Source organism: Chanos chanos, chromosome 16 (assembly GCF_902362185.1).
Source record: "Chanos chanos chromosome 16, fChaCha1.1, whole genome shotgun sequence".
Lineage (NCBI taxonomy): Eukaryota > Metazoa > Chordata > Actinopteri > Gonorynchiformes > Chanidae > Chanos > Chanos chanos.
The window spans coordinates 12,171,575-12,313,484 of record NC_044510.1 but is presented as its reverse complement, the minus strand read 5'-3'; the positions used below and the strand labels follow the sequence as shown (position 1 = coordinate 12,313,484).

The 141,910-nt window shown below is 43.1% G+C and overlaps 11 protein-coding genes and 2 non-coding genes across 13 annotated transcripts in view; 7 read left to right on the top strand and 6 right to left on the bottom strand.

Annotated features, from left to right (window-relative positions):
* grin2ba (glutamate receptor, ionotropic, N-methyl D-aspartate 2B, genome duplicate a) overlaps nucleotides 1-10,486 on the bottom strand; it is a 55,867-nt gene extending 45,381 nt beyond the window's left edge. Inside the window, exon 1 of the mRNA XM_030793560.1 lies at nucleotides 10,292-10,486. Coding sequence (XP_030649420.1) covers nucleotides 10,292-10,486 — 195 coding nt within the window. The remainder of the gene's footprint in view (nucleotides 1-10,291) is intronic.
* A 46,306-nt stretch (nucleotides 10,487-56,792) lies between these two features.
* On the top strand, nucleotides 56,793-58,210 carry fmc1 (formation of mitochondrial complex V assembly factor 1). Its single transcript, XM_030793829.1, has 2 exons — nucleotides 56,793-56,930; nucleotides 57,758-58,210. The coding sequence occupies exons 1-2, from the start codon at nucleotides 56,802-56,804 to the stop codon at nucleotides 57,959-57,961; spliced, it is 333 nt and encodes a 110-aa protein (XP_030649689.1). The 5' UTR covers nucleotides 56,793-56,801; the 3' UTR covers nucleotides 57,962-58,210.
* Nucleotides 58,211-61,399: 3,189 nt separating this feature from the next.
* On the top strand, nucleotides 61,400-69,337 carry LOC115829886 (heme-binding protein 1-like). Its single transcript, XM_030794056.1, has 4 exons — nucleotides 61,400-61,477; nucleotides 66,773-66,911; nucleotides 67,128-67,308; nucleotides 69,160-69,337. Exons 1-4 carry the CDS (start codon nucleotides 61,400-61,402, stop codon nucleotides 69,335-69,337), a joined length of 576 nt encoding a protein of 191 aa, XP_030649916.1.
* Nucleotides 69,338-72,302: 2,965 nt separating this feature from the next.
* wbp2nl (WBP2 N-terminal like) lies at nucleotides 72,303-78,532 on the bottom strand. Its single transcript, XM_030793711.1, has 8 exons — nucleotides 78,373-78,532; nucleotides 77,123-77,231; nucleotides 76,121-76,259; nucleotides 74,499-74,591; nucleotides 74,047-74,241; nucleotides 73,541-73,624; nucleotides 72,764-72,840; nucleotides 72,303-72,446 (listed from the first exon to the last, which is right to left on the bottom strand). Exons 1-8 carry the CDS (start codon nucleotides 78,429-78,431, stop codon nucleotides 72,381-72,383), a joined length of 822 nt encoding a protein of 273 aa, XP_030649571.1. The 5' UTR covers nucleotides 78,432-78,532; the 3' UTR covers nucleotides 72,303-72,380.
* A 910-nt stretch (nucleotides 78,533-79,442) lies between these two features.
* LOC115829202 (zona pellucida sperm-binding protein 4-like) lies at nucleotides 79,443-84,584 on the top strand. Its single transcript, XM_030793264.1, has 11 exons — nucleotides 79,443-79,626; nucleotides 79,806-79,930; nucleotides 80,031-80,169; nucleotides 80,612-80,746; nucleotides 80,882-81,050; nucleotides 81,489-81,616; nucleotides 82,017-82,200; nucleotides 82,986-83,112; nucleotides 83,525-83,594; nucleotides 83,814-83,948; nucleotides 84,415-84,584. Exons 1-11 carry the CDS (start codon nucleotides 79,443-79,445, stop codon nucleotides 84,582-84,584), a joined length of 1,566 nt encoding a protein of 521 aa, XP_030649124.1.
* A 532-nt stretch (nucleotides 84,585-85,116) lies between these two features.
* On the bottom strand, nucleotides 85,117-90,115 carry rrp7a (ribosomal RNA processing 7 homolog A). The gene is made up of 7 exons (XM_030793811.1): nucleotides 90,055-90,115; nucleotides 88,460-88,602; nucleotides 87,943-88,068; nucleotides 87,646-87,769; nucleotides 86,789-86,886; nucleotides 86,301-86,508; nucleotides 85,117-85,308 (listed from the first exon to the last, which is right to left on the bottom strand). The coding sequence occupies exons 1-7, from the start codon at nucleotides 90,113-90,115 to the stop codon at nucleotides 85,223-85,225; spliced, it is 846 nt and encodes a 281-aa protein (XP_030649671.1). The 3' UTR covers nucleotides 85,117-85,222.
* Nucleotides 90,116-91,973: 1,858 nt separating this feature from the next.
* On the bottom strand, nucleotides 91,974-98,585 carry poldip3 (polymerase (DNA-directed), delta interacting protein 3). Its single transcript, XM_030793575.1, has 10 exons — nucleotides 98,518-98,585; nucleotides 97,351-97,454; nucleotides 96,439-96,869; nucleotides 96,032-96,091; nucleotides 94,044-94,130; nucleotides 93,649-93,876; nucleotides 93,175-93,252; nucleotides 92,923-93,052; nucleotides 92,521-92,587; nucleotides 91,974-92,205 (listed from the first exon to the last, which is right to left on the bottom strand). The coding sequence occupies exons 1-10, from the start codon at nucleotides 98,583-98,585 to the stop codon at nucleotides 91,986-91,988; spliced, it is 1,473 nt and encodes a 490-aa protein (XP_030649435.1). The 3' UTR covers nucleotides 91,974-91,985.
* A 919-nt stretch (nucleotides 98,586-99,504) lies between these two features.
* LOC115829940 (U12 minor spliceosomal RNA) lies at nucleotides 99,505-99,659 on the top strand. The gene has a single exon (XR_004026014.1). It is a non-coding gene; the product is annotated as a U12 minor spliceosomal RNA (small nuclear RNA).
* A 1,023-nt stretch (nucleotides 99,660-100,682) lies between these two features.
* On the top strand, nucleotides 100,683-100,836 carry LOC115829947 (U12 minor spliceosomal RNA). The gene has a single exon (XR_004026020.1). It is a non-coding gene; the product is annotated as a U12 minor spliceosomal RNA (small nuclear RNA).
* Nucleotides 100,837-101,791: 955 nt separating this feature from the next.
* fam234b (family with sequence similarity 234 member B) lies at nucleotides 101,792-110,314 on the top strand. Its single transcript, XM_030793263.1, has 13 exons — nucleotides 101,792-101,828; nucleotides 102,472-103,017; nucleotides 104,293-104,415; nucleotides 104,608-104,841; nucleotides 105,211-105,326; nucleotides 105,657-105,807; nucleotides 107,054-107,195; nucleotides 107,596-107,793; nucleotides 107,907-107,985; nucleotides 108,075-108,251; nucleotides 108,864-108,972; nucleotides 109,682-109,911; nucleotides 110,288-110,314. Exons 1-13 carry the CDS (start codon nucleotides 101,792-101,794, stop codon nucleotides 110,312-110,314), a joined length of 2,169 nt encoding a protein of 722 aa, XP_030649123.1.
* A 1,595-nt stretch (nucleotides 110,315-111,909) lies between these two features.
* Nucleotides 111,910-113,548, top strand: smdt1a (single-pass membrane protein with aspartate-rich tail 1a). The gene is made up of 3 exons (XM_030794032.1): nucleotides 111,910-112,071; nucleotides 112,793-112,959; nucleotides 113,300-113,548. The coding sequence occupies exons 1-2, from the start codon at nucleotides 111,910-111,912 to the stop codon at nucleotides 112,928-112,930; spliced, it is 300 nt and encodes a 99-aa protein (XP_030649892.1). The 3' UTR covers nucleotides 112,931-112,959; nucleotides 113,300-113,548.
* A 1,220-nt stretch (nucleotides 113,549-114,768) lies between these two features.
* On the bottom strand, nucleotides 114,769-116,274 carry ndufa6 (NADH:ubiquinone oxidoreductase subunit A6). The gene is made up of 3 exons (XM_030793722.1): nucleotides 116,131-116,274; nucleotides 115,236-115,351; nucleotides 114,769-115,007 (listed from the first exon to the last, which is right to left on the bottom strand). Exons 1-3 carry the CDS (start codon nucleotides 116,267-116,269, stop codon nucleotides 114,876-114,878), a joined length of 387 nt encoding a protein of 128 aa, XP_030649582.1. The 5' UTR covers nucleotides 116,270-116,274; the 3' UTR covers nucleotides 114,769-114,875.
* A 21,994-nt stretch (nucleotides 116,275-138,268) lies between these two features.
* nol12 (nucleolar protein 12) lies at nucleotides 138,269-141,051 on the bottom strand. The gene is made up of 6 exons (XM_030793822.1): nucleotides 140,908-141,051; nucleotides 140,551-140,656; nucleotides 140,354-140,402; nucleotides 140,111-140,253; nucleotides 139,246-139,340; nucleotides 138,269-138,779 (listed from the first exon to the last, which is right to left on the bottom strand). The coding sequence occupies exons 1-6, from the start codon at nucleotides 141,009-141,011 to the stop codon at nucleotides 138,572-138,574; spliced, it is 705 nt and encodes a 234-aa protein (XP_030649682.1). The 5' UTR covers nucleotides 141,012-141,051; the 3' UTR covers nucleotides 138,269-138,571.
* Nucleotides 141,052-141,910: the final 859 nt, after the last annotated feature.

The window sequence follows — 141,910 nt, the reverse complement described above, 5'->3', positions numbered from 1 at the left end:
TCAATCTCTCTTTGTCTGCACGTCCCCCCTCTCACGCACACACACAAACACACACACACACACACACACACACACACACACTTCTGTGTGAGTGTGAATATAGTACACCAATACGTCTTCATAAATGCACTAGTGTGTGTGACCCTCTGTGAGTGTGCGTTTTTGTGTCCGTTTTTGCATGCGAGTAACTGTCTGTGCATGTTTTTGTGTTGTGACTGTGTTATTGTGTGTGTTTGTATGTGCTTATCTCTGAGTGTACATTCATGTTTGAGTATGAATGTGTGTGTGTGTGCTTGTCTCTGAGTGTGCATTCGTGTGCGAGTATGTATGTGTGTGTGTGTGTGTGTGTCTGTGGGCGCATGTGTGCCTCCCAGCATGGCGTGTCTTAAACCAGAGCCAGTTTGGCACAGCACTCATGGGTAATTGACTGAGCACATCTTGTGGTCCTTGTTCATGCCTTCCGCCTTTCACACTCTCTCTCTCTCTCCCTCTCTCTCTCTCACGCTCCATTGATGGGTAGATTGTGTGTTGTTCTACACAGAAGACAGAAGGAGAGATGGCAAGCGCTGGAGAGAGCAAGGACAAATGAGAGGAAATGAGGGGAAGATCAGATGTGTGTGCGCGCGCGTGTGTGTGTGTGCGCGTGTGTGTGTGTCTATGTGTGAGAGTGTGAGAGTGAGAGAAAGAGAGAGAGAGAGAGAGAGCGAGAGACCTTTAACAGAACTTTACTGAGACTGTCATCACTCTATGATTCCTTAATGTATCACTCAGATGGTCACTCATCATAACAAGGCCTTGACTTGACTTTTTTTTAAATTATATTCTCATAAATAATGCAAAAAGAAGATATAAATTTAAGCATGAATTTATTTGTTCAGTTAATTTTGTTTATGTAATTCATTCTGTTTGGATATGGAGACAGAGAGAGAAAGAGACAGTGAGGAATGAACACAGACTAAAACAGAGGGCAGGCGTAAGCAGGAACATTTAAAAAACACACACACACACACACACAGGACAAAAACACTTGGATAATGGTCAAAAGCACAAGCTATTTTGTTTTTCATGACAGTTGTTTTATTGTAATTGCTTTGGCAACGAGGAATAACCGTGTTTCGTGCCAACACGACTCGATTCATTCGAATCATTAGTGAGCATGAGGTACAAAACAGAGGTAAATAAATAACTTAAAAAAATGAATAATAAATAAATAAATAGGGGAAGGAGGTGGTGGGTTTAGAACAAGTGGGGTAAGAGTGGAGTGTAGACTCCATAGCCCTGTTGGCAAGGGCATGAGGGACCCAGATTAGAGTTGAATTTAACGCTAACATCCAAAATGGCTAAAGTCAGGCCACAGCCTATGAATAGATAAGGCAGCATTTTGGGCTCCTCATTTAGGACAGACACAGAGGTGGACCGCTGATAAAAGAGTGGAGGGACCATCGCCCTGTCTGGAGGGGAAAGAGAGAGAGAGAGACAGAGAGGGGGAGAGAGAGGGCGTGTACCCATACAGCTGGAGAAAATCTGTCTGACCATGGGAGCTGCCATCAGACCTGAATTACTATTCATAATGAGAGAGAGAGAAAGTGAGAGAGTGAGAGAGAGAGAGAGAGAGAGAGAGTGAGAGAACATAGATGAAAGTGGAGAGAGACTGATGGAGAAAGAGATGAAGGGATGGAGAGAGAGAGAATATTTCTTTCAATTATTTCAATGAGGAAATACGCTGGTAGAAAGAGACGGAAGAGCAATGAGAGGAAGACAGCCAGGAAGAGCGACAGGGAGGTTATGATGGAGAGAGAGAGGGAGAGAGAGAAAGAGAAAGTGGGTGTAAGAGAGAGAGAGAGAGAGAAAGAGAGGTGGAGGAAGAGGAAGAGTAAAGTTAGAGCGGGGTTTAAAAATGTCCACACTCCAAATGGGCAGAGAGAGACAGAGTGAGGGGAGGAGGAGAAATAGGACACGTGTATGTAGGGCTCTCTCTCTTTCTTTCTTTCGTTCTCTCCATCTCTCTCTCTCTCTCTCTCTCTCTCTCTCTGAGAAAGGGGAGCACACATGCCGAACTGTCACTTTTTCTAAACCAGGACAGAAAGAGGAGGGAGGTAGACAATAGAAAAGAGACAAGAAAAGAGATGGAGAGAAAGAGAGAAAAAAAAAACCACCGGGGGAGGCATAAGAGAGGAGTGAACTGAAGCCTGTTTTTTGTGTACATGTGTTTATGTTTGGTTGTGTGTTTGTGTGTGTGCGTGTGCATGTGTGTGTATGTCTATTTGAGTGAGTGAGTGTGTGTGTGTGTGTGTACGTCTATTTGAGTGTGTGTGTGTGCGTGAGAGTGTGTGTGTGTGTGTGTGTGTGTGCGTGAGAGTGTGTGTAAGGCCCTTGACTAAGAGCAGATATGCAAGAACAGGTCTGTATTGACAGCAGAGACTCAGTTGTTCCTGTTTGTTCTAAACGATCCTAAATGCTGTTCTGTATTACAGAGACACGATTTCTGCAAAAACAACCCTTTACAATTAAAATCACAAAGCGGTCGGCCTGACGGGGACCAGTTACCGTCTGAGTGTGGGTGGGAGGGTGTCTGTTTGTGTGGGCAGTAATTGGGGATATTAATGCAGGCTTAGAGACCAAACCTTGAGAGCCAGGAGAAGGTAAAACACACACAAGCGCACATCCTCGGGAAGGGGGGGGGGGGGTGATTTCGCTGTTTCTCTGAAATCGCTGATTATCACGTGGGGAGAAGGAGAGAGAGCGGTCCGAGTCAGAAACACGGGCCTTTTTTTTTGGCAAACAGAGCCGCGACACCTAATTGGTCCCACCGAATTCAACGGGACAGGGTGATTAAATACTGCAATTGGTTTTATCTCTCCCTCTCTCTCTCTCTCTCGCGTGCCCATACGTGGTAATTAGCAGTAACCGTGGCGACTCTGAGTGGACTCTGGAACCAGTTCCTCCTGCTGCGACAGAACATCTGAATCATCGCTCACACTAACACTCACACTCACACACACACACACACACGCACGCACAGACACACACACACGCACAGACACACACACACAGACACACACACACACAGACACACACACACGCACAGACACACACACACACAGACACACACACACGCACAGACACACACACGCAAAGACACACACACGCAAAGACACACACGCGCACACAAACAAACACACACACACACACACACACACCCTCTCTCGGCACATGGCCTCTCTCACAGCGGTAATTACTCACTGCAGTCAGTCTCTCCAGACGGCATTTGGTTCGGCTTTGGCCCAAACCTTGGTCAGACTAGACTTGTCTCGTCCGTTCTGTTTGCTTTACAAAAACAGCTAAGATCACACTCCTTATTTCACATAGCGCGCACAACTAATTCACTACAGTTCAATGACCCCTACAACAGTTACAGCCTTTATACAATCAACACTTACCAGAGTAACTCACCGGAGGATCAATAACACTGAGGGTGTTTAATGCCCATAAAATAACTTAAACGTCACACTGAGAAATCATTGGAAAATGTGCTGTGTAGATGATAAGCCGTCATACCGGTTGACTCTTTGACTGGTTTAAGTGGTAAAACTGGGTTGTCTGTGTTTGGGTATTCACGCTGCATAACAGTAATGCACTGGAGAGCATTTTCGGCTGTTGTTTCTTTTTTTTTCCCCCCTGTTAAGACTGAGCTGCTGGTTTGTGGTAAAAAAAAGAAGTTAAGCTTTGCCAACCCTGCCTTTTCATTATTAACTTTTGTTTTCAGCCAAAATCTCTGTGCCATCATAACAACTCTGGCCCGTATACCTCATCCTTAAGTTTACCCTTCACCCCAAATCTCTCTATCATCAGAACAACTGTAATCTCATTCAGAATTTCACTATTATTTACTTTTGTTAGGCAGCAGTCCAGCATTGGTGTGATATGTGAAGATGAAAAGTGGATGAAAGCTTTTTCCCTGGCGTTGGGACACTGCTCCTCTCTAAACTGCAGCCGACGTGACATCACTCACAAAGATGAGTAATACTGCCCAGTTTGAATCTCCGTCCAGACCAGAAGCACTCGTGTACTTGTATGATCTGAGCAGAAGTGTATAAGACATATGCCTTATTGGGACCCTCGCCCATCTGTTTTCAAGCACTGTTTCTGCTAGCCCTTCATCGGCGATCACTTTCTGATCACAGGACTGCTGTTAGCTGAGTATTTTTGGGGGTAGCGGACCACTCTGAACCCAGCGATGACGCTGACGTCGGTAAAAACCCCAACAACACTCCCATGCCTGATATACTGGTACCAGCATCACGCGTGCTACCACATCAGCGTCACAGCTGTGCTGAGAACGGACCGCCAGCAAAACAATATCCAGTCAACACGGATCAGAAACTGACCACTGACAAACAGGGTAGAAGGTGACTGACAAATTGTGCATGGCAGCAGCACAGTCTGTAACTGTACACCTTTTACAGTGTCCCTATCGGGTAGATGTACCTTATGAAGTGGCCAGTGAATGGAGATCTAAGTCAGGCGTCTCTAATAAAGCGGAGGGTGAGTATAGATTATATTATAGAGACGTACCGGCTCAGTTTTTAACTGCTATGAGTACACGCTCTGGCTGTTGTCCTCTGTCTCTCTCTCTTCATTTTCAGACGGAACAAGACGGTGAGAGTGCGGAATGGTACCTTTTTTTCACCTCTCCCCCCATTCATACAGAATGTCTATTAATTGTCTGAGAACAGACAGATCTGTAGCATTAAAACGATGTGTATTTGTCTAGTTTCTCAAGACTAATGCCTGAGAGGTCATTTCGCATTGTCGCCATTAAACGAAAAAACCTTTACAGAGTTAGCATTCAGCGCTGCGTGGGAGTCAGCACCTTCTCTCTGTCTCTCTCTCTCTCTCTCTTTCTCCCTCTCTCTCTCTCTCTCTCTCTCTCTGTCTCTCTCTCTCTCTCTCTCTCTCTCCCTCCCTCTCTCCGTCTGAGGTGCGGAGAACAGGCGCAGACAAAAAGGGCAGAGTTTTTAAGTGTCTCTGCGTGTGCATATTAACGGTTATAGATGGAGTGGTAATTTTCGGGCTTCTCTGCCAGGGGAGTATTAGCCATGTCAAAACACATTTGTGTGTCTCACACATTCTGAGGTCTGCATTCGCTTCTCTCTTACTCATTTCCGCTGTCTGTCTCCGCAAATGTACAGATGGAAAAAAAAAACCCACCCACAGTATCTCTCTCTCTCTCTCTCTCTCTCTCTTTTCCATGCTCTCTCTCTATCCTTTGTGTGTTTCAATCCCAACTGTTTCTATTTTCCTCCCACTCTCTTTTTTGTACATTGTCTAACGCATGCACACCAACCCACACACACACACACACACACACACACACACACACACACACACACACACACACACTTATTCTCCCTGTCCACTTCTCCTCCACACTTTCCTCCATCTCTTTCATGGATACAGATGGGAATGCTCTTTCCCCCCTATTTGTCACCATCTTTCTCTCCTCCCTCCATCTTTCTCTCTTCTCTCCAAGAAGCTGAACTATCCCTTTCTCTCTCCCAGTCTTCCTCTCGTATCCGCGCCTCTTCCGTCAGACCTCCTCAAGGCCACTCTTCACTTTTTCATCGTTCTCAGCATCCTCTCTCAAACATGCTGCATAATAAAAACTCTCTCTCTCTCTCGCTCTCTCTCTCTCTCACCGTAATATCTGCCATGTGAATACGCAAAAAGGGGTTGCCGTGCCAACCATCTCTCAGCTCTCAGGGTTCTGTGAGTGTGTGCTGTATGTGTGAAAGACTGAGTAAGAGGAAGGCCAAGAAGGAGTGAAAGAGAGAGGGTGGAGAAAAGGCCTCTCCCTCTCTCTCTCTTTCTGTCTCTCCATCTGTGTGTCTGAAGTTTCAGAGTACACTCTCATTCTCTCATCCCCCCCCCTCTCTCTCTCTCCTTTCTCTCCTCCTTAGAGATGAAAATGTGCAAATTTCATCCACAATGAAGGCAGAATAGGACGGTCAGACTTCAATCTTTCATGGCCCTCCCATGTATCTTCAGTATCTCTCTGCGTCTCTGACAATGTCTCAGCGTCTCCGTCTGTCTTGTCAATGTCTCGATACATCCTCCCAGCGTCTCAGTTAAGACTCTCAACTACCTTTGTGGATCCCTCACTGTCCGTTTCGTTCAGTCTCAGCGTTTTTCTTTCGTGACTCAAGTTGTCTCTTCAGGATCTCTGATACATCTCTGGACTGCATCAGACACAGTCCCGTGTCTCTTACTGTTTCCAGCAATGCTGGTATCAGTTTGTTGTCTTCAGTGAATCAGATTGTCTCTTTTGGGGGCTTGGTTTCTCTCGATCTGTCTCTTCATTTTCCTGGGTCCGTCCACACTGTCTCATTGAGTCTCACCTGTGCTTCGTACCTTTTCAAAGTCTCGTAGTCTCACCATGGTTCTTTTCAAAGTCTCATTCTGCTTCTGAATGTCTCGTGACTCAGATAAGGCCTCCGTAAACTATTCCCTATCTCTCCGTCTGTCTCTCCCGTCTCCTGTGGCTCAGATGGTGTTGGTCTCAATCTGTCCGTCAGTGTCTCGCTCTCTGCCTCGTTTTGTCTGTCAGTCATCCGGCCTGTCTCTTCAATGTCTCAGTCGGTCTCCAGGATTCTTCAGTGTCCCTGTTCCATTTTCGTTCTCTGTCTTACTCTGTCAGTGTTGTTCTTACTGTCAGTATGTTTCTAGTTATCACACTGCATCGATGTCTAGTGTAGCGTTCAATACAGTCTCTCAAAGTTTCAGTAGGTCCCCCAGCACTTCTGTTTTTTTGGGGGGGGGGGGGGGGGGGGGGGGGGTTTGCTTAATGTCTTTTGATTGTCTCCCATTGTGTCCTCTGCAATTCTCTTTCTTTATGTTGTCAATTCACACGTCAATCATTTCCACTGTGAATTCACCAAAATGCCTCTGTCATTTCCTTGGTTACCAGTATCCAATATTCCATATTCTATTCTAAAGCATATGTCTGGATTCTATGTTCCGCATGCTCAGTATCAAGTCTTTGTCTCTGAGCCTTCTGCCAATTCTCTTCCTACATCGCGTGATAAAACCAGAATCCTGCAGCCGCGGAAATGTGGTAAGGACACTGGAAATAACTGGTTTACATATACACTTATGACCCTGTTTTTCTGTCTTGTAGAAGAGCATGCTTTAGCTAGTGGTGTGGCGTTAAGTGTATTCTCCCAGCTCACACACTGAGGCCAGATCCTAGTCACACGAAGAACACGTTTGTGTGTGTGTGTGTGTGTGTGTTTAATGAATAATGCATTTAGCTGACTGCTCTTCCTTTTCTGGTCTTTATGAGCCATAAAACACAAACATAAATTTCCACGTGTAGAGAGCGGACGCTCGCCACGTCGTAAAGATTTACGGATGCCTACAGGGTCGCTGTCAGGTCGAGGGGGGTCGTAACACACTGCACTGGCAGAAAATTGTGTTGAGAGGGTTGAGTTAGGTTAACGTGATTGGACAGCGAGAGTGTGTTTAGTGGATTTGAAGCAGTTGCAAAAGTGGGTAGAGGGAGCGTGTGTCAGACACAAAAATAAAATACAGTCAGGAGCGACAGACAGACAGACAAACAGACAGACAGACAGACACGGCCAAGACCTTGGATGAACCGAAGCAGTGGTAGAAATGTCACTCTCATTCAGCCACGGGAAAAAAAAAACAAAAAACTGCCGGTAGAAAGAGATAGAAAACACCTGCGTTCAGCTGCCTCGTTCCAAGTAGAGATGTCTGTCTGTCTCAGTCTGTCTGCGTCTCCTTTCTGCACCACCCCCCCCCACCTCCTCCCCCCACCACCACCCTGCCAAAACCCCACCTTAGCGTTTGCCAACGTGTGAAATTCCAGCCCTTTTACGTTTGTGCTTTGTCAGAGCTGGATTCGTTGGAGAGAACTAGAAGTTGATCACGCCGTTAAGAGAATTCAATCCTGAGCCACGGCAGGGCCAGAGCAGGGCTCCCAGCCCACAGAGATAAAGCAGCAACAGTGACCTGGCCAATCCCGTTGGATATGGATGTGGCGGACAGAGGGGAAAAGGAGGGTCAGCACACTAACACACACACACACACACACACACACACACACACCAAAAAAAAAAAATGCCGTACAATTTCGCACGAGCTGACAAATTTGCCACGTTGAACTCAATACTGTTATCAATCAGTCTATCTATCTGTGTGACTGTTCTTAGTGTCTGTCTGTGTGTCGAACTGCAGTACAATTTCAGGTTATTTCAAGTTGCAAAACTGTACATAGCAGAAGCATCTGCAGTCCACAAAGCTAAAGATGCTAATACGAAATATCCCTGTGGACTCAATTCACACATTTAATGGTTCATTTTAGATATTCATTCTGCTAGGGGTTCAGTCTGCATATAGTGATTATCAATAAAAAAAAATGTATCTCCAACCAAACACCATCAAAGATACTATTGTTCTCTCTCTCTCTCTCCCCCCCCCCCCCCCCCCCCCCCCCCCCCCCCCCCCACACACACACACACACACACACACACACACACACACACAAACAAAAAAATGCTGTTGTGCATTAAAAGGGTAGATGTTGCATCATAATGCATCCAAATGCTAGGCAGTGTGATGGGGGCCTTTGGGAGGGGTCTTTAGTTTATTTAACTAACCCTCCACATGTTCCATCTGGGTGGCATCTGGTGGACCAATCACAATGTGTGTGTACCATGTATTGGTATCCTTCTGGGGACCAAAAGTAATCTGACAAAATCTGACAAAAAGTGCTAAATTCTGAGCCCCACTAGGAGAACAATGTTTTTCTACACTATATTGTTGTTACTGATAAAACAAAAAGTGTCAAAACACTTCTTTGGTTAAGGTCAAGGTTAGGGTTAGGGTTAGAGTTAGGGTTAGGGTCAGGGATAGGTTAGTATTCTTGGGATACAGGATAATGGGAGTCAATGGGAAGTCCCCACAAGGATATCAGTACGTGTGTGTGTGTGTGTGTGTGTGTCTGTCTGTTTGCATGTACGGGTAAAACAAAAACCTCCGGAACATTCTATAGTACACTCTCGGTCTGTGAGTGGGTGTAATTCCACCTGACTCAGAGAGTGACTCCTTGGGACTCTTTATCACAGTATCGCGGTGGCTTTTCTTTTCCATGTCTCACTTTTCCCTCTTGTATTTTTTTGGGTTTTCTCTCTCTCTCTCTCTCAAAGCTCTCCCGGCAAGGTATAATCATGTCCCAAGTCTCACTGGCTAGCTCCCCGAATACCCACGTTTCTTATTTACACACACAGTTACTCTCTCTGTCTCTCTGTCTCTGTCTCTCTCTCGCTCAGAACAACTGGCTGTCACTGAGATAAAAGTGAAGTATCAGAAAAGTCCAAGAGCAGCCGTGAGACTAGAGATCATCAGAGATATTACAGAGGAAAAAATCTTATCTAACTTATTACCTAACTTTCAGAATCTAACACAATCTCATAACAATAATGGCTAGGTAATTATCGTACAAAAAAAAAAAACTCTTTCTTTCTCTCCCCTCAACACCCACTTTAATTCTCTTGTTTCTCTCTTTGTCTGTCTTTCTCTCTCTCTTTCCCCTTCCCTCTCTCTCTGTCAATAAAGCTATGGTTCATTATCCTCTGATGAGTCAGAGGGTAATTCATCCAAAATGAGAACGTAACATCACAATTTGATGTGCTTCCACCAAGCCACCAAGCTGGAAGGAAGAAGCAGAAGCCAAGCAGTATACTATATACATACATACACACACACACACACACATATATCACACACACACATACACACACACACACACATATATATATATATATATATATATATATATATATATATATATATATATATACATACACATATGTATGTGTGTGTGTGTTTTGGGAGTCTAAACACATTTATGCACATGTAAGTTGGACTTGGGCATGTTTCTGAAAGCAACATACAGTCACCACCTTGCAAGGGCCCAGTCAGAACTTGAAAGTAAGTCATTAACCAGAAGATCTGTGAGCTTGACCATTTTCTCGATCTCCTGACCAGAGAAGTCTGAGATTTGGGATTTGGAATCTGCACTCTGGAATGTAAGGGAATCTGGCGTGAATCAGGAATCTGATTCACGATTCCTACTCCCAGATTCATGAATCAGTCACCTATGATCGGGGGAGCCGCGATTCTCCCCACCTCTCTTTACTCAACGCTCCCACCACCACCTCCATCACCACCTCCCCACGCATCGCTCCCTCTCTCCTTATGCTCCTCTTACCTTGGCCGCCATGATCATGGAGGATCCTCCGTGGATGCCTAGGATGGGAATGTGGGTCTGGGCGGAGATGAAGTCCAGGATCTGAGCGATGGCCTCCTGGTCAGTGTCATCTCCGAACACCACGCCCTGGAGCCAGTGCTCCGTCATTAGGTCACAGATGCTCTTGATGATGCTCTTGGGATCCGTCTCATTCATGGTCAGCACTTCCACGTTGGGCGACAGGGGCATCAGCAGGAAATCGTCCTTTTCTCGCGCGCCCGCCAGCGCCACCTCGCTAGAGTTCCCCACCAGAACCACGGCGATGCTCAGCCCCTGGAGCAGTTTGGGTAACGACGGGTACTGCCCCGCGATTGGTCCGCCCGGGATGTAGTGGGCCACGCCCCCGCCTTTGTCTCGACGGGATTGGCAGGGAGGGGGCAGTAGCAACAGCAGTGCTACACACAAGAGGAGTCCCAGGAGAGAGAGGGAAGGGCGGGGCGTGTTGCAAATGGTGGGCGGGGCAAGTGTGGGACACGCCCGCTTTTCCTGAGGGAGTGGAGAGGAGAACAGGGAGCTGTGGCAGCGGCAAGCAGGCATGGTGGAGGAGAGATAGTGAAATCCCTGAAGAGAGAGAGAGAGAGAGAGGGAGAGAGACTGTGAGTGGACAGCACTAAGAGAGACATATTGTTGACAGATGACCAAAGGCGGCACAGTGCCTCATTAATTTCATTACACGACTTTAAAAACTAAATCTCATCTCTCCTGCCTCTTCGACTGGTTCGTTCTTCACATGGGCTTACCAGTAGAGCAATGGGTAGTTTAGTTTAGTCAGAGAGATGAAAGTGGAGGGGGAGAGAGACAGTGAAGGGGGAGAGAAACAGATAGAAAGATAGAGAGAGAGACAGAGAGAGAGAAGAGTAGGAAAAAACAGAGTGAGAGATCAGGAAACCTTTGATGCCCCGTCATTAAAACACCAAAGGAGACAAAATGGTTTCACAGACACTCATTACTGCCCCGATTCCCCCATCAAGAGACAGAGAGAGAAAGAGAGAGAGAGAGAGAGAGAGAGAGAGAGAGAAAGAGATTGACTGAAGTGACTGAAGTAATAGCGTTGATAACGCATGTCACTGTGTATCAGAGAGAGTTTGTTGAAATCAGGGCAACTCAGACAAACAGCAGAACGACTAAAGAGATGGGGGTTAAACGGGCCGGGGGGAAGAGAGAGAGAGAGAGACAGAGAGAGAGAGAGAGAGAGAGAGAGAGAGAGACAGAGAGAGAGAGAGAGAGAGAGAGAAATGGGTAGAGATGTTGTGTATGACACACATAAATAGTGAATAAAGCATGCAAGCTGGGAAACAGGAGTGTATATACACTCACACAGATCAATATTTCATGCAAAGCGTCTTGAAGCAGGATAATGGTGTTTATTATGGATGATATAATCTCTCTCTATGGATGGGTGGTAGATTCTCCAGCAGAGGAATTGAGAGAGAGAGAGAGAGAGAGAGAGCGGCATGGAGAACCATGATAGGGGTAGACAGTAGGGGACACAAAGAGGGACAAAGAAATATAAAACAGTTTGATGGGGCAGTGAAACAGGACTATGTGGAGAGAATGCCTCAAATGTCAACGGGAAGAAAGAAAACAAGAAAGAAAGAAAGAAAGAAAGAAAGAAAGAAAGAAAGAACAAATTACCAAAAAAAACAAACTATTAAACGCACAAAAAGTTAGAGTAACAAGTAGTAAAGAGGTAAAAAGAAAATCTGTGATAAATGAAAAAAATGATGAAAGAAAGAAAGAAAGAACAAAGATAGAGGAAATACTGAGGGGTTAAACAACAAAAGAAAAAAATCTACTGTGCGTGTGTGTGTTTGTGAGAGAGAGAGAGAGAGAGAGAGAGAGAGAGAGAGGGAGAGAGAGAGAGAGGGAGAGAGGGAGAGAGAGAGAGATAGGGAGAGAGAGAGAGGGAGAGAGAGAGAGCAAGCAGTTAAATAGATCCAAAAGTGCAGGCACATCAGACTGGCACTATGATTGGCAGAGTGGCAGAGGAGTTGGAAGGCAGACTGAGCATGTGTGAAATTGATTAAGAGATGGGCACATGGGAAAAGAGACGCACTGCACACAACTGACACAATCACTTACATACAGTCCCCTCATTCATCCCCAATCACGTCATCAAACACACACACACTCACACACACAAATAAATGAACACTAGGAACATACAATTATCATACACATATATCATTATAACACACACGCATGCACGCACGCCCACACATACACACACACACATTCACACATGCAGTTTGGCATACATTATTATCATACACACATATCAACACGCACATACACACACACACACACACACTCACACACAGACACAGAGTCACCACATGCAGGCACTCATCATGATTACACATATGTAATTACCAGACACGTGCACACGTTTGTTTAGAGAGAAAGAGGAAGAGAGAGAGAGAGAGAGGGGGAGATAAAGCCTTTAGTAACCATTTATTAGATCAACACAGGAGCAAAAACCTCTGCAACCTTACATTACAGAAGCTCTGTGCTAATCACCTGTGTCACAGAGAAACACACAGAGAGATCGAAAGGCAGCAAGCGAGAGAGAGAGAGAGAGAGAGAGAGGGAGAGAGGAGAGAGGAAAGGGGGGGGGGGGGGGGGGGGAGATGAGAGAGAGGGAGGGGAGAGAGAGGGAGGGGAGAGAGGGAGGGAGAGAGAGAGAGAGAGAGAGAGAGAGAGAAGGAAAGAGGGAGAGAGGAGTAGTGAATGGGAGGTGTGTAAAAATGACAAAAAGGCTTCTTTAGGAGAACTAATTGCAGTAGGTCCGTCTGCGCTAATTACAGGTCCCTGTGTTAATTGTCAATTGCACACTCAGAGAGAAGGCTGAGGAGAGGGAGGAGAGGAGGAGAGAGACAGGGGTGGGTGGGGGGGGTAGCAAGGGAGAGTGAAGAGGGAGTGACAGAATGACAGAGTGAGAGAATGAGGGAAATAGGCGAAAAAAAGTAGTAAAGACAAAACATTTAAGCAAACATGGAGCCACAGAGGTGTTTGGTCACCAAGAGGTGGAGGGCGAGAGAGAGAGACAAGAGAGTGAGAGAGTGGGGGAGAGAGGAGAAGTGGAGGAAGAGAGAGAGAGAGAGAGAGAGAGAGAGAGAAAGAGGGAGGAAAAGAGAAGAGGAGAGGGGGTAGATGTTCACTCTCTTTGAATCTGTACTTCTGTAGCTGCGCTCAGTTTCCATGGCAACAATTAAAATAGGCCCCTCTCCACACACACAGTTGATGGACACAGCGATACAAACTCACAGGCGCGCAGACACACACACACACACACACACCACAAACATGGAGCACTTTGGGACAACTCTCTCTCTCTCTCCGTCACACACACACACAGACATACAAACACACACACACACACAAAGAGGAAACAGTCACACTCCATGTGGCCTTGCAACAGAGCCATTTTACACACCAATTCTTTTATATGCACAAATGAACAAAAGGCCTTGGAACCATCCCACATGTGTGCACACACTCACACACACACACACACAGAGAGAGAGAGAGAGAGAGAGAGAGAGAGAGAGAGAGAGAGAGAGAAAGAACCTGTGACCATAAAACCAGAAATTACATATTAAGCCATTTCAGTGACACTGGCTTTTTTATTTTCCAAACTGATCATTGTCTATTCTGTTTGTAGAGAATACATATTTTATTACATATGCACACACACACACACACACACACACACACACACACACACACAGAGAAATCCCCCCAGGACAGGTCTCACCCACCATCTGCAATGTTTCACACACTAATACACACAGCGATATCTATAACACACTGATGAGCAGTAGTTTGACTGCACTAGTCACCCCGGGAGCCAAATACACATACTGACACACACACACACACACACACACACACGCATACGCATACACGCACACACACACGCAATCACACTCACACATACACGCATACATGCAGACAGACACACGCACACGCGCACACACACACACATGCGCACAAACACACACATGCGCAATGATATAAAAGTTCAACATTTCTTCTGAAACGCCCCCTTCAGTGTAGGACCACAGCAAAAGCACTTTATGTAAATGAATGAAGTTTTTTCCCTTTTTTTTTTCTTTTTTTCCTTTTTCCTTTAGGCACTGTATCTCACTTGTTTCTATCAATTTTCCAGGTAGCAGTGGACTGTGTGTATGCAGTAAGGGAGAATAACAGGGTGAGAGAAAGGAGCAGCGTGAGAGGTGGAGAAAGGAGAGAGATGTGCAGAGACACATAATTAGTGAAGCCTTGTTTGCTTATTTGTTTGTTTGTAAATTTGCATGTACAGTTATATTAAATATTCCTTAAAGGTGTATTAAAGTGCGCCATGTTCGGTGTGATTGACCCGTCTTCTAGAATTTCTAGACCCAAATTTTTGACATATTTCACACACCTTTGGCAATTACTTCTACAGTTATAATAGAGTGTATGCAGTGCTAAAGATAGATGTGTTTGTCTTTTCAAGAACAGCCCTGTTGCTGGTTCAGAATTACACTAGCTGTTACTAAATTTCATTGTCACAATACAATGTCTCAGAGCAGGGAACATTTCAAAATAGAATCTTGTTTCTCTCGCATCACAATAGCATGGATACAACCAGCCAATTAGGGACAGGTTTCCAGGTCGCTACTCTACCCTAAACAGGTAATAGGTCATGTAGAATGAGTCATAAAAATGCAGTAATTGTGGTTAGTGTGTGTGTGTGTGTGTGTGTGTGTGTGTGTGTGTGTGTGTGTGTGATGGCCCATAACAGTGAGATTTATATGAAGCATAGCAGGCAGATATTACAGTGAGGTAATTAAGCTATGAGTTCAGGATTAATCAAACCCAATTAGACACGGGTCACAGTGGTGACAAACACACGCAGACACACATGCATATATATATATATATATATATATATATACACACACATCTGAGTTTACGCACATACAGCAGGATACACAGTCACGAACACACACACACACACGTGCTGTCCAAACACACTGATAATTAGATGGACACTGTCTTCTCAGCAGCTCTCGAGAGAAAGAAACCTCAGTATTGGACTCTTTCGCTCTCTCACTCCATCCGTCACAATTAAATAATGCAAATGCACGCGCGCACGCACACACACACACACACACACACACACCCTTCGTTTCAGAGGTGCATTGCTCAGTGAGCACAATATTCTTTGTTTCAGCATCACTCTCTATTTAAAATGGTCTTCATGCTGAAACAAGAGGAAGGTCTTGCAATAGCCTTGAATTTAGTTATTTATGTACATACTATCTTACAGTTTTGTCACACAGTTACTGAACTTCAAACAGAACAATGTCCGCTAATTATACAATTGCAGCATGGTGCGCAATTACATCATCACACCCTGCTTAACATAAGTCAAACAGAGTGCAATTTTCGCACTGGTCAGGTCAAACATATAGAGCCTAAAGCGTGCTGTGTAACCTAGATTCAATTAAGTGGTTCAGAGAAACGAAAAACTAGATGTTGCGCAGAAATTCTCCACTTCTCCATAGATAAAGCACACACACACACACACACACACACACACACACAGACACGCACACATTTATGAAGAACTCTGGCAGTGCTTGCAACAGCTGCATGGGTCAATCACAGGTAATGAGAATATGCGGGTGATACTGAATCCTAAATCGGTTTGAACACGGATTCTCAGGGCATCATGCGTTTAAGATGCGTCGAGAGACTCGATGCGTTAGATGGAAACGATCTACATCTCCCAGGGTTGAGAACAAGCCACGTATCGGCAGCGCGACCCCAGCTCGGCTGCAGGGGCGGGGGTTAGTGCAATTTTAATGTGGTGAAGCAGCCACTCGTGTCTGTGCGATTAGCATACATACGTGGGACAGGGCCGTATGCTCGCGTGTTTACGGAGGACTGGAGTGGGATAATGGGTGTCTATTTCAAGAGACAGGACATTTGGAGTGCATACATCACTCTCTCTCTCTCTCTCACACACACACACACACACACACACACACAACACATTCTCTTTCCATCTCTCTTACACTCTCTCCCTCTCTCTCACACACACACACACACACACATTCTCTCTCCATCTCTCTCACACTCTCTCTCTCTCTCTCTCACACACACACACACAACACATTCTCTCTCCATCTCTCTCACACTCTCTCTCTCCATCGCTCTTGGTCATGATATTTGCATCGAGGTGGAGGGCTGAAGTAATGGACCATGGCTTTATTCTTTTGTTGTGTTGTGATATTTTGAGAGAAACACAGAGGCCTGGACACAAAAGACGCAGTCTCTTTCATCCAGGGGTGTTTACCTCTCTAGTATTTATAGCCAGTGAGTGTCTAATACGCACTCTGACAAAACATTATTCCATTTATTTGCAGCTCAAGAGGGTCCGTCCTAAAACTTCAGAATCTCGAGACAGACTGTCAAACTCAGACGTCAAGTTCACACTGCCTGGGCATCGCCTCTGCCTTCCATCACAAAACTACTTCAAGTAAATGAATGTTCAAGAGTGTTCAAGTAAATGGTTATTTTGGTTAAAAGCAACAAAGCAATAACAAAGGTTTAAAATACCAAACAGTGAAACACAGAGCTGTCCTGTCTCCAGTGTTCCCCGCTCTAAGAGGCACTACAGGTCCTGCTTTCCACTGGCGGGGGACAATAAAATCCAATCTGAACCACAACAGGGTTTGTGTTTGTGTCTTTGCTGGCCATACTCACGGCTAACGGTTGTGGGTGTGTGTTTTCGAGCGTGTGTGTGTACGTGTGTGTGTGTGTGTGTGTGTGTGTGTGTGTGTGTGTGTGTGTGTGGAGGTAGCAAAAGAAGGCAAAGGCGTAAGCAGGCTGACCCTCTGCGCTGGTAACGGCTCAGTAATCACTTTAAATGTGTTTTATTGACAGCTTTTCACAGATTAGAGCCTCACTAATCTGTCCCTCCATCTCATTCCCACCTGTTATTTTTGGAGCCACCTTTGGATTAGTAAGAGTCTGCGTGTGTGTGTGTGTGTGTGTGTGCGTGCGTGCGTGTGTGTGCTTGAGAGCATCCATTCATTCACTGGATATTGAAGTACATCCTTTTGTTATTATTGTCTGTAACTAGCGTCTGTTATGAAATTTGTGAGGCCAGAGCAGCAGACTTAACAGAAGATAAAAAGAGAGGGGAAAAAAAAACAACCAAGGAACAGAAGCTAGCTCAGTGGGGTAACTTAGAGAAAGAGCCCACCCCCATCCCCCACCCTAAATTTTTTCATGCATGATAGAATTAAAAAAAAAAATTGAAAGCAATAAATAATCAATATTAGCATCATCAAAAACAGATCACATGTATCAAAACAGCCTATCACAGGAAAAAAACTACACGTCAGCACAGTTTCTTTTTGGAGTTCTTTGGGGAGAGAAAGGAAAAAAAAAAAAAGGAAGAGAGCCTTTAGTGAAGGAGACCTTATATCACACACTTGCATAGCTCGGCGCCTGGCGTTCTGGTTTTCAGACGGAGCGCTGCTCCACCGCTGGTGAGTTGCAGTGTTTTAAATCAATCATGAGTGGGAATGCGCTGAAGTTAAACATGGCACAGGCCTTATCTTATTCCATACCGCTGCTGGTCACATCGCTCTCTTCTGAGACTCTTCCACAGCGATGACGACGCCGCCCCCCCCCCCCCCAACTCCACCACCACCACCACATTCCATCCCATCACCCTGTCCTCCACCCCCTCCCCCTGGTGCCTGAAGCACCATTCAAAAATACAGCAGCAGAAAAACTCTCAAACTCTCCTCCCGCTAAGCTAAACTGCACTGCAGAGTGTCCCTTTTTCTTTTTTTTTTTAAAAAAGATACCACAACTGTTTGGCCGTGAACTGAAATATTTAGGAGCCTATCGACCAATCACGTTAACAGGTCCCTGGCAGTCTTCGCTTAGGCTTAGTCTTACTCATCCATGCAGAAAAAAAAAAGAACTGTATGTGTGTGTGTGTGTGTGTGTGTGTGTGTGTGTGTGTGTGTGTGTTACCTAAAAACGCCCAACACAAAAAAAAAGAGTGCTGTTTCCAGTGGTTTTAAAAATGGATAAATAAACACCAACAAGACTCAACATTCAGTTGTTGTTCCAAATCTGCTTGAGACGCTAGTGTGTATGAATCGATGAATGAATGTGTGAGCGCGTCAATGCTGAGAAAGAATCAGCGCTGATATCGCGAATGCTGCAAAGTAGTTAGCGATACAAAAATAAAGATCTCTTGATTCACCATTATTTTCAGGAAAAGACGGTACACTGAACCTCTCGATTCGCTGCAGTTTTCACACGTTCTCACACGTTTCTCTCTAAGACAGTTACTTCTCTCTGTGCCAAAATGCCAGCCCTTACACAGTGCCCTGAGCGGTAGTATTGTACTACAGCAGCATTGCTTAGAAAAAGCAAAAGTGATTCACGTTTTAATGGATTTTGTGACAGATGGTGCTGTATCGGTGTGATGCATCGTGGGTCTAATTTACAGAGCATTTTAACCGTCTACACCTGCTTGTTTTCCGGCATCACATTTATAAACACCTAAATAACAAGACAAACTATTCACTAAATGTACAAATACCTCTACTGATGGACTGATTTATGGTTAAAAAAAAAAAAAACAATAGAAAAAAAACCTATGAGGACATAATGTGTGCTTAGAAAAACTCTGGGCAGATCCAGAAGTTAGATTGTATTACTTTGTCAAACATATGAAAATACTCCTGCAGTTTCATTACGTTTCTGGCTTTGCTGGTCTGCATAACCATCACATTTCCTGATACTGGTGGATGGCCTTGTCCTTATCCGCTCTCTCTCTCTCTCTTCAAATTCCAGCCAGCTATCAAGCCCCCCTCCACCAGCCTGAGCCGGGATAATGGCATCTGGGAATGTTTCCCAAAACGAAGGAAGTCCCGTGTCTAATCCTGCCTTGTCCTTCAACCGTGTTACGCCGCGATGTCACCAATTCAAACCTTTTTTCACGCTGCCAAATGAACAAACCAAAATGACACAAAAGCAATTGAACTGCCCCCTCCCCCACCCCACCCCAACCCAACATATGCATCATACTACAGCATCCAAATATCCATTCTGACTCATGTTAAAGCTGCAGGAATCCGCTAAATGTTTCTGTTTCTTTCTGTCCCTCTCTCTCTCTCTCTCTTACTCACTCTCTCTTTCTGCCTTTTTTCTTCGAGAAAACATTATATGCCTGATACAGCAGGGCCTTTTCTTCTGAACAAAGTGAAAACTAAATTGTATATAGATAAGAGCTCAAAAGACATTCAATAAAAAAGTTGCCTCTGCAGGTGTCTGTTTGCACATATTGCTTGTAACTTTGGTACATCTACATCACCAAAGCCAAGTGAAGCAGTCCAGACATCAACAGAGCATTTTAATAAAGGGACACTTACGTGTCTATCTACATAAGGACGCTGCTAATAATTTTGTACCTGGCGTGCCTTACTTCAATAGAGTCCAATCAAGGTAATTAATTTGGGACTAGTATAGGAGCCTGAAGTGAAAGTGAAACAATTTATGTTTCATTTGTTTTTTTAATTACGTAAATCAATAACACTTTCTCTCTGAGGTAGACCTCCGTCAGGTATGGCAAATGGAGTACGAGAGAGAGAGAGAGAGAGAGAGAGAGAGAGAGAGTGCTCACAGCAAATTTGAATAACCATTTTCCTCCTGCAAATACATTTTTCAGAGTGAGCAACTTCAGCTTGGTCCTAGAGTTCATTTCCTGTAGGAGCGAGCGAGGGAGTGAGTGAGTGAGCGCGAGTCACAGAAACAGACTTCATTTGCATGGCAATCAATGAAGTGAAGCTTGGCCAACACCTTCAATTAAGCAGCTATTATCATTCATGAGTTTACACATGCGGGTCACTGGAGGGTTCAATCCCACACAGAGAAAAGAGCGTCTGGGCCCAAAATAAGTGTATCATAATGCCTTCACTTCTTCTGTATGCTCCACAGAACACATTTCCCGCCTCTAACCCATGAGGACATGCTAAGATACAAAAAAATAATAGCAAAGCTTTGGACTTGGAGAGGGCCAAAGTTTCCATAGATCTTTTTTTTTTTTTTTTTTAGTGAAGCTGAAGGTTCCATTGGAACCCAGCAGGTTCTAGAATTTCTTCTATGACATCACCAGCCTCTCCTTCCCTCTCTCTGTGTCTTGGTCCCGGCTCCTGACTCACTTTTACCTGTCCTTGCGGCAGTCGTGTCGTGGCTAATTCTCAGACGCGGGGAGAGGACATAAATTAGAAATAAGGGTGTATAGGAGCAGGACACCTTGTCGGCTCTCAAACCTGACAGCTGTTATAAAGGGGGCCTTTTAGGAAAACATGGTTTTTGCGTATGAATATATTCATAGATTTTTCTTTTATTTATACAGCCTCAGACAGTGATAGGGAAGAGAAGTGGAGAATGCATGTGTGAAAGCAAATATAGGATAGGATGTAGCTCACAATAATTGATGACCTGTTGTCAGTGGATTGATGCGCTATAATATGAGAGAGAGAGAGAGAGACATAAACTGTGGTGTGTTTAATAACAACAACCAACATTGCTCATTTCAGCTCATACATAATGAATTACACAAACACACCTCATTAGTTCCTCAATAGAAAGACACGCCTGTCCTTGCCCAAAACACGCACCACACACAAACAGACACATTAAACACACACACACACAGACTACACACACTCAGACATACAGACACACATACATACACACACACAAACACACACACACACACACACACACACACAAACACACACACGGACCCCTGGCTGAAAGCCCCATCCTTACTGAAACAATCTGCTTCCTTTTTCTAACAGTTCCCTGCTTCCTGTCCTCAAGTCATTTTTGTTGACCTCTCCCTCAAATGTTTGCTGTTATTAGCACTTGCTCTCACATTCTCTCTCTCTCTCTCTTTCTCTCTGTCTTGTATCAATTCAATATTCAATTTAAATCAATCCAATTCTCCATATTCATCTTAATTTAAAGAAGCTTTCTCAGGATGACCACATTCAGTTCCAGCACTGCTTTTATGGCCACAACCACAACATCAATAACAGCTCTACCAATAATAATAATCGCCAATAAAAGCTTGGAAGAGTTAGATGGCAGTAAAACATAAGATAGTGTCTAAATGTCAGTCCTTACTACTACATTATTATAGAGTCTGTGGCTCTCAGGCAGTCAGGACAAATCCAAACACAGGCCCAGCCTGTGTCTCAGACCCTATCTGTCTGTCTGTCTCTCCAAACGGGTTACCAGTGTGGGCTCACTGACTGCGTGGAGAGGAAAATGTAGCAGAGGGGTGTAGTTCACGCTATGTTTTATTCAGCGGCAGCTCAGGTTCGATTCATAACGTGGTAGGATTGATTCACTGGTTTAATTAAAAGCCAGCTCCAGCCCCGCTGGTAACATCCTGATTTATGGACACCTCAAGCCCATTCACCACACCGGGCCAAAAAAAACCTATTCGCAAACCGGACGGGTGGAGGGAAAGGGGGGAGGAGTGAAAGAAAGGAGAGGGGAGCAGAGGGGAGGGGAGGCGAGGGGAGGGGAGGGGAGGAGTAGGAGGGCTTTGTGAGACTCTGCCCCCCTCAGGGTACCTGTCCCATTTTGTCTAGACAGGTAAAACACAATATGGAAGCTTATTAGCACAGTTTGATAACACAGTTTATTTCTGAGATTATGAAATATTATGATGGAGCGTTTGAGTGATAGTTGGTCTCATGAGGGGTTGGGGATTTTTTTTTTGAAGGGTGAAAATGACTATGATATAGGAACCATGAATACTCTATTTCTCTATCTTTGTGTAGACATCATTTGGTTCAGTTGTGTGTGTAGTTTGTAGCTGTGTAGTATGGTATTTGGTCTGGGAATTATGTTGCAGTTATGGTAATATGTTGTAGTTATGGTATTTGGTCTGGGAATTAACCAAGCAACAACTTATTACTTTTTATTCATTATTTTCATATTGCATCACCCAAACTTGTTAGTCTATATGTAAACACACTCATCAAAGTTAGCATAATATTAGAAATGCACCATTTAGCTGAGGTATAATAAGTCATGTTGACAAATGTCCTCAAAGTGAAATGGAGAAAAACAAAAAACAGCTCACTGAAAATTTTAACAGATTGAACTGAAATGAACTGAATTGAATTTTACTGGGCTGGACTGGACTGAACTGAAGTGAATTAGATTAAATCCAGTCAAACTGGACTCATTCTGTAACATGTAGCCATGTCACCTGACAGCGCTTGCACGGAGTGAGTGTGGTGGGTTTTATTTTTGTATTTAGAGCATCTGAATCTAAAAGCATTTTCAAGAGTCATAGCTGAAGTCACGGGCTGTGATCGGCATACTGGTCTGGTACTTCTGTGAGAGTACACAAGCAGTCTGTAACGTATACAGTACATTGGTATGTGTAGATGTATGTATGTATGCATGTATGTGTGTATGTATGGGCGCAGGCAGTGAGACCGCAGGGAAAAGGCTAGCACAGCACAATTTCACTGAACCTGATGGAATTTGCTCTGCTCTGACAGTGATGCTGAGTTTATGCCATTCTCCTATTTAAATCACACCCAAATCCCCCCGATACACCCAGATTTTAATTAAAAACGGCAGCCGGAGAGACAGAGAGAGAGAGAGAGCGAGAGAATGAGAGGCAGCCAAGCAAGAGGGAAACAGGACCTCATTCTCTGTGATACACACAGATCGCACCAGGCAAGGAGAGGAGAAGGAAGAAGCAGAGGCCACTAGAGAATGATGGAGGGATAGACAGTGCCCTAAAACACTATAAATGTGAGAGAGAGAGAGAGAGAGAGAGAGAGAGAGGGAGAGAGGGAGAGAATGAGAGAGAGCGAGAGAGAGATCGAATGGATTCCAGAGCTTGGAGAGAGAGAACAGCTCATAAGCCTCCATCTTCATTTACTTCTCACTGCACTGTCCTTACATTCACTCTCATTCTCCTGTGTGTGAGTGTGTGAGTGTGTTTGTCTACTGGCATGTGCACGAGAGCATTTTCCTTTTCTCTTCCCCTATTTCATCCCACCTGCCCACCCCTCTTTCTCTCTCTCTCTCTCTCTGTCACTCTACCTGATTGATTCTTTGGCATTTGGCACAAAATCACAATGCAGAACAAAGCCAAATAATGTACTCTCTCTCTCTCTGTCTCTGTGTGTGTGTGTCTTACACACACACACTCAAACACACACCACATCCACATATCTAGTGTACACAACTGTATGCATAAACCCCCACTTTCCTTCATAGGATATGCAAATTACAAGGAAAGATATTTAAAAGCAGCTGGAGAACTATCAGTAAACTCCTAATCATTAGGTTTGCATAAACCAGAGACACTCCTCAGCTCAGTGGGGGTTTGCAGCACAACACTAAATGCTTCAGTAAATCTACCCCCCCCCCCCCCCCAAAAAAAAGAAACACCACAACTCCAATACACATCCTCCAACAACAACAGTTTAGATTTGACCTGACATATGGGTTTGATTGGTCTCAAAATCACATACTAATGTCTCTGATCTCTTCTTCACCCTTGTGGTCACAACAATATTTACTTCCTCTCCAAACACCCAAACAAACAGATAAACAAGCCTTGAGCAACAACCACTCCAAATGAAATGAGTGACCAGTTAGTCAATTTCAAATTATGAATGTTGATATGATAGAGGCGATTGGAGGTATTTGGAGTTTAAACCAAGACATCACCAGAACAAATGTTCGTGTCACAACATCCATTTGAAAAGGCACCAGAGCCACCCTGCTGGTAATGTTGTTTGTGTCGATTATCAGACTTGCCAGCCTGGAAATATTGCACTTTACCATTTTGCTGCTTCAGTCTGATTTTACAATCTGACTGCTAGTAAACTGAGAGTGTACATTCTGTTAATTGAATATATGCACAGAAATTTATCTTTTTACTGATGACTCACACCCCCCCCCCCCATCCCCCGGACCTGGCCCGCGCAAAAAACACATGAAAATTTACCATAAGTTCAGATGTGAGGCCGCAAAAGAGAAAATGTTGAGTCAATGGGCTCTATCGTACACCCGGCGCAATGCGCGTCTTTGCTAACTTCAGACCGATGCAGTTGTCCTCTTCCCGTCCAGTGCCCATGCTGTTACAATAGCACATGAACTCGCGTCCATCTGGGCGGTCGGTCTTAAAATGAGGTGTGGTCAGGTGCACCGCTGGCACATTGCTATTTTGAATGCAACTGAAAGCCTCTGCGCTTAGACCCACAAAAACCTGGTCTGAAGTCATGTCGCAGTTGTTTCACTGAAGAATGGAGTATCTGATTGGGATTGGGAGACAGCAGAGGCAGCGAATCGGCAAAAGTCCTAAGTCCACTGTTGTGATAGCAGTCCGTCAAAGCGCCGGCGCAGGTGGCTTTTAAAGGGAATGGGAGCTGACACTCTGATTGGTTTATTGCATGTTACACCCAAAACACACCTACAATTAATTAAGAGACTAAGTACAACCCCTTTGAACCTTGCACCTTACTTTACGCTCAAATTATCCGCTGTTAAACTAGCAAAAGTGGATTTGGACACACCCTAAATGCACTCACGCCATGCGCTTTAGACCATGTGCTTAGATCGTTAAAATAGAGCCCAGTGTGTTTTTGCAAAGTGGACATGTTCAGTTTCTGTCTTCCCGAGTCCTGAGGCAAATATTGTTTATAATTTAACATTTTCCTTCATGTTAGCAAGGCTGGGGCATTTTATCAAACACACACACACACACGCAGGCTCTTTAACGAGCGAGCGCTTCGTTAGCACTAAGGCTCAGTGGGAGCATGCCCTAATTGTCTCGTCTCCTGAAGTGGTACGTTTTTTCGGACGGGGACGTGATTTACCACCCCTCGTGTTTCTCCGGGGGCTTTATTTACAGCCTCTGTGTGTGTGTGTGTGTGTGTGTGTGTGCGTGTTCGTGTACGTATGCACACACACAAACAAACTGTTCCCTTAGCCTTTATTCTTCTCCCTTTTTTGTGTCATCCCTCACACATATACACACACGCACACACACACACTCACACACACACACACACACACACCACCCCACTCCGGTCATGGTTAATTAATCGGCAAGCTGTTTGTGGCTTGAGCCAACTTTAGCATAGACAAATACACAATGATGCACTGACACCCTGAAACACACGCTTAAATATCACGATGCCTCAAATAAACCCTGGGCCTAAATCTCGGCACAAGTAACTGTGTATGCTAAATGATCAAAGACTCAGTGCCTCTGTGTGCGGACTAATAACGTCCACACAGAGATAATGTCTTTTCACACGCACTGCGATTGTTGTGTTGGCACAAATCAAAGATTTAACGCTGAACTCAGCAATTTGAGCATCAAGACACAAAACCAGCCATATCTGATTCTGACTCGTTCTCTTTTTTCCCCCGGTCTAAAATGTGCATGATTTCTACTCAAAAGCAGAACAGGAACAGTACAGACTTACAGGGGTTTTTTTTCCTACCTGCTGTGACCTGTAGGGTGTGAGTCACAATCAAAACACACACCCATAATCAATGGATCTACTGCGTCCATAATCAATCATGCCTCCATCTTTTTCGCTATGAGTGAAATTCATTTCTTATCATAAAAGCATTTGGCAACACAAGATCAGATATACACTCATTGCGTGGCTAAGAACACATTTCATTTTCTAAGGTCAGGAGGCGTGCGGTAAATACTGAGAGACGCTTCTTTGGTCTGGCCAGAGTTTTCGATTCAGCGGAGGTTTTGGCAGAGTGTGGCAGGAACTGCTGTCTACAGCGCAGACTGACAGAAGAAGCAGCGTGTTCCCTATAACGCGGAGAGCTGAATAAATCTGTATACATTAAACCTGAGGGATGTGACAAGCTCAGCATCCACACGGCTCCGTCACTGCTCTTTAAAATGATACACGCATTATAAATGCGCTCTTTAAGCCAGAGAAAGTAACGACACTTTCACAAACTCCCTCCGTTCCTTTGTCATTCGGGCAAATCGATAAAGGCTGTGACGGCCAAAGCCGCGACCCATCAAACCAGACTGACTGATGGAAAAGCCCCCCCCCGCCGCTAATTACACCGTGCAAAAAGAAAAGACAAACGCAGCTATTTCAGTCCTACAGTTGACTGTCCTGACAAATCTATATGTGTACTCGAAAACACACACGGATTCTTTTACGGCAATATAAAGAGAAAGAATCTGAGTGCTTCTGCGCTTTTGATATTAAGCCACTGCACCAACGTTTTCATAACAGCATTGACGTGCTCAGCGGTGGCAGTACTGATACGCTGCAGTAGAGTTAGTCTCTATTTTTGGGATGGAGAGTGTGAGGGGACTGGGCCGGCCTTGCTGGGGCTCCTCAGACAAAAATAAAGAGACGGCAGTGACAGCACCAGGCCTGGCCGACACCCACAGAACCTCTCTCTTAGTATGGCTCTCACATCTCAGCCAGCCTGACAGCCTCTCAAACAAGGGAGATTCCTCCAGAGAGACTAAAGAGAACAGAACCAAAGACAGGCCAGTGATGTCATAGAAGAGGCCCTGGAACCTCTGCCCACGGTACAGAATGTTTAGCCTTAGCGACCTTCTATGGAAACTTAGGCTTCTGGTGTAAGGAACAGAACAGTTGATGTAGAGAAATCTTAAGGAAGTGGCGTGGGATTTTGATGGTTTCTAAACTTTATATTTAGATATTCACCTGTTGTTTCATCTATTCATCTCCATGACACTACTGTCCAGTGCTTCATGACATTTTCAGGTCTGAGTGAGAGTCTCACTAGGTTCCCTTCCTTTGAATTACTGTATTTCTATAGAAAAGAGCATGGTATGGCTCCTGGCAAACTCTATGTGGCTGTTCTCTGTCTCTCTCCACCAGTCCATGGCTGATGGGGCTCCTCTGTGATACGGTGCCACTGATTCCTCTCCCTGAGTAGTCGAGAGGAGTGGAGACTCTGCATGGGCGAAACATTCTCCTGTGAGCGGGCGGGAAAGGCCACAGAGAGCAGGACATTTTAACCATGACATTTCAGTACCAGTGGGAGAGTTTTGAGATCGAGCAAGTGAGAGAGTGAGAGCGAGAGAGAGAGAGAGAGAGAGAGAGAGCAAGAGAGAGAGAAGGCAAACAGACCTTCTCAGTGATGAGGAGATCTAGAATTCAAGCAGCATCATAAACAGGCTGCCTTTCCTGTTAGTGTTCACATCATCAATACATGTAATAACTCTGTAATAACTTAATATTACTACAATCATTAAGAACTGAAAACAATGTGTTTAATTTTATGAAACTGTTGACATCAAAAAAAGGCATCCTTGCCTAGGGACTTTAATGTGAGTCAGTCCTCTTAAAAAAAAAAAAAAACAATCTTCTAATTAATTCACATCTGTCTTTGTGCAGGTACAAAAGGGGCGAAAGCATCCATGTTCCCTATTCAAAACATAACCACAGACTGGATAAGAGAGGTGTTCTGCAGGAGAATGACTATAAATATCATTCTTTTTCTTCTCTCCCTGTCTCTCTCTCTCTCTCTCTCTCTCTCTGTCTCCCCTGTCATTATCGGTGTCTCTCTCTCTCACATGTAAGGGAAAGCATGTGGAGTATAATAAAAAAGCAATCAAATACCTAGGAACACTGCATGTTTCTAACCTGGGGTTTGAAGAACAGTGGCTGAGTGCTGCTTAAGTAGGGGCTTGTGTCTTAATCGAATGCGACACCAAGTTGTTCTCCGTTCTGCTGCGTTCTGCTGGGGATTCTGGGTAAATTAAATTGATGCAAGTGTGTACCAGAAAAGTAAGGGTTCTATGTCTGTATTTATGTGTGTGTGTGTGTGTGTGTGTGTGTGTGTTTTTGAAAGCTGAATCATAAATGGAATTTAAAACCCTGAATGAGAACGTTGTTTACCAGGCTCTGGTTCCCATGGTAACCAAAGCTGAGTTTTATCATGAAGGTTAATGCTTCCCCCTTTGTAACGTGATCTTGGAAAACAATGCAACTAAAAAGGTGAAGATTTCCATCACTCATTATAAATCAATTAGCAAATGTATTAAAAATGAACCTCCCTAAATTATTATTATTACTATTATTATTATTATTATTATTATTATTAGGCTTACAATCATTATAATTATTAATTCAGTAAAACACAATACAATACAGAGAAAACAGAATTTTCCTGTACAAAATAAAAAGGAATCTCACTACCAACACAGAGTGACTGTTTTGGGGTACTCAGTAATGACCAAAACTGACCAACAGTTTGTTGGAAGAGAAAAGCAAAACACAGCAATGACAGGGAAAAGCACTGAGTAATAATACAGCCAAATAAAATGTGAATAATAAGTATTGATTAAACTCGGTTAAAAGGACAAACAGAGATTTTTTTTCAGAGCTTTGATAATCCCACCCCAAACCTGATCATCTCAGTCCAGTAGACACCGGAAGAGTCACACCTGCAGGCAGCAGATGTCGTCACAGCACACACACACACACACACAAAAGAAAAAAAGAAAAAGAAAGAAAAAAACAAACAAACAATATGTGTCAGTGTTACATCTGTGTGTTGTGTCTGTGTGTTAAATGAGTTTAACGTTTTGTTCCGGCAAAAGCGACATCCTCAGTTTTTAGAACATGACCACAGGCACTGCCTGTGACAGTCAGGTATCAGAGTGGATGGTTATTTATGTGCAACAAACCAGCTTCTTAGTGAGACAAGGTAAAATGCACATTGCTGTGCATGATTTTACCTTCCATGCAGTATAAAAATAAAATAACTAAAATATCATCCAAAAAAAAATTACACACACACACACACACATATGTATATATATAAATAAAAATCATCTTCAGTAGCAAAAATATATAAACTATTGTACATGTAGGCATATAACTGTCAAACTTGTGTGACGTTTTAACATGAACTATTTTTCTAAAGCTTTAAAACAGACGTACAGATATCATCAGGGAAGAAAAAAAACCCTTTAATTTCACCGGAGTGAGTCTTTAATGGTGAGACCTCGGGGTGATCTCCAGTGAGTGTGTGACGGAGAGTGAGTGTGACGGAGGGTGAGCCACATCGATTTCTGTTCCGTCATCCAATCAATCTCGTGCACGACAGCGGCCGTTTTGGGGGGTCACGACAAAAAAAAAAAAGGATGTTCTCTTTCACGTCCACTTCCTGGCCAACGCCGATTAATATTCACTAACTAATAAGAATGCGAGGCGCGGTAAGGAGCAGTCCTGAATTTGTCTCTCTTTTCAAAGATAATAGATGAGTCTAACAATCATATGAAAGAGTCTTTTATTCATAGTGTTTGGTTTAGTGCTTGGGCAGATGTTACCAGTTAGTATTGAGATAAAAGCCAACGTTAGACTGAGAGTGTGTGTAGATGCCTGGTGCCAATGTTGTATTTTCTTATGCTTTAATGCTCAGTCTGTGGTAGGTGGTGGTATGATGATGCAATATGTGTACAGTGAATACGTTCATATATGTTATCGTATAAAACCCACTCACTACCAGGCATCACTTCACTTCCCTCTCTCTCCCTCTCTCTCTGCCTCTCTCTCTTTGTCTCTGTCTCTTTCTTATGTTCATATCAAAATCCACCTACAGGGCATTTACAGCATAATTCTACACTCTCCTCATCTCTTTCCTCTATTCCCCAACCTCACACCACTACATCCAGCTGTATCTCTTCATTTTCTTTTGTTTATGAGTCCTCAAACTCAAACCACATCTCTCTCTCTCTCTCTCTCCCTCTCTCTCCTCATATCCCACTTTTAATACAAAGACATGAAAGAACAGTGTCAATTATTGAGTATCCCAAGAGGAGGAGACCACGAAAACAGTAGATCACCGGCTAAAAAGCAAGCACCAACTCCAGCAGAAGGCAGACAGACGGATTACGTTTAGTAACACGGCCAAAGCACTTTTAGATAGCCTCACCCAGAAAAAAGATAAAGACAGTTTTTAATGACACACTCAAAGGAAAAAGGAACAATCCGCACATCAGCTGGAACAAAACAGTTCAGCAAAATGAGAGGTTATTGTTGGCATCCTATGTGATTCCTGCTGTTTTTATTGCGTGCAAATGAGCTTGAGTCCGCGAACCGAGTGCTTTAAGTTCTGTTTTTAAACCCAATCTTCGATGACAATGGAGGAAAGAGAGAAATAAAAAAACGACTGAAGTTGACAGAGAGGATGATCAATAAATTTCATTTTCAAATCCCTCTTGTTCTCCCACACCACTAGCCCCTCCCCCTTCTGTCTAGACTGGCCCCGGTCCTCCTCCCGTGAACAGATCCAAGATCGAGGACAGAGCCGCAGAACATTGGACAAAACGTGATGTTCAGGGGTTTTTTCTCATGCCAAAAAGACAAAATCTCACTCATGACTGAGATAAATGTGAAGCTGATAAGGATTTTTAAAAGGATCAATGAGCCGCCATTCTAATAAGACCATACGCTTTTCTGCCTCTAAGCTGCTCCGTGAAAGAACAGAGACGCATAATTGAATTTCAGAGTGCAAGACTCATAGACGACAGTATTAACACTTCTTTTTTGTAAAAAAAAAAAAAAAAAAGGGTTTAAAATCATTGAATATGACAGTGGATTTGTCGGGGCTGTGAGAAACAGTTCTATTAATTAGATCTACAGCTGTAATAAGGACGGGTATTTTGTATAGAGGAGAAGACAGCAGCAGAGAAAGCTGTTTGAAGCGTAGACAGCACTTGTGTTTTTCTTTTTTTTCTCTCTCTTTTTTTTTTTTTAAAAGCGTGGATATGCTATCGCGCTTTACTAGCCGCAGCGAGGGGAGAAGAAGGGCAGTGATGTATTACCGGTGATTAAAACCAAACATCATCAGCAGGGATTGGAGGTAGAGAATCTTGTGTGTGTGTGTGTGTGTGTGTGTGTGTCAGTGTCAGAGAGGGAGAGTATGACATCAAAAAGGAAGCTAGGCAACGTTGTGTTTCATAGAAATCTGTGAGCATAACTGAAGGAAAGAATATGCAAACATTTTTTCCAGGAAGTTATCACTGCACAAAGACCCCCAAGCATTTTCTAGGAGGTTATCACGGCAAAAAGACCCAAAGCATTTTCTAAGAAGTTATCACTGGACAATGACCCCCAAGCACCCTAACTGAGGTGTGTGCGTATGTGTATGTGTGAGTGTGTGTATCTGAACCTGGTCAGTCGCTTAGTGTCTCTATGTGTTTTCTCTGCCTTATTGGTAAAGAGTCATTCGTGTGAAATTCTCCCAGACTAATATCAAGTCTTGCCCTAGAGCCTGGTGCAGTGGTTACCCCTTTAAAAAAACAGTCAGATATTTCTTTTTAATCTCATCTAGTAATTCTGCTGCTGGCTGTGCGCTGGCAGTTGTGAAAAGGCATCAGTAGCTTCCATGCAGAAAGTGTAGCTGCAGTGTGTGGTTTGGTGAGGACTTTTTTTTTTTTTTTTTTAACAGATTCACCCCACAGCCTCAAACAGAACTAATTCACTCCCCAGCTTCACATAGCCCACTCAACCTTTTAAAGAGTCACACCTGACTAACAGTGCATGGAGAGAGAAAGAGAGAGAGAGAGAGAAAGGCAGGTGGAGAGAGGAAGAGAGGGAATAAAATGGTGACCAAGAGTGAAAACATATGTTCAGAGTCAAAAGGATAGAGGGAGGAAGAGAGAGAGAGAGAGAGAGAAAGGGAGAGAGAGAAAGAGACATGCATGGATGGATGAGGAGAGAGGAGAGGGCAGAGATCCGATCGCAGATGTCTGCAATAATCGTGGCCGATGGCGTGATTCAGAACAAGATTTAGAGGTGTGCACTACTGAATATGTACTGAATACTAAATGTATGATATGTACTGAGTAATATGTATTGTATATGTACTGTATACTGAGTAATAGTGCTGAGTAATACCAAGAGCTTGGTAAAAATATACTTAAATGCAACATAACATGTGAACAGAATAATGGTACACACACATGCACGCATGGGCACGCCCTTTGTCCAGTAAAATCCCACTCAACAAATCCTTTAATAGTTTGATCAATATCCTTAAAGCCATGCAAATTAAGACAATAATCAATAATGCAGGCTGGACCTCGGGGAAGTGAATGCCACACACACACACGTGCGCACACACACGCACACACACAATCCACACCTCATGGCTTTACAGGCCTCTGAACTCCATCCAAAGTTCCCCAAAAGTACTCAAATACAAAAGAGTCTCCCCACACATAACCAATAATATGATCTCTACTCACGTAAACTGTTTGAAAGACTAAATGCAGAAATTAGTCTGTCCTATCAGAACTACTAAAGCAACATTAAAGTTATGTAATATAATAAAGAATACTATAAATAGCTAGAACTATAAAGTCTTACCACACAGAGAGAGAGAGAGAGAGAGAGAGAGAGAGAGAGGGAAGCTGATGTGGTTGGTTGAATTGATAGACAATAAGTGTTCAGCCCTATGTGTGTGTGTGTGTGTGTGTGTGTGTGTGTGTGAGTGTGTGTGTGGAGTAAAGTGGAAAGGAGTGGAATCAGCATTTCTTACCTTGTGTATTGCCAGCCAAAGATTCATCACTGCTGCTCTGAGCTAGCATGGTGCTGAAGACAGAAAAAACACTCTTCCTCTCATAGCCCACACACACGGCGAACTCCTGGACAGACAAACAGAGAGAGGGAAAAACAGAGAGAGAGAGAGAGAGAGATTCTGAAATATCTAGGAAATCTGTAAATCTGTCAGAGAAGGGACAAGAACGGGTAACTCTGAATAGACCTACACTGCAAATCTACTGATATCTATATTCATTCGGTCAGTTCAGTCATTCATTTATACAATAGTACATTTAAACTTAAATTGTACTTTTAGCCAAAAGGAAGAGCAAAACAATCCAACCATGAATCCACTAATTAAAGGAAAAGAAAGAATACCATACGACATGAGTAGGTAGGCAATATTACATAATTAGTGGGCAATACTGACCACAGATTAACTAAAACGTCATTTAAGTAAAAAGTAACGATTTAACTTCTGCCAGTACTGAGACAGTTTTGTACACTACTTCTAAATCTCTTTGACGTTTTATTTTAACTACCTACAAGATAAAGACGTGGTTAAAATATGGAAAAATGAAGAAACATGAAAAAAAATAACACGAGAAACATTCTTCTAGTCTTACCTCTTCAAAACTGACAGCCGTTACTGGACAGAGGTTTGAGCGCGTTCTAAAACGCACGGGCGGCGATAGTCACGTTTCTGCAGTGGCGCTGCTACCAACGGTGCTTGTTTCGCCTGAATCGGGTTGTTTCTGTCGCGCTCGAATCCCTCCACAAGAGATCCTGCTGGGTGACAGAGAGAGAAGAAGCAGTCATGTGTGTCCAAGATGGATATGGCTTGAGTTGAGGAGGGACAGCTGTCACAGTTCAAAGGGCATCGCGGGGTCACGCGACCGTAGAGTAACGTAGTGATGGTCAGAGAAGCAGTAATTATGCTTCAGGATGAGGTTTACAAATTACATATGAGTAGGTTATTTATCAGTTAAATTGCTTGTTTATGATCTCTAACTTTTTTTGTATGTGTGTATGAACCGAGTCAATTTTGGGCCATTGGAGTATATGACTCACCTACAAGCAACAATACGCGGTCAGAGGGTAAAATTGGTAAAGAAGACCTCTTTGCTATCTGTGAGTTGAAACGTGAAACATTAAAAACACACTGACGAAAAGAACGAATTACACGATAGAAGTTTTTTTTTTTTTTTACTCAGCCAACGTGTTAAATAATGAATTCTACTAAAATGTCTGTGCATCCGTACAACAGGATTTCTCTCTCTCTCTCTGAGTGAAATGTAGGCCTAGTTCAGATGGAGTGTTATGAATAACTTCGAGTAATGCTAATTATGCATGTGCATATCTGCGTTCATTAGCATGCCGAGACAAAATTTATGTTAATATTTCCGTTTGGTAGAGGGTTGAGACAGGCCATACTTAAGGTAAATAAAACGGTGGATTAAATATGCTAATTAATAATTGACAGTGTCTCTGGGGCAACAGATTCCGTTTTTTCTATACTTAATAATCTGATAAGACATTTCAGAAACACACGCGCTTACACGTATGCACAAACAAATTATTAACGTGTTTATCACAGCGGAATGATACGAAGTTTAAAAGGCAATACCTTTAAGGTCTTCCAATTTCGGCGCAAATACAAACCTGTATACAGTTATCTAATAGGTATGGATGAAAGAGTTCAGACTGAAACGTATGATCATCATTCCAAGCATACAGCCACTCTCATCCTTTCGTCAATGCATCGCCTATTGATTGGCACAAACGGCTTATTGAATAGCTGTTATTTACGGCCCAGCAGTGGTCATTTGTTTGTAAACTGTTTCTGAGAAATGGATAACCGCTTCCAGGTATCTCTCCGAAGCTTCCTTTACCTGCATTTCAGTTCGAAATCACTCACTGCTAACGTCAAATGTCTGTAAAGTTCCAGAATCATCTTCAGTTGATTACCCCCATTGAGCTGATATCGCAACTGCACTGATTGTAGGTTAGTCTGTCTTTTAACTCAACTTGGCTCAGTTAGCGTGCAGAAATTGAACGGTTTTTTTTTCCCTCTGTATACTAAGCAGGATTTATGTAATCTGTCCATTTCGCATCCAGGCTTTAGCTTGTGAGTCACTCTCGACGAGGCAGTCTGGAGCGTACACAGCTGTGAATGTAAAGTAAGCATCGGTTTGAATTAGAATTTAATTTGAATCAAATTAATTTGAATCGTCTGTTTAAATCTGGCCCTCAAATCCAGACCTCTTTGCCCTTGTAAGTCTGAAAGGCACTTCTCATTTCAGTTAGTCAACGGCCTAGAGTAAAAAAGTTGAGAAGACTGCTGTGTTGACCTAGAGCGGTCAATATATCAGGATAGTAATAAAATTTGCACTTGGGAGAAGTCTAAACAATTATTCAGCAAAGTTTAGGAAAAGTTACGTTTGACTTATATGTCCTAAGCCTGAGTAAGACAGGATAGATAAGACTGATCCTCTCCTTACAAAAAAAAAAAAACAGAAAGAAAAAATTTGAGTTGTCCCAGTTAATTCAGGTTTGTAGAGTAGGATCCCAGCTGCATGGTGTGGCCTCTGTAAGATGTTGTGGCCTTTGTGTGTAGAGGGTAAGGTTTTGTGTGTGTGTGTGCGTGTGCATGTGTGTGTGTGTATGTGTTGGGGAGACTAAGAGCTAAAGCTGAATGGGGATCAGAGGTGTTCTTTGACTCCAGCTAGCGTCTCAGCTTGAACACAGAGTCAGTGAGAGTATGTATCTGAGAGTGAGAGAGAGAGAGAGAGAGAGAGGCTGTAAGCTAAAGCCACTCATAATGGACACGTCCCAGATTAAGATAATCCTTTTAAGAAAATGAACAGCTGAAAATGAACATGTTATTAGTGACAAACTTATTGATACGAAGCAGTTGTTTAAAATGAATTTAGGAGGTCCTCAGCTGTTAAGACTGGGTGGAGATGCGGTTTTTATGTGTGTGTGCAGTCTTCACAGCAAATATGCCTGAGTAAAATTAACTCTAAGGCAGTGTTAAAATTTGATTCTCACTCACCCCCCCCCCCCCCCCCAAAATGTAGTTTTAGGAGGACTAGAAAACAGCTCCCCCTTGCAAGAAATGGTAACAGTGCAAATGTTTACAGACATAATATAACTCAGCAACGAACTCTATAAAACTCACGGAAATAGCCTAAACCCTCTCTGAAATTTTTACACTGCAAAAATAACCATATAAGTCATCGTTAAATGCCAGGTTTAATGCGTACGCTATGTGATGTGAAGTCAAAGCCTAGTTGGTGTATCTGGGCAAACAGGCGGGCGGGCACATGACAAATTTAGGTCAAAACTTTGGTGAATATCTAGGATGAGGCAGAGACTCATTGGGAAGTGATGCTCATTCGGGTCAGCCTAGTTTCCTTAACAAGAGTCTATCTCTCTCTCTCTCTCTCTCTCTCTCTCACACACACACACACACACACACCTGAATAATTCACATCAGAGGGAGTGAGTTGTCTGTGATAGCCACCTTCAAAGCCAAAAGCGATACACTGACACCAAACACACACACGCACACACACACACACACACACAAATGTATATTGCAGTTGGTCACAGTCACAAAAATAGACCACAGTGGTATTAAAATGATCTCGTCAATCAAAATGCATGTACCCATTGGGTTAGTTTTAATGCTCTGATCAAAAGATTCTGCTAGAGGGGTGACCAAGTGATCATCAGCACTTAAAAAAAAGTCATGGAACAACCCAAACCTCAAACCGCAATCTAACCATCAAACAACAACCAAAACAGTGTACAGCACCCTTAATCTGACGCAATAACCCGAACATTGTACAACACCCTCGAATCTGATACAACACCTAACTTCACAGAGAACCCCAAAACCTCAAATAACACCCCAAACCCCAAGCAGCACCCTAAATAGCACACAACACCCCAAATCAACACCCCATTCCAAAACCATATAAAATACTCCAAACCTCTTACAAACTACTCTGTTCTCAAGACAAAGTGTATTTGTTTCAATCTTAAAATGTGTAACACAGGAAGTCCCAGGCATGGAGTCATAATATCATCACAGAGGCACAGATAGATCTCAACAGATTCGAGAAGGGGAGGGGGGGCGGCACCAGATCGAGGGTTGAAAAGAGCGCGTGATTGGTAGCGTTGAGGGTCGTGGGACAGAGTCCTGAGTGGATTTTGTGGAGTTGGACGCAGTAACCTTGACCGACGCGCAACACAGCGTATAAATCCTAACCTTGTCAGCCAAATGATCAGAGACTTAATCAGAAGAAAGGGGTCAAACATACACACACCCTGAGTGATAGATGCACTGACAGCTCACACACACACACACACACACACACACACACACATACAGAAACAGACATAAAAGCATGATATTACATTTTTTATTCTCTGTCTCGATCACACACACACAAGCATATGCACACACACAGTATTATTTTACACTGAAACACTGACAGAAACACACACAATCTCAGCATATTGCCCCATCTAAACCCTCACTCAGTCTCTCTCTCTCTCCCACACACACAGAGAAAGAGAGAGAGAGAGTGTGTCCTGTATATTATCATACTGTCTTTGTCACTTACACACAAACGCACACTTACACACACCCATAGTCTCTAATGTCCATAAACCAGAATATTCCAAACTGCACTCAGACTCAGACACGGATAGATAGGGAACAGGGCTGAAACACTACATGTTATGTAGGGCGTTGGAGAGGATGCTTGTATTTCTAGGCTGTGGTGCAGATTGCAGCTTATATAGTGTGGTTTGTCCCATAATGATTTAACAGGTATATTTTACAAAAGAATATATTTATGTACGAGGACGGTATTTATGAATGTAAGTTGCAGAATGCAGAGGTTGGCATTTGCTGGCAGGGAATCAGTGGGCAAGTAGAAGCGTATTTTAAAGGAATGGTCTAATGTTCGATAATCCGCTATTCACCTCATTCAATATCAACCTTACACACACACACACACACACACTCACACACTGCTGCACTGTTATAAGACAGAAGCTTATATGTAAGCATGAACATCTGCATTAAAAAGCAGATACACTGAATACATATAAAAAGGTGACCGACCATAGAACAGACAGAACAAGAAGAAAGACATAAAGAAAGAGTGATAGTGTGTTGAAAAAGCTATACTCACCTAAGCAACCCTTGGCATTGAGTGACTATTGTTTTTGTGAAATGATTTGATAGCAAGAGGAAAAAAAAAAAACAGTGTAATTGTAAAATTTCAATTTGATCTACAGAAACAGTCTTGGCAGGTGATTAAACCTTGATAGTAAAATTCCATTAAAATTCAATATTAGAAAAAAGTATTAAAATCAGTTTTAGTCCATTAGGAAAAAAGTGACTGCCAAAAAGTCAGGATTTTTTTTTTTTTTTTTTTTTCAATCAGCGCTGACCGTAACAGCTATTCGAAGCAGTTTCAGTTCAATTCCAACATACAAAGAGTATATTCCCCACGAAAAGGAACAAGCTAAATCCAAAATTTAGCATCCCAGTCACCGTGGCTTCAGAGTTCACTGAAAAATCTTGTCACCCGCAAAAAAAAAAAAAAGATCGTCACATCACGTGGAGAAAATCTAAAATTCTCCCTCGAATTAAAAAAAAAAAAAAAGAAATTAAATTAAACAGTGGTGAAGATGAAGATGAAGATGGAGAGCCCATGAAACTGTGAGATTTTGCAGTCTGTCTGTCTATTGCTAGGCTTTTAACATGAACACGCTCTCTCTCTCTTCCTCTCTCTCTCTCGCTCTCTCTCTTCCTCGCTCGCACTCAAAACACACGCAGAGACATTAAAGAGAAAATTTAGAAAGTCCAAGTTGGGGCTTTTTTTCAGAGGGGCTGTTTGTATGTAAAACTGTTCGCTCCCTGCAGCCTTGCTAGCGTCTTCCTGTGTCTTCACTGTTTGCGTGTGCTATTGCTAAACATTGTTATCAGGGTCTCAACACAGTGCCTTTTGAAATGAGAGATTTAGAGGGGGGAAAAAAAGACTGCCATAGAATCAGGGAGATCCAGATTTTTTAAAAGCCTGAATAAAGTCATATATTCTTATCAGGACAGCTGCTTCTGTTTGAAAAAACATCCCCCAGGTAAAAAAAAAATTAAACATGATCAAAATTCCGTGAGCGTGAAGCATTGAGATGTATGGATTTGATCTCCCATGCTAAAGTGGACGAGTAAATCAATGAACAAATGGATTTCGCAGGAAGGTAGAAAAAAAGACGGGACAGTGATGGAAGAGAATGAAAGGATAATGACACAGACAGAGAGAGAGAGAGAGAGAGAGAAAAGTATGGAGGGAGAAAAAAAAGAAAAAAAAATCCTTTGTAAGGTAAATGATTCGCAGCGAAGGTTTAGTCCATTCTCTTTTGAGTGCTTGTGTGAGCGTGTGTATATGTGTGCGCGCGCGTGCGTGTGTGTGTGTGTGTGTGTGTGTGCCAGTGAGAGGGAGAGAGAAAGGAGACAAGCAGGGAGGGAGGGAGAGAGAGAGAGATGCTCTCTCACACACACACACACACACACACACACACACACACAGGTGACGGACCAGTAGAATGAAGTGAATGTGTGTGGATGTGTGGAGAGGAGTCAGCAGCAGACGGAAAGCTACGGATTCAGCGTTTGGTTCTCAGACGAAACTTCTGCCCTCAAACATCCCGCTGCCGCTGCCGCTCAGGCAGCGTCTAATCAGAAATCAGCCGTTCAACAGCTGATTTTATCGCACGCTATCAGATATGGAACCGGATTTGGCTCTTCATTTGAATGTTAACCTTTCTTTGATTAAGTGACAAGTGAAAGGGGGGGGGGGGGGACAGACAGCAACAGAGAGAGAGCAAGAGAGATAAAGCGAAAATGGTCGAGGGAGAGGACTCCGTTTAAGGTAATTTAAGGCATAAAACAGTCTGTCTGAGATGCAGGGAGAGCAAGTGAGGGATGTGTAGATGGTGTTGTGATAGTATGCACAGAGAGAGAGAGAGAGAGAGAGAAAATGTTTTTAATGGACAGATGGGCAGGACAAGGAATGATTGACATGAGAGAGTGTTAACATCAGCTGAATGAGTTTGAGAGATGTCCTTTCCTCCTCAGTGCCATACTTTACTGTATGTGCATGTGTTGATGTGTGTAAACATAACACACACACACGCGCGCGCGCACACACATACGAACATAAAAAGAAAATACACACACACGCACACAAGCGAAATGCAGACAGACAGGCCAAATTAGACATACACTGAACACTGATTAACCTACCTATCAATATAATTAAGAATCCCCCAAAACTAGAGATGCAGAGGATGGTGGGAGAGGAAAAGAGAAGAGGGAAGAGAAAAAAGAGAGGGAGGGAAGGAGAGAGGAAAAAGAAAAGAAAAAAAGGGAAAAGGTGAGAAAACAAATCACTGAGCTGGTGTATTTTCCCCCCCCCAAAAAAAAAGAAAAAATTGATAAATAAATGTAAAGATTCTTTTGTAGAGTTGTGGAAAAGGGAGACGTTACACAAAGAGAAGTTGACAAGTGGATGAAGTGAGTGCAGAAGAGAGGGAGCGAGGTGGGATCAGGATGAGAGGAGAGGAAGAAGGATGGATAACAGACAGGATGAGGGGAAAGTAGGATGAATGGATGGATGAAGGGGAGAAAGGGGGAGGGGGGGGGTTAAAAAAAAAAAAAGTGTGCAAAAAGCAAAAATCTCTCTTTCCCCTCCTTTCCCTCGTTCATAAATAGAAGAAATTGTAGACCAGGTAAATGGAGAAATAGATGAGAAGGCAAAGGACGGACAGAGCGACCATGTGAAAAGATAAAGCACCTCCCAGGACGACGATGAGGAAGAAAAAGAAGACGAAACGAAAGAAAAACGCAAATATTCCCGCAGCCTCCGTCTTTTCTCCTTCTCTTTGGGAAGAGGGGGGGATGATGAGGCGGAAGGGGGGGGTGGTCGTTCGCTGCCAGTCGCTCCCCCTCCCTGTCCCTGACCAGCGTCTCTCCCTCTTGGATTCACCCAAAAAGGACTTCCCATCCAAACGGAGAAAAGAGTATGATGCGTCCGTCCCCCCGGCGTCTCGGCTACCGCGGCGCACACGCGGAAGACATGGGTGCGAGAGAGAAAAGGCTTTTTCTCTTTTTTTTGTGTTCTTCTTCTTCTTTTTTTTTCGTTTTTTTTTTTTTTTTAATGCCGCGTTAAAAGACGCATGCTGTCACACACATACACACACACACACGCGCGTCGTACGCTCCACCGGTGTGCCGACTGATACTGGTATCTCTCTCTCTCTCTCTCTCGCTCTCTCCCTCCCATCCCTGAGAAAAGAGAGAGGGAGGGAGGGAGAAAGAGGGAGGTGGGTTCTCTCACACAGCATTAGTATGCATTGAGAGAGCTACAGAGAGAGAGAGAGAGAGAGAGTGAGTGAAAGTGTCTTGCTGTAACACATGTTGAGGAAATTGGGTAGACAGCAGGGAAGAGATTGAGTTTGGCGCCCCCTACTGATCTAAAATCAGACAGGTTCTTCAATGAGAGGATTACTGCCACACTGAGCAGGATTACTCTGCTCTGAAATGTCAAGTGCACTCATCTGTCACACTCCCTTTTCATCCACACTCATTCACCGACTCCTTCGCTTCTGTAAGCAGAAGGATTCTTATTGGCTGATAGACCACCACTTGACAGTTTTTTAAAGAACTCTATTTAAAGCCAGTAAAGCAAAATGGGGAAGGGGAAGTTTTTGGGTTTTTTTGTTCTTTTTTCACATTTAGTTCACTCAAAAAGAATGTAACTCAGTCCTCTTCAGAAAAAGAAAAAAAATCCAAGAGGCGAGAAGACCCGAGTTATCTTTGTAATTGCACAGACCATTTGTGAGAGAGTGCTCTGATCCATACCTAGTCCACTTCACATCTGATGAGGTCTCACTCCAGTTTCCATTCACACTAACATCTTTCATTGGATCTCAGATTGCCTGTCGGTATGAAAGCCATGGCAGATGAAAGGTTATGACAAAAGCAGTTCTGAAAAACAGGCAACAGAAAGAGTTTTACTTTCATAGAAGCAATGCCCACATCAACAAAACTGAACTGAAAACTTGAACTGAATCAAGTTCAAGACCATTCTGTTTTGAAACAGGTGTGAATTTACTGGGAGCCTTCTCTAATACATGAAGAACTCTGAAGAATAATGACATTTAAGTTCAGTGGTCTCTTGAGGCGATGATGTTTTTATCATATACTTAGTTTCTTTTAACTCTGAAAACACCTGATGAGGAGAGATCTCTCTCTCTCTCTCTCTCTCTCTGGCTATCTGCCTGTCTGCAATGTCGGTAAAGAGACGACATCGTTGTCCAGTGCATTATTGGGAAATCTGTAAGTTGACTTACAGTAAATGCTCCTATAAATACACAAAGCAAACATCATTATTCAAAGCTTAAAGCTGGTGAACTGGGCAGTAAATATTTGGATACTGACAGAAGGACCATTAAGTCTCACTTTGGCTTGATGCTGCTCCCATGTGGTCACCAGAATGTAGCACACTTAATCACTCACACACACACACACACACACACACACACACACTTCATGACTATCTTCTATTTACAGTCCAGCAGTCCTTATTAAGATGGCATCTGAAATAGTGATTTGAGGAAAACCAGCAAACGTATACTAAAGGATGTGCTGATTTTGTTGGGGACACAGCAGGTGAATCTATTTCTCTGTGTGCAGCTCTGTAGCCTGTACTGGTGGGCATCCGCCTCAGGTCCTTGGTGAATTCAAATTGAACATGAATTGGAATAATAGGAATTGGAATATAATGGTAAAATGATCATACTATTCCCTCATCTAATCTCCAAAGATCAGTAAGAAAGTACCTCTATTGCAGTGTGAGCCTGTTGATGCCACTGAAAAGCATATCCAAAGATCCATATATGTTTTAAATGAAAAAAAAACAAAAAAAAACTTGATTACTTTTCGTAACAATCAAAAGACAGCTATGTTTTTATTGTGCGTTGCTAACTTTAAAACAACCCATTTCCAAAAAAATGATTTCATGTTATATGTGCAATCACACATTTCATCTCAGGTTTGTTGTTTTCATTTAAAGTAGCTTTATACACACCATTGCCAGTGTTCTGCACCTGAAATACACACACACACACACACACACACACAACCATCTAAAGCTGGGCCTGTATTTCCCCTGGGGATCAAATTGTGTCCATTTCAGAGTTTTTTTAAAGATTTGAGGGCTTTAAGACCCGATTTTCATTCTTTCTTTTGGCTTGAACTGAAACACTTCACACTGGCCCTGTCTGGGTATTGATGCAACCACTCAAAGCACACGAAAAAAAGAAAGAAAGAAAAAAAAAAAAACCCAGGGAGACGCGGAAATGCCGACAGAGAGAGTGACATTTACAACAAAAGTCTCTGTCAAAAAAAAAAAAAAAAGGAATGTAAAAATGTAAGAGCTGTTACCACTGAGAAGCAAAATACCTGTCACCCACCTACACACCTGCCTCAATGGAGAAAAAAAAACACACACACACACACACTCCATGAACCAACTGGGGGTGGGGGGAGAGATCCAAAAATCCACCCCACCCCCCCTCCAGTTTGACCTAACAAAGGAATGTGACCATTTTGGTTATGGGGAGCTAATAGGATCCAAAAATGGCCCCTGTCTTCTGTTTTTTTTGTGTGTGTGTGTGTAGTGAATATGGCTGGCGAATGCTGTCGATAGCTATGTTAAACATATTGTTTTAGAGAGATCAGATGTTTACCTGTTTATGTAATTCATGGTCATTTTAAGGATTCACCCACATTACCAAGTCTCTCATTCTTTAGCATGGATTTTCCTTAAAGGGGAACACTTTTTGTTAAAGAAAAGAAATACCAGAAATTCTAAGACGTGGACCTGAAGATTGAAGTCAAAATTGTTCTGTACAAGTTTTGGGTCAAACAACACACTTGGAAACCAACCAGTAAGATCCTGGAGTCACGGAACAAGCGTTGAGCTGTACAGTACATTTAAATGCTTCACAGGATCCCATTCAGAGCGATGAGGGTTGCACTCCGCTACAGAGCCTTTGGGAATTAATGGTAAATGCATCATCGTTATAAATTAATATTCATTAGTGACTGGACACTGCATTAATGTATAAAAGTCCTTAGAGAGTCTTAGTCCTCAGAGATGGGGAGGTGGGGGTGGGGGGGTGTGGACAGGGTAGAGGCACGCGTTGCCATGGTGATGTCCTTGTACTTGCTTTCTTGCCCCCTGCTTGCAGCTCATTCAGTTACTGGGGGTATTGTCGTATTCTTTGAGAAACTAACAAGTGAAACTGCTTCTCAGACCATGGTCAGAGATTAGAGGAGCTGGAACTATACTTAAACTATACAAATGTGAGGCAGTGAACCTACAGGTGTGTGCAGTTTGTCAGTGTGTGTAACTTTACTGCAACGACCGTAAATCATGTTGGAGTACCTCACAGTTAGAAACTATGGCCCATGAGGTGCCCTTCATCAGTGCTAAGTTTTTGACCACAGAGCTCCTGTTGGATGGATCATTTTGGGTGTTGGACCACTCTTACCTCAGCAGTGACACTGATGTGTGTGAAAACTGCAGCATGGCCACTGTGACTGATGCACATATACTAGCACACCACCTACTGTCTCTCTCTCTCTGTATCCATCGTGTGTGTGTGTGTGTGTGTGTGTGTGTGTGTGTGTGTGTGTGTGTGTGTGTGTGTGTGTGTGTGTATATATATATATATACACACACACATATATATATATATATATATATATATATATATATATATATATATATATATATATATATATATTTTTTTTTTTTTTTTCCCCATCAGTGCAGTTCAGTGCTCAGGTTCCATAGTAACGCTGTAACATTGTAACATAGTAACATTGATTAGCCCCTTTCACCGCACTACAGAGAGAATTCTTCCCGGAAAAAGAAAAGAAAGAACTTGACACACGTGGCGAGAATACAGACATGTAATCTAAAGGTGAGGGGTGAAGACAGCTCAGTACACGCCGGAAACTCAGTGTGCTTTTAACATTTGCCTGCCCTTTCCATTAAAGCATAGCACCCGTTGCTATGGGAAAAATGGAGCACACACACAATTTAAAGTTGTCCATCCCGTGTCCACTCCATCTGCTCTAACTTACTGTTAAACCAAGAAGTGCTGCCGATAAAAGGTTGTGACCGCAATGGGAATGGGAATGGGAAGGGGAAGGGGAAGGGGGTGGGGGGGGGGGGGGGGGGGGGGGGTCAGTGTTTAAATAAAAAATTTGTTTAGTCATGTTGATAATTTTTTTTAACAACCTACTTTCTTTCCACTGTTGGTATCCAAACATTCCTCTTCAGAATGCAGATGCAGTGGAAGTGGCGTTGTGCTAACCAGAGGGTTGTAGGCTCGAATCCTGAGTGCAACCATGTTCAACATCTCTGTCTGTGGGCAAGACACTTGACCAAAGTGTAGAAATGTAGATTCACCACTGTGTGATCTCTCCATATCATTCTGCATAAAAGCATCAGTTACTTGAATAAATGTACAGAGACCAGTTGCATGTTTTTTTTTCCCCTCTTTTCTTTTGCCTTTATAAATAAGATCCAGCTTCACCACAGAAAACAATAACATTCCAAAATTCCATTTTTCTGAGAATACATTGTCATACAGAAACTTAAATAATCTTTTCAGTTTGTTTGACAAATGTTCGCAAACGTCTTCTCGTCGGCCGACGGAAGAGTCAGGAAAGTTCAGATAGACTCTGCACCCTGAGGCTCGGAGAACGGCCCAGAACGACCGTACACGTCCACAGCACGGACCGTAAAGTAGTACCTGGACCCAGGCAGGAACTGAGTGAGAGTACAGACCATGGGCAGAGGCAAGGCCTTAATCTGTCCGATTTTCTTCCAGTCGGATTCAGAGAGAGGCGTTAGGGTTCTGTCCTTGCCTTTCTGGTACGCGTACAGCTGGTAGCACTGAGCGTCGGCACAGGTGTGGCTTTCCTCGGGCACGGACCAGGAGAGGACGATGCCGCTCTGGTCGGGCAGAGGGGCCAGTTCCAGCCGCGGCTGCTGGGGAACGGAGGCTTTGGTCGCCCCGGGGGGCAAAAACGCCGGCTCCACCGGGCGAGGGAACGGAGGGAGAGGAGGACGAGAGGTCTGGGTGCGTGAGGTAGATGGTCGGGGTTCAGATGGAGAGACCTGCAACACCGAAAAAGAGCTTATCTTTTTATCCGGCTAAAAAAAAAGGGCTAGATCAGACATCTAAAAGGACTTCAGTTTAGTTGTCATCGATTCTGCATCTGTCTTTGTAAATACACCTGTCTGTGTGATTTAGATAGACAGACAGACATCAGTGTGGACTTTCTACTATATAAAAGCTCACATAGAGATTATGATGTATTGTCATTGTGAGTGTAGTACCTTTTTATTTTTGGCCCTCTTCACCTGTTGGGGGCGATGGTGAGCCCGGTGCTGAGGTCCAGTGGCTTTTACTGTCCCTTCTGATGAAGAGGTCACTGAAAAAGCTTCTGACAAATCAAGAGTTTGACTTGTTAAAAAGCAGAAGCAGTTCATTCAGTATTGTGGCATTTCGGGAAAGCAGGAAAGCACAGTCAGTCATAGGTTTTCTCAGATGTGGGCGAGACCTAAGGGTTGTGCAAGTTAAGATGAGCAAACTGAACTTTCTTCAAATGATGAACTTTTGGAACAGAGGAGCATCTTTCTCACCCCCATTTTTCCTCACCCCAACTTCACCTAGTCCTAAGCACTGAAGACATCTCATGGCCTAACTCCACAGGAATGTTTATGAATAACTTTTATTCCCAAATGTAAAAGGCAGGAGCAAAACTGCTCAGAAATGTTGCGCATTTAACATTTAGACAATTTCTCAGATGACGGACGACAGACAGTGGCAGGCTCCAGTATTATTACGTCATTCATGTCTTTGGACTGAGTGTTCACATGGCTACGGGGATATTCAAAATATTTTCCTCTCTTTCCCTCCTACAGCAGAAAACCCTAACAAAGGCAAAACATGTCCAAACATTGGTGATATTCGACTAAAGCATTTTATGACCAAAACTGAGTGTCTAGTCTTCTCTCTCTCTCTCTTTTTTTTCCCTGCTCTGAATATTTCTCTGTTGGTGTACATCTGTCTACCTATGTGTCCAATCTTTCTTATACGATTCAAAGAGCAGAGCTAAATTAAATCAGCAACCCTGCTATTTTATCCAATTCAGTCATCTTTGTTTCCATGGCTACAAATTTTGTCCTGTGGGTGTTCTGTGGTCTCTAGGTGCAGTAATGACATGGGTAGCAAAGAAAGCGGCTTACAAAATCAGCGGGTTGTGGGTTTAAACCCCGGGTTTGATATTTCATCACTAGCGTGACCCTGAGCGAAACACATGACCCTCAATCTTGCTCCAGAGTCGTGTGACCTCTAACGGTGAAGAGTCATACAATTTCCTCGATAAGACCATCAGCCGAATGAATAATGTCAACGTTTCCCAGTTCTTACCGCTTTGCATTGCGAGTATGGTTCTATTGCACGTCTGTGAGGTGACGGTGTCTCTGCTTTTGGTTGTAGAAGGTATAGGAGTGACCACAGCTGCAGCTCCCGCGAGGTCTCGGCCCCCTGAGGTACTCGTCACTTCAGAATCTAGAGAGAGGGGAACATTACGCTTAAAAATACCTCCTGACAAATCAATCACAGACACAGTTATGCTGAAAAGGAGTGGACACATTCCTGTTCTGAAGCCTCATTAATGAAAGAGAAGGAACTAAGAATGAGAGGGCAAAAGAGAGAGTGCGCAAACCTTCTAAATGTTCATCATCCTCTGTCAGGTCTATGATATCCCCTGATGGGTGTGCAGGAGTTATCTGGATAGGAGATGCATATTTTCCATTACTACACAGCACAGAATTAGTTTTACTTTTTTTTTTTTTTGTTTAGTGGTACCTGGCAAGACACAGGTAGTACAGTACAGTTTAGTACAGTGTAGTACAGTTATGTTGTCACCTTTGCTGGTGTTTTCAGTGCTCTGGATGTGGTTGGATTGTTCATATCAGAGGTCCCTAGACAGAAATGACATCAGCATAGTCGCTTAACGACGCTCAACACTATGACCATCAAGCTTCTCATTCATCTAATAGAAAATGCCCAGCTCCAATGGATCCTACTACTACACTGCCGTTTTGAATCGAGACCAATAACTAAACGGATAACTTTCAAATTTAAAGCCTTTTCTTTTTTTTTTTTTAAACTTAGAAATCTAAAATCTCAAATCTCACCCGTTTGGAAAACTTTGGCTGAAGAGGGAGTAGCTCCTGTAACAGGAGGAGCCGCAGCGGCCGCCCGCATCACCTTCGGGAGCAGCTCTGTCGTGCTTCTGTGTTCCCCTACATGTGGATTGGCCACCACGCCACTGTCCAAACAACGGGCGAGAGGGAGAGAGACGCTCTCCGCGACCTGCCGCGGCATGGCGGCGGGTGCCAAACCTGGGCTGGGAACCGGAGCCATCACGGGAACCGGAGCCAAGGCCTCTTTCAGCTGGACTGAAGCGGTCATCGCAGCAACAGAGGCAGCGGAGGTGGCTGTGGTTGCCACGGAAGTCGCTGCAACAGGGCGTTTACCTAGGCTTTGAGCAGGGGTCGAAGTATTGACCTCAGAATGAGCGTTGCTGACGGTGGTAGAGGTAGATGCTCCTGGGAAGTCAGAAGCACTTACAATGGCGATGGTAGGTGGTGGAGGACTGGGGGCCGCTCTGGAAAGACCGGACATGCCTTGCGCAGTCAGAGGTTTCGCAGCTACGTTACTAGCGGCGCCATTTGCGGTGACCGCCCTCGACAAGTTTTGCAAAGGGATGAACCAGGGATCTAAGGGAACCGAATGGAGGATCGTCGAGCCAAGAGGTAGCTGGACCATGACGGGAGGGGCCTGGAGAGAGGAATGATAGAGGGTTTGGAAACCCATCGCGGTGTTTAGGATCACTCCTTGGGTTAAGGGTTGAGCAAGGATCGAAGCTGGTTGCCTGTTTGAGGTCAGCGCGCAGGACGAAGAAGCAGAAGAGAGAGTGAGGACGTTACTGGTCGAAGACGTGGAGCCAGAAGGTAGAAGGGACTGCTCTACAGTACCTGTGGGCAGGAAAGAGCAAAACATTAATGACGGGGGAATGACGGATGTAAAACAGATCGAAAGAGGATTTGAGGCATTTGATGAAGTGTGTAAAGCTCTCCAGTTCATTGAGCGATTCAAAACTGTCCCGTCAGTGAGAAAAAGAGCTTCTCTCCCATTGGGCGATCATGATACACAGACTTCGAGACACACGGTCACCTTGGTTGCTATTCTGGTCCACTGGCGCGGGGCGGCATTTGCGTGAATATTTACTTTGAGGTGCTACTTGCTTTTCAGCTTCTCTGGACTCATTTAGGTTCCTGAGAGAGACAAAGAGAAAGAAAAGTAAATTAGCTCTCATGTCAGTATGTTCCCATAACAAAACACTAGAGGGCCCCAGTACACCGACCAGAAAAGATACTGGCAGAAGATTAAGCGAGGGTTTTTCCCAGCCGTTTTTAAATGCTACACCTTAATCTACAGACACATTGCTCAGATGTTTTAGATAGCTCCTCGTGACCGTGAGCCCTTTTGGCAGAATTACACGCATGTTTTGGTCAATGTACTCCATTTAGCGTAACACTTAAAGCATGCACAAACTTTAGGCATAGGCTTTCAAGAGAAAACCCTTGTCTTGATATGACCACATAACACACAATACCAAAGTCATTCTGGCCATATGACTAAAACCAATCTCCACTTGTGTAAACCTACAGTGCTTAACATTTCATGCCAACAGCTGAATGAAAAAGGCCACAGAATGACTAAAAATTATTGATTGAGGAGAACAAATCTACACAGAAACACACACTGAACTCTGCAATTTATACTTGGGATGGTGTAACTGAAAGATTGGGTTTCACAAAGGCACATTTGTGCAAACTAGGTTTTATCTGGCAGTACCAAGCGGTCCTCTCTCTGACATTCTTCCAAAGGAGCGACATACTTTTGATATTAAAGAAAAAAAAACATGGAGATGTGTCTATTTCTAGAGCACAGACTGAGGAAATGGTCAAGGCTCTCTCTTCGACATGTGCATGGCATTGGAGAAGGAACATAGTGTGAATAAAACTAGGATGCTAATATACATCAGGTATTTCAGTACATTAGATCAAAGAAGTCAGACCAAGAGAAACAAAGATATATACACAGTACAACACATATTACCCATGTGTTTTGAAATTACATATAGCAGAGTTTAAGAAACACTGTCCAAAGCATGTAAAGACCCCCCCCCTTGCCTCTGGAGCACAGTTAGAGGTTAAAAATTTCCATCACGGCTGCATCAGCGAAGCATCATCGAACTCAGCAACCCTCAAAATACCACGTAGTTTCCTCCCAGTGCTACGCTGAGTGCTCAGGTGCGAGTAGAAGGAGACAAAAGATAAAGTTTAACTAACTGGGAGACAGGAGGAGGGTCAGAAACTGCAGGGGCGGGCACAGAATTTGACGCAGCGGTGACAGTAACGGTATCTCCACTTGGATCAGCAGTGGTAGTGGTCGTGGTCGTTGGAGGAGGAGGAGGAAGAAGAAGCGTGCTGTTGTCAGCTGGGTCCGACTGACTGCGAGCGTGAGGTGAAGGGTTTGATGTAACAGATGGTGATGGAGCCTTGGGATGAAGAGATTCAGAAGAACACAAACAGAGAAAAATGAGAACACACACACACACACACACACACACACATTCTTACAGTGTAGCTGACTTCACTCAGTCTGTTCCTCCTCACTTTTGGTGCTTCTGTGTCAGTTCTCTCAAGCTCTCTCCCAGCCCCATCCTCACTCTGCAGTGCAGCCATTCTGCTCTAAAGGATAAATGTTGAAGCATTGACTGCTGTTTCACTGAGTTTTAAGTATCAGAGAATTATGAATTGAGAGTGTATTTCACAATACATAGGAGACCAACGGTCCCTCATCACGCTGCATTATTCAGCATCTTTCTCTCAGTTTAACTGTTCAGTCAAACATTACATTCATTGCTGAAATGCATACGTCCTGGCACTAGCAGTAAGGGCTTATTTGTCCTAAGAAAGAAAAGAACTGATTTCCACCGACCTGAAGACTCTTGAGCACATTGTGCTGTTCGGTTACAAACTCGATCGTCTCCACTCTCTGTCTGAGCTCCTGCAGGCTCTTATCAAACACGCTTAGCTGGAGTCGCAGCCGCTCTTCCACCAGCCGCTGAATCATCTGCGGGGACCACACAGGCAAAGAGAAGACAGGATGAACAACACCATGAGCGAACACAAGTCAGCAAGTAGCTTTTGAATTTTTTTTTTGTTTTGTTAACCGACCGAACAGCCTCTTCATACAAACACTTAATAACATCACAAAGATGCACAGTGTGTGAAAACAGATTAAAAAAAAAAACAAAAAAAAAACAAAAAAAAAAACAGCAACATGCTGATAAATCATTAAGCCTGGACAGTTTGAGGGACTCATACCAAAAAGTATGGCAATCTTGTCATCAAATTTTTTTATTAACTATCTGAGCCGAACACTAAATTAACCACTTTTTGCTGTCATATACTTGGTTTGTGAACATAACTTCAGTTCTTTGTGAGTGTCCATTTACAGATCCAAACAGAATGTTCTAGAATTCCTAGACACATCTACATCAGCCATGTTCTGTGAGGGTGCTTTGGCTGCAGCGAAATAGATTCACTTTTTTTTTTTCCCCCTCTCTCTTTTTGGACACTGACCTTCTCTAAATTTTGTTGACGCTCTGCATTTTGGGTAAACTTCAGCTCCAAATGTGTCTCCATCACCTCCTCTTCCAGTCTCTGCCTTTTTTCGTCCCTCCCCTCTGTCTTGTCCTCCGCGGCACATTCACTCTTCACAAGGTCAGAGCGTTCAGAGAGATAGCGCTTCCTTGGAGTGAACGCGTCGCCCATTTCCTCCCCTGTTTTGAGAACATTGTTTAGTCTCAGTATCAGCTTATGTTACACATTGCATTGAGAACATCCCTTGCGTGAAGAGTGTTTTTTGTGGGGTGAGGCTGCATTTCTATCCACTTCAAAATGGCATTTTATTCTGGACTGAATCACACTAGGCCCCAATAATTAATGCGACTGAGAGTTAGAAAAGTGCACTCCTGCTAACTTGCCAGGAAAAAAAGGCTGGGTTCTGTTATCAAGTGTCTGAAGTTAAACAAGTGTCCAAAAAATACATAACAGGCTCCAACATAACCATTGGAGACTTTTACAAAGTTCACCCAAACGCTCCAAAATTCCAAGCATAAGTCAAAAAGGCAACAGACGAGACGCGTGGTCCTTTCCCCCATCACTGACATGTCTTACACGGGGTTTGTTAACATTTTCATATCACCTGTTTTTCCAAAAACGGGCGTAGCTGAGGATGACGGAGAAGGATCTGCGAAATTCCTCTCCACCCTTGACTCCCCTTTATCCGACCTCATTTCCTCTGCCTCCACCGACTCTGCTTTGATTTGTTCTTCCCTCCTCTCTGTTCTATGACCAATGTCTTTCGATTCGTGATGGTCTCCTCCTCCTCCTTCTCCTCCTCTGGAGACGGTTTCTCTTTGACTGAAGGAAACCTTGCTCTTCTCCTCCGGTTCCTCCTCATCTTCACTGAGCCACAGGAGCAGCTCCTGTTCAGAACTGGAAGTCAACCTGGAGCTCGCGGAGGAAGATGGGCTGGACGCCGTCGTGTTTCCCATCCCGAAGGGAGACGACCGGAGTGACCGCGCAACCGGAATTTTCCGTTGGTCACTCGGCTGCGCGCTGCCCGTCAAATCTGCCTCTGCGTCACTGGGGCATGCGGGTACAACTTCTTGATCCGTTTTTAGCTTCGAATGTTTGTTCTAAAGGAGAAAAAAAAAAGTTATTGACAGGAATTATTGTGATTCTGAGCCGCCAGAGCATGAAGGAGTCAACATCATTTTTCATTCATTCAACAATTTGTATTTAATGTTTATTTATCCATGAGGTATACGTTTAATGTTTTTTACCCACAAGGCCACTACACAATACATCAAATGGTTCCCATTGTTTTCTAATGTACCGTTTCAGGACTGTTTGTAATAAAAAAAAATGTTTTTCTGTCATCTTATGTTTATAAGGCCTATGAGCAGAGCGACATATGAACTCTCTCAACACACCTTACAGTCAGGTAAGAAAACACCTCCAATCCCCATCGCTTTTCCCAGGCCTCGCTTGTCTCCCTTTGTCTCTTTTCTAGGAGGATAACACTCTCGTCTCCCCTTTGCATCCTTTGACACAGGGGAACACTGCTGTAAAACGGCTGATGAGTCCTTCTTCTCACTCCTACAAAGAGACGGGGACCGGTGGACGCGCGGGTCCGGAGTCGACGTTGAAACGGGGGGGAAGAGGGACGTTTCTCTCCCGTACGGGAAAGCTCCCCTGCTCTGCCTGCCTGCCTTTGGCGTCTTGGGCATTTCTCTTTCGAAGCGCCTCTTCTTCTCAGCGGACCAACAAACGCTAGACTTTCCGAACGTGGCGTGAAGGAAGTCAAGCTGTTGTCTGTTGCTGGGTCTCATGGTTTTCCTCGCTTTGGAATTCTTTCTTGCATGTCGCCCTTCTTCTGCCATGTCCGAGGTTTGTGTGGTGTGCGTCTTACCTGTTATGTTAAGACCACTTGGTTCACAGAGTAGCCAAGGATCAGAGTTTTGATGTCAAATCTGTGGAGCAAAAATAAGATGACATGTTGTATTTTGTCAAGAGGTCACAACCCAATCCCTTATGTTTCATTAATTCAGTATCCCTAAAGGAGTTTATTGCTGGAAATAATACAGGATACTAAAGGTTACATAAAAAAGAAGAATGACAATTAGTCGAGAAACATTGAGCAAAAACACATGAACATCCAAGAGACAATGATAAATATATTCCAAGACACTCACACAAGCAAAATGTAACACGTTGACCTGTGTAAATGTGTTTAAAGAGAGGAGTGACAGGGGACCACCAGGATAACGTTTGGCAGTTTCCCAGTTGTTTGTTTTATTTTGCCATTTAATAAACAAACATTTGTCAATGATGACGTTGCCTTAACAGGCCACAAATTGGATGTTACATGACTTCATAACTATTGGACGTCTCATTTACTGATGAATTTCCACAGATTTCGCTAAACTTGCCCCATGTATCCTGTGCTAGGAGCGTGTCTGTGGTACCTCTCCTTTGGAACTGACTTCCCCTTAAACCCTTCTGCTGCTTCACATCCATGAAAAAGCATAGTTAATTCTATGCAACAGCTTTGACAAAGTGTTAATTCAATGCAAGTTCACAAAACTAAATCAGAACGTGCCTGATCTTCAGCATGCCCATTCCATCCCCCAGCGGACCACTGACTACCGCATTCCAAAACACACAACATGTCCCGCGCCAGTTCCAAACCACACAACGCGTCCCGCACCAGTTCCAAAACACACGCGTCACGCGCCCATTCCAAAACACACAACGTGTCTTGCTTCCTTTCCACCCTGACACTCCTCTCTAAAAACAAACCCTCAGTAGACCTGTGGCCTAAACAATTGCTCCACGTGTCAAATATTCAGCTCTCACCAATCCAGAAGAAAAAGACAGCAAAGGAAGACTCATGGGGACCAACCTCATCAGAGAGTCGCAGCTATGTCTCTGACTACACGTGCTTTGGTTCCCGGCCTTACAAAACTGTAGCAGACTCAGTTAATCAAGGTCGTGAGGAACCCCCTGGATTAATCAAGGGCATCAGGTGTGCAAGATTAGGCCTGTAACAAAACTTCTCCACAGATCCGTCGCTCCAGTAGTATGTCCGAGTCTGCGAGGAAGTGCCAGAGGTGTCCACGCAACAATTAACAAGTCAAACTAGACTTATGTCACACGTGGAAAAAAGATAACTGAAATATTAAAATATACGACTGTTTCCCAAAGCCTGTTCCCGGAGGCCCACGGTGTTGTGGGGTTTCCTTGGCACAATCAAACCTGTGTGAGCGAATCAAGTGATAATTAGCTAATGAACTGAACGATGTCTGAGCAAAGACAATGGTGTTGGCCTCAAGGACAGAGCAGTCTGTATTCCCGTTCACTGCCAACCAAGGCATGGAAATCTTTCCCCCAGCTCAGAAATCTCTCATATTATTCAGATGGGATTTATCAGAGAGGCCTGCTCCAGATGCTATGTGGAAAAAAAATAGGATACACCCAAACTAAGTAAGAACAAGCAAAAATTTGGGCCAAGAATGTTAATCAGAATGAAACACCGCCAACTAATTTCCAAGGAATATTGAATGCAAATTTTGAAAATGAAAAAAGAAAAGAAAGTTTCAGGCTCTTAGAATGTGGGCAGATTGTTTCTAACCAAGAAGAGTAAGGCCACTCACCGAACTCCTTTATCCCAGACAAATGACAAAAAAAACAAACAAAAAAAAACAGGTTCTTTTCATGACAGAGGAAAAGAGCCAGCTGCATTCTCCAGTTTCCCACCAACAAAATACATAAACGATCACAGTCCTATCTGCTCTAATACTCCACCCACTCCACCAGAACCCTTCTTCTGGGACCAGAGAGGGTTGAAAGGAGAGGGGTCGAACTTCTTAAACTAAAACGTGGACCAATGCTGCTCCCTATGTTTCAGTGCTGGGAGTACAAAAGTAACCACATCAGCGATTCTATACCGTATAGTTCAAAGTTCAAGTAGATAGAATTGGTTTAAGGTCATGGAAAATGTCCATATATAATGAGGTAGGAATGAAAAAGTGAAGTTACCTCCCCTGGTTAAGGAATGGCATAGTCAAAGTTGTTAAATTATAACTGGTTGTGTTTTTTTCCACAAAGGAAAAAACTGACATTGGTATATCTCAAAGCATAGCAAATTCTTCCCACGAGAAACGCACGTTTTTTTTTGTTTGTTTGTTTTTCCTTTGGAATGTGATTTAACGAAACGTTTTAGCAGTGAAAGAATATTGTTTGACCACAATCTTTACCCCGCAGGTTTACAAAAATATAAAGTAGGTTAAGTGAAATTTGGATCAAGAAGCGAAAATTAACATTGTGTATGAAGATACGTGCACTTACCGCTGTTTAGTAGCCTACTAACACTTTTTTTTTTATATAATTTTGTACACTTATTAGTGACTCAATTTCAGTGTCTCCAGCAAGGTTGATTAATTGGTCTCTGAAAAAAATGAACTATGCATATTGGATGACTAATCTAAACGGTTTTCAAGCAGCGACATTTAATTATCAACAACAGGCGCGTGAAACAAACATATAACGTTCGCTCTATTCTTCTTCTCCTCAGATTTTATCCAATAAGTCGCCCGTCTCAGATCAGCTTTTAATAGCTAGGCTGTTTGAAATTAACGGTTTAAAATTAAACGCAGTGCTTGGTGAACTGAAATGAAATCTAAGTGTATTGTTTTAACATCAATTTACTGAAAGAATTCCTTAACTTCCTTCTAAAGTTAAGAGATTTTAGACACAGTTTGCTATAGTGTAAATTGCCCCGAATGTAAGAACTCTCGGAGTTTATTGTTGTTGTTCAACTCATGTCATTTCAGACTACATAATCTGAGTTGACTATCAAGATGCTAGAGCAAGTATTTCAATCTGAATCGACGCGCTCGATGTTTGATTAAGCCGCGCTGCTGTCGGTCATGGTTTAAGATGGCTGCGATGACCTCGCCACTCCGAATATGCCGTGGCATATTAAAAGAGATTCGCGCTTTAAAGGGACCAGAATACAAACAAACAATGGCTTACAATTATGTTATGGACCAATTCCGTAAAAATCAGGTATGATGTCTTATGTAACATTACATGTCCTGTGTCGCAAGCGCAGTTACTGAGTACAATGTGGCCGCTGAAAAGCTCACTCAGCTAGCTGGTTGGCTAACCAATAACAACAGCTATATATATCCTTCATTTAACCGCAGACTTGTTTCATTTGAAACGCCGAATTGGTGAAGTAGTCTTACACGGCATCATGTATGCAGTCCACTGCATAATGTGTCTAGTTTTGACCATGTCCAAGGTGACCGTGGGAATCGTTTTGATAAGCATAATAGGGTGCATGCAGCGCATGCGATACATGTCAGTTTACAGTAGTAGATAGCATGTCACGAACGTGAACTCTTGTGACCTTGCTGTGGATGGTGTGAAGTGGAACAATGGAAATCTAAGCTTCCAGCTTGTTGTATGTTAAGTGAGTCCTGCGAAGTGGATTTGGAAGAGTTCGGTGTCGTAATCCGTAAGCACACATGGTGTCGTCTCTGTCCATAAGCAACTCTTAACGCGTCGCCTCAGCCTCTGTCAGCACGAGCTCTCGTTTTTACACTAATGCATGGTTTCTTTTCAACGTCTGTTTACGACATGAGTTGTACACACAATCGTTACACACACATGAAATCTTGCAGTCGTACAGTTGTTTCTAGCAGTGAAGAACCTATCATTAGAACCTAAATTAATCCACACGACAGCATATTGACTGACTCAGTGATCACAGCTATTACAGTTTATTTATTGCCACACTTAAGTTATTCGGTATCTGATACTGAATATTTGATATAAATGAATATCTCAATATCTGGGTTTTTTTTTTTTTTTTATGCTCACTTTCTCAGGTGACAGGTGCGAGATATTGCCGCGCCCAGAGAGAGGCTCTACACGCCTCCCACACCTACCTGTGTCTGCTCAACTCCACCCGACACCACCAAGAGCTCCACAACCTGTATCATGGAAAAGGGGAGCGCAGCCCCGAGGAGGTGGCCTCCCTGGTCGGCCTGAGACTACCCACCCAGCCTGGAGGCAAGGGATGGGAGAAGTAAAAGAAAAAGAAAAGAGATACAGAGCGGCGAAAGAGAGCGTACTGAGCCCGAATGCTGTGGAATACAGAGAGACTCGCTTTTGACAAAACAACAAACGGATGAGAGGAGGAGATGTGGAGACTTGACGTCTTTCTTCACTACACCTCACTGTATACCATTACAGTGTATATCTGTTATGGCTGTCATTGCCTTATGTTTGTAAATATGTTTCATTTATGTGGAGAGTCACAAATAAAGCGTCAAACCGTCCTCTTGGTTTTTGAAGTGCGTGTTCACTTTCCACAGATAATCCAACATAATCTGATAAGAATTCATCAGAGGCTATCCATAATCCATGAAATGATGTTTTCATTTCGCTAGTAATGTAATTATCCGTTATCAGGGCTGTGACTTAATTATTAGCAAAGAGTACAGTTATGAATTCAATCGGGCATAATCGTTAACGAACAAGAACGCTCGCATACATTGTTTTTCGCATTTTAATAAAGAAGGTGTACGTATGCGAATGTGAAAAATAATGATATGCGAGAACCCGGAGTGTCTTTTGACCTTTGAGTTCATTAACTCCGCATCGCTTCACATGGCCTGGGGCTTTCATACGGAAAGCACGATGAGAGACCTTGGGTTAGCGAGAGCAAATGCGCGCACAAAGGACGCGTGAGCTCACAATGCTCAATGCCGCACCCCAACGCCAGAGGAGAACCGTTTTTGGATTTTTGATTTCGAGTTCAATACGTAAGAGATTTGAGTTTAAGGAGAAAGTTCTAGATCACATGTTCTGCAAAACAGTTCTACAAAACATTCAGTTCTTCAGACACAGATCAAGCACAGTTACACGATAAATTTCACTATACTGAGAATCTGGGGGTTTTTTTGGGGGGGGGTGCTTGCTTGCTTGCTTGGTTTTTTGTCTGTCACTAGTCTGGGAAACCAGACTATGACTCACTAAATTGAGTGCTGGGCTAAGTCTCAAGACTAGAATAAACTGCCTATCTTAAATAATGACCTGTTCACTCTTGAGGTTTTGTTTAATGTTCTGGGGTTTTATGAGACTCAGTTCCGTCTCTACAAATGCTGAAATCCTTCTCTAGAGGTCATAGATTACTTCTGACCTCTTTAAAATAAATAAAACTGTAAATGCAGGCTTAGTCTTTGACACATTTTAAAAATGAGTTATAATGAACAGTCATGATACATGCCAATAGTCTCACACTCATCCAGTGTTAGTGTGAATGCCCTGACTCACAATGTTTGACAAACTCTCAATTTCCAACAAAGTCGGTACACAAGCTGTCATATTTTTACGATATTTAGAAGGTTTGAATAAATTTCGCCACCCTCACAGAAGATGTTGTGTCGAAAAGGCCTGAGGTTTCTGTATCTTTGAGGTGTAGGTTTAACTAGATCTAGACTCTAAAAGATTCCAACACAGAAAAAAAATACAATGAGATAGTAGTGACATTCATTTTGAAGAGTGACAACAATCCATCTTAAAAAGTACTCTGTAATCTACTTATGTGGTCTAGTAGATGTATATGAAGCATAAGTATTTAGTGCTCCAGTAGAATGGCGAATCACCTTGATTTTAGAGATTATATTGAAGGATTAGGGGTTTTTCTTTCTGTCTATTTGGGGTTTTTTTCCGGTCCTCTTTGTGTTTTTATAGCACTCCTTCTTGTTCTCCTTTATATCTAAAGAGTCTCCCAGAGTAAGCTCCTTTTAGTTTTCCTCTATCTTTACACCGCCTCAGAAGCTCCTCTGGCTCTCCTCCATCAAAAGAGACTCAGAAACAGCTCCTTCTGCCTCACGCTGTGTTGCTAATTTACCATCAAAGTGGATTTTATTTGTTTGGTGAAATCACATTGATTTGTTTGGATGCTGTGCTGTAAGGGCTCACTAGGCTTCCACCACCACCACCACCCCCCCCCTCTCTCTCTTTCACTCTCTCTCTTTCACTCTCTCTCTCTCTCTCTCTCTCTCTCTCCACTCGTTTTGCCCTTTTTTTCTTTAGTGTCACTCTCTCTGTCTTAGTGGAAGTGACATATTTTGCCTTCTGGTAACAGTCACTGTTCGCCCTACGTCCTCCCTTCATCTCTACGCCCTGTCTCTCTCTCCCTCTATCTGTCTCTCTCTCCCTCTCTCTCTCTCGTTGTCTCTCCCCCCCCCCTCTCCTCCTCTCCATGTGTCAGCCCGTGTTTCATATTCCAGTACAAACTGTGAGCTGTGTTAATCATGTCCAGTAGGGGATATTTAGTGCTGTCATCCTTTTGCTCATTCATTTTGCTTTCTTGGAGCCTTAAGTCTCGACGTCGGTCAGAAAAACAACCGTGTTGAATGAATTCCCTTTCTCCCTCAACACTACGGTGACTAAGGCTGCTTTCACAGCGAGTTTAAATAGATTAAACCCCCGAGCCATGCGCTGCACTGTGACACAGACCGAGACGAATGCTCACACATGCACATCAGTTGTATATTTACTGTACACACACAAACACACATGCACATGTGCGCATATATTAAATGAGTGGCAATGCATGATGACATAACAGTTTGGTTCACACTTGTGTTTGAGTAAATGGTACTGACAGACTTTTGTGTATTCCCCACACACCCCTGGTGAAATACAGGGACATGCAGCTAAAATGAAGTCACAGTGGGGTTTCAGTTGTCATAAACCATCTCCGTGTGTGTGTGTGTGTGTGTGTGTGTGTGTGTGTGTGTGTGTGTGTCTGTGTTTGTTTGTTTGTGAAAGAGAGAGAGAGAGAGAGAGAGAGAGAGAGAGAGAGAGAGAGAGAGAGAGTGTGTGTTGTAATGATTCATAAAATGCAAAAAATGATCAGATATATTAACACTTCCATTACAGCTCAAGATTAAAGGTGATACTTGAGTGTAGACCTTTGCATAAAAAAAAATAAAAATAAGTAAAAATACAAATTTATTTCCCAGAGAAACAGTTTTGACGTAGAAGAAAGGCCTTTATTTTCGCAGCCAGAGAAAACAAACAGGTGCAGGAAGAGAGGGAGGGAAAAACATCCAGAGAAGAGATCAGGGAGGAGGGAGTAGAAAAAGGAGTGAGTAATATTGGTTTCAGTTAGTCCTCAGCACGCGAAGAGCGCGCGGAGACACGCACGGACAGAGCAGGGCAGAGGGCTCAAACTTTGGTCGATTCTTACCTCACGTCGGATCAGATTTATGAGCGGACAAAAAAAACAGATATTGACTAATTGGTACTCTTCACAGAATTTTGAATTTACTTTAAACAAATTAAGAACAAATATCTGTGCAGAGGTCTGTCACGGAACAGCCCAAAAATAAGTAAGAGGGACAGGAAAATAAGGGACAATATATTTGTCTAAAGGGCATTACGGAGAAAAGAAAAAAACGCTCCGAGTAAGGGTTTATTTCAGTGTATTTCACTAAAGGTTCACGGGAGGCAAAATGTTCGGAATGATTAAAAATTCGCTTTTCGGGGCCACAGAAGAAACGGAGTATAAACTGCTAAGCACAGAGTGCAAGGTAAGAAACAGTCGTTCATTTAAGCATTCTCTCTCTCTCTCTCTCTCTCTCTCTCTCTCATTCTCTCTCTCTCTCTCTCGACCGATCGATCGTTCTTACTTACACCAAGCATCGGACGTCTTGGACATTTTAAGTTTTTGATTCACTCCAACTAGATTAAAAGGCTCCATAGTCTAACCTATCCATTTCAATCCTAGATCTCACTGTCGTCAGGACAACAACCTATTTCTTTCCTTCCATCTCTCCGTCCTAAACGAAAAACTAAGAAAAAAAAGCTCAATTTTGCGCGTGCTTTAACTTCAGCCAGGACGATCACCAGTTACGAGAATTACGTTTTTTTTTTTTAAAGTACACATGCGTCAACTAGCCACTCCAAAATATTCTTTCTTTTTTTGTGTGGTTCCAGTCAGCATTGACCCCTCACGCGCGTTTATGCAACCCCTAACCTGAAGTAACCTTTAAATGACCCAGAAGCGCTGGCCAATATTAATTACCACTCCTGCATGCTGTGCTCACCTGTGGGGTTATCCAGCAGGAAGCCAGGGCATCAAATGGCGGAGGAGTAGCCTTCCGCACACCAAAAAAAAAAAAAAGTCTGTTTAAAGATGGGATACATAGATTAACATATGGCGCGTTGAATTTCGAAGAAGTGACAACGCTGACCATATTGCGTATGCTGCCACCCCAGGGCTTGGGAGCGCGTTCGCTCCTGCCAGTCAATGAATGCTTGTCATCGCGTTAGCTACAGAACTGTTTATCATCTGTCTCTCCAGTTGTGTCTCTTTGTGTACCAGGATCGTTTTTTTCATCAGCTTTACTCCATCGCTGGTAAACACACTCTTACTGTTACCATGACGTCGTCATTGTTTGAGACCTCACATTTGGGGTTTATCGAGATTATAACGACAGGTAACTTCTTTAATAAGATCAAGTGTACTGCTTTTGCAATGTGAGTAAAACTGATGACTTACTTCACATTATGTAACTGAAAACGTAAGATGCTAGGAGATGCTCTCTCTTGATCCATGTCTGCCGTTATCCTGGAAAGTTCAGGGCGCTCAAGATTGACCCCTGGCATATTATTTTAATCTATGACATCACAGGGCAGGTGGCTGAGTTCACATGGTTTCATTTGTATGTGTGTGTGTGTGTGTGTGTGTGTGTGTTTGGTGGGGGTGGGGGGGTGGGCTGTATGTGATGGTTTAGGGCTTTGCTGTGGGCACAGTGATGCACATTGTTAAGCGAACCGAAGACAGTATTACCATTTTACGTGTGTGTGTGTGTGTGTGTGTGTGTATGTGTACGCGTGTGTGAGTGTGCGTAGACCATGCAAACAGAACGCTTAATAAATGTAGACCTATGTGTGGTTTACATACGCCATGAGATCATTTGAATTCCCACAGGTTTTTAAAGCTAACACAAGGCTTTTACAAGAGACAACAGGCTAGGGCATTGGAGACGGACAGATTAATGGAGCGAGAGAACGAGAGATCAGCTGACACATTTTGAGACATCCCTGTAACAAAACGTCATCCCACAACTAGAACTAAACTGTTAGGCTTGCCAAAAATCTTAAAAAAGAAAAAAAAGAGCTAGGATGACATGGAAGAAAGAAAAGAAGAGAGGAGTAATGTATTGTGAGGAGGAAACCTCAAAGTTCAAAGGTTGAGAGGAGCAGATGTGAAATCACACACGGGCATCTGACAACTCCGTTTCGCGACACGTTCGTACGCCCGACATCTGATCTGGGCTGAAAGTGATTGACCTGAATGGCGTGTACAGGCTTAATTAAAACTGACACTGAATACCTGAGTACTGAAGGACTGAGGTCTGATTCATGGACTGAGACTAACACACACACACGCACACACACACACACACACACACATTCCCCTATTTAAAGAACAAACACGCTTTCATTCTCATATTTTAAGCTCATTTCCATGTCCATCCAATCAAGGTTTCCAAACATATAAGAGTGACTAGTACAAACTCCATTATTGTGGAAGTCACATTTGATATTTGGCAGCCAGTGTAATTAGATCAGTGTTTGAGCATGTTTGGTTTTATTCCAAAATGAGCATATCTGATTAAAACTGATCACCTGCAACCTGCTGATTGGTTCAGTCAAACTCATCCACTCATCACCATGCGTGCTGATTGGTTTGGTCAGACTCATCCACTCATCATCATGCTGCTGATTGGTTAGCTCAGACTTATCCACTTATCAACAAACTGCTGACTGGTTTGTTTAAACCCACCGAATGATCTCCAGTCCGCTGACTGGTTGACTCACGGCGTTAGTGCAGGACTGAGTGGAAATGTCCAATGGCGCTGGGGCCCTTGGACTGGATTTGAGAGGCTTAGAGACAGACCAACCATGAGTGTTTGAGCTTGGATAAACAGACAGAATGAATAAAATACTTCCAACAGTATTCCAATAAAATGGTTAAAACAAGGGGTTGACCACAGTGTATATGATAAAAAAAAAAAAATCACATTTGATGTTATTACTGTTTAATAACTGTTTAATAATGACCAAATACTATTCATCACCAGTACAATTAATACAATCAGCGCGTTATTATGATAACCACACTATTGTCACTGCACTGCACCGTACTTTTTCACTTATTACAATAGCATTTTCTAAATAACACTATAACTGATGTTTTCGACATATTGGATAACATTATTGTCACTCTGTATGTGCGTCTAATGCCTGGGCAGCTCGGTTTTTAAAAACTGTCGTCCCGGTAAAAGACCTTTGAAACAAACAGATTAGCAGTTTTGTGAAATGAACGTTTAAGAAACGGAATATCCAATTTATCCTTCGCCATCCAAAGCTTAACCTGACCCTGCGTCAAAGAATACAGGGAAGAAATGTTTTCGGGTAAATGATAATACTGGACTTTTGTGAATTTTATGTGTCGGCTTCTGTCGTGCACCGCTCTATTTCTCCCCGAGAACAGGCAAAGTGCGAAGTTTCAGAGCACAAGCGGCAGAGAGAGTGGGGAGTGGACGAAAAAAGAAAAACGGAGAAGTTAATTATTCAAAGCCTGGCTAATATTAGCATAGCCACATTAATTATGCCTTTTGTCCTAGCAGTCCCGGGCACAGAGTAATTATGTGGAGAAGTCGACATTGAACATACACAGTAATTGTAAGCTGCAAGTTCAACCTGAAACAGCCAGGGTGCAATTAGCACTGTCTAAAGGTGACTACAGATGTGTAATGAGAATGTTGATTATTGTGATGTAGTCTATAGCATATGATTACCATATGAGCTAGGTAATGTTGCAGTTTAATTATACAGAGAGCCCAGGGACGGTGTGTGGACGCTGTTAGGCTATACAAGGGTCTCTGCATTGCCAGCAGAATTGAGTTGTGATTAGTTCTGATAAGTTTGTGGGGAAACTTTGTCGGAATACGTCGCTGGAGATGTAGCCTGTGTGGTGTTTCTCTGTGCTGTACAATGTGTTGTGTACGTTTTGTTTGTGTTAATTAGTGTTAGTTGTTAGTTAGTGTTAGTGTTAATGTGCAGGCTGTGTGGAGGTCGCTGTGCTGTTAGCCTGAGTGTGTGTGTGTGTGTGTGTGTGTGTAGAGTTAGTTATGCACTATTTAAAACTAATTTCAGTGTGAAGGCTGTGTCGTATGAGGGGCGGAAGTAACAAAAAACAATTGGTGAAAATGGAGTTGGTGAAAATACGTGTGAATTAAAAAAGAAACAAGTTGATAAAAATGCATTTGAATTGAAAAGTTGGATGATAAATAGTCATTTCATTCAATAAATTCAGATATTATTTGATATTTTTTTTTTAAATGTGTAGATTTGATAAATTATGGACAACAGTTTATAATTCACCGTGTTCTGGTATTCATAATTGATCATTCCTACCACATGACTGCTATAATCATTTAAGGTAATCCCATATTATGGTGGAGGCAACTAATACTCTTTGATAGAAAGGTCAGTGATGAAAATACACATGAAATGAAAGCTACTGTGGTATATTATCAGGTTGTTTGATTTCTTCAGAGGTTGTTCCATAAAAATAATTTATCGTTTTAATGTAGCAATTTTGTTCACACGTATTTTCACACACGTTTTCACTAAGTCCACTGAGATTGATTATTTTTGGTTACTTCCATCCTTCATAGTGTAAGATTAGTTGAGGTCAATGTTACGGTGGTGTATAGAATTAACTGTGTAATGTTGTGCAATGCTAGCTGGGGCATCATAAGTGTTGCACTAAATAAAGCCGTAGTTCTGGCGTTGTGTTTGCCAATAGTATTGTTTTGACCAATTATAGTAAGTTTAGGTTAAGCTGTAATGATTCGATCTGAAAAGTGGGTCACGGAGAATGACTCAGAAACGGTGTGACAGACTAAGCGTGCTGACCTGAAATAGAGCTAGTCAGGAGATTAGCGCAAGAGAAGAGTTACGGCAAAAAAAATCACTGAACGTTAGTGGCCTGTGTGTTTTCTGCACCGCCTCACACAAGAGTCATCTCACATCTCAAGACCATCTGAAAGAGAGAAAGATAACTCTGTGTCAATGTCAGTGAGTGCTCACACACCCTATTAACCCTGCTCTATTAGCACATGTGCGTATATGGGTTCGTGTGTGTGTGTGTGTGTGTGTGTGAGCGAGAGAAACCTTACATAAGTGAGCAGTGTTGTTATTTTCCGTGGGCTTGTTAACCCTCACGGCGCTTCATAAGCGGCACAGGACACTACTGATGGAACCAGAGCTTGCAGTGCATATTGCCTATACATATACAAACAGACATCTGAAAATCCACAGAGTGTGTGAAGATGGGATTATGAAACAAAACAGAGGAATGACTTCACAGAGGTCAGCACGGAACCTTAGACAGAAGCCGGTAGAACATTCAGCTGGTTTAAGAGTGTTGTAGCACGATAACTGAAACAATGGATGATTTTTCAGGAAAAAAACCCAAAAACTTTACACTCTACCAGTAAACGGTTCACCGCCCTCTTCTTTAATTTCGAATTTATTCAAAAATATTGTCTGAGATATGCTTACTTTTTCATATCACGAGAATTTTCAGTGACCACAAACACGTCTCTTGCCACTGGCGAGTGACATTTTACATGGGGGACGAATCAGGAGCTGTTTTATTTGTTTGTGTGTCTGCGTGTTTACTCATACATGTGGCTTAGGGTAACTTTTATCCTGGAACACTGTGTCCTTGTGCTCACATCACAGCCTCATGGTGTCCTCATCCAAGTTTACTCTCTCTCTCTCTGTCTCTCTCTCTCTCTTCTTAGGAAGGTGTCAGCTATGAGGTGCGCAGGTACGATGGAGCCAAGTACGCGTCTGTGAGTTCGGAGGGGCGTACCTTTGACCAGGTGTCTGGGGAACTTGCAAGAAGGCTACTCATGTACACGGGCGGGAGCAACGATCAAGGTTAGCCAATCAGAGTGAGGGTTAGAGGCAGAGCAGCCAGTGGGCCTGTTATTTTGGTCACAGCCAAAGAGTTCACGAGGATGGATTTTGGGAATCTATGGATGTCATTTATGCTTGATTGTACATTGGCCTTGCATTTAAGAGTTGCTGAATCACCCTAATTTGTCTGTTTACCCCCCCCCCTCCCCTCCCCCCTTCGCGCGCTCCCACCTCAAGGGGAGGCAATGGGCACAACCACGCCAATCATCATCACGGTGTTCCCCAGAGACGACGGTGCCATGACCCGGAGACTGGTTGCCGCAATACGCATCCCCACGCGTTACCAAGGCAGCCCCCCCGCCCCCACCGACAGTGCCATCAAGATTGAGGACAGGCCTGGGATGACTGTTTATGCTCTGTGGGTATCTGACGACGCAAGCTCTTGGTTTCCCTACCCACTCCAACAAGCATAAAAAAAAACATCAGTTTCCTCAAGAAATCTACCTTCAACACTGAAGCTCAACCAGAGACACATGTCAGAGTTTATATGTTAGTCGTGCAAGAACAGAGCGGTCCTTAAAGCGACACGGCGCAAGGTCATCGCGGGTTTTACTTTCAGGGTCCGTTTACGTTCACGAAACTTTTGAATTTGAAATGTTCACACAGCGATAAGAGTTCCACTATCTAACAAGACAAGACATTGATCAGAAAAAACCTTCAGTATAACCACAGTTTAACTTCCTTACCACCCGTCACCGGTTTCTTCCTGGTCATTGCATCAGCGACCACGGTTAATTAATCATGCCTTGAATCCTTACTGAGAACTTAAACAAACAGGAGAGCGTGTTCACCAAAAGGCACTTTCGGACCAAACAGTTCTAGGGTCTCATTTGATAGGAACTACCCCCTGGGGAGCTTCCCCTAGAACTACATACGTTCTAGGGCTTTTTTCTGTTTGCATTCGCACCGCCATTAGGAACGCTGAAGTGACGTAAGGTGGCCGACGGTACAGCCGCTAAGTGATGTTGTTTACGACTAACCAGGATAGCTGCACATTTTTAAGTAGAAATTTAATGACTTTTAAGAAATTTTATGACTTTTTAAATACCTCCAAAAGGAAAAAAAAAATACCATTACTGCGGCAAAAGAAATCGACAAACTAGACTACAGTATACACAATTAATGAATTTTATTGAATTTGAATGACAGAAATATTGAGTGCACATTAGATAACATATAACTGCCTTCTCATTAACGAAAATAAAACTGTAGGGCGATAGACCCAGTCCAATGGAAAAAATGTCCCCCTGCATTTATGCATCTACCACCGCAGTAGCACTGAATGACTCGATGGGCATAGTAGTTTTCGGGTGCTAGCATAGCGCTTGTGCCTGACGCTTGCTCGCAGCATTGTGTTTTTTTTCTTTTCCCCGCCGCAGCCCTCAAATCGTAAGCTGGATAAACACATTCTTATTTCAGGTTAAAATGCAGATCACAGCCACACAAGCGGACACACAAGCACCTACCGAAGCGGAGTGTACGCTACCTCTTCGATGTACAAATATATCTTGGACGTTGCAGAAATGGTCATTGTTGGGGGATATAAAATATCGGTAAAATAAAACATAAAAACCATGTCTCCCTTCCTACAATTCCAGACATTTTAAGACATTTTTAGACATGAGTATCAAAAACTAAATACGTTCTAAGACTATATTTTGCACGGACCTTTAAAAATGGCAGTTGCAATCATCGTATACCTGCGTCTGGACCAATGGCTGTACACCTACGTCACAAGGTTCCTATTGCGCTGCGAAAGTACCTACCCTGAAGTAGGAGCTAAAAAAGCCCCTCAAAACGGCGTTCTAAGAACTATGATCGTTCTAAGTTCCTGTGGTGCGAACACGTGAAAAAGGGGGTACTTTCTCCAACACTTCTAAGAACTATGGAAAAGTTCCTCCGGTGCAAAAGCACCTAAAGTCTCAACTCAGATGGATGTAAGTGTTGATTAACAAAGTCTAGACCTGACAGCTGGAAACAGTCCCTAGATTGGTTTCCAGACCCCAGCACAAGTTGATCAGTGAACAAGTTGATTAGTAGGCCTCTCATTAACTCCTCACTGAAAGGTTAGGATTCAGGGCTGCAGTTAGAACGACGTGATTTTGATAGCATGGCAGCACTGTAATTAAACTGACCTCCCACCTTCACCCATCTCTCTCTCTCTCTCTCTCTCTCTCTCTCTCTTTTTCTCTCTCTGTCACTGAGACAGACAGTTTGGGGGTTTCGCCGGTGAGAGCGAGTATCGTGCGGAGGCATCTCGACTGACGCGCACTTTGGGAGAAACCGCTCCTTACCAGCGCAAACAATACTTCTGCTGCAGCTACGACCCGCCAATCAAAATCTACGGACGACGCAACGAAGTGTGGTTTGTACAGGAAGAACCTTGAGCGACGCAAACCCGATAACGCCATTGGCCGGCACGGATGAGTGGGAGGGGGGGATCTTGACTTAACTGTTTTACTGTGATAACAAAACTCTCATAATGGGCACAACACATCGGTACTGACTTCTATATAATGTGATACCAATGACCAAACACAAAGTTAAAAACAAAGTGGCAATTTTACAACAATGACTCTATTAGGGCTAGAAGGGGACACAGACACAGTGGTAGACAAGTGGGAGCAAGGGATGACACATGCACCTGAAAACAATTACAACTCCATAGCGATGTAGACATATACCACCATACTTATAAAGTGTGTAAACACTTATCTCATTTATAGGACCGGAGACACCACACATTTCATTGTCACTGAAACAGAAATCGGGGCCCCATAGGCTCAGTAGACGCACACACACACACATCTTACCTTAACAACCATCTTTTTGGAAACCACTCTCAGTTTGTCCGGCACTCCGCCGTTCAGCTTCCAAACTCTACTCATGATGCCTAGAGCACTTGGGTCTCACGTCCAGTCATGGGGACCTCCTGCTCTGCGTATTTTAGTTTCAGTCCAGGACTAACACGCCTGATTCCACCCATCAGCTGATCATCATCAAACCCTAGATTAGCTCAATCAGACGTGAACCTGGAGGATTAAAACAACGATATCCAAGACATGGGGTCGCCAGGACTGGAGCTTCAAACCACTGACTCTCCAACTCTCCAGTCTGGACTGAGTTCAGAACCCAGTTAACTGCTTAACTTTGTCCCAAACCACTTAACGAATGCTCCCAAGTAACTTTTAGCATAATTAGTTTGTAAGTCATTGATTAGAAATACCCAAAGGTTTGCCAATAGGTCTATTTCAATACTCTTTTCCTCCGACCTCTTTAAAATTCATTTTGATTTTTGTTGAAGCACTTACTATTCATATCTGTTATTACAATACACAGACACTGCATGGTGTCTGTTTACAGGGCAGGTATAATGAAGAATTATATTGTAGTTCTATCTAAAATAAGGAACACTGGTCTAATAATCCCATCTATATAATTTAGTAAAGGGGAGGAGCTGTGATGGGATGGGAGAGATTATTAAAATGTGTGATAGGAAACTGTTAGTTATGGGCTGATTTTGGGGAGGGGTAAGTAGGTGGGCGGGTCTGAGAGGGGATAGCGTAGCAATTCCAATAGCATTATAAGAGTATGTCTGTTTCATGTTGTTGTCCTATGTACAGACAAGTGTGCTAGTGGATGTGACTGTGTGCTTGCTTTTTTTTTTTTTTTTGGGTTGGACATTAACAAATTCATTGTAATTCCTAGGACTATACTCTGTATAAGGACTATTCTAGAAACTATTTTGAGATATCTCTGTATACTGTGTGGTTTTCTGTGAAAAAACGGATGGGATATATGGTTGGCAGTTGTTAGAATTTCAAATAATAAATAAAAGTTATTGAGTAGAAGTCTGGGGTTGAGGTGAACGTTTGTGATTGATAACTCGTTGTTAAAGAAATGATTATATCTTGCAAGGGACAGAAACAAACAACAAAAAAAACAACAACCAGAGTATCATAGACAGTTATCACCATTTTAACAATAGCATTTTTATTTGTTAATAGGAAAAAAAAATCAACCAATCCAAGGTTAACTGACTTTCTAGGGAAACAAGGTTTAACAGGAGAAAAATAACAAAGCATAAATGTATTTTTTAGCTCAACTCAGGATCAACCCAAAGATTCTTTACAACCTAAAAATTATTGCAGCTACATCAACGCCGATCGTCCAGAGAGGGTCACGCTGGGGACGTGTCCGGTCTGAATGATTGATAAAGGTGAAGTCTTCACGCAGCGAGTGACGCTGAAGAGGCAGGTAAACACTGTGAAACCGCTATTGAAGTATCTCCACATGTAACCAAACTCGGCAGTAATTACTGCGGGAGTCAGGTTTGGGTTACGGGGCACGTCAGCGGGGTTGTTACCGGGGTTAGACGAGCGTCGAGATAGAATCTCTGTGCGGTCCTGGCAGATCTTCGTTTTTTCACGCCGCCGAGTTTTGGAGTACAACGCAAGAAAATTTGATTCTGAAACGAGGTGTTTTTAGCGATTCCAAATGCTTTATTTCAAATATCTGAATGCTTTCAACTATGAAAAATACACGACTCTGAAAGAATAGTTGAATATCGGCGATTTCCTGAAAGTGGAACTCTCAGTTCACTAACGAGATGACGTACAAAGGCCATGTACTAGCAAACTCAGTCCCCATCCTCTTGAAAAGTTAATAATATAACTTCACACCGTTAGTAAGAGTACAAATTCTCATTCCTCATAACTATTTGCATTTTAATTTCATGATTAAATACTGAAAATAAAATTGTTATAAAATTTTTTTTTTTTTCTGATTTCATGTTTTTTTGTTTTGGGTTTTTTTTTTAGTTTTTTTTTTTTTTTTTTTTTGCTCTTTACAAATGCAGCAGGAACCGAAGCCTGTAAATTCCTCATTCTGTCCGTAGACACACAGTTCACACGCCATCCGCGGCAAAGGTTACACGCCGGGGTTTAAATCAGCCAACCCCACCCACAGCATACATTCACATTCTCAAAGACTGAAGCACAAGGAAAAAAAAAAAAAGGCCTATTTATCCAAACAGGAGGAATATAACCCCTTCAAGAATTCGAATGGAGTTGAGTGTTTATATATATATATATATATATTGTTTATATATATATATCTAAAGAGAGAAAAGTCAAGTTTACTGTGTCAGCAGAATGGAGAGGGTCTCTTACCACCGCCAACACTGCAGCACACACCCATACTGATATGACTGATTACACTGGAGGAAACGAAATAATAAAATACAGCCGCTCTGAACATATGCAAAGCATACCAACCAGCACTGTGAGCTTTAACTGACATTTGCTACAATAATAATAATAATAATAATAATAATAATAATGATAATGATAATAATAATAATAAAAGACGGGGCTCGTGTCTGTATTTGGTGGGAGATGAATGGGTTTTTGTTGACTGAGCTGTCAGGTTTCAGTTGTTCTTTTTCTGGTCTGGGTAGTTCTGAGGGGGGTAAGGTGCATAAGGAGGAGGTTGGTCCTGCGGACAGAGACAAATACTCTTTATAAGCACACGCATACACACACACACACACACACACAGTAATCAGTTACACACGCGAGTTAAACACACTCACTTCGTCCCTGACTCGAACAACGCGGTAATGACTCTCCTACTTAACCAGTCCCTCTAACAAATAACAGTAAGACCACTAGAATTTGTTTACAAACAATAGTAAACAAATGGCCGCTGTAAAACACGTTATCGTTCATCATCTCAAATCACTTCAGTGGTAGTGAGGCTATACCTCCTATATTTAACTCTACACACACACACAGACATACAGAGAGACTCACCATGGGCATGTAGACATTGTGAGGATTGCTGGGGTTGTAATAGGCACTGCCTGCTGCCTCTGCGGCCTTAGCATTGCCTGAAAGAAGGTATGAAGAGAAAGGTAGGAAAAGAGATGAATAAATTACATAGCTATTGAATGACAACTCTCCTTGACACTTGAGCATATGATACAGCGAGGCGCAGTGGGTACGATATGGTCTGCGTATGTCTTGAACTGTAAACGTAGAATGACAGAGGGCACTGGAACACTGAGGCTGACGTTCATTCTAGAACTGGGATTAAAACAACACTTTAGGAATTCTAGCTCTAGAATCTCCCTGACAGCGAGTCAAACACAGATAACATCCACGTCGGCGAGGTCGTATGTTAGCTATACCTTGTCGAGTGAACGTTTGTGGGTGTGTGTGTGGGGGGGTGTGTGTGTGTGTGTGTGTGTGTTAAAGAACAAACACAACATGGGAGATCTGAGTTTTGGGGGGGGTTTAATTTGTAGTTTTGACATGAAGCTGTTTTGACATGGCTCCACTTGTCTGTCTCTCTGCCTGCCGTGTGTCACATAGTTCATTCAGTCTCAACACTGATCACATCAGACAGATGCAGCCCGAGTGTGTGTGTGTGTGTGTGTGTATGCATGCATGCGCGTGAGCAAGAGAGAGAGCGTCTATGTGTGTGTATTTGTGTAACACAGAGACAGAGAGTCTGAGACCAAATTCCAGAGCAGGAGAGAAGGAACAAAAGCGTGACAGAGAGAGAGAGAGAGAGAGAGAGAGGCAGACCTGGTGGGGGAGGGGTCCAGTTCTGGGGCGGTCCAGGGTAAGGTGGGGGTGGGGCCATGTAAGCCGGGGCACTTGGATACATCCCTGAGAAACGAACAGTCACAAGCACACCAGATTTCATCTACATCTCTACACTTATGACAACCAACTCTCATAAACAAAACAGGCAGGCGGTCGGGATTTGCATTCATAATACTCTTAAACATATCTGTCAAGCTGAGAACAAGACATAACGTTAAGTCAATTATTACCACGGTGACTGTACAGCACAGAACACACACAACAGTGACATCAATAAAGGATGGTTTGTTTATCATATTCTCTCAAGCCAGTAACCTTAACTTCCAGTCTATTAAACAGAGCATTAGAAACAGCGAACAGTGAGAAACAGCATTAGAAACAGTGCCAGTGTGCTGTATTGAATTCATATATTGGTCAGTGCCAATGGCAGCTGACTCGTCCTGGGGGGGGTTCTCCCAAAAGCAGTCAGGTAAATGTTGGGGTACCTGGTGCGGCAGCGGTGGGGTAGGGGTATCCCATGGTGGGGGGTGCAGTGGGTCCCGGGTAGAAGCCGTTTTGCTGCGGTGGGGGGGCGTAGGGGTAAGCCTGTGGCATGGGGGCGGGGCCATAGCCGTTTATCGCCCCTGGAGACGGGTAGCCGAAGGAGGCGCCGCCGTTCTGAGCTGGTGGAGCGCGGGACGCTGAGGCGGAAAAGAAATTGTTAAATTAATACGTAACTGAGCAGCTATTTTTTCTTTCAAACAGGTATTCCCCATATTCCCTAAGTGTAAACACAATACAATTACACTCTGGTGTTTCATAACACAAATGTCAAGTTAGATGCATGAAATTGCAAACACGCAATAAATGACAGTTTTTGTGATGAGATAGACAAGGCTGTGCTTCTTTAAGTTAAAATAAGAGGTGAAATGCAACTGCGGACAGACAGATCTCGTACCGTTAGTGGCCAGTTTGAAGAGGTGCTGACCCAGTTCTATGGCACCGCCGCTGTTGAAAGACATTTTAAAGGTCGCCTTACCCTCCCAGCCACCTGTAACACACAACACCAGCACAAAGTGAACAATCAGATCAGCTGTACTGCACACCTGGAACGAACAGACACACACATACACACACACACATATACACACACAACACCAGCACAAAGTTAACAATCAGCTGGACTATATACCTGGAACAGAAACACACACACACACACACTCACACACTCACACACTAACACACAACACCAGCACAAAGTTAACAATCAAATCAACTGTTCTGCACACCTGGAACAGACACACACACACACACACAACCAGTATATAGTTTAGGTCCAATCAGCTGTTACAGTACTTATCTGACGGTACGGTAAGGCTGGTTATAGAGTTTATATTTATTATGGGTATATAAACAATCCACTGTAGTCTGACATGGGTTCTTTCTGAACTCTTTAGAATGACAGACAGACAGACAGGTGCTGCTGATGACATGTGGACTGAGTGTGACAAAGCCAGTCTTATGGACGACTTTACAGAACATCCTTTTCAACACTCCTGTGGTTTGAACGAGTGATATAATGTTCAACTGTAATAATCAACCCTATGGAGAATTAAGAAAGCTTAGGGGTTACTGATGACAGTGTCAGAGGAACCATGACAGAAAAAAAAACTGTTTCGTTCATTTTATGTGACCCGCTTGTCCGCTGGGTCTGATGAAGGCAGGATTAAGGGTGTAATTTGGGTTTAGTCTGTCGTACCGACGTGAGCGTAATCTACCTGTGTCGGGTTCCAGTGCCGTAACTAACAGGCGCTGGTCCTAAGGACTGGTCCTCTAATATCACTACTGCTGGGTTTTAGTCCAATTTCCATCCACTCCCACGGTGTTACTGCAGTATAGACCAGGGATGTCAAAATCCAGTCTTGGAAGGCCCAGGTCCACTAGCTTTTCTTGTCAACCAACTATTCTTGGTCTCTGATTGGCTGAGGCGCTCACACGCGTGTTTCCCAGGTAAGGTAACTAATCAGAATGTATTTAAGAGGTCCAAATAAAAAGCAGGACATGGCCCTCCAGGACTGGATTTTAACACCCCTGGTCTAGACCAAGTCTGGGTTTACTCAGACACTGAATGTAGTACTGACGAGTTCAGTGTCACAGAACAACAAAACCTTTTCTCACCATGTCTTCAGATGAAACGACTTGCTTAAGGATTTCACAAACCAACCAAATTAGTGTATATTGTCCACCATTATCACAAAACAACATATTGTTTTACGAACAAACAGCCTTTATAGGCTAGGGTATACATACGTGTTTAAACTGAATACTTTGTGGTAAATTGATGGAGCTTTTCAACTTTCAACCCAAAAACACAAACATCTCCTGTCTGCGCTACACACTGACACCAGTCATTCCAATCTGTATCTTTAGGGAGATTTGGAGGGTTCTATGGAATTCCATGTGCTCGGTGAATCCAGCCTGGGCCTGGAGTTGTCTCACCGGCACATGAGAGTCCCTGTGGCTGGTGCGGGTCAAACAGAGATTTTAAAAACACACAGAGATAACAAACTGCAGCCTTACCTCCGGCCTCAGCCGAGATTGTCCCGCGGATGTAATTTGCCGCGAACACGGGCTGCTCGATGCTGCATCCCTTCATCAGGTAGTAAGGGAACATCATAGATCCCAAGACATCTTTAGGATTGCTGGACACAAATATCATCTAAAAACACGGAAAAGACAGAGAGCGAGTGAAGAGAGAGGTTGAAGTATCACCGCCGACACTGTTTTCCAAGGTTCTTCCTGAAATGCTAGTGTATGTATGTAGTTTTGGTATAGCGAGTAGTTCAACAGCATATTGAAGAAATCAACCCTAAACTAGCGGCTGACTGAAAGGTTAACCCAATACACTGCCTGTGCACTGCGACCAGTGCAAGGAAACTCTGAGACGGTTCCTGTAACCTTCACACAAAGCCACAGAGAGATTGAGAAATCTTTAAGACTAACTGAGTGTGTCAACATACATTTGTTGTTTTTGTTCCAAAAAAAAAAAAAAAAAAACTAGAAACAATGGTACAGTAAGAAACAGAGGTGTAGGCAGAAGCATGACTGGGGATGATCAGGAGAGAGATTATATTTGTCTATAACCAACCAACCAGAGTAAAACAAAGGCAATCATCCCACGTAAATTTAATTGAAGATGCATTCTAAATAAAATTAAATTTAAAAAAAATGTACATTCTAACAGAATTTCTGAAGGTGGAACATTCTGTAATGCAGAAATGTAGATTGTACGAAGTGGATATTCAGCAGAAAATTTTAAAAAATGAACACACGCATACATATATAAAGAAATGACTGAAGTGGGTCTTAAAATCATACTAAAAGTACAAAGTACGAAAATCATAAATTTGGTCTAAGTGATGCCTGATCAGGACATTAAATCAAACTTTTTTGCAGAGTGAATCAGATTTCTCTGGTCACATGGAGAACTTATCAAGCAAAAGACAAGAAAGGGTTCAATCGGTCTTAAACAGTCATACTAATCAGGAGGTCTTGGATGATCAGGCTGATAACTTAACTTACCCTGTATGGGGTTAGGTACACGGTGCCTTTCTTGGTGCCTTTGAGCAGGTCCGTCTTGCAGGTGACGTCACTGAAGGACAGCTCCACATTCTTACCTTCTCTCAAGATGCTGACGTAAGAGAGGAAAAGTACATAACAAGCATTCGTTACAGGGTCGCATTAACTGACGGGTCAACAGATGACAAAAAATCAGAGTTGTGGGAAAAAGCGATTAAGAAATTATAAGTTTGAAAGCAACATCCTGTTTTGAAAGTAGAAGTGGTTTTGTCGACATTTCCACTATTTGTTAACTCTTTGTCCAACTTTCCCAGGATCTCTAAGCGAAAGAGTTTCACAAGATGATTACACCAATAGGAGCTCTTGCTACAACCCAGCCGTACACCGGTCGACCAATGACGACAGCGCTTACATAAAGCAGAACCAAAACACGGAATCATCGGGATCTTTCTTGCTAGCTATCCTACAACATGGGCCATTTGGATTTAAAAAAATAATAATACAAAAAAAAAAAAAGGTCTCAACTCAATGTAAAATATAAGTAACTCACACAGCGTACCCCATAATGATGCTACTGAAAATCATGACATCTAAATTACGCACATTCTTATCTTGGAATTAGACATCTAATTATTTTCTATGTTCCTAAAACTTTGTGAATTTGTAAAGATTATTTACTCGCATCTTTTCAGGTTTATTCTGACACAGGTTTTAACTTTAATTGAACTGTCAAATATTATCACGGTCTTAAACAGACCAACTGTGACGTTATGCGAAGCTACGTGGAGCAGCCACTAGCATAGGTGAACGTTTGCTAGCTAAATTATGATATTCGGACACATGAGGTAGACATCGTAATATATCTCTGATGTATGACGCAAAAAAAGATTAATAGTTAACGAAACTGTATAAAAATTCATGGCGCTGTGGTAGACGATTAAGGAAGAGACTACTAAGTCTACGCAAACTACATCTAGCTGTTAGCTAACGCTACCTCCAAAGTAAGAAGGCTCTTAATGAAGAAGAACTTGAAAACTTTTGCCATTAGTATATCATGACATAAAAAGGAATAAACTATGGCGTATTTATAATACGCTGCTGGCAAACAAATGATCTGCAATTTTAACTTCATTTCAAAATAGTGTTACTAGCTAACCTCGCTCTCAAATCCGTGCTATGCATGCTAGCAAAGTAGCTTGACAGCTGAACTACGTAAACTGGCCATTTTCACAAAAACATATCTGGTCACTTACGTCTCGCCGTTGTTGATAAGAACTCCACCATTTTGAGAATGGTTTCGATTAAGTGCCATGTTTGTGGCGGATTTTTTAGAAGGATAGCGTTTCTGTTTGTTTTCTCCCTTCTCTAAACTGAAGTCTTTTTCCTGTCAGTTGCCCTACATATGGTCTACCAACCCCAATACTAACATCACAGGATCAACCGAGTAATCTCTTCCTACCGCGTGACTCCGTGACTCATACAAACACAGCGTTATCTCAAGCCACTTGTATTTAAAACGACTGCGAAATTACTGTTAAAAGTAAATATTGTTTGTAATATAACAATTTATGATAATGCATATTTGCAAATAGGGTACAACTACTATTATTTTATCCATTTTATAACTGAAAATTAATCACAGTAAGAGATTCATTAGAATGTCTAGTTGACTCTTAAACAATATTTCTCTTTTCAGAAACGTGATTCAGTGTCCACACAGAAAGAGAATATCATACGAACAAAGCAGTGTCATCTCAAGTGGATGTACAATGATTTATCATACAGACTTTTCTACTGCATAGTATTTATACTCCGTGTTTAATGACTCGGCCAACATGCAAAGTGACATTTTGTAAAACATAATGTCATCACACGAAAGAAAACACATCTGTGCAGTCTAAGTGGAAAAGTTAAATTATGGCACATGTGTTACACAACAAAAACCCTATAAACCCCTATACCTAGATTCATGACTATGTAACAATAACTTGTGATATCCAACCAACTAAACCCTGATCACAAGCATTAAATACCAGCTACACCCTTCATAGTCAAGGCCTGCGATTCTATTGGTCAAAAAGTCTTTTTCCTCAATTAGAGCTGATTGGTTCCCAGATTTACCACACACTGAAATTTAAGGCCTCATCTCCAGAAATGTGTCCTAAATGTTCGCAGTGATTAATTGTAAGACAGGAAACAAACAAACAAACAAACAAACAACAACAACAAACAGCATCGCTTTCAGTAAAAACTGTTCTATTCCATACAACCATCCTGAGTGTAAACCAAAGAGAACAGATTTTTATTTTAAAGACCGACTGAGATGAAACTTGCTGTGCTGATGTTTGTGACGCTACACGCACAGTGTGGTCTGTGCCTGTCGCACTCTGCCCAAAAAGAGACCGGCCCGTCCAAGTCCGAAGACGCCACTCCAAACGTCACCTGTACCAGCCGGCAGATACGCGCCCTCTTTGGCCCGAAGGTACTGGACAATCTTCAAGTCAAAGGTTTGTGATACCACATTATCAAAACTAACTCTTCTTCTTGTGTGTGATACGTTTTTACAAACAGTAAAAGCTGATGACTGAAGGTTTTTTGGGGTTTTTTTGCGGGAGAAGGAGGGGGACCTCCTGTTGTTCATTCTATGTGGAAAAAAAAGACAATATTTTCCATTTGCGTTTCATAGACACATCTGGGGTCAGCAAACCTGTGCCAAAATTCAGAGAGCAATGTGGAGTGAAAAGCGTGAGAGAGAAAGATGGGTCTCTCATTTTCACCAGTCAGTATGACAGCTGCTACACTCGCATTGAGGTTAGTGGAAATTTGTGCTGAACCGCTGGGCATTAAAACACTCTATGTTCTCCTGCTTTGATTCCTTGCTGAAATGTGTGTGTGTGTGTGTGTTGTACAGGGCAGTTTAGCGGCTGTGATTTTGGAGGTTCAGTTGGTCACAGGAGGTTCAAGATTTAAAGTCAATATCAGCTGCCCACTTCAGAAGAAGCAGTTCCCCAAACCCAGAGCACAAACCCAAACCCAAACTCAAAAGTCTGGTAAGTTGCATTCTCTAATTCATCTCCAAATGCTTTGTCTGGGTTTGGCCCAGTGCAGAACTGTAGAACTGACTCCCATTTGGAATCTGGCAGTGGACGATCCATCAGATGGATTTACCAGAACTGGTTTGATATGGACTGCATTAAATTCCCCACCTGCATTTCAGATTCAAATTCACATTCTGCACAATGTGGAAAAGTCATTCAAATTTTGAGCTTATGAACTGGACGGGAGGCGATTCCAATTATTTGTTATGGTGACGTTACGGGTGATGCGTAATATTTGAACCATCTGCAAAAGTTAGGATGTATAGAAGATTCTGCATGCTCAAGATTCTACATGCTCAAGATTCTACATGCTCATGTCATAACTGTAGACTTTTTTTTTTTGCTATCCGTGCGCTCCAGCGTTTCTCTGTGTTGCTCCTGTTTCTTTGCATAGCGTCCTCATGGAAATGCAACATTCAGAGGGCTTTGCGGGTTGCCTGTGGACCGCAGGGTGTCTCCAGCAGTGCCTGTCTGAAACTGGGGTGCTGTTACAACAGCCATGATTCTGTTTGTTACTACAGAGTGAACGGTAATGAGAAAAGACGCACCGGGTTTACCCATCAGTCTGTGTTTATCTAACAAGAGTTGATTCTGGGGTCCCCCCCCTTTGACCGTGTTGACCCGTGAGAGACTGGCCTCTCTTCCTTTCCATCATCTTCCTCAGTCTGCTCCCTGGACGGTCACTTTGTGTTTTCGGTGAAGGCGACGGACTCTTCCCCTCCGCTCGACCCCAGCAGACTGATGATTCGCGGTCACCCGCGGTGCACCCCTGCTGTCTCCTCGTCAGAAGCGGCAGTCTTCAAGTTTGGAGTGACGGAATGCGGCGCTACAGTGTCTGTGCGTTTCCACGTGTCTTGTACGGTGGAGACATCTTGCACACGGAGTGGTATTTTACATGTAGAAAACAATTACGGTCTTAATAAAAATAAAAAAAGATTGTTCTTGGAGAGAAAAGACAAATGTAGAATTGCATGATTTGTATATGAAACATTTAAACCTCTATTTTTTTTCTCATCTTTTTTAAATTAAAACACAGGAGCTTACACTAAGACTCTCTCTCTCTCTCTCTCTCTCTCTCTCAGGTAAACAATGTTGTGATAACATATGAGGTAGAAGTGGTAGAAGACACAAGCCACTATGACACCGAACACACACGTTCTCCATTCAGGTACAGTAGTGGTCGTTAGATATCACCCACAGTCTTTGCTGCTGCATCAACACACAAAGGAAAGTCTCTTTCACTGATCCATGTATCTGTGTCTGTGGTCTAGTCAGCGGATCCAGTGTCAGTACGCTGCATCAGCTCTGCTTTATACTGGTCAGAAAGTCATGAACCCCACCAACCCCCCACCAGTCACTGCCATGGGATCAGTCCAAGTTCAGATGAGGCTTGCTAAAGGTAGTTCATTTGAAATCTACGGTGTAAAATGTCGTCAACTGGCTAATACTCTGAGCTGATCACTCTGTGATGCCCTGGTGTTGCTCTGAGAAACTGAGTGTCTGTTGATGTTTTTGCCAGTTGTGAATAAGTTTTTTTTTTTTTTTTTTTTTCTGTCGCTTTATTTTTGGGGGGGGGGGGTTTGAGAGTGAGAGTTTTACCACGAAGCTCTTTTCGAGTGGGTGGAGTGAGAAGTGAGATTTGATGGCGTGATTCAGTGAGGGTGGAGGCTTGCAACATCATGCTTGATGAATGTTACATTGCACCCAAAAATCTGGATTTATGGATAACTCCCTGTGTTCTCCCTCTCCCTCTCCCCCCCCCCCCCCCCCCTCTCTCTCTCTCTTATTTTTCCCCCCAGATGAGTCCTATTCCTCTTTCTACTCGACGGAGGAGCTCCCTCTGACGTTACCCCTGCGCAGGCTGGCATATGTGGAGGTCTCCATCGTACCTCCTTCCCCAGACCCCCGCCTCTCCCTGCGGGTTAGGGACTGCTTCGCCTACCCTGCCTCTAGACACTCTGTGTGGACACTTCTTTACGATGGGTGAGACAGAGAGAGAGAGAGGGGGAGGGAGGGCAGGCTAGGAGGCGCTGACATACTGTGATATGTAATGTGTAATATACCGAGGAGAGGACATGCATTTCAGTATATTTTGCATCGCGTTATATTCATGAGATGCGAATTAACAGCATATGATTTACAGCATAGTACAATCTGCTACATATTCAGTTACTTATATGACCGTATATATCCATACACACACACACACACACACACACGTACACATGTATATATATATACACACAAACATTGTTAGAAATCAGTTTTGCAGAATACCAGGGCCCACACATCATATAAAAACCTACATCATGCATAAAGTCTTTGATGTATGTGATGTAGACACTGCTGCATAAAAAATGAGTGGCATTTTATAGATATGAATCTACTCATTGTTAACCCACTCAAACGTGCAGTCCCCTCACAGTTCTGTGCCTGTTGGGAGTTCTGGTAGCTGTGAGACGTCATTTGTTATTTGAATAATATTAGGCCAAAAGTTCTCTTATTGGACACACTTGACTTTTATTTAACTGATTTCCAGCTACTTGAAAAATCTGATTCATAATATCGCTACCCTGATGAATTACATTTCTTCGTTCAAAATGATTTTGTTTTACTTGCCTGACGAACTGACCAACAAGCTCTGAGTGGTCATAATATTCTGTGTTGTCATGTGGGTCTTTACTGGGGAGACTCTCCTCTGCAGCCCAAAGCTTGTTTTTGTCAGTGACGTTTGATTGGTCCGTTGTGGTTGTCTGGGTTGCGGTCAGGTGTCCAAATCCCCTGGATGACCTGAGGAGCTCGGTGTCCGTTGGAAAGGGGCGCGGGGTCAGGTGGTTTGACGTGAAGACGTTTGCCTTCCTGGACCCAGAGACAGGACAGCCCAAAATGGAGGAGGTGAGCAAAAACACAGCCTCCTCCCCACTCCTCTCTCGCTCTCCCTCCCTCTCTTTGCGGTTGTGTTTTGAGAAAAGAGGGAACCAGGCGGAGGTGGTGCTGTGTTGTTTTGAAATGGTGCACCGAAAAGATCATTATCTGTTGGGCCTGTTTTCTTTTAAAAATAATTTTAAAGGAAGTTTTAACATTCCACTGATACACTCATAGTTTTATTTTACTGATTTACATCAGAGTTGATTTAGGAATAATTAATCGTTTAAGGTAATTGATATGAGGCAATCAAATAAAATAATTATTGATTTCAGAAAAAGACTGTACATGATAAAATGTATTAGTTAGTAAACAGCTAAAATTTAAATAATGTTGCATTACGCTTTAAGCCCTGATAGCTGAGTGTGTGTATGTTTGTCAGCTGTATTTTTATTGCTGGGTGGAGATTTGCACTGAGGAGGAGGAATGTCAGCAGCAGTGCTCTACCCCATGTGAGTGTCTCAGCCAATCAGCAAACACCACCGTCACTGCCAACCAATCAACTAATACTGCTATCACCATACCCTCACTTCATATTCCTTGAGACATCAGCTACGTTACATCACTTCAGTTGAATTAGTTAATGCCTTCAACATGTTTTTGGACCATATATGTGTTGAGAAAATGCGGTTCTGGAGAACTTCTGATCAACGCTGTGTGGTTTCCATCAGTGTCTGACGGGGAAAGGGTGCGAAGAGACCTGGCTGCTGGGGACCAGGTCTCCAGGCTGGTTTCTGTAGGGCCGGTTCTGTTGGGTCGAAACAGTGCCACGTCGCCAGAGAACCCAAAGCTCCACACGCACACAGGTCAGCATGACTGAGTCACTGACGGACGTGTCTAAACAGGGTTGACCAGGACCGGGAGTCCGGATCTGAGTCTGAGACACGTAACATGGATGAACTTTTACACGTTTAGACCAGTGCATACACCTCACCATGGCATCCTCTTAATCACTCCAAAACTTTGGTTTAAAATCGGTTTTTTTTGCTGAAGTAAATGCCTAGAAAAAAATGGCTACAAATAGAATGCTAGAAAAAAAATGTTTGAGGTCATAAATGATTTCAATTCTGGCCATTTTCTGCTGTGACGGGGGAAAGCTGGAATGCATTTTGTTTTATCCAGAAGGAGCGTGATATTTCATGACGGCAAAACAGTTGCTGGACTAAATGAAGTTATGCGACCTGTTAGTGGTTTACGAACAAATCTTTTCCATTACAGCAATCACCCACTGCACTCACTCACTCTCTCTTTCTCTCTCTCTCTCTCTGACAGTGTATCAGGTGCTGTCTGTGTCCAGTCTGACCCTAATCTGTGTTTTTGTCATTTCTCTCCTCCCGTTCTCCGTGTGGTGGAGGACAAGGAGGAGTAAACGGAGAAATGAGGGAGAGGAGGGTCCAACGTCGGGCACAGAGATGAAGAACGTCGCAGACGACACGGACTGACCATAAAACAAAACGAATAAACCCCAAAAAGACGTCTCTCGTTCTCGTTCTTTCGGCAACTTCAAAAAAGGATTCCAGTGGATTTATTCTTAGAAAACGTATTTCAGTATTTTCATTCGTACAGCCATTTAAAATACAACAGCTGCTCCAAAAAGCAGAGGATTACAGAGTAATTAATCCCCTTCACAAACAGTCATTTTTAATGTAAGAGTCATTCTCTCCGTTAATTAACTGTCACTCACTCAAAGTCCTCTGCCACTTTAAACTGAGAGAGGCCAATGTTTGTCTATATGAGGCCACTGTTTGTCCATATGATTGTTAAATGGGTTCTGGGCAAGTAAGTGGGTTCAAATTTGTGTCTGTGTGTGTGTGTGTGTGTGCGTGTTTGTGTTTTTTTTTATAGGAGCAATGGTCTGCACACACCATCCTTGATTTGTATGATGTTTAAAGTTACGTCAATAATGTAAACTGACAAATATCTGTAACAGTATTTCACGACACATCCTGAGGGTCTGAAAAACCACCACAAATCTCACTGGTCTCTTAGTTGTATTGTTACTGATAACAGACGACACAAAGGAAAAGTTGGGAGAGAGAAGAGAGATGAACAGAGGTGTGTGTAGGGGGGGGCAGCTCCGTCAGTACGGCCTGAATTTTCTCTGTGCTCGCAACAGAGCAATTTTCTGTTTGTCTTCCTCAAACTTCTTCCTCAGCTCAGCAATATCTGGACGAAAAAAACAAAACAAAAAAGAGGAAGATGTCAGTTGATTAACCTGAGTGTTAGCAGCAGTTCTTCATAATGAAACTGTGTGGTTAAAAAAGACTGGCTTAGTTTAGTGGATTATGGGTTACATCTATAAACACACAGACCTAAACCCTTAACATCTATAACAGACAGACCTAAACCCTTTCCATCTATAACACACAGACCTAAACCCTTACCATCTATAAACACACAGACCTAAACCCTTTCCATCTATAAACACACAGACCTGAACCCTTTCCATCTATAAACACACAGACCTGAACCCTTTCCATCTATAAACACACAGACCTGAACCCTTTCCATCTATAAACACACAGACCTGAACCCTTTCCATCTATAACACACAGACCTGAACCCTTTCCATCTATAAACACACAGACCTGAACCCTTTCCATCTATAAACACACAGACCTGAACCCTTTCCATCTATAACACACAGACCTAAACCCTTTCCATCTATAAACACACAGACCTGAACCCTTTCCATCTATAAACACACAGACCTGAACCCTTTCCATCTATAACACAAAGACTTGAACCCTTTCCATCTATAACACACAGACCTGAACCCTTTCCATCTATAACACAAAGACTTGAACCCTTTACATCTATAACACAAAGACCTGAACCCTCTCTTTAGCTGGACTAATAGTGGGACACCGTTAGCCTGTCGGGTAATACTGCTTTTCTCAGGAGGAACGATGCTACGATGCTAATGCTCAGCGAGCTTGCCAACACAGCTTTGCTTCAATTATTTATCTTCACCTGTCCCCATTTATGGCCCCTAAAAGGGTGTGTGTGTGTCTCTCTTATATAGTAAGTAATACAGTGTACTGAATTCATTTCCCCGCAGCTGGGCTTGGTCTGGGTTTGCTCCTGAGTGAAACTAGCCGTTGTTTGAGGTAGTTCAGTAAATTGGAGACGGACAGGGAGGTTTATTGCTGACTCACGTTGCTTCTGTGTGTTTTTGTGCTGCCAGGAGTAGAAATTCAGCAGCTCCTTCCGTCTCTTCTTCTTGCTTTCCTTTTGGAGCGTTCTCTGATTGGCTGCTTCGCTGTGAGGGCGGGCCTTGGCGCCTTTCGCTCCTTTAGTGACTTTTATCCATCCTTCCTCGTCTTCCGCCTGCTCCTCCGCTTCCCGCTTCTGACGCTCCTCCTCCTGAAAGATTAAAAACAGGAGTGTGTTCGGAGGGGAAAAAAAAAGAAAAAAAGAAATGACATTCAGAGAGAGAAAGTATGGAGAATAAGCATGGCAATCTGTTTCTCTGATGTTCAGAAACGGCAAAATTCACTCTAAACCTTCCGGAGCTTTAGACACTCTCCTGCAGGACTTAGCCACCGTGAAAAGTACAGGAGTTCGCCACAGACAGAGCAAAGGAAGAGCAAAAAAAAAAGGAAGAGCTAAAAGAGCGACCGGGAGATGAAGACAGAAGGGTTACCTCCTCTTTCCTCTTGTCGTAGTCGTTCATGAAGGAGTCGACGGCCTCCTGCAGCTGGTCGGGGGGAATGAAAGAGTGTGTATACTGATGAATCCATTCTGAAGAAACAGAGACAGAAAAAAAAAAACCACACAGAGTTTTGTCACACACAACATTACACGTTTGAGGTAACCTCGCTCCCTCGCTCTGTGTCTTATTATTCTAACCATTTAATACCACAGCTGAGAGAAGTAACCAGCTCTCACAGATAGAATAGAACAGAATCCTGTGATCGCACACACACACTGTGAACAGTGAGCAGTGAATTTATCCTCTGCATTTAACCCATCCTTACAAACCAGTAGTGAACACACACACACACACCAGGCACAGTGGGGAACAGTTGGGGGTTAGGGCTCCCCCAAGGGGACCTCAGCCATGGCTGTTTCCTGCCAGTCCTGGGAATCGAACCCTTCGGTCACAAGCCCGATTCCCTAACCTCTAGGCCACGGGCTGCCCAAAACCAGTATAATTACTAGGGTTCTTGGAACCAAAACAACATAACATAATTCAGTAACCCCTCATTTACCTTTATGTGTGGTTCTCTTTTTATTATGCTGTATATAAACCCAAACCAAAGGCTTGAAAAACTAAGTGCTTTCTTGAAACTTGCCCCCCCCCCCCATCTTTCCGTTAGACATCCCATTACAGTTGAGCCTGGTGTTGTATTAGTGTTGCTACTAGAACAAATACCTTTGACATACCAGCCTGCAGCTGAATAGAGCAGACATAATACATTACCCACTGAAATGAAAGCGATACAGAGGCGCGTTATTGTTCGTGGATTATAACGCGTCTGAACGAGGGGCGTGACTCACTCTGAACGCCGGTCCGCACAGGCCTCTCCTCTGTACAGACGATCAGCGGCTCGTCGTGGGGGTGGGATGCAGCTGCTGTTACGCTGGAGGCATTTTTAAATACGACATAGCCCACTTTAAAGCCCTGCAAACATAGTAAAACACAGAAAGTGAACACAGGGAATTAAACATGACCGCTGTTCATATTTTCTCGTTGCTTGTGCTTACGTGATCAAAGTATTGCATGCGAGTGTGACTGTGTGTGTGTGTGTGTGTGTGTGTGTGTGTGCGTGCGTGCGTGCGCGTGTAAAAGAGTACCTCTTTCTCTGCTGGTGTGAAATACTTGGACAGTTTGGGCTCTGTGGATTCTGAGGCGCCTGGTTTCTCACAGAGTTCCACCGACTGAACGGGTCCAAACCGTGAGAACAACTCCTTTAACACGTTCTGAAAAAAACGGGTGCACGTCATTTCACGTTAACAGTCAAATCTATGACCACACAATTTCCCTTCTCCGACCACTTCTTTACCAGGTTCATCATTAGTACCTGCAGTTACTGGGTTCGCTGCCTTACCACTATGACAAAGTGTTAACAGCAATCAATGAGTGGGAAAGGGAGAGGTAAATAAATATATATATATATATATATATATATATATATATATATATATATATTTATATATATATATATATATATATATGTGTGTGTGTGTGTGTGTGTGTGTGTGTGTGTGTGTGTGTGTGTGTATGTATGTATGTGTATATATATATATATATATGCTTCAGAACAACCAACCATAAATGAAGACAGTTACCATAGCGACGCATAAACATTACCTGGGAGCAGTACGGAGGGATGTTGAGCACAAAAAGGGTTCTGTTGAGAGGTCTTTGTGTGGATTTTTCAGCACGAACTCTGTGCTCTTTCACTATCAGCTGGTGGTGTGTGGGACTGTCAGACTTGAACTTCAGACATAATACTGACAGAGAGAGAGAGACACATTCATTTCACAAACGCTACTCTACTGTATTCACTTATTAACTCTACTGCATAAAGACACAGACCAAGGCTGTGCGTGAGTGTGGACTGTAGACGGTACAGGATGTACAAGCGCAAAGAACAGGTTCCAAACGGGTAATCACCATCATATTGTAATGCATGCATAAAATTGTCCATTAGACATCCCCGGCAGCTACATGCAAGCTCAGTGTGAAAGCAATTAAGTTGTCAATAAAATGACTTTGCGTGTGCAAATACGGTACGCATCTAAATATAGTCACTAAGATAGAACGATCTTAGTGTAGGAAACTGACTCGATATATTCACAGATTACTGTACAAGCTTTATTATTGAAACACGGACTGAAACTAGACATACAAACTCCAGCTTCATCGTTTGAGTATATTAAGCCATATAGCTTCTTAAAATATTTAGAAGTTTCATTGAAAGCAAAAATACAAATAAAAATACAAATAAACAGGGTGTGCACTTCTTTGGTCAGTTATAGCCGGCAAAATATAATTAATAAAAATTGACCAGCAGGAAGGCAGAGAACTTTCTTTAAGCAACATACAACATTAAAAATTAGTGTTTTTAAACTGAATATGAATTCATGTTCAATTTAAAAACACTTATTTTTAAAAGAGACACTAATGGTTCAAACGTTTTACAAATGACTGGACATTTAAAAAAAAAACCCAATGTATTCTCTTTAGTGCCCTTTGTACGTTGTTAATTGATGAATCAAACAATTCATTTCATTATTTTTGAGTGCATTCTCAATGTACAGCACTTTCTCACCAAGTGCAGGTATTGGGTTTGTTAGACCAGTTGAGACCAATTGATTCCAATTGAAATGAAAAGCAGACAACACCAGTTACATCCTATTGGTTTCAACCGGGTTGAACTGGTGGAGCAGCCACTGCCCATGGCTCTATTGGTCTGAACGGGTTTTAAATGGTTTCAACTGGTATTCTTAACTGGGCAAACCAGTAGAATCTGAAAACCCAGTTGGAACCAATTGAAATCAGTTCAGACCAATAGAGACCAGTTCATCCCAATAGACTGGCTACTGGTTTTTCAACTGGAATTTCCACTAGGGAGGACACCGAGATTTGGAATGGAGCGACTCCTGGCGTAAACAGGCAGCAAGCACTCGTCCTATTCCTTTGCGAAAAAAACACGCAGTTTTTGTCAACAATACCAACCGTTAGTTATGCCACAGACAAATAAAACGACTGTAAAATAAGTAAACCACACGCAACCAAGCACGCCTGACTTTCTACGGTGTGTCTGAGGAGTACGTTACTGTCAGTTCCAAAACAGATAAAATACTCTTCTTTCAAACTGGGAAAATAATCGCCATACGTCTAGAGGTAATCTGTAGAGCAGTGAGATGTTTTTGAGAAAAATGCTGTGCATTAATAAGTACCTGTAAACCCTCCTGGAATAACACACGATTGTTTCGCATGTTTCTCTTTGGACGCCGCCATCTTCATTTTGGATGTCTGTTTCCCGTGGAACAGGAAGTCAGCATAATGAATCTGGTAGTTGTAGTTCTACGATTATTATCGCACCTAGCTGTGTCGTCAGATGTTAGTCTCCAAACCAGTGATTCTCAACCCCAGTCCTGGGGGGCCATTGTCCTGCACGTCTTTGTTTTAACTCTTCATTATCACAGTTAATTGAGCTAATCAAGGGCTTGATGATTAATTTAGCAGTGGAATCAGGTGTGTCAGTCCTGAGCTCAGGAGAGTCAAAACAAAGACATGCAGGACAGCGGGCCCCCAGGACAGGAGCTGAGAACCACTAGTCTAAATCATAATTATGACCACTGTTTCTAACAGTAAATATCTGAAAACATCTATTAACATAATTTGTTAATTTTTCTGACTGTGTTCTGTTTCAATATTTGACTTGTGTGTCCTTGTGGAGCATTTCAAACTACAAAGAGATAGAGTTCAATCGGATATGGATCTAGTTGTTATCAAATACGTTTTGTCTCGCTTTCAAATGTTAGTTTGCTTGACGTAACGCTACAGCACAGCGTGACCACAAAGTTCAGCTCAATAACTTCAACGGCCACGTTCATACATGAGACACTTACTTAATTCACTCGAAGTGCAGACACAGGAAATTTAAAATAAAACTGAATTTCTATAATGAAGTTAAAACAGGTAAGATGAAACAAAGCTTTTAAATGACGACACGGACACTTGAATGTATAAAGCAAGACATTTACTTTGAGAAATGAGCACAGGTATGAACTGAAGAGCGATGAGACATCTGCCAACCACAGCGGTTTGATTCAACAGCTGTAGAAACAACAGTTCATTTACAGACAGTTTTGTTTTTTTTTGTAATTGACAGTCGGTCAACGTTAGTCTTCAGCTGAGAAGTCAAATAGCTGAGGGGGAAAAAACGGTCAAATAAACACAGATCACTCTCGTTACAAAGAAAAAGAATAAAACAGAGAAGAGCACGGGCAAACCGAATATCGCATTAAAGAACGAAAGAGTCTGTTACAGTCGATATCGTATACCCACCACCGTTTTCATACGTACAACGTTTTCATGAATTTGTCTTTGCGGTCTGTGATGGCCCATCTCAGCGCAAGTCAAAAAAAAAAAACGGACGTAGGTGAGGAAACAACAAACAAATAATGTAATTCTTTGAGAAACTGTCGTTCAATGTGAACTATCGGGAGATGTTTAAATGGACCGTGTGACTGATAAACTATTTCTTAAACACAAAAACGTTTTTTTTTCCCTTCAACTCTAGGAACCCCGTCTTACAATCCCTCCCTCTGATTTTCCCACCGACTGCGAATAAAAGCGACAGACAGACGAATAGGTCGGTGGTTCTTCGCTTGGTCCGTAGTGACGCATACGTTTTTAAAAACATACGCCTCCACCACAAACAATGGACTTCCATGAAAACCTACATGTCTGACAGACCGCACGTTTGGGCATGTTTTCAGTCCACTTTCAAATATCTCTTTGACCTACAACGAAGGTGCGATGAATTCACATCAACCAAAATGTGTATTGAGTTTACTGCAAAAATGCACCTTTTTGTGTCTAGTTCTAATGAAAACGAATTCTACAGAACAAGGCTTTTTTTTTTTTTCCCAGCTCGGCCTCCTCAAATCCAGAACTCTCGCTGGGTTTCACCACCCATATCCTTAAAAAATTCTTGACTGATCTCAACCATTAGAAACAAGTGTGTGCATTTTTTTTCTAGCTAAAATGACTTCCAGTGGTGGGTAGACATAAAAAAACCAGTTAGAATTCTGGATTCGGAGGCAGGCGACGAACTTCCCAGCTGTAGATCAATATGTACAAATGTGTGTGTGTGTGTGTGTTATATTTTAATGCGGAAGGCGGTGGCCTGAGAACTGGGGGGCTCTGAGGGGGTGGGGCTCTGGGTGGAGGATTTAAACAGAGCTTTTAGGATGGTCTGAGGGTCCACCTCGGGGGTGGGCTGGGAGGAGGCGGCACGACCGCCTGAGCGAGACAGAGAGGCGGGGAGGCCGTCTTTCTTGGCTCCGCCTCCAGAAGCACCAGGCGTGTCACTCAGCCTCCTGAGATGGCGTGAGAGAGATTGAGAGAGATTGAGAGAAACGGAGAGAGAGAGACAGAGAGAGAGAGATGGAGAGGGTGAGACACTGTTACACAGTTTTTTTTCTTAATCTCCAAATCCAGACAAAATATTAGGTGGTAACAGAGGGAGAGATAGAGGGAGAGGGAGAGAGAGTGAGGGAGAGAGGGAGAGGGAGAGAGAGAGGGAAGGTGAGGGAGAGAGGGAGAGGGAGGGAGAGGGAGAGAGAGAGGGAAGGAGAGGGAGAGAGGGAGGGAGAGGGAGAGAGGGAGGGAAAGACAGAAAGAAAGAGACTCACAACAGAATGGGCTGGTCTGAAGTGATGACATTCCCCTGAATGTGAAGATTGCACTTCATTGGCTGACCTAGAAAGAATGAGAGAGAGAGAGAGAGAGATTACTCCATCAGAGTAAGGTATCCATAGCAACATTTCCACGGTGTCCAAAGTCAAACATTCTATTGGAATCCACTTGATTCTATTATGGCATCACGGCGCCATCCTTCATTTCACATTCCAACGTCAGGACCAATCTACATTAACTCCTCATGATTAAAAGGCCTTGTGTGTTTTTTTGTTTTGTTTTGTTTTCTACCACAAACCAGCAGGAAGTCCAGACAAGGACACCGGAGCCTGATTGGGCACGACACAGCGTGGACTGAGGTGGTTTCTCTCCACTAAAATCAGAGGAGTTTGAGTTACCATCCAGGCAGCGGTTGTTGTATCTCCTGTACGCGCTGACTGCATCCTCCTTTCTGACAAACACCACCTCTGCTACCCCCACTTTCACCAGCCGAGCTCTCTTCAGAGCCCCACACACGCAGAACAGCTCCTGTGAACACACACACACACACACACACAGAGAAATGTCAGGTGTATGTAAGAGTTACTTTAGTGTGTGTGAGCGTGTTGTGTGTGTGGCTGAGCGATAGCGTTTGTTGTAGGGTTACTCACCACGATGTCCTCCTCAGTGACACGAGGATGTAGGTTATTAACGGTGATCTTCGTGCCCTCCAGAGGGCTAAAGGCAGACTGCGCGCGCACACACACACACACACACACACACACACACACACACACACACACACACACACACACACACAGAAAGACAGAGAAAATACATGATTATGAAATATGCCACTCGCTAACACACTACCTCACAGTATGAGTCTACAGAGAAACTCCAAAACCAAATACAAGCCATAAACCTTATTCCTTACAAACACACACTACTGACACAGTCCTCACTACACACACACACACACACACACACACACAGAAGTACACTTAGTCCTCCGTACACAATTACACAGATTTACACAGAGCTGGGAGGGGTGCGGTTGGCAGTCATAATATTTATGATATTTTGAATACTGAACATTGTCAGTGCCAAATCTACGTGACACACATACACACACAAACTCTTACCTGTGGAGGTGTGGGAACAGCACAGGTATCCCCTCCTTGCTGTGGGTTGACCAGTGTCCTGGAGACGGGTGGTAGGGGAGCGGCCGAAGACCTGGCTGCTGCCGTCGCCACGGCGCTGGGCCGCGTGGGCGCCACGGGAACAGGAGGGGGCGGGGCTGTGTACGCATCATTCTTCACCACCTTAGTGATCGGTGCAGACATGGAGAAGCCAGAGCCCACAGTGCCGGGCTACAGAGGAGAGACAACGTAAACAAACAAACAAACAAACAAACAAATAAACTCCTTCTATTGTTATTTTGGTTGAGCTTACACACATGTACAGGTTTACAACTGCGCTGCATTAAAATCCCTCCTGAACTGGGATACTGGCTTTGCCTCGATTCCTCGTGTCTTACCCGTGTCTGTGCCAGGTCGTTGGACGTAGTGATCTTCATCTTTTTGTTGGGTATGACACCATCATCATCATCTCCTCCGGACAGGCCCTGAAGAGAGAGAGAGAGAGGCACAAGTTTGGACACAGTAATCAACCTACAGCCGACGGTGGGCATCGATAAGTGTTTGCTCTGGGTGTCTGCTCTGCTCGGTGTCCAGATGGTAAAACGCCGTGTTTAAAGTAACCCAGAAACCGTTCCCTCCATCTCTCTCTCTCTCTCTCTCTGTGTGAATTAGACATAGGGCAGGTCCAAGTCTACCCTTTTTCACCTTAGTTGATAAAGTCGTGAGAAAAGACTGAGATTACTGCCCAAATTTGCTTGTTCCCGATGGAACATTCTAGAATGAATTTTCAACTTGTAACGAGTTGTAACGATTTCTTTATTTGGAGTATCCAAGTAAATGTGCAGTGCTTTAATTGTTTTTGATCACATACAGTCTTCCTCTCAATCTTTTTTCCTATCAAACACACACACACACACACACACCCCAGTGGCGGCTGGTGAGCTGGAAACAGAGGAGAAACAAACCTTCACTTTAAATCTATCAGTAATTTGAACCTGTTCCCATTAATCCGCCTTGATTAACAATAAAACTAATGATTTGCAGAATCATTTACGCCAGTCGCACAAACAGAGTAGATGATTATTAGTGTCATTTTGTGATAGGATTACTGTTTTTTCTTGCAAACTAGTTGAGGCCTTAGTGCTAAACTTTATTGTGCATTGCACTCAACGCTGACGCATTTTACAGATAAAAGATCCTGTTTTTTTCCAACCTAAAAGTTTATTCTCAGAAATTGAGACAGATTTCTATAACTTTACTTCCGTTTTTTTTTTTAAAATCTGAATTTCGTAACACAAGAAAGCTACAATGTAAAACACACTGAGGCATTGGGTTTCCAGTATGTATTCAGATAATCGCCATCCTTGTTAAACAATTTCACGCTGTAGCCTTCACTGTAGCGCACAAGTTTCAGACAGTCCGCGGCGTTTCCTTAGCATTTAAACGGGAGAATCTTGCGAATCAGAGGAGCGCATTTGACATTAATATTCCCTGACGTCGGGCAGAGAGAGCGAAAAGTACAATTATCCACAAATTACAAGATCGTGTGGGTATAACAATTGCTACACAGTTCAGTAAAGAGAAATACTACCGTCACGAAATTACACTGGTAATCATTTACTCTATTTAGGCGTCGATTATTCTGCGAATCATTAGTTTTACTGTTAATTAAGGTGGATTAATGGGGGCGGGTTGAAATCACTGATAGATTTAAAGGGGAGCTTTGTTCCTCCTCTGTTTCCAGCTCACCGGCCACCACTGACACACGCATATGTTTCTAACGGGAAGTTTAAAAGTTGAGACTATTATGGGGCGGAGAGGAGCCTCCGAGGACTCGTCTTATTTCTCACAGAACGATGCCCCGATGAGAAACTACTGAGAAACGATTTGCGTCTTCACACACCACTCAAGACACTCTGTGTATATCGGCCTTTGTCAAGGACAGCTGCTCTCCAGCAAAAGGTCTGCGTGAGGTAAACTATTGACTAAGTCGAGCCAGGTCCCAGGACTGCTCTTCCCGTGTGCATATTTACACGTCATTCTGTAGAATCAAAAGACGGCATCATACGTTACTGTACTGGCTGAATGCTCGACCCTTCACAGGTTTGTTTTTTGACTGCCCGCTGACGAGCTGCACAGCTACATAATCAGGCTGTGCATATACAAGTCAGAAAGATCTAGAAACCCTGCGTTAAGAAATCTGTTACAGCGGTCTCTGACTACAAAGTCTTTTCTCACATTGAATTAAAACCCTCTTCCTTTCAGCTGTTTCATTTACTTGTCTGAGCAAAACAGAACCTCCCAAGCCGAGACTCAAAACTCTCTCTCTCTCTCTCACACACACACACACACACACACACACACACACACACAGACGCTCTCTCACCTGCGCTCCTCTGCTGGGGACGTTCACGCGAATCCCGCTGGTCATTCCAACCGGTCTCTGCTGCACACACAGACCCAGATTATAATCAGACACCTGACGTCATAATCCCTCATTAGACTGAACATAAATTAAGATCTCAGTCTAAATCAATTTAAGCCAGTGCCACGTAATGTTTAACGAGGCATTCAAAATAACTCCTGTAATTTCTTGGTAACTCCCCCGAAACTGAGGAGATGCTACAAGAAGCTACAAATATTAGACAGAATCTTATATAGAATATTTAATGATAGTTAATAACAGTTAACTGATATATTAGTATATACTACAAATGCTGACAAATAACCATTAGTCAAACGTCATGTTAAATCTTTAATGCTTCCAGCAGCTCCACAGAGTCTGTTTCTTACCTGGATGGTTTTAGTGATCTTCAGTGGTGCTACTGACCCCTGACTGGGTGCTGAAGTGATGTTCCTCTTTAGGCTCAGCCTATCGCGTGCGTCCACTACTTTGGTAATCCCGCCTCCCGGCTGCAGAGCTACACTGATTCGTGAATTCAGTCCTTGAGCGCTGGGAGGAAACTGTCTGCCGTTTGTGTTGTTATTTTGAATCTGAATCTGCGCGATGTGCGTCTGCAGACCGGAGGCGGCTGCGGGTTTGTGCATCTGCGCCTGCGTCTGCGCAGCGCTCAGAGGGGCGTTGCCTCCCTGCTGCTGTTTGCGAGAGTTGATCATCTGTCGGGCGTCCTGTACACCCCCGGCGGCACCCCCTCCCCTGCCGCGGATACGGAAACGCGCGTCCTTTTGTGCCAGCTTCTCCCTGGCATCTTTAATCTGGAACGCTGGATGGGAGAAAGAGGGTAAGAACAATGGAGGGGATGTGACCAGAAGAAAGAGAGAGAGAGAGAGAGAGAGAGAGAAAATGATGTTTGACACAGGCACCGTGCATCACTCTTTCTTTCTTTCTCTCTCCCTCTCTGCAAAGCAATGGAGATCCCTCAGGGGAAAACTGCACTCCCGCCATTTTAACAGGAGACAAAATCAACCTTAACACACGTCATCAAGGCAAACTCTGTCTAACATGTCCATGCCAGAGGATGCAAATGCCCAAGTTCTTTACCTTTTGAAACCTCACTGCTTTATCTAGCATTTCTCTCTGTAGAGATGGCAAAACACAGTGTTGAGTGTTGAGCAGCATGGTCCAATAAGCTTTATGTATGCTTCGTAACTATTTACTCAATCTCAGGGTACCACAGTATTTCGAGAAGACGGGAGAGGTATGTTTTGGGAGTGTGCTTGTTTCATTACCTGTTCCTCCTCCACCTCCTCCTCCGCCTCCTAACCTCTGTCTGACGTCACCCGCTCCAATCTTCTGCCTGGCGTCAAATGTTCTGCCCGCCACTCCTGCGCCCCTCCCAAACACAGGCCTAAGGGAGAGAGGGAGAGACCAGGACAGTTTCAGAGCGCAGTCAGAGAGCACATCCCAGATATTGACGGCAGGGAAGGGAGAAGATTTTCATAAAATGATAAGGATGATAACAACGCTGTTGATCTTTTTTGATCACATCAGATCCACGTTTGTTGATCTGACTTGCTGTGTTCCCTTTACCCCTGTGCTACACTGACTTGGACTCTAACTTCTGAAAACTAAAAGAAGGACCATGTTATTACTGACCGACCACAGTGGCAGCTACTGCATGAAAAAGACGGCTTACAATAACGCATTGGAAAACCGTTTGCTTGAGAGAAAATCATTTGTATGGGGAATGGGAAACGGAGAACGCGCATCCTACTTTTCACGTTCCACGGGTTCCACGTTTGCTTCATTGTGCATTTGCCCTTACAAACATACAATGAACACACACACTGTGACTTTCTGTGTGATTTTACACACGCTTTAATTTCCGTCAACGATAGTTTGGACACAATGCGCGTGGCTGAAGTAGACGCAGCAGGGCATAAAAGATCGATTCATTTATCAGGTGTTTGTAACGAGACGAACGATTTTTCTTTGTATAAATCTACGACATGCTTCTGCTGACAAATCAATAATTTGCAATGCGAAAAGAAATGTTTATGAATGACTACTACACACCTGTATTATGCGACTTGCATTCGCTATTTGGCAACAACTGTCGCAGGCGAATTTAACAAACTGCCAATCAAAGGCAACCAAGGCTACGAAGTAATACACAACGACCAAACAATAACGATTAACTAGGCAAATCGACTATAGTTAGTCGCTAGCTCCAGTTTCTAGCGAATCAGAGGCCAATTTACTGCATGCCTTTGCCGGAAAGCACAATTTTTTACCCAATGAGCAGTCAATACGAGAGCGGGTGTTTTAGCTCTAACGTTATCTCTGAACTCTACACGACAGAATATTTCAGTGTACTTAATTCTCTGATATATTAAAGATATAGCAAAGCGACCAAACTGATTTCGGCGCTGTTAAAAGCCTAACGAGCCAGCAGATTAAGAAGGAAATACCTTTTAATGGCAGGTTTGGCATTAAAATTGCGTCGGCGTATTAATTCGTCCAGTGAAAGATCCGCCATCTTCCTCGCGTCGGGTCCAGGATGCTGCACATGCGCAGAGCGCTGAAATGGGTGGGCGCCGCAAGGGTCCTAAAACAAGATATAGTAGCCACGAAGGATCAAAATAGTAAACCAGGCTAAAGTCGCAAACCTTAATCTTTGTTTGAACAAATATTAATCGCTCAAACACGGTGAAGTGATAAACAGTAACCGATCGCACTACTCTCGAACGGATATCAAAGATGAGAGTCAATGACAAAGTTTGTCTGTCCAATCCATGGATTTGGCCGAAAACCAAGAATTTACCGATTGAGGCATATAGATTTGAAACACCGGCATAAGTACGTATGTGTAACAAGCAATATGACTAAAAAGGGTACAACAACACGGACAAACGGGTACCTAAAATAAATTGTTATTAGTTAATATGGCTTCGTTTTTATTCGAAGTCCAGGGTGCGTTGCTTTGGTAATAATAATCTCTACTTTTACGCGGATTAAATACACGCATATCTTCATTTACACAATCATTCTTCCCATTCTCACAGGATTGAAAACTGTTTCATCACAAAAGTCGTCTTATATGTAATTCAGTTAATTCCGTCAGTTGGTTTTGAGTGACATGCTGTTTTGCTGTGTTTTACTTTAAAGTTACCATGGATAGACAGTATAGGCTAGTTCCTCAGTTTGTAATACCAACACATATCAATTTGTAAACGCGGTATCCCATGAACCTCAGCTAACAGCATAGTGACTTATAAATCGGGCGGAAAACTATATAATGCAGCAGGCAATTGACGTAAACTACTAAAATGTATTATTTTTACATGGTTAGGCGACTGTCTCACTACGTTGAAATGCGTTTCTGAGAATGTTTTAGTAACCATGAACGTACCACCTCGCGTAAGGTTATAGACTATTTTCTCGATCATCGATTGGTTATGCCTTAAACTGATGAGTAAGGAAAATAACGATGCGGGGTGACGCCCGCGTCCTCGCTCAAGTATGCGAGAGGAATTTTTGAACGGGTACAGGTCCGTCTGCTGAGGTGACTCGCCTACTTTGTGAGATGCCTTGCGGGACAAGGATCTGCCCCGACCCCCCTTATTAAGTAAAGAAAAGCTGAAGATAACCTGACACGCCTTAACGCGACGTGAACATAATAATAAACATCTCGAAGTTGCACGCCCTCCTGTAGCCTGACACTGCTATAAACGAACCTACAGAGATTTCCATGTGGATATCTGAATCAACACTGGCCCCTAACTCTCTAAGAAGGTAAATGGAGAAATATGATGAGGAAATAAGAGTTATATCTTGACTAAGATGATTAAAAAAATTGAAACAAAATTATATTCGACATTTTACAAGCTTACAACTACAACATCATATGTGACAAACTCAGACAAGTTTGGTATTTTAATATATAGATGCAGTGCTGTAGATTACACAAAAGCAGACAGTTTCTGCAATCTGAATCATATTTGAGGTCCTCAGGATTTTGGACTACCTCAGACAGACTGTCACATTTACTTATACTGAAACATTGGCCTTTACTAAACCCACTGTTCTGTTTTCTTGGATTTCGTTTCTGTTTTTATTGATATAAACTGTTGAAAATAACTAAGTGTTGGGCTTGCCTGCTCTGTCTTAAACAAAGAGACCCTGTCAAATTGCAACAAAACTAAAACCTTGCTCTGTATTTAAAAAAAACCCCATTTTAACCAAAAGACAAATGATAACTTAGAAAACATGGAGATGTGTATGTACAATCCACTGTACCTGGTGCTTGCCTCCATCTCCAAGTTAACCCAAGAGTTTAAAACCAAACTGTTGACCTCTGACACGGAACGAACAGGTATCCCATGGTCCTTTGCACTATGGAATTATAACTAGAACACTTTTTAATCCCTTCTGATTATATGGTAATCTGAACAGTGGCTGTTTGTAATACTGCACTAAACATTCGCCAGAAATTAGTATAGCATTCAAAATATAGTCTCCCATGAACTGTATGCTTATGTTTTGTGGCTTTTAGCTGAAAAGTGGTACAAGGAACACCGCAATGACACATCTTTGGCGCTAGAGTTGGTTGATTTTTTTTGGCCATTAGTGTTTCATGCCTTAAACTGATGAGTAAGGAAAATAACAACATGGGGTGACGCCCATGTTCTTACTAACAGTAAGATGAATTTTTAGATGGGCAAAGGTCTACCAACTGTTGAGACACTCACCTACTTTGTGAGATATCCAGTTGGATAATGATCTGCCCTAATGTTCCTGGTTGCCAAAAAAATACAAATTGAAAAAAAAACACATGTGCTGCCTCTCTCAATTGAGCTGTAATGCAGACATGTATAAAAAAACAACAACCCAGCAACACACCTGTACATACCTGTAACCAAGGAGTTGTGTTCAGAGTGCTTATTCTACATGCATTCTTATGAGCATTGTGTTAGTGTGTAGTCATATAATCACAGTCATTCAGATTCCACCCCACCTTATGGTCAGTACAGGACACAGCATCAGTACTCGACTTCACCACAAACTCTAAAAACATCTGTATTCAACCAATGAACAGTAAACTGGGACGGCTTTATTTTTTTTAAGAGGCAGTTCACACACAGTCCAACCCCAAAGGTGTTGGGTTTCTTTGTAACCTTTCCATTACTCTTACAAGACTAAGACTGAGCGTGTTTCTCTTGCTCTTGCGAGATTGAGAATGAGAGTGTACAGGGAGAACAATGCCTCTCCTTGTGTTCCCCCTGTCTCCCTGCCCCTATAGCCAGATACTGATAGTGAAATGGCATTAGCACCAGTACCTTGTGTAACTTGTGTTGACTTTTGATTAATGTCTCAATGACCCTCATACCAACTACTGTTCTTGCTTTAAAATGTGTTTTGCATTATATGACCTCACAAGAATAAAATGTCGTTTATTGTTAAAGCATCAAAGTGTGAGAAGATTTTTTCATATATGTTATAAGACGAATGCCATTACAAAGTAACCCAGTATTTTGCAATGGAAAGAGAAAAGCGCACTGTAAAAACACCCACTTTAATCTTTACTTTCTTTCACCTCGACAGTCTGCACATGTCATGTAGAGGATGCGTAAAAGACTCATATTCCCAGAATGCATTGCTTCATGATCAACGTGATTCGCTCGGTCGAACGGGTGAAATGCTGCACCCTGCAACACACAGATAGAGCAGCGGTTATCATATGCCATGGCTGCGTCCCTATCCCGCGCTCTCAAATTGCCCGGTAGGTGAAATAAATGTAATGAATAAATTACGAATGAAGAGATATAGCTGTGTACCGAATTAAGTTTGTACTACAAGATTTTGTGTTTGTTGTCCACGTTGCTGGAGCCAGCCATCTGTGTTTGGGTGCCATTCCGTTATGCCACTTCAGATCGTTGTTAAAAAAAATAGCGTTGCAGATTTATGAATACCGTATTAATTTATTTGTCTTTCCGGAGCTCTAGTTGGAAAATAACGGGTGTCACCTTGGTGTATTTTTTTTTAATTTGCCGTGCTCTGCATTAGGTTTGTCATGGCAGTAATGACGCAGGTTTGGCTTAGCGTAACCTCTGTCAGTAATAACGGCTTAACAACCGTGTAATAGAGAATAATACTCTACAGGACGACGGTCGTCGTAATATTGAATTCAGTGGTTTTATTGTTTGGGGTCGATTAATTGAACGTAAATAAAATATAGCGCCATTCAGTGGTCATTGCCATAAATTGTTAGCCAGATGTTACCATGGTGAATGAGCGCGGTACTTTTGTCGTAACGGCATGTCTTCGATGAATACCTTTACCAGCAAACAGTTTACGTCCCGTCATAAGTAAGCCTTGTTTAATACCGGCATTCGTAACCCGAGTATATCTGTGTCTCTGTGCAGGGAAGAAGGGCTCCGAATTGGGAGAGTATGACCCTCTCACTCAGGCAGATAGTGAGGACGACAGTGAAGAGGACGATTTGGTTTTAAATTACCCCCGGAATGGCCTGGGCAGGGGCAGTTGTCTGGGTCCAGGGCCCACAGAGCATCGCAGGGGCAGGAGCGGAAGGCTCGTCGACGAAGAAGAACTGGAAGAGGACGAAGAGGAGGAAGAGGACGAGTGGCGAGATCGTCCTCGTGGAAAAAAGCGGCAGGACAGAGAAGACATTAAACACTGGAGTCAGAGAGAAGTCGGAAGGGACGGAACGGGAGCGGGGGTGGCCGGGGAGGCGCTGGGGCCCAACGGGGGTGCCGGACTGGGTCTGGGTCCCGGCGCTGATCCGGATGGGAAACGAGCGAGAGTGAGAAACGTGATCCGAACCACGGCGTTCCTCGTGCCCCTGGGATGTGCCATGGTGCTAGTGCTGCTTTGTGCGTTTCTCTTGCCCTGCCCCCAGGGGGCGCTCCACAGGAGACCAGAGTGGGAAAGAGAACTGGGAGACGTTGGAGGTGAGTGTAGCTGGAGTAACAGTCAAACAACGACGTCCTTCCAGAACCCTGAATCCCCAGTCTTACAGAATTCCTTGTTGCATGGAGGCAGGAGGTTTGTTGCTCTAGCGACAATCTAATGCGTTGTTAAACTGTCAAAACGGACTCGCTTGTTTATAGCGGTTCTGTTTCGATGTCACCCCCCCCCCCAGATTTAAGTCATTTACCTTTCAGACTTGGGAACAGAGAAAATACAGCAAAGGTTTGGTTTGTCACTGTGCACTCCCATGGCTGAGTTGTTTAAGAGTAAGAACGCGATGACAGTAAGAGGAAGCAGTAAACCCCTCACGTGAGGATCTAATTTGAAGCAGTTTGGACCTCCTTAACTTGTCACTCGTTTGTCTGAGGAGACCTGCACCTCCCTGCCCGTCTGGTCGGACTTGTCGATAGCTCTTCCTCTCTCCAAAATGGCACCTCCTTCTCCTTGTTTCCTTTTATGCAACTGTTGTTCTGTGTTTGGACTAGAACGGCGCATACGAAAAGGCTGCCGCGCACTTTTATGCATTCTCATCTAGCCTTTATGAATATAGGTGAATACGCAGAAAAGGGTAAAAGGAGAAGTGAAGAGGCCTATTTAGTGCAATAGAACTGAGACAATAATGCGTTCACAGCTGGTCTGGGATCAGTTTGTTGTTCAGCTGTTTGACATCGATGATTAATCGAGACTAGAGGGATGTGCTTGGAGATGTAAGTTTTCAAAAAAAAAAAAAAAAAAAAAGTAAAGAAAGCCAAGTGAGTGTGTTGGAGAAAAGAGCTTTGGAACAGTGTCTCCACGGCTGACGGGGTCTCAGCTCAGCTGAGTTGTTTTGTTGGAAACGAATGATGAAGAACGTGTAAATAGAGGACGCAGAACAGAGTGGCATGGAGGACTTTGTGTAAGGAGTATTTGTGTGAGGGCGAAACAGTGCCAGCATTACCGGGCGATGTTTGGATACTCAATGACTCAGAGTTCTCAGTAGCATGAACCGTGACAGACCGGTCAGGTATGTCGCAGAATCGCTGGGATTCAGCAGTTTCTAAACCATAAAATTCACTGTGTAATTTAATCTTACCATAGATTCTCTGAGTATTATTTCAGTAACGGTTATAAAATTGTAATTACATGGTTGTGGCACTAGTGATGTGGTATTTCAATGGTTTGATACATACAGAGCTGTCTGTAGATGTTGTTTGTTCATTTTTTTTTTGTTTGTTTGTTTTATTAATATAAACAGTTCAAGTGTTTATTTTTCCCAGGAGTCAATTCACCTCCTCTTGCACTGTGGGATGTGGACAACGATGCAATCGAAGATTTGCTAATAGGTGTCACTCAGATGTCCAACGAAAGCCAACTGTCAAGTTCCCTAGGCAACCATAAAGGTAACCGACCTGGCACTGGTGCATTCTGAGATTATTCAACCACAGTCTCTGGTTATAATCGCACTCAAGCCTGTAATCTGACTGAAATTCCCTGTCTTCAGCATATCACAGGATGTCTCTTTTCTTCTCCCCCCCCCTCTCTCTGTCTCTCTCTTCATCCCCCCTTTCTTTCTCCGTCTTTCGTCTCCTTAGAGTACAGTGTCGTAGCTCTGTCTGCGCTGAGCGGAGAGGTGTTGTGGAGGAAAGCTTTGGGAAACCCAGTGTTGTATGTACAATGTGGCCTCCAGTCTGGAGCCCCCGCAAGACCGGGGACCAGACTCAGGGCTGAGGCCCAGGATCCCTCACTCCCGCCTGGGCACAGAGGGAGAGGGCCTGTCTGCCTCCTGGTCACCTTAACCCATCTCACCGCTGTCAATGCCTCCACAGGTTAGATCGCTGAGCTTAGATTCATTCATTGCTCCATCCATCCATCCATCCATCCATCCATCCCCCCATCCATCCATCCATCAATCCACCCACCTGTCCACTCATTCATTGATCCATTTACTCACTCACTGAGTTGAAGAATCTGGACACAGATTAGACTCTATGTTGGAGTTCACAGGACAGATTGATCTTTCTCTGATAGCAGTATAATAAATGATTAATGATTCGACTGTGTAAAATATGAACTTGCCCTCGGGGTAGTTCAGATGTATTTCAGTTCATTAAAAGCTCCGTAATGAGGAGGAGTTTTGTCCGTTGACGGGACAGTCAGTAATGGAATTTGGACATGCTCCGGATTCTCTCCATCAGGCAAGCAGTTGTGGGAGGTTTCGTCAGGGCAGGTGGAGTCTCCTGCCGTACCCCTCCCAGACCTGCAAGGGGACAGCACCCCGGTCCTGCTGATTGCGACTCTAGCCGACGACAAAGTGAGACAACCCTTTTCTCTCTTTCTCTCTCTCTCTCTCTCTCTCTCTCTCTCTCTCTCTCTTACACAGACACACATACACATGCATGTGTTCATGCACAGGTGCTTCAGACATGCTCTCCAGCTTGTTATAGGAGAATAGTAGTTGGCTTTGTTTTAGCTGATCATTTTACATGGGGAATTTTATTTAAGTTACTTCCATTGGTCAGTATTTTAGGCAGCACTGGAAGTAATTAACAAATGAACATTAAGGTTATTATTGTTTAGCTTTTCAGTAGCTTTCAAAAAGCTATGTTTTAGAACTTTTTTTTTTTTTTTTTTTTAAACGCAGGTGTCTGACCTCTCATTGCGTCTGCTCTCTGGTACGAATGGCGCTCTGATTGGACAACCAGTGACCTTTAACCTGACAGAACAGGGCAAGCTGATTGGTCCAATGCTGCATGAGACAACAGTGGGAGCCTATTACATCGTTTTTGGGCTGGGTAAAGAGTCATGTTTTTATAACGCTTACAGTTATCTCGTTTTAGTTTGTAATTGGGACAGCATTGAGCTTTGTTGTTTTTTTTATATGTTGAAACAGTAATTGTACGACTTTTTGTGTAACCCATCCAAAAGGACAAGCTGGTTGGTAATAGTTTAAAAAGACAAAATCACTTCTAATAAACAGCCAATCAATTCATATTTTTTACAGCTTAGATGAAGGACAGGAATCCACAGAACTGTAAATGCATTTAAGGTAGAGCTGCACAATCAGGCTATCATAATTATTCTTTACCATATCAGTCCTCCTTAAAAAATAAGACTAACATCATAATGACATGGATTCATGCTATTGAAAACAAGGCCATTTTAGCACTACACACACACACACACACACACAGGGGGTCAAACCACAGTGTGTGGTCCATTCTTCCTGTATTGAATGTGGCTTTGTCTCGTAACGGAAAAGCTGAAACAGTGGCTTAGAGGTGAAAGATACAGACATTATTCAGAGGCCTGTGGATTGGCTCTCTGCTTGCATGCTCTCGAGATGTCTTCAGAGGCATGCTAGCCTCTGCCTTAGAGAAAAAAACTACCTGGATGATAGTGTACCCTAAATAAATGAATGAATGTAAATATTATATTCTATTTAAAGCAGTTTGGTCGGTTCCGTTTCAAATTCCAACTTGTTTGTGCAGTAAACGTTTGTTCAGTAGAAACACCTGTCCACCCCCAAGCTCTTTCCATAAAGCGCCTAGAGCTGTTTGTTTCAGACTTCATACTGTCAATACGCACCCAGTACATAATACATGTTTACTGTGTCAGTAAACAGTAAATGACTTGGAAAACTATACGGCCCAGGATGAGAAACACTGTACAACCCAGTCCAGTTACAGAGCAGTGGACAGCACTATGTAACGTGCTGTGCAGAGGAACCTAAAGAAGACAAGCACTTGTATGTCGTGTAAATGGGAATGATAGGTTGTGTGAAGATGCACGTTGTGCAAATGATGTTGTGCAAACAGATGACGCCTTGTGCAATACCTAGCGCGTCGTGGAAGAATAAAATTAGCACATGTCTTGCGTGGCCTGAACGCAAAACCTACTCAGTCTTTGGTAAATTATGCGTAAACTGCCTGTGTATCTGTGAGATTATTTGACGAAGTGGCTGAACGTTGTGATATGGTGTGGGATTAAGTGGAAACTTGAACGTCAAATGAGATTAAATGTGTGCGGTGGTGTCCGCAGGCGCCGTGGAGGCAGTCTCTCTCAGAGACATTTACACCAAGGCAACAAGCAAGACGACCGTGCCTGCCAAACTCAGGCTGAAGGACCCCAGCTGGGAGAGGCTGAAAAAGACAAACTCTTCCACGCTTATTCACATCTCCAGGTAATTCCAGTTACACACAGATTACGTACGGATTATGCACAGGTTATACAGTGTTTGGAGGCATTGATAAATGAACAGTTCTGGCCAATGTTCAGTTGTAACAGTCATTTTGTAGACTCAGAGAGGAATGTAGACAGTTCTGCCGATATGACAGGTAATGAAATGATGGCGAGTTTTTTTTTTTTTTATGAGTGTGACAGGTTTCAAATTCTGTAGCAGTTGGTAAAAATGATTTTAGCACATTTTAGACTTTTTCATTTCAGTTTTGATGAACGTAGAAAGTTTTCAAGGCTGAATTTACAGAACTTAGTTATGACTGTAAACATATGAGTCAAATTTTCACATTCAACTCAAAGTCACCTGAGTCACCCTGTTCTTCTTGTGTGGTGTCTGTTTTCAGTGGTAAAGAGGAGATTGAGTACATGCTCCCCCTGGTGGCCGGAATGTGTAATAACCACAATAACCTGGACGCGGTGTCTGCTCTGAACGTCAGTCGCAGTGACTGGGTCGTCATGACAAGAGACAGCCGAAAACTCTCGGTGCTCAGAGAGAGAGACACACACACACGGTGGACGCTCAATGCATCAGCCATGCACAGGTGTGTGTGTGCGTGTGTGTGTGTGTGCGCGTGCACGTGTGTTTTTGTATGTGCGCTTGTGAGCGTGCTTGTGCCCTTTTGGACTCGCACTCATTTTCCGTATTTGCTTCTAGTCGACCGTGTGGTGGTTATTTTAACGATGACAGTGTTCCTGACCTGGTGATTCAGCTGTCCAGTGCAGGTGTGAGAAAGGTAAGATTTCCCAAATACTGTATCGATCGGTGAATAAATACACTTCCACCCCCTACCAGTTATTACGAGCTCTCCATTTCCATTTGCAGGTGCAAATGATTGATGGGGCAAGCGGCCAGTGCCTGTGGGAGGCGGAGTTTCAGTGTCCGCTTCTTGTTTTAGAAGGTTCGGCTGTCATGACAACGACCGGCCAATCGGCGTTCCTGTTTTGGGCAGGAGAGCCCCTGTCGGCCACACGGAACGTCACCAAGGCAACTGTAAATTCTGTTCTGGAATGATTTACTTATACACAGTGGTCAATGTGATTCATAAATGTGAAGGTGAATTATTCCTGATAGTTTATCGAGGCTAGTCACCCGTTTTTGGACGTTTAGACATTTTTACCCAAAAGTTCTCAAGAAACATGCTATCTTCATGATACTTTGTTGACATAATTTGGTTTCATACAGTGTATGAATGGATTTTTATTTCTGCTCTGTCCTTTTAACATTTTTGCACATATAAGCAGAGATTATACAAAATTAAAAGTAGGAGTTAAACTGACAACTGTTTTTGTAAAGTGTAAGTGAGTGACTATTTTAATCTTACTTTCAGGAGTGATATTTTACCTACAGTAATTTATTTTAGTAAAATTACTTTTACTTCTATTAAAAGTACTTCTACGTTTACTTTTGCCATCTCTGGATATAAGACTGTTTATCTTAAAAGCCCCTACAGTGAACTTATATTCTCGTCACACCCTCACGCATTCAAACGGTTTAGCAACGTTGATTATTCTTGCATTTTTTCCTTTTCATATCTATACACCCGTATTCATTTGATGACGTACAAGATATTCTGAGGGCTCTGGTTGACTTGACTTGTCCATTGTTTCCTAGACATCTTCAGCCGAGCCAGTCTTACGCAGGCTCTTCCTCCTCCACCCCGCCTATCCCACAATCCTCCTGCAGCTAACCAGCACCACAGACACCGTGCTCACCTCTGCAGGTAACCTCTACCGGCCCTGGCCCAAAACTCAAAAATTTCTCCCTTCTCTCCTTTTCATCGGCCAGAGCTCTGTGGACGGACTTAAATGAGCATGAGCAAAATGACAGCTCATTGGTTTGAACTGCCCACAGTGGTCTGGTCGTCCGAGAGATCGGGGGGGGTACTCCAAGTATAGAAGAGCCCTATGGCTTTGTTTTGCCAGGAGATTGAAGCCATAGGGCTCTTCTATGAGGAGGTTTACTACTTATTCTGAGTTAACTTATCTGGGTTAGACACTAAACCACATTCTTGGTGCATCCCCCCAGGTCATGCAGAGGAAACAGGCAACATGCCTAAAAAAGGAAAAATTCCTTAGAGTGTTGGAAAATAGGCCATCGCTTTTCGATAATGCTCAACTTTAGATTTAAGCTTGCGCAGAGCAGGCTGAGTCAGCATTTTTAAGGCTTGGATGACAGTGTGTCTGATAAGTATGTTTAGTCTGTACTAGTCGTTATCCTACTGTAGCTGTCTCTACTACTTGAGGAGAAAATGAATGTTAACAGCTTTGGAATAAGATTAATATGTTGGATAATCTTACCATACGGTAAAGATTGTTTCACTTGTTGTCTTGCAAGCATTCACACCATCTCTTCTCCTCTTTCTTTCTCTTTCTTTCTTTCTTTCTTTCTTTCTTTCTTTCTCTCTCTCTCGCTCTCTCTCTTTCTTTCAGTGAGTTACGACGAACAGGACAAAGATGCTTCCTACCTTACGGTGAGCTCCAGGCCTACCTCCGGCCTGGGGCCTGAGGCTCGAGTAGTGAGGAGCCTGAGTTTGAGAGCTTCCATTGCGGGCGCACAGACCGTGAGGCTGGGCGAGGAGAGCAAGCCTGGAGCAGGACCTCTTAGGCCCAGTGCCTTTGAGATCAACAAATTCTTCAGACATCTGTCCTTCAAACGCCAGGCAAGTCCACTTATGCAGAGATCAAGGAAACACTATCTAGCAATGTTATTCATTTATATATATATATTTATTATTATAAAATAAAATGTGCAGAATATGAATGGTAATTGTAATTTGTTTCTTAGAGATCAAATGGTATTGTTGTTATGTTTTATTATTGTGAGTTGTTCTAATATAAGTTCAGTAGCCTATGAAATGATGGTTCGGGGTGCTATCATGTTATGAATACACTGAATTACTGTGATATTTTGTTGTTATTTTTTTTCCCAGTGAGTGGTTGGAGTGGCTGTTGTTCCCATCCAGTGTCTCCTGCATTAAGAAGAAAAAGCTACTGCTGTTCAAGTGAAGCCCTGTCCATGAGCATGTGTCACCATAGCAACAAGAGAAGGCGGGAAGATTTTAGAACCTGACCCTCTTTTTTTTTTTTAACTTAATTCGCTGAAAGCAATTTCACGTTTGCTCCATTTCGGTATTTTAGCAAATGGTGTCAGTTGATCTCGTGCTATGTTTTTTTTGCCCCTTTTTTATGAGTGAGTGTATGCTGCAGGCATAATTTATTTATTGTTGTGTTTAAATTGTTTTTTTTTGTTTGTTTGTTTGTTTGTGATTGCGTAACATGGCGCATTGGCCAGTCAAACACACTAAAGCACACCAAAATCGGTACAAATCGCACGGTCATCAGATAAACTGAACAATATATGTATATATGGAATATGTATATAATTTGCTTGTTTTGATCGCAGTTTAGAGCCTTTATGGGATATATTATGACGTCATTGAGCACAAACACAGCACAAGCAGAGGGCTTAGCTGTAACTGATATTTCATTGTGGGAATATGCTGTTTACATTGTATTTGTTTTTTTTAATCAAGTTCCTAGTCCATGGGTTCTTTGTTCCTATCATACAGCAAACTCAGAGAAGTTCATATAACCCAGAGAAGTTCATGTAACCCAGAGAAGTTCACATAACCCAGAGAAGTTCACATAACCCAGAGAAGTTCATATGACCCAGAGAAGTTCATATAACCCAGAGAAGTTCACATAACCCAGAGAAGTTGATGGCAGGGAGAAAACGAAAAACTCAGGCGGTTGCCACAAATAATTAAGTAACAAAAGCTCCAAAAATGTCACGTCAGAACCTTCACAAAGTTTCACTTCATTGAAATCCTTATATTTGTTCTTTAATTTTGAGTGGCTTCCGAAGTCTTTAGGTTCAACGCTAATGCTTCTTGGTTTTAGTGTATGCTTTTCCTTCCAGTATATATAGTTTTGTTTTTTTTTTAATCTTTTTTTTATTTTATTTTCTTAACTTGATTGTTCCAAGTCTCAGAAAGGTTGCTTTGATGAATGATTCCACAAATTGTTTTCTGCTGTAATAATTTTGCTGTGTGGGCGATAATTCAGTGCAACTCATTCTGTATTGAGCATTGTTAAGTTCTTCTGCTCATGCTGTCAGATGAATTATACATAGAGGATGTAGATACTTATGGCTGTATAGTATTTATTGGGCTCTTAATTTAACAGGATTGAAGTTGTTGTTTTGTTTTTTGTTTTTTTCAAATTCAGACTTTTGAAATGGTAAATAAGGTTTTCTAGAAGTTATGTGTGTGAGTGACAGATGCTTGTAAATATTTGCTGAGGGGTATTTGCTGAAAAGGGGAATGTACCACTGGTAATAAAAAAGGGGGGTAAAAAAAACAACACATGATTTGATGCTTCACTTCTCATTTGTTTTTCGTTCATCTCAAACTTTCTGTTCTCTTCGTGAACGCTGTGCACAGTTTAGATCATATTGCTCCGTTACCGTTAATATAATTATTATTACCTTTTTATTTCTTATTTATTTAGTATTTGTCTTTAGAACTCTACAGGGGTGGAAAACAGGAGGGAGCGTTAATATTTTAGTAGCCGTGCCTCTGTACCCACCCAATGAGATAACGCCATTGCCATATTTGTTGTAGGTTACTGCATCCGGACGTACCCTTAGTGTGAGAAAAATGGCGTCGGGTGTCTGTCGGCTGGCGAGGCTTTCTTTAAAAAAAAAAATCAGCTTTTTGCCTCGCACCAATGTACCGAAAACCTCTGGGACGCTATTATTAACTCAGTGTCGGACCGCTGTTTGCACATCATCGGGGGCCATTCTTCCGAAACCTAAAAAAGTAGGTGTCGGCTCTGTTCAACGTTTGTGTTGTGTTGTGACAGCTAGGGGGGAAGGAGGGCATAGCCGAAAGTGTTCTAGGCATTTCGCTGAGTGTGTTGAGAAAGTGGATTGCGAAGGTTTAGGGGGAAAAAACATATCTTAGTAAATTATATATTCTTATGAGTATTTGGCATGAAATACACGAAAGCAGGGCTACCTGACATGGTAACGATGTTATGGTGACACGCAGAAATGAAGTTTTCGTGAGCTGTTACAAACCGTATGATCACGATAAGGTGAATGAAGTTGACATTTGTAAAACATCTCTAAATTTTTACGTATGGCCTCTTGCTTTTTAACATACAAGGTAAACACTCGGTTTAAAGTATCTTTCAAGGTTTTAAACGAGTGCGAAAAAAATACTTTAAATTGACTTGAATTTAGACTGGCAAGTTTGAGTCAAGATCTGTGCTCACTAACCAGTTGCAGACCCGCACATACCATTCACGTCTGTGAACCGCGGGAGCTTGTCTGGACAGGTGTGCTGTTCCGTGCAACTGGAATTTTGTCGTTGACTAAAACTAGATGTCTCAGTTTAGAAAATAAAAACTAATTAATATGCATACGTATGTGTTGAACCGGTTCACTTTTGAATAAGAGTGTGTGCAGAGTAGCTTTGTTGACGTAATGCGCCTTGGTCTTGTGTTTTAAATAACCGTGTTTCATTGATCGTTTCTCAGACGCCTTTTGGCCTCTTCAGAATAGCCATGGTGGTTATTCCTTTCCTATACGTTGGTACACTGATCAGCAAGAACTTCGCCGCGCTTCTGGAAGAACACGACATCTTCGTCCCCGAGGACGACGACGATGACGATTGATTTTTTGGGTGGTTCTGAGTGAAACTTCGGTACGAAATAGATATTATTTATATTAATAACATCAGCCTTTTTCTTTCTAAGACCGCGAAGGTCGTATAAGTAATTACACAGCATGGGAAAATATTGATGTCTACTTTCTCAACACTGCTTTCGATAAAGCAGAATGTTTAGTGCTTAGCCTTAGCACAGACAATCCTGCCAACACCCCTTTTGGCTATTACACACAATTATTTGACACAGTTTTGAATTTTTTAGTGTTTTAACAGGATGACTCATTCATTTTAGGAGCAGTGTTATTGGGCTGAACAGCGAAGCATGTTGCTCGAATCAAGGTTTTGCCCTCATTGAATGTTTTTTGTGTCTTAACAGGTTACTGAATGTTTATCGCTGTAGGAGGAAAAGGTACATAACTGGACTCCAAAGGAAATATGATGGTCTCAAATGCAACAATGTTTTTGTTATATTGTGTGTTTCTCTTTCCCTGTGAAAAATAATATATTGTGTCTGCTAGTTTACAGAGTTCTGTTTCTAAGAGTCGCGAGGCGGCTCTACACTGGAATGCTCGAACTCATTTGCATGCACGTGTACGTCAGAGTACTGTAACCAATAAAGACTACGTTTCAGAAAACGCTTCATTCGGCGAGACTGTGTTTTTACCCATCCAGTAGGACTTCTCAGTGTAATCTAAACGACAACAAGTTCCTCTGAGATTTCTTTGTTCTGTATCCGAGCAGGTTTAATTAAAAGGCGTGTCGGGATTTAAGCATTTCTGTACACCGTTATTGCTGTAACTGCAGTAAAAATGTGTCAAGTTATTTGTATTGAAATGCTGTCATTACCGTTAGCCGAGGTAAAATCAGCTCTAACGGACAAAGCACTCCCATGGATCTTCAGTCTGCCTCAATCAAATGTCAGAGTTTACCGATTCATGACGGCAAATGCTTCGCTTTAGAAATACCATCCCTAATTAAGCACTTATCCATAAGCAGTTCTAGTTAATGTAGAGACTGGCAGTGTGCCGCTCTAAGGTATTAGCGGGGTTCTCGTATTACACATATTGTCTGATCTAAACATACAAACATAAGTTATCCAATAAGCATACTTGCAAGACAGCACAATCAATTCATGATCAAAGTCCTAAACGTGTCTCTTTCTGGTCCTCCTGCCAAACTGTTATCTGTGCGAAACCAACCCTCAGCTTTGATATTTTTGACGAAATTTTGAGATTTACAATTGGGGTAACTGAATTAGACTTATCTATATATTAGTGAAATATCTTCGAAATATGCAGTCTGCTTTTATTTAATAACTTAGGAATTTGGTTCATTTTTGTTTGTCTAACATGACTCACATCTGCATCTTAATAAAAATACAGCTAAGCTTCATCCTCTGCAGGCAGTTCAATGTTCAGCAAGAGTGATTCACTATGGGTTCATAATTCCTAACGGCCACATAGAATCAACGATGGAATATTTCATACAGTAAGTGCTTCTGTCCTTATAAAATAATTAAGTTCTCAAGCATTTTGCATGTGTGTAATTCAGACTGAAAGCAACTTTGCCTCTATAAAGTTTTCTTTAGAAAGCATTTCAGGATTACTCATACCTCTAGGTGTAACTACTCCTGACCATCCAGTAAAATAATCGAGTGCTTTGAGTTCACATCCACATGGGAACTAACAATGCCAGTGTTCTCTTGCCATTTAAAGCACATGAAACCTTACTGAATATGGGGAGAGTGAGTAGATGCTACTGATCAGAGTGAAGTCAAAGCCGTCACATGTAACACCCTAATGAAATACAAAGCACACCCATGAAACACATGCTGACACAGACGCGTGGTAGAACACATTATATTTACAGTTCGGTATCGGAAATCTACTACACTGTTTCATCAAGAAACAAGAGAGACAAGTACACTGGGGGTTTAAAGGGGGGAGGGTGATTTAAGGGTCATGTCCGTTATAAAATTTGGACAGGAAGTCTGTGGGACGCGGCGTCTCTGTCTCATGGAAGTATCGCATGATGTGGGTTTTCTGCTTCCACACATGGATGGTCTCCTGGAGCTCCATCTTACCCTGATGACAAAGAAAGATGGAAAAAAAGGAAGGGAAAGAAGGACACGGGGGAAAGTCTTACTAAAAGAGGACAAGCCAAACTCTTTCAATCCTCAACAACATGTGCAACTACAAGGACTTTTCACAAACGCAGGGGGGAGAACGAAACAAAACACAAACGAAAAAAAAAAACCCAAACGAAACAGAACATCGGGGAAGACACATCAGCCTGATTGGGGAGCGTCTCACCTTGATGACGAGCATGTCGATAACACGCGGATCCGTCACGTGCTTGTTTTTGTTGAACATCTCGCGCACCTTGTCTCTCCCCTGACGCGCCGTGATGTCCAGTTGGTACAAAGAAACTGCAAACGGAAAAGTCCGAATAAAAAATTACGTCGCAAGATGAATGGTATTTTGTGATAAATCATAGAAACATGACAGCATCGGAAGAGTATAAGTCTTTTGAGTACAAAGATAAAATGCAAAACAATATCTTTATTCTGAACTTGTATGAATTTATAAATGTAACTTCTCAATCTTAAAGTACGTTTCACGAAGAGCTCAGAGACCAGAAGCATTGGCCGCACAAGAACAGAGATAAGATATTTATGTTTTCCATCATATGGTGTATACATATGGTGTATACGAGGCTGGTGTATACGGTACCACAGAAAATATCTTATCACCAAAACATACCGTACCGCAAGACAGTAGCCATAGTCTCTAGTTATTATCTAAATAAACTATAACGTACACTGTACATAGGTGGATGTTTGAAATACTGATTGGCGTTAAGAATACAGAGCAAAGACACCAGCATTTATATGATTAAACTCACTTTTCCCATAGGAAAACGTAGGGACCAGACTTACATCAAAGCCAACAGACGTCGGCATAGGCGTTAGCAAATAATACTTAACTAGGGCTGGGGATAAAGAGCCGATGGCTATACAGTTTACGGGCATTATCAAAGATGAGATAAAGATGTAAATTTGAAGAAAACATCAGTTGTTTTGGACGACCGTTACATCCATTTAACTCAAAGTGAGTCCTTCAGCAGGTTAGCATTTTCATTCACGACCTTGAGCGCTGGGTAGAAACTGTCTGTGTCGTCTAAAAGGGCTCATCAAAACAACTGTACCTGCATTTGGGACTTCTCTGTACCACGCACGATAAAGTTCCCGAACCCTCCTTTTAGCCTCATCAAGATCACGACTAAAAATCGGTTTAACTACTTTCCCAGCCCCGCTGACAGTACGGGCCGCCGCGGTCGACGCCATCTTTCTGTTTTCCTGTCAATTCTCTCGTTCGGGGACCTGAGATTAAGTACATACACATGGGTTCTGCCACCTAGCGGGCAGGAGTAATAAAACACAAACCGTGGAGTCGCAACTTCGGAAAAGTTACAGAAAGATTAGCTACTTTATTAATGGTTTTTGTAATGGGTTTTCACTTTTACAGTTATTTCAAATATTTATGGTATTCTGATATATTTCCAGTTTGTATTTTTCAAGTGTTTTGGAATTCTAATGCAAGGACATGAATCTGAGAAAGGTATCAAACCATCCAGATCTTGGCCTAATCACAGTCAGTGGAATGGATTGGTTGTATTAATTTAATGGTCATTTTAAGATCATAATGGTGAGGAGAAGAGGAAAAACTGCTGACATCTCCTTTATGATGTCACTAAATTTGCATTTAAACATTCTAATTTGAGCTTTTTTGGCTTATACCCTTTGTGAGATGTATTTTCAAGTTCAAGTTTAGAGCCCAATATCACTGTTTAAAGTCTAAAAGGGCTTTATATGCCCACAACAATTTGACTCGAGACTCATTCCGAAAGCATTACTCAACTGAATGTCAGCAAAACAAGAAAAAACAGCATCCCATTTATGTTCACGTCTAAGCCGAAAGAAATCACACCAAAATTTGAATTTGACCAGTATTTTATTGACTGTAAAATGACCATACTTTACAGATGCTGTATACTCTACATTAAATATGAAAAAAAAAAAAAATTTGCAAAAAAAGAGACAGATATCTAATTTAGTTTTGCAGGAAAAAAAATGTGATTGAAAAAAAAAAAACAAAAAACATTGGCTCACTGAAGCGACGCTAGCTTTTTTTGTTGTGGCACGCGCACACTTAACACACCGAAACTTAACACACACCAAAAACTCAGTCTCTAGAGGCAGTGAGAGTGGGGATGAGGATAGGGTGCAGGACCTCCTAAATTTTTTGAACATCTCCAACTCCCATTTTGTGAAATAAGGACCAAACACGTTATCAACTGGAACCCCCTCCAAAAAAAAACAAACAAAAAACCAAAACAAAAAACACCCCAAAAACCCCTGAAGATCTCCATAACACATACAAACACATACGCGCTCCACATACACGGACACACGCTTGAACCTGTAGAAGGTGGTGTCTTTTTTTTTTTTTTTTTTTAATATCCAGGAAAGAGTTCTTAGCTTTGGCTCCAAACGTATTGGAAAAAAATCCTTTTCAGACCATCAGCTAGAACGACGGCTTCGGTCAGGAAGACGAATGTTCACGTCGTTAGAGGAGATGAGGTTCGGAGAGTGCGTCAGTAAAAACCTTGGATGAAGCGGCAACTTAAAAAAAAAAAAAAAAAAGGAAAAAAAAAAAAAACCACAACAAAACTTCGAAGTGTGAATGCGTCCTTGACGTAGTTTAGAAGAGTTTAATGTCGCTGCATTAGTGCAGCTGTGCAAGTTCAAAAGTTATGATTGTTAATGTCGTCATTTGTAAATCACAAAGCTTGCGAGCATGCTTCCAGTATTGCCCATTTTGCTGAATGTCTTTCACTATGACCTCTAAATTGTTTGCAAACCCAGACATCCCAAAAAGTATTTTCACACACTCTTGCTCCCAGTTTTTTCCCCCCACATAAAAACACACATGATAAAAATGCACAAGATATGTAATTTAAAAAAGAAAAGAAAAAAAAAAAGTGCAGATCCATGTATGGGTAACCCAGTGTATACTGACAGATCAGCTGATGCTGGTCCTTGCAGCTGATTGGCTGATTGGATTGGTAACAAAAGGCACACGAGTGGTCCTCCTGGCCCCGCCTTTTCAACAGGCCCCTCCTCCTGTCACTCTACAGCACCAACTAGACTGTAACAAACACATAAACAATGTACAACTATGGGAATGTATGTATCTTTCTTTCTTTCTCTCTCCCCCTCTCTCCATCTTTCTTTCTTTCTTTCTCTCTCCCTCTAGTCTACTCCCTCCATCCCCCTCTTCTACCTCTCTCTGTGCCTCTCTCTCATCCTTCCATTCTCTCCATCCCGCTCTACCTCTCTGGGTCCAGGCTGTGGAGGGGGAGGGGGAGGGGGAGGGAGGGGGTGGGGGGGTGTCAGTGATCGAGGCTGTTGCCCAGACGCTGGCCCTCCTGCAGGGCAGCCATGGCCAGTTTCAGGTGCTCTCTGAGACTCTGGATCTCCCTCTCGCTGCGGTTCTTCATCCCACTCAGCTCCTCTCTCACCTCCTTGTACCGCTCACACGCCGATCGCTTCTCCTGCGGGACATCCAATCACCATCACCATCGTCATCATCACCGTCATCGTCATCATTATCATTATCATCATCACCACCACCACCATCAGGAAACAGGCTTTCAGTTAACCACAAGCCATATGAGGAACCACCCCACCGCCACATACACACATGCATGCATGCATAGTATGCATGCACACACACACACACACACACACACATATGCACACTCACTCTCTATCTTTATTTCTATCTCTCTCTCACCGTGTTGAGAAACTGCAGTTCATTTCTCAGACAGCCGATCTCTCGCTGCAAGTACTGAACTTCATTCTCTTTCACCCTCAGGAGCACCTAAACAAACAAACAAACAAACAACATAATCAAACAACCCACAATAAGCGACCGTAACAAAATCAAAACGATACGATTTTTCACTCATTCAGCAGACAGACAGAGAACGGTCTTTTTTCTGGGGCACTTTTTAAAACGCGCGGCGAGACTGTTAAAAACCGCGCAGAGGGTCGGCCAAACGCTTCTCCGCTCAGAAACATTATTTTGTAATTCGCTGGCGCGACTGAAGGTCGGGTGTGTGTTTTGTTTTTTTTTTGTTCTCTGGTTAAGACGGCTGATTGTGTCAAAACCACAGCTCCATTCTCCGCCCACACGCTCACCCTCTAAACATCCTCTTTTCTCCTCTTTTCTCCTCTAAACATCCTCTTTTCTCCTCTAAACATCCTCTTTTCTCCTCTTTTCTCCTCTCTCTACTGCTCCATCTCAGCTCTTAGACCCTACGCTGTAGTGTCCGCCGAAACCCCAAATATTGTACGTTTAACTAACTTTCTTTTCTGCACTTCAGCCTTTCATCTCTCCCTCCTCTCTCTCTCTCTCTCTTCTTTAAACATATCCACACATCACTGTGCTCAGGGAAAAGTGTTAGTGTCAACATTTGTCATCCATCTTTGCTCCGAGTGGGTTTGTGTATTTATGCTTAAGATTATTTCTTCACTCATGGCTTTGTGAAACTCTCTGTCGTAAAAAAGCAGTGTAAATATAACATCGAAAATTAAACTGGGCGCGACGGTAATTGTCGGTTTCTGTTTCCGTTTCTGCACGACGCACCTCCAGCTCACAGGCTCTCTGGTCCTTGTTGCCGTCTGCAATATCCTCTGACCCCTGACCTGTGACGAAGGACCGTAGGCGCTTGATTTCCTCTGTCAGACGATCCTGTAGGTCCTGACAGAGACAGAGAGAGAGAGAGAGAGAGAGAGAATATTTTGTGAATATATCCACAGGGTCCTCAGCCGGATGTTTCTCTCCCCTTCCTCCGTTTCGTTCCATCTTTCTCTTTCTCACCTTGTTTTCTTTCCTGAGCTGTTCTATCTCTCTCTCCTTTCGGCTGAACTCTCGCTCTCTGTCTCCGTTGTTCTGCTCGGCGCGGTTGAGTTCCAAACATTTCTGAGAGTAACGCTCAGAGAGACCATCCAGTTCTCTCCTCAAAGCCTCAATCTCTGACCTACTCACACACACACACACACACACACACACCACAGTCGTCAGCCACACAATACTGTAGTCCTGTCACAGGACTCTGCGTGTGTGTGTGTGTGTGTGTGTGTTTGGTTTGACTTAAGCCAGTGCTCGAGAAAATGTGAACTCTTTATGACTAAAACCACACAGCATTCTTTTTGTGTGTTTGTGTGTGTGTGAGAGTATGTGTGTGTGTGTGTGTGTGTGTGTGTGTGTGTGTGTGTGAGTGACTGTAAATCCCTTGGTGGGGAGCAGGGACACCGTTTAAAGCCAAGAGCACTGAGGATACAGGCAACGAGTCAAGAACGACAGAGAGAAAGAGAGAGGGAGAACGAGGGAGAGAAAAGAAGGGAGAAAAGAGACTAAATGGCGACACGGAGACGTAGAAATGGGACGAGTGAGTGTGTGCGCGCGCGCGAGTGTGTGTGTGTGTGCGCGCGCGCGTGCGAGTGTGTGTGTGTGACTCACTGTTGCTGGGCAGTGTGTGTGTGCACACCTCCCGTTCCTCCAAGTCGTCTGGCTTTCTCCACCTCCCTCTCCAGCTCCTCCCTGTGCACCTTCTTCAGAGCCTCCATCACTGAACACACACCACAATGTTTACACACGCTTGTATACATATAACCCACACACACACATACACACCCACACAACTAACAGTTCTCGCTGATGTGAAGATACTCAAAAACTCAGCACTCGCTGAGACACTATCTAACAACATCCTGCCTCCGTCAGCCACTGATCCAGAAGCATGAACCCAGACCATTTGCTCTGGAGTCTATTCGGTGAGTTCCAGAAAAGTTCCAGAAACGCTGGTGTTGTGTGTGTAGCTTACCCTAACTATAAGTCTGCTTGGTGAAAGAAAAAAAAAAAAAAAAAAAGTTTACATGGTCTGAGGTTAGGCTAGCTTATGCCAACGCCAAGTCAGCTTGGTAAAAAAAAAAAAAAAAAAAAAAAAAAAAAAAAGAGGGGGGGGGGGGGCAGTGTTCTGTGATGTGCAGTGAGCTGTAGTTTACGCCAACGGCAGACAGCGAAAGTGACAGTTCTGTTACTGTCAGTTCAGGGAGCCACTGCTGAGCATAACTTTATTCAACAACTACTGTTCAACAACCACCCACACACTATTCTAGCATTGAGCACAAACAAAGGCATCTGCATGTGTGTGTGTGTGTGTTTGTTTTCCAACCTTGTGTGGTAGCCTGCATCTCCAGTAGCATTCTGTGTGTGTGTGTGTGCGCGTGAGTGTGTGTGTGTGTGTGAGTGTGTGTGAGTGTGTGTGTGTGTGTGTGTGTGTGTGTGTATGCGTGTGTGTGTGTGTGTGTGTGTGTGTGTGTGTGTGTATGCGTGTGTGTGCGTGTGAGTGTGTGTGTGTGTGTGTATGCGTGTGTGTGCGTGTGAGTGTGTGTGTGTGTGTGTGAGACCTGACCTTGTGCAGTGGCCTGAGTCTCCTCCTGTAGCAGCCTGTCTTTCTCTCTCTCCAGCTCAGCTGTCTGTCTGTCATGTTGTCTCTGGAGCTCCTCCAATGCCTGTCTGTGTGCTTTCTCCATGGCGTGGAGACTGAGGCTACAGCATTCCCTTGGCCCACATACCTCTCCTCCTCCTCCTCCTCCTCCTCTTCCCTCTCTCTCTCCATCCCTCCTTCTCTCCCTCCCACCCCCTCCCCCTTTTCTTAGTTCCTCTAGTTGCTGCCTTAGAGACGCCACCTGAGAGACAGAGGAGAAAGACAGAGACACAGAGGGGTAAAGCTCACTGAGGGAGTGCACGGAATGCCTTGACTGAAATGGAAAACTAAAAACATCCAAACTGAACCCAGAAGAGACTAGATCATTCTATCAGTATACTTCATCACTATGTCTGGTCTCTGAGAGAGAGGGAGACAGACAGACAGACAGACACACACACAGACAGACAGAGAGAGAGAGACAGAGACAGAGAGAGACACACACACAGACAGACAGAGAGAGAGAGAGAGAGAGAGAGAGAGAGAGAGAGACAAACAGACAGACAGAGAGGGAGAGAGAGAGAGAGAGAGAGAGAGAGAGAGAGAGAGACAGACAGACAGACAGACAGAGAGAGAGAGAGACACAGACAGACAGAGAGGGGGTGAGAGAGAGAGAGACAGACAGACAGACAGACAGACAGAGAGAGAGAGAGAGAGTGAAAATGGACAATAGAGAGAATGTTCATATTCTCAGGGGTCAGATTACACTTAATCTCTCTCTCTCTCTCTCTCTCTCTCCTGGTTTCTTACTACAATATGTCAGAAAATAAGTAAATAGCTAAAATAGCCAATTTTGCAGTAAGCAATGAGTTTGGGTGTTATTACAACTCAGCAACCAAAGACAAGAAACAGTAAAAACACATAACCACAAGCGCAGACATGCAGGAGCAAACACAGAACACACACACACACAGCAGTGCAACCTACATAGTTTTGCCATACTGCTTAATATTCTTTTTTTTTTTTTAATATTTTAATTGTTCTGTTAAGTAGATTACGTTTGGACAAATGAGAGGTGATTCAGGTCAACACACAGATTCGAGGTATTTGAGATATGCGGCTTCTAGATAAACTTCTTATCTGGGCTGCGTAAAGCATTTCGAAGTCTCCCAGACCCACAGGCTGGAAATATGTTTCCTCAAAAAAATATTCAAAGACGTCAGCACCCACTCCAGTAAAATGGGACGGTTTGTGTGTTTAGCATCTTACTTTTAAAAATGTTTCACGTCTACTTTTGTGAGCATTTCCTTCTTTCCTAAAAATTTCACTTCCTTTTGAGCGGGCAGTTCAGTACATTGAAAAAAAAACTTTCATTTTGTGCTGGAGTAAGGTTTCACTCCAATCTATGCTAGTTACACTGCTATACACCAGCTAAAACAAACATGCAAAACACACCCTGACACCTTGGTTAGCACAAACACTCACACACACACACACACTCATTAATGTGCCTCAGCGTCACAGATTGATTATTAATTTGCAGCGTTTTGGGTTTTTGCAAATTAAAAAATCATCTCCACGCTCTACCTCCCTCTGTAGCGCCTCATTGGCCGAGAGGCCCGCCTGCCGGGTGCCCATTGGTGGCAGCGACCGCATCTCCTTGAGCGGGAGCCGCTCAAACTCCGCCCACTTCTTCTCAATCTCCTCTTCCATTCGCTGCTTCTGGTCCGAGGCCTGGCCGCCGGCCCCTTTCCGGGCGAGCACGGCCTCCCATTGGCTCTGGGTGACGTCCCTGCCCCGATCCTCCTGCCAGTGGGCGTGGTCTCTGACTTGCCCCTCCCCTGCTTCTCTCTGTGTGGCCGGCGTGGCGCTGGGGGTCATGGCCACGGGAGAGAGCTCGACGTAGTCGAATCGGCGGTGGGCGGAGCTTGGTGTGGAGGGCGTGTCTAACTGAGAGTTAAGCCTGCGGGTTGAGGGCGGCAATCGGGCCTGAGAATTCTCCTTATCACTACTGCTGTCTGGAAGTCTGAGAAAGAGAGAGAGAGACAGAGAGAGAGAAACAGAGAGAGAGAAACAGAGAGAGAGAGAGAGAGACAGAGAGAAGAGGACATACAGGGATAGTTAGTGTATGTAGTTTGCTCAGGGTTAATTGGGTAACTTACTGTAGACCAAGGCATGGTGTAGTTTGGGGTGAGGTATGCAGTGGTGTGGCAACGTGGCTGTTTTGTGTTGAGTGAGACTGTGTGTGTGTGTGTGTGTGTGTGTGTGTGTGTGTGTGAGCATGTGACTGACTGTGTGAGGTCTGGGGAACTGCTGGGTCGAACACTCTTCCTCAGAACCTCGATCCAGTTTCTTCTTATTCCCGCTGTCATAGCAGAGAGAATGAACACTGCATCACGGGTCTGAACGAGGGAGAGTGACAGAGAGAGAGAGAGAGGGAGAGAAAGAGAAAAAGAGAAAGAAAGAGACAGAGAAGGTTAAATATTGGAAAGAATGCAGCAGGCGGAGAAATATCATTTGAGAGAGGGGGGAATGGAGAGAGAGAGGATGAAAGAGTCATTATATCAGAATTAATTAGACATTAGTCATCGATGTTTCCAGTCAGAGGGCGAAATATCACAGGGGTTCGCAGATACTGTAACTCTCTGCGTACAGTGATCAGATTCATTAAAACAGAGATATAGTCATGTTCTCCAACCTGGATCTGAAAACCATAGTTTTTCTCCACGTCATACTCAGACACTTTCACACACGACTTCAAATCGATCTCTCCATCCAAATCGTCTTTCTGTGGGGGGGGGGGGGGGGGGGGGACCATACAAGAACACAGACGGAGTAAGGAATTTTTATATATAGATTCAAATAAAACTCAGTCTTGCAAACTCCCCTTACTACAAACAATTACACATTTACCGAAAAAACAAGATGGCATTCAAAGTATTCAAAGTGCTTGGTGCTATTAAAACGCTCTGTCATTTTAAAAATATCTTACGTTTGAAAGTCTCCAGTCTTACATAGTCCTATATCGCTTCATTAAATGCATGATAAACATATATATATAAACTGGTAAAAGTGATCCTGGGGGGACAGAACACACACGTCCTTCCCACTGATTTGCTTTGATTCACAATAACACGTATGACCAGGTGAGAGCTGTGGTGTTTTAGTTCAAACTGAAGAGGAGCAGATTAGGATAACTCACCTCCTCCGCTACCGAGTCTCTGTAATACTTCAGCCCTGCGTCCGTCAACACAAACCAGTGCTTCTTCCACTGCACGCACGCACACACACACACACACACACACACACACACACACACACACAGACACACACACACACAGACACAGACACAGACACACACACACACACACACACACACACAGACACAGACACAGACACAGACACGCACACGCACACACACACACACACACAGACACACACACACACACACACACACACACACACATTTTAAATCTGTAACGCAGTCAGTTGCTCTGTGTTTGTTGATGTGTATGTCTGTCCCACAGTGAGTAGCTACGCTTGAGTACAGAGTGGAGATTTCAAGTAGAGACTTGAAATTGACACCATGTCATACAGCTAACTTATCAGTTTAGAAAACAAAGCAAAGAGAAAAGCTGAGCTTGTACAGTAAGTCTCCGTACAGATAAGACGACAGAAAGAACCCACAGGAAAGAAAGAAAGAGAGAGGGAGAAAGAGAGAGGGAGAGAGAGGGAGAGAGGGAGAGAGAGAGAGAGAGAGAGAAAGAAAGAAAGTAAAAGACATGTATATTCCATCTGTTAGTTAACTGCTATACTGAAGTCATATTGAAATGTTACCTGTAGAAATTCTACATTGCTATGTCAGGAAAGAGGCAGACATAAACTGACTGTTTATCTGCATACAGACATCTCCATATTCATATTTGCATGTTTTCTTTCCCTTTTCTCGACAGAAAAACAGATGTTTACTTCATCAGACAGCCAGAGCGGATTCCGCTGCCGTCGAGAGGGAGCAGGGTTTGAGAACTGGTTGCGAGATCTGTTCTGTGGGAGGTTGGAAGAGCGGTTGGAATAAGTGATACCACGAGACGGTCCGCGGAGAGGTTTTAGCGTTTGCTGTATTTGGATATGAAAATGTCCTGATTTTGGGAGCTACGCTGGAGGGGATTCGTTTGATATTCCCTTGACAGGTTTTTTTTTTTCCTTTGAAATTTTGCCGTTTTGGAAAGCTAGTGGTTAGCTCTGTCTATTTTTCCTCGAAAGAAACTAATAAAAGCATCGGGCAGTATGGGAGAGTAGATTAGAACAGATTATTCCCCCCATTGGTGGGTTGGTTGACAGGGCACATGTACATATATATTCCCTATATATCTCCTTATATTACTCCTATATTTACCTTTTATTGTACTTTCATTATTATTATTTAACTGCTACACTTTGCAAGTTGAGCTGGCCCCGAGCCCAAGAATTTCATTGCTGATAATGATGTCCATATTGTTATCTAGTAAATGACAATAAAACTTGAAACTTGAGGGCTTCATCTCAAATCTTATCAATTAAAATTTTCTCTTCACCTTGTCTCATCTCTTTCCCCTCAAACTCTCTGTATCCTGAAATACAGGCGTTCATATTAGGACCTGAGGATTTTATGACGTTCCTGTTGCAGACAACCTGAGAGTTCTAGAATAATCCCAGTTTTATCTGAGAACAATGTTTTGACTTCGCTGAAATGATTGGGGGCATTCAGTAAAAGCAGGATTAACCCTTAGAATCACACCTAACGGGACAAACACACACACGCACACACACACACACACGTACACACCCTTAACTCTTTACCTATACCACATAAGAACCAAGAGCAGAATGCGAGCTCATATTCTCTTTCTCTCTCTCTCTCTCTGTGTGTGTGTGTGTGTGTGTGTGTGATGTCAGATCACACAGCTGTTGTGACAGCAGCCTGTTGGCACTGACAGAGAGAACACAAGGACAGCTTGAGGCTATCGGTTTACAGAGAGAGAAAGAGACAGAGAAAGAGAGAGAGAAAGAGAAAGAGAGAAAGAGAGGGAGAGGGAGAGAGAGAGAGAGAGAGAGAGGAAGAGGGCAAGGGGGGGAGAAAGAGAGAGAGAGAGAGAGAGAGAGAGAGAGAGAGAGAGAGAGAGAGAGAGAGAGAGAGATGGCAAAGTGGGACCAATAGGAGTGACAGAATAAGAGCGGAGGGAGCATAAAGGGAGGAGAAGATGAACCGATAAAAACCAAAGAAAAGCAGAGAAAGAACAGAGGACGGCCTTCCGTACCTCTCCGTTTTCATCCAGTTTGGACATCCATCCCTTCTTAAAGTTGAGGAGATCAGGCTGGACAGGAGAAGGGAGACGTTTGAAGTTTACATCATCAATCTGTTTTTTTTTTATCATCAGTTTAATGGAAACAAAGGGAACTAAAAACGCAAAACCACAGTCACTATGTCTACGGAGATAACACGGCAGAGAAAGACAGAAAAAAGAAAAAGATCACTTCAAAAAAATCTAAAAGCTGTAATAACTCACTCACATATGAGAACATTACATTATCATGTAAAAAAAAAAAAGAGAGAAAATTGAAATGATAATCACATATGGCAAACATTTTCTATAAGAGGTTAAAAGACACACAACATGTTTGTGTGCTAGTAAGCCAGAGATACTGGTGCGTGGTGTGTGGTGTGTGGTGTGTGTATGTGTGTGTGGTGTGTGTGTGTGTGTGTATGTGTGTGAATATATGTGCAAAGACATATGTTGGTAAGCAGTGTGAAATTGAACAGGAAGCATCATGACAGAGTAAGACTGAAAACGGGTTAGAGAGAGTGCGAAAGAGGAGGAAACAGAAGACGGAAGACAAACAGTCGCATGGGTGAACAAGGAAAAACAGAAAATAGCAGGGCACAAAGAGAGAGAGAGAGAGAAAAACAAATGAGAGTGAATAGACAGATGAGTGAATACAATAAGTAGATAAAAAGTCTGTCAGGAGCCAATGGAAAAGCAGATTAATAAACACACAAACAGAAAACACATCACACTTCATTCAACTCACTCTCTCTAAACTGTACTGAAACACTTTTTTTATCAGTACATCTCTCATATCTGCACTTTAACTAAAAAGCTCTGCACACAAAGAAACCCTGCTATTTCCACAAAGAATACATCAGTATTTTTCAATATAGTAAAAGGCCCACAAAGCGGCAAATATGGTGAATATGGTGGTGAATTTGCAAACTTCATTCCAACTATGATGTTGTCATGTGAAGTAACCTCATACGCTTTATAACACATAAAAGCCAGTTGTCACAGAACACTCAACTGACTACACAAACCTAAATGTCTTCCACAACAAACAAACTCGCTTGAGTAGGAAAACACAGACAGAGAAGTATGTCAAACAGTAATGCAGGCATGCTTCGTGATTCAGGATTAAGATTAGCAGACACGTAGCTATCTACATTCCTCTGTACACAGTTGTTTTTCTTTTTTTAAGTCTCATTCAGTCGCTTTTTCCTTCTGTCTCTATCACAACACAATCTGTTCTCGCGAAAACCACTCTTGAGCTCAATTTGAAACACTTTGCTAAAACTCCCTAACCCTGTGCTGCGCTATTGTTTTGGTTCACTACGGCCAAAGGCCTTTTCACTCATTCTCAGATTTAAATTAGTCAAAAACCAAGAGACGGAGCTTTGAATTAAAGTTCTTTCCCCCCTGCCTTAAATTCTTGATAGGTTAATCATTGCTAATACACTGCTGTGCCATGTCTTGTTTCCAAATGAATGGGAAGAACTACAAAGGCAGTACCATACAATGAAAGCAACTTCATAAACAGTTGACGTGTTAGCTAGGTAACTGAATCCGGATTGATAATCATTTCAAGTCCAGTACAAGTACGGAGAAATGCGGCGGAGGGTTTGATTTTGTGCGATTTTCAGCAAGTGGCGATTGCTGGCGGCGGCTTTAAATAGCTCCAGAACTAAAGCAAGTTTGCTCCTGGAAAATAATCACACGCCCCATCACACCCCCTATGGTATCAGTAACTGACAACGTAGGAATTCCAACCTGGGAAACAAATTTACCTCTGACTTTGTTAATTAGATCATTTTTCACACATATATCAGCCTCCTATGAGGTATATAGTAAAGTACAGGTAATACAGATGGTCTACGCCGTATCTATAGCCCTGGCCTGTTGTAATTTTGTACTGATAATGTATGGAGGACGTCAGAACACGCGTACATAAGGGCTGCACTACCTACTGAATTTTCAGAGAGTAAACAAGCAGTAACCGAACAAAGGTACACACACTCCTGTTCATTTCACCTTATTAACTTTAAGCCCTATTTCATCGCTCACACACAAGACAATCACACAAACATGCATATAGACTCAAATACATATACATATATACACACACACAAACGGGAAAAAGACAGAACGCGAGAAAATTAAAGCAAAGAAACCACAGATATATATATATATAAAAAATTCATCAAGAGAAATGCGACACGCCCACTTCAGTAAAATGTAATTTTGAGCAACAAAGTGACAAAAGCATACTGCAGTTAGAGCTGTATTTTCTCAAAAAAAAGAGCGTTTTTGTCAGAGTAACCACTGCAATTTGACATCCTTTGAAAAGTCAAAGGTCTGGCAGAAACTTACCGTCATGTTTAGAAATTCCAAATGTGGGCAAGATTGTAAAATATAACAAAATTAAACAAATAAATTTAATTGTCCATTCGTCACTTGTCCATACTGCAACTGCTTGATAGTCTTGCGAAGGTTACCTGTCGACTCGGCGGATAAAAAACTAGTCTGGCTACGCTTGCTAAAGGATTTGCCAAATTTAAACTACCTCTGCCTCTTAAAACGGCTGGAGCAGATCTACCCGCAAAACTCCAGTTGGACTTTCCAACAACAGCAAATAACTGGATATTGCGATGGAGGACCTCTGATAAACCCTCTAATTTCAGATTTTAACTTGAAATCTGCTGTGTGTCAACTTCTCCGGAGCATGTTACATGCAGTCTTCGTGTTGCTGCCACTTCCTGGGCGGATCCCGTACTGATGTTTGGGGCAAACACTCATACAGAGCCAATCAGGGTCTTCAATACAATATCGGCTTAAGCACATTCGTGAAATTTGAGCTTGAATCAGATAACTTATCTGTAACTTGTCAACTTGTAAATCTAATAAACTTCCTCTTAAACACCGTTGTGAGTTTGTTTTACTTGTATTTTTTGTTTTCTGTTTCATTTCGTTCTTCCCTCTTTGTTTTTGTGCTGACCAGGTAAAAACCCACGCTGAGCGCGCTTTTGGTTTGGGTCCCAGGAATTTGGAATGCATGCCCTGGCAACCCACATTCGACAAAGCGCGCTCTCATCCAACACCCGCAGGGTGCTAAAGACATACAGGATGTCCCTCCAACACCGAATTCAACAACGACAAAAGTTTAAAGGTGTACACACAGTTTTTAAAATGGTCAAAATTGGACTACAGAGGAACACGAGAGGGCAATGACATTCGGGCGTGGATTACAACCGGTGACTAAACTGCCTGACTAAAGTGATGTCTTACAGACTGAATGGGCTGGAGTTTGGAATCAGGGTAATTACTCATGTGTTACTCACAACTGTTCACCTTATCAGCAATTAGAGGCGATTCAAAACAAGTCAAATGCTCATCATTCAATACATGGGAATTAACGCACAAACGAAGACAGAGCGACAGACAAAGGAAAGTGTGAGTGTGTTTGAGGGACGAGATTCTGCATAAAACAATACAGTTGGTTAATCCTCCCCAGATAATCTGCTTTGTGAGGTCATGGGAAAACTGTCCTCATATGAGACTCTCTCAGTTATTTCCAAAGCCATGATCATAGAGTCTTAGTTGGTGCCCGGTATAATTTTGGGTTTTCTATTGCTGATATGTCGTAATGTGTATAAATAGCAGGAAGGAGAAAGAGAGAGAGAGAGAGAGAGAGAGAGAGAGAGAGAGAGAGAGAACAAGAGTGCACTACATGCCTGTTCGATTATAGTCTCGTCGGCTCTGTCCACACTGGAGGAGAAGTACACTGACGGCCTGTTTCCCTGAGAAGATCTCTGCATGGGAGACACTCTCGGTTAGTGTTTGTAGAAGAACATTGAGACCACCTCTCTCTTTCTCTCTCTCTCGCTCTCTCTCCTTCCCATATCACATAAAAGTACTACAACCTGAGGTATTCACCAACATCTTAAAGCAGGTGATTTGATGTGAAATCCACCATACCTGACTGTGCCCTGATGCTCTCTGCTGGGCCTTCCAGGGCTGGGTCTCCTCCATGGTTGGACTGCCAGGCCTCTGTAACAGGAGGAAAGCAGTAATGTGAACGGTGGCTATAGACCACATAGAAAGCAAATGTGTGAGTGTTCGTTTTCTATGAATTCCTCAAAGTAGCATAAAGCTATTTTCAGAGTTTTTAATTCATTTTCCTCCACCTTGTTAGAATCACTCACAAGGCAGCACAGTTTTTTCATAACTTTTAAAGATGTGTTTACTCTAGTGAGCGTGGTTTATACAAAACACAGACCACTATTTTCAAAAATCCAAAATGAACACTCTTACAGTTGATTTTTTGTCAGTGATGAATTTGCTTTGTGGCATAACTGAATGTAAAGTGATGCATGTGTAGCATGTTCACTGGGTTAAACATGTTGTACCTGCAGGTGTAGGGAGGTTGAGGAATGGCTTCGAGAGAGTCTGCCAACATCTCCAGACTCCACTGACTCGTCCCTTTCTCTGTAGCTGTGCTTGGTGCTGGAGTGGCTGAAATAGAAGTCAGAGGTTACTGGATATTGATGGCATAATCAAGAATGCATATTTATATTTATACTTTTTTTTTGTCAATTCTGTTGAACACATTTGTCAGTTAGTAACGTTTATGCGCCAGCTTTGTGGAAAATCAAAAAGAAACAGATCACAGAATTTGTAGGTATTCAAGTTTGATAATTGGGTAAACCCTTTATGCCATTTTAGGAAAAATAATTGGAGCATAGCTGTATTAGGTCAACATCTACTTTTCCTCCTACAAGTTCTCCACCTCCAGACCCCCCTCCATTCTCTGGCCTGCATCCTTAGCAACACTAACCTTGCAGGTTTGTAGAGCTCTTCTCGTCCTGCATGTCGGCTTTGGCTTTCGATTTTCCCCAGTCGGCTTGGTCCATCCCGTTGGAAGACGGTCTTGACCTTGGGAAGGTCAGCCATCATGGCATATTCTTCCCTGTTCAAACCTGAAGAGCCTCCAGAGACGTGGCTTGATTCAGACGAATCCATTGAACTCTGGGAGGAGGTGTGTCTTTGCATATGAGGGGAGGGGCTACGGTTTCGATTGCATGATCTCCTGGCGTCCGGCGAGGAACGTCGAGGTTCCGGACTCCGCCTACCATAGCTGCTCCTACTGCTCTCTCTCCTGGTTTCCCAAGCAACCTGGGTAGCTTTCGGAGTATATGTGAAAGGCTGGTTTTCTGAGATCTTCCTGGGTAGGGAGCTGCTCTGTGACATGGACGAATTTTGTAGAGAGTGTGTGGAGCCTCTCCAAGAGACTCCTGAAGGGTTTGTGGCAGAATGAGTGTGCCCATCGGCTGCTTTCCTCGAGTAAGAGGAAGCAGAGTCAGTTCTGGAGTCGCTAACGGTTTTCCTCAAGAGGGACTGGCTTGGCAGGTCTTGCCCTCTTTTCGATGGAGAGGAACTACGGCTGCTGCGACCGCTATCTCTTAAGCTGCTTGTCTCCGCTTTACGAAGGCACGATTGGCTAGGAGCGTCATAGCTCCGCCTAGAAGGGGATGGGCTTCGGCTGTGCCGTCCGTTTCCACTTGAAGAACAGTTTGTTGCAGTTTTGCGAAAGCTGTGGGTCTCACCTCCCCTGCTCGGAGGAGAGGAGTGCCGTCTGTCACGACTGTGACTACGGGTGGAACCACTGGTCTCAGATTTATGTAGAGCCGACCGACCAGGGCTTTCATAGCCCCTTCTTGACGAAGGGGAACTACTACTTTCATGACCGAATCCATTTAAAGAGCGACTTGCCTCTGTGTTATGCAGTGTGGATTGGCTGGGGACCCCATAGCCCTTCCTAATGGGAGAAGCACTGCGACGGCGATTCTCTTGACTGCTGTTAAACAGTGAGCCGTTTGACTCTGTTTTTCGCAGATAAGATTGACTGGAGGTTTCGTAACCCTCTCTGGTAGGAGAGGACCTACGGTGTTCATGACTACGGCCGTATGAAGAACTGTTCGTTTCAGTATTCCGCAAAGATGATCGACCAAGGGTTTCGTAGCCTCTCCTGGAAGGGGAGGGGCTGTGTCTGTCATGGGAATGAGTGGACAAGGAACTGTGTGTTTCATTTTTCCTAAATGACTGGCCAAGAGTTTCACACCCCCTCCTGGATGGGGAGGAGTTTCGACTATTACTTCCACGTCCACTCAAGGTCCCACTGGACTCAGCCTTGCGTAAGGTTCCCCTAAGATCTGCGTAGGAGTTGGATAAGGATTTGGTTCCCACAATGCTGGCAATAGATTTGAAGTTTTTCTGCAAGCCTCCAGAATCAAAAGTCCTCCCATAGGATGTCTGAGAGGGGCTTCTGGACTGTTGGTCACGTCCTTTAGAGAAACCACTAGACCCAATGGTCCTGCTGTTGAGTGAGGCCAATGAGGCCATAGACTCGGTCCGCTTGAATGGGGTGGGGCCTCGTGACGGTGAGGGAACCCGGGACAGGCTGGACCTTTGTCTGGGTGAGTCGAAAGGTGCTGGTTGTTGGTACGACGAAGAGTGGGATGAGTAGGAACTTCTTACACTTCTGCGATTGTTGCCCGTTAGGGATTCTGCCTGTTTGAAAGGGGTGGGACTTAGGGCTCGGGGACCAACTTGCGCCTCCACTTCAATGCTAAGGTCGAAGGCAGGTTCAGGGGAAGAGCTAGTCAGAGGAAGTTCTGAGTTCTGAAGTTCATTGTTTCTCCTTTCGGAGGCCACCCCTAAATCAGGGTTCCGGAAAGGTATTAAAGCTTTAGGATCTGGGCTGTGGTTATTGGGGAGGGGGTGTCCACGCTCGATGTGTCGGTGAGCTGGCGGTGGACTTTTATCACGGAACGCACGGATGCCTCCTGCTCTTCCCAGAGAGAAGTAGCCGCTCTCTCGTTCCCTCTCTCCCTTTGAGCCAACTGGAGAGAGACACCAGGTATTGTTTATTCCAAGAGAAAGGATTAACCTTTCTGTAACCACAACTATTCTGGCTTAGGAATCCATTACAATCTTGAAGGACTTCTGACAGTCCAAGAGGCCAATTAGTCTAAAAAAAATTCTCTTCTTTCACTTTAAACCTCTACAATGGAATTCACCATATACACCCTGTAACCTGGTACCTGGAGGAAACCTACCATAATCATTATAACTATGTAAACAACACCAATGATTCGTCACAGCGTAACTGGATATGAGAGGTTGGGTTTGGTGCAGCCCTGACCGTAATGACGACTGATGCTGTCTCTACCCCGAGTCTCTTCCATCCAAGCACGGGGGTTGGGCCGATGTGGCGGTGGGTCCAGCCGGGTCATCCTTGAACCTGAAGCTCGATGCCGGATGGGAAGGTAGTCTTCCTCCGAGCAGAAAGAGCCACTGAAGTCAGGATCGTCACTCTGGTCCCGACTGAGATAAGACAGAGAGAGACAGAAAGGGCAAGAGTGGGAGAAAAAAGAAGAAGGTGACCACATTTTAACAAACATACGAAAAGACCTGAATCACGCAGGCAAGTCTACTTTTGAGATGAAAAATCCACACAACTCAAACTGAAATATAAAGGTTCACAGTCTTCAGTTTCATGGCAAATTTCATGGCAAGCTTGACTTATGGACACGTGCCCACGTCCTTGAGTAGAATCGAATAGATCTTACTCGTGCTTATAAGGATCTCCCAAGTCATAAACCAAATCTGTCCGACCTACCTGTCGGTGCTGTCACTGTCGTCCCCCTCACAGATGTACAGGTCACAGTCAGGACTCAGAATGCACAGGGAGCTCTCCTCGTAGGCTCCGCGACCTCCGCTGACATCACAGTAGCTGCTCACCACTGACTGACCATCAGAGTCCTCCTGAATGGTCAAGACAAAATCAATCAGCCAATCAAGTGACAAAAGGATGCCATCACCGTCCAATGGACGGTGTTGCTGTTGGATTAGCGCATGACAGTGTAACGTTGCCTCGATAATCCCTGTGAGCGGTAACTGAACTGAAAGGTGTCCAGTAATCTGGAGATGTGTTAAAGCACGAGTCTGATCCAAACACAATCAGGTAAACCTGGGGAACCCTGTAAAACAAGCTCATAATGTTTCTGTGAGCAGGTTAAAAAAAAGTAGTGACAAATAAGGTCACAGAATTTGACTGTAATATAATCTAACTGATCAAAGAACCCGCCCAAAATCTAGAACTAATGATGCCACTCAAACAAAATTCTGTCCGGACATGTTCAAAGTGAATTTTGAGCTAAAATGACATAAGCAAACCCATACTTAGTTCTGTAGAGGGTCCATCCTGGGTTTATTCTTAGGCTTGGAACCTTAACGCTGAGTCTTGATCGCTACTCTGCCCTTGGTCTTACTCCTCTACATCTCTCTCTCACACGTTCTGTCTGTCACAAGATTGGAGTTACAGCACTGTAACTCAACCTAGACTGCGGTTCACCTCATAATTATTTAATCCCACCATGGGTTTTTTTCGCTCTTTGCCATGGTGCCACTGACTCTCCTGCTCTAGGGTAAAATAAATACTATCAGCTCATTGCCAACTCTAAAGGTTAATCCCCAAACCTCCAGCCAAAAGATATAAGGTCTCACACTCTTACAGTAACTGATGGAGAACAGATGGATATCAAAAATGCCATGTCGCCTTCCATGTCAAATCAACGTTTCCTCTTTATTCTGTAATGGTATAGTTAAAAGTCTGATCCTATAGGGTGCTATAGACACACACTATGGAGTTGATACAAGTGCATTTTGCGGATATACAGGATACAAAGCCAGGCCTAGTCTCTTTGCAACTGCATATTGTGTTACCTGTGATTCCCAAAAGGGGAGTAAATGATCTCCCTTCATTAATTAGTAATGGGAGCATACACTCATCACTGTTCCCCATAGTCCCCCTCTTCTCTCTCTCTCTCTCTCTCTCTCTCTCTCTCTCTCTCTCTCTCTCTCTCTCTCTCTCTCTCTCCCAACGGGCTCCACCCTCTGCCTGCATACACTTTTAAACTCATTACACTGACATGGGACATTGAGAACAAGCACTACATAGGAGTATGAAGCATTTACCCCTTAAAAACAGTAAGGCAGCCCACTCTTCACAAACACCGTAAGCCTGAGCCATGGAGAATTTGGCCTCTCATTAAGCCACAGTCCTCTCAAGCAGAGAGAGAGAGAGAGAGAGACTTTCGTGAACTTTTTGTCCCTTCACACATGTCATACATTAGTTCTGTTTGCTTCATGTTTCCTATGCGACCCCCCCCCCCCCCCCCAATCACATCACATCATCTCTATCTATTCTTTCATCAATGCCTCCACCTTTCGTACCCATATGACAACTCACATTTTTCTTCCATCTCTTTACCTATCCATCCATCCCTTTATCTCTCTCTCTCTCTCTCTCTCGCTCTGATTCCCTCACCTTGGCGCTGGTGTCCTTCTCCGCCCTCTGGGTCAGTGGTGTGATGCTCTGTAACTCTTTGGCAGGTATCTGCTGCAATGTTGGAGCCTCTGCAGCGGCGGCGGGAGCGGCCGGCGTGGGAGCATTATCGTGCAGGTGCTTCTGCCGCAGGCAGTCGTGGCAACGTGACGAGTCGAAGATGTTGGGTTGAAACTTGGGGCAGATGAGGTCGTCGCCTGACAGGGGCATGGTGCGCGGCCGAAAAAGGGGGCACACGATCTCTCTCTCTCTCTCATCGCATCTGCCCTGGGAAAGTACCCAGAGGGACGCTGTAGAAAATAAGAGATAAACTGTAGCCCCGGCCCATTAGCACTGTTTCTGACTGTTTGTGTCCGTGGTTCAATCTCTCACTTCCTTCAGCTTTTCTTGCACTTGTCTGATACTGAACTTAGTGGTGGCACTTATGCCACAGATAGGTCCTTAACGGTCACATGCTTGGTTTGTATTCTGCCTCTCTTGGAAGTTGCTTTGGATAAAACCGTCTGCTCAATGACTAAATGCAAATGTACTAAAATTACACAAGGAAAAAGAAAAAAAAAAAAAAAAAACGACGAAATTTAAACCAGGCTAAGACATAACTCACTGAATGTAAACGAGTGAGAATGAATGGCATTTTGATTGAACACACTGAAAAATCCAACATTCTACTGAATTTTGAAAGTATGTTGCAGTTCTCGCACTAAACAATCATGTTGGTATACAGGTACTCACACACACTAATAACTCAATCTAAATATTTCAGTGTACCACAGTTTTCTGGAGAATTCTTTACTGATCATATCTGATGAAAATAATAGGTTTATTATTTTCACATTTAATTGTAACTGAATGATTTGGAAGTGATTATGAATTTGAGAGGATCGGGTAGATGGGACCCGTTGTCCTTTTTGCAGAGGTATATATCATTTCACCGTGGAGTGCTCTCTCTCTAAAACGGAACTGCTGAACTAAATAAACCGAAGCACACCCTGGAACAGTGAAACACAATCTGGTTCTCACAATATCAGCACAGAAACAGTTACAACACTCACTCACACACTCACATGCACAACACGCTTTTCAAACTTGAGACACCGGCCTAATGCATAGCCTTTCGTCACTGACAAACAATCATCAAACAGCTTATCAAATTTGTCAGTGTTACCAAGGCCAATTTTAAAAAGTTTTAAAAAGGTAATTTGGTTAAAAAAAAAGAAAGAAAAAAGGTCCAAGAGATCAGAATATGCGTACTACCTGGTAGAGGACTCCTTTGCTGTCAGTGTGCAGAATTTGGAATTAAGAGATGTAGCATTATGGCTCTCAGACCCCTTTACACATGTCTTTCCTTATGTTTAGTTAATCCCCCCTGGGTCTACTCACTGCACAGCACATCCCATTGGCTACCGAAACAATGGGTGAAACTGGTGCTCACGGTCTGCCATTTTGGCTCTGCTTTGGGCTGTATGTTAAAGGGGACTTCCCGGTGTATCGAGGAGCCAAAATGGCAGTCAGCAGCATGACAGTCTGCCTACAGAGAGTTGTATTAAATATCATGAGCTTTAGAAAGGGAAACGAAGAGCTCATGCTGGTTTGCAGATGGTACGGGCGGGCTCAGGTTAACTTGAATAAATAACTAGCCTCCTCACAAAAAAACCCCCAAAAACAGTACATATACATTTATATAGCTTTGTCTTCTATACTTCAAAACTTGTAATCTCATAACTTGATAAATGATCTTTTTACGCAAGATATTTATTCTCCTAAATTTCACTCATTTCAGGGATGATGTTGATGTATATGTAAGGATTGGATAAAAAAAACTGTACATGGTGTCATATTTCCTTGGAGTAGACAATGAAGAGGCAATAAGAGACAAACCAGCAGACAGCATGATATTCTTACAGCGAAAAGGAGAGGCCTTTAATTTTATTCATATGTACACACAGTAGAAAAATCGCAACCAGCAAGTTACAGCATCATTGTAATAAGAAAACATCAGGAAGGACCTTGTATATATCAAACGCATTTGGCAAAACGGTTTAAACTGAACTCTACGGCGAGATGTTTCTCCATGTTTGAGTGTGGGAGCTCGTGACGAATACGCCACATTTATCGTTCAAAGTATTACAGCCGAGACAGGGCGTCTTGCATGTCTCCTTTCAGCCTGGTAGATTTGGCAATTTTAACGTTCTCATTCTCTGTCCACAGAGAGCTGGGCTAATGTCCATCCACCCCGGTGCGGCTTAGGCTGGGCCAACCGGCGTCTGAAGTGGCTTGTTGTGTTCTGCGGAGACAGGGGGCGAACAATGCCTCCGTGTTAGTCCGTGTCGAGTTAATCTAATCTGAACGAGTCGCCGTCCACACAGAGTTATTCTTAGTTTAGCTCCCCCCCTCTCCTCCCCGTTCTCCTGCGCCTCTCCCTCTTCGTGGTCCTCCCGATCCGAAGCTTGTTGTCGGCGTCCGCGGGCTTCCTTTTGGTCGACCTGCCGTGTCCTCCGGCTTCCTGCTTCCTCTTCCTGTTCTTCTTCTGCTGCTGCTGCTGCTTGGTACGCATGTTGAGCGCAGCCGTCAGAGACTTGATTCTGGAGAGACACAAACAGTGGAAAAGAGAGAGAGTTAGGGGAGAAAAAAAAAAAAAAAACGGGGACAGAGAGATAGATAGGTAGGTAAAGAGAAAGGGCTGTAAAAAGAAAGAGAGAGGAAGAGAGGGAGCAGGTCCACTTGAAAACTTGGAACGTGGCCAGGAAGTAGCGCATTACATGCCAGGCCATACTAATAATGCAGGTCACTGTACAGGAGACCCAGCGTGGAACAGATCCAAAAAAAACATTGTAATGCAGAAATGCAAAAAAAAAAGAATTGTTTAAAAGTTACTGAAGTGCTCGGCCTGAGCTATATGAATTTACGCCTGCACGTGACGTTACCGTGGACGACAAAAAAAACCACAGCCAGACCCTGGAAACACAAAGGCCGATCCCCTGCTCTAATTCCCAGTAAGACTAAACTGGTTTCTTTTATTGCGGGATTGGGAAATACAGCGACACATACTTTTTAGAGAGTAGGGGGTTGCCGGCTTGTTTGGGAAGCGGTTTTGTTTCTTGCTCTTCCTCATTGTCCTCCTCTTCTTCACCGTCTTCTGACGCCTGTGGGACAGAAAAGACCTTAAGCACAAACACTAAGCCATATAACACTCACGACCTATGTAACTAGGCCATATATTACACCGATTTGAGCTCCTTAAGTCAATAATTGTAACTGATATTGTACAGATTTAAAAATACTATGTTGAGATAGAGCAAGTTATTACAGTGTTAAACATCCAACATTAATGCTACTCATTGTCTCCCTATTCCTTTCCCCAAGACTTGTCTGGAAGATGGAAAATGATCAACTATACATTGAAAATTATAGCACTTTAAAGCAGTACACATATCATTGGCATAACCAGTCATTCTGAGACAAATATTTTGTTTCTGTGTCATAAACCCCTCATTTCAAACAGTACTGATTGCCCGTGTCCCGTCTAAAATCGCAGACCGTAACTTTTCTCACCAAAACCCTTCCAGAAGACTGGAGATGAACCGCAAGGTTTAGGAAACTGTATGGACCTAATTCACGGGGTTATTAACATACTACTCAGAGCCACCCACAGCTGAAAGGTTCTTAGACACTTTAAGTTTGTGACTCCAAACAAGAGTCACAAACATTTTCAACTGATACTCACAGGCTGATTTCCACTTGAGACACAAATGAATGCACACTTCAGACAGCCTGTCATTTTTGATGGCTCTTAAGAACCAGAAAAAAACTGGGATTTCTAGATTTGATGGAGCAGGTTCAGACCACCGGTTAGTTCTAGGTGGAGAGGGTACATCGATCATGTACGTCGGCTAAGCTCAAAACCTGCTCGTACCTTTTTGGTCGCTGTTTCTAACAGGTGAGCACCCGACAGGTCGAGGTCGCTGATGGTTGTCACGGTGACGGTGTGGTTTGGATGATCGTACTGCACAGACTCCGTTGTCCCTGTGATGGCCTCCTCTAGTTCATCAGCCTCCTCTATTGAGACACAATCGTGGGATATGATTGGTTACTGGATTTCAATGCAAAACCTTGATACGATCATCTCAAGCACCAGCAATAAATTTCTTCAACTCACCAAGTGCCTCTTTTCTCTCTTTCAGCATCTTCAAATACTCTTTGTGTCTCTGCAAGAGAATATGGTCGAAAAAAGTCATCTGATATGTATGTATGTATGTATGTGTTTGTGTGTGTGTGTGTCCGTGACAGAGAGAGATAAATGGCACACTGCTATCTTAAGCATCTCTCTCAATGCTCTCCATCTCTCTTCTTTACCTCCTCTCTCACTCGCTTTTGTTCCTCTTTGATCTTGTTCTTGATCTCCTCCACCGCCGCTTTCCGCCTCTCCACTTTTCTCTTGTGGAATCCGGTCAGAAATTCCCTACAGAAGGTGCACGTTAGAAGCGTATTATCACGCTCATTTTAAGCCACGTCTATTCCTTAAGCGTAACCGAGGCTGGGTTCATAGATAACAATTGGAATGATAATGACATACATTCGTATAAAACTATTACTTTGTAAAAGTGGCGATATAAATTAATTAGGGCTGTTTGCCAACAGTAACATAAGAGAACCAGTAAGGACAACTTGTTAGATTAACTATATAAATAAGCCATGTCTGTGTGCACTTACTGTCGGTCCTTGTCATCGAACATGACAATACATTTGTTTTCTCTTTTTTTAAACCCAGGTTTGTGCTTTTTAGAGCCAGGTTTGAAGCTACCACTTTTAGCCATTTTCTGTTAATTTACTATACGTGGAAAACACACAAGCACGCTTGAGACAGTCGTGTTAGCCGACTTCCTGTTTCTGTGTTTCAAACAAAGTTGTTCGGCTAGGAAACCATTGCGCTGAAACAAGAGAACCCACGATTTTTTTTTAACAGCGTAGGCAGTCTGCTGGGTCATTTTCAGTTCAAACAGTGTGGTGGATCATTTAGAAAACACATTAAGTCTTTCAGTTAGAGTGATCAGCCATGGCCCTTTAGCTCTCCTGGAGTAATTAAGCTTAAAACGAAAAAAAGGAAAAAGGAAAAGAAGGCTTTAAACACTGCCCAAGCTGGAAATGCTGACAACTTGTACTCAGTTAAGGCCAAACTTGTGACTTCTCTCACTTAACAAAGGTCTTTGGCACGTCTGCATCATACCAAGGACGTGTTTGTTTCTATTTTTAAACGACTCCACTATCGTCATACGGTTTATCTCTCTCTCTTTCTCCCTCTCTCTCTCTCATACACGTTCCATCTGATAAGACCATGATTGCGGGTTTGATTGCGGGCACACAGACACTCTAAACACTGCCCCGAGAGTGCATTCCTACAAATTAACCGCGAAAGCTGGAGATTGCAGCGAGACAATAGCGCTTTTCTTCAGCAGAGGATTGACGCTACGATTCATCCCGGTGAAGACAAAAAGCAAAGACCGGGGATAGGACAGCCAAGGCAGAAATATGTCATGTTCTTCTCTCACGTAAAATCAAGAACGTCAGTGAACGTTAAGAACTGTTGGGTCTAGAAAAATGGGTCTCTTTCCCTCTGTATTTTTGTCTTTTCTATTAGATATTTCCTTAATGGCTTGTCTTAGGGGTTGACTTGTAATAGAATATGTTGAATCTGAAATGGCTCTTCAGTTTATAC

Coding starts and splice junctions, on each gene's coding strand:
- fmc1 (XM_030793829.1), top strand. CDS start 56,802: ATGGCTGCGATGACCTCGCCACTCCGAATATGCCGTGGCATATTAAAA. Junction 56,931..57,757: donor ACCAATTCCGTAAAAATCAG/GTATGATGTCTT, acceptor TCACTTTCTCAG/GTGACAGGTGCGAGATATTG.
- LOC115829886 (XM_030794056.1), top strand. CDS start 61,400: ATGTTCGGAATGATTAAAAATTCGCTTTTCGGGGCCACAGAAGAAACG. Junction 61,478..66,772: donor TGCTAAGCACAGAGTGCAAG/GTAAGAAACAGT, acceptor CTCTCTTCTTAG/GAAGGTGTCAGCTATGAGGT. Junction 66,912..67,127: donor GGGCGGGAGCAACGATCAAG/GTTAGCCAATCA, acceptor TCCCACCTCAAG/GGGAGGCAATGGGCACAACC.
- wbp2nl (XM_030793711.1), bottom strand. CDS start 78,431: ATGGCACTTAATCGAAACCATTCTCAAAATGGTGGAGTTCTTATCAAC. Junction 74,242..74,498: donor CTTCAAACTGGCCACTAACG/GTACGAGATCTG, acceptor TTTCCGCCTCAG/CGTCCCGCGCTCCACCAGCT. Junction 72,447..72,763: donor ACAATGTCTACATGCCCATG/GTGAGTCTCTCT, acceptor CTCTGTCCGCAG/GACCAACCTCCTCCTTATGC.
- LOC115829202 (XM_030793264.1), top strand. CDS start 79,443: ATGAAACTTGCTGTGCTGATGTTTGTGACGCTACACGCACAGTGTGGT. Junction 79,627..79,805: donor GGACAATCTTCAAGTCAAAG/GTTTGTGATACC, acceptor TGCGTTTCATAG/ACACATCTGGGGTCAGCAAA. Junction 82,201..82,985: donor TGGACACTTCTTTACGATGG/GTGAGACAGAGA, acceptor GGTTGCGGTCAG/GTGTCCAAATCCCCTGGATG.
- rrp7a (XM_030793811.1), bottom strand. CDS start 90,115: ATGGCGGCGTCCAAAGAGAAACATGCGAAACAATCGTGTGTTATTCCA. Junction 88,603..90,054: donor TATTCCAGGAGGGTTTACAG/GTACTTATTAAT, acceptor TCTCTCTGTCAG/TATTATGTCTGAAGTTCAAG. Junction 87,770..87,942: donor TCACACCAGCAGAGAAAGAG/GTACTCTTTTAC, acceptor CTATGTTTGCAG/GGCTTTAAAGTGGGCTATGT.
- poldip3 (XM_030793575.1), bottom strand. CDS start 98,585: ATGGCGGATCTTTCACTGGACGAATTAATACGCCGACGCAATTTTAAT. Junction 96,870..97,350: donor GTTAGGAGGCGGAGGAGGAG/GTGGAGGAGGAA, acceptor TCTCCCATCCAG/CGTTCCAGATTAAAGATGCC. Junction 94,131..96,031: donor TCCCCAGCAGAGGAGCGCAG/GTGAGAGAGCGT, acceptor CTCTCTCTTCAG/GGCCTGTCCGGAGGAGATGA.
- fam234b (XM_030793263.1), top strand. CDS start 101,792: ATGGCTGCGTCCCTATCCCGCGCTCTCAAATTGCCCG. Junction 103,018..104,292: donor AGAACTGGGAGACGTTGGAG/GTGAGTGTAGCT, acceptor TATTTTTCCCAG/GAGTCAATTCACCTCCTCTT. Junction 105,808..107,053: donor TTACATCGTTTTTGGGCTGG/GTAAAGAGTCAT, acceptor TGGTGTCCGCAG/GCGCCGTGGAGGCAGTCTCT.
- smdt1a (XM_030794032.1), top strand. CDS start 111,910: ATGGCGTCGGGTGTCTGTCGGCTGGCGAGGCTTTCTTTAAAAAAAAAA. Junction 112,072..112,792: donor TTCTTCCGAAACCTAAAAAA/GTAGGTGTCGGC, acceptor ATCGTTTCTCAG/ACGCCTTTTGGCCTCTTCAG.
- ndufa6 (XM_030793722.1), bottom strand. CDS start 116,269: ATGGCGTCGACCGCGGCGGCCCGTACTGTCAGCGGGGCTGGGAAAGTA. Junction 115,352..116,130: donor CAGAGAAGTCCCAAATGCAG/GTACAGTTGTTT, acceptor TTCCGTTTGCAG/TTTCTTTGTACCAACTGGAC. Junction 115,008..115,235: donor TCGACATGCTCGTCATCAAG/GTGAGACGCTCC, acceptor CTTTGTCATCAG/GGTAAGATGGAGCTCCAGGA.
- nol12 (XM_030793822.1), bottom strand. CDS start 141,011: ATGGCTAAAAGTGGTAGCTTCAAACCTGGCTCTAAAAAGCACAAACCT. Junction 140,403..140,550: donor AAAAGCGAGTGAGAGAGGAG/GTAAAGAAGAGA, acceptor ATTCTCTTGCAG/AGACACAAAGAGTATTTGAA. Junction 139,341..140,110: donor TAGAAACAGCGACCAAAAAG/GTACGAGCAGGT, acceptor TCTGTCCCACAG/GCGTCAGAAGACGGTGAAGA.